Here is a 135,805-nt window from a genome sequence, read left to right on the forward strand (position 1 = left end):
CTCCTTTGTGCCTTCCTATCCCAGCCTTTTATTACTATTACTTTATTATTCGCAACGCAATCCCTCCGTCGTTTCTCTCCGCTTTCTGTCCGCTCTGCTCTCGTAGCGTCTATCCCTGCGCGTCCCCGCGCATGCGCACTCCCCGTCCCTCCCGCGGGGCGTTGCGCGTTCGCGCCCCTCCCTCTTCCCCGGGGCCGCGCGCCTGAGCGCGCACTGCGCCTGCGCGGGGGCCCCCGTGTGGCGCTGCGAGAGAAGGGGGGGGGGGGGCGAGCGGGCCCGAGGCGGCGGAGCAGCGAAGGGCGCGGAGGAGGAGGAGGAGGAGGAGAGGGGGGGGGGGCGCCGCGCTGCCGCTGACGGAGGAGGAGGAGGCAGCGAGCGAGCCACGGCCGAGGCGGGGGGAGGCACCGAGGAAGAAAAGCGGCCGAGGGGCAACCCGCCGCCCCGCAGCCGGCCCGCGAGCCTCGGGGCCCCCCCGCGGGGGATGGTGTGGTCCGCCGGGGCCGCCGCCGCGGGGGGAGGCAGCCGGCGGCGCTGAGGGCGGCGGGGCCCCGCGGCGGAAGAGGCGGCGGCGGAGGAGGAGGCGGCGGCGGCGCAGCGCGGGGGGAGGAGGCGGCGGTGGAGGCCGGGAGCCGGGGCACGGGGCTCGCCCCGCGGCGCGCAGCATGGTGCGGGAAACCAGGCACCTGTGGGTGGGCAACCTGCCGGAGAACGTGCGGGAGGAGAAGATCATCGAGCACTTCAAGCGGTGAGTGGGGCGGGGAGAAGGGCGGGAAGGGCCCGGGAGAGCGGCGGGGAGAACCGCTCGGGGAAGCGCGGAGATGTCCGCGGAGGAGAAGCGTCGGAGATCCGCCGGGATCCGGACGGCTCCGTGCCGGAGCTGCGCGCTCCCTCCCGTTGTGCCGGGGTAGCGGCCCCGTGGTGCGCGGCCTCGGCCGCTGCGGGCTGAGCGCTGACAGCGTTGGGCGCTCCGTGCGCGCTCCGCGTCCTTCGCTGTGAGTCACCATGGGAAAAACAGATGCGGGCCGCGCCGCGCTGACAGGCGGCGGGCAGCGGGGGGATGCCCTCGCTCCGCTCCGCGCGGCCGGGACGGGACCGCTGCCCGAGCTCGGCTGCCTCCAGCCGGGCCCTAAAATGGCGGCGGGGCCCGGGACGGCCCGCGCGTGGGGCCGGGGCTCCCCGGGACGGGGGGCGCGTGGGGCCGGAGCCCCGAGCGCGCGTGGTGCGGCGCGGAAGGTTCTGGGGTTCGTGCAGAGCGCGCGGAGCTGAATGGAAGTGGGGATTCGGCGTTCCTGGGTCTTTATTTTTGTCCAGCCCTCTTCTCCGCTTTTGTAAGGTTAAAGCAGGGAAAAAGTTGCTATGGCACTGTTGCTTGGAGATGGATGTGGGGGAAAAAAAAAAAAGGCAGGCTCGGAATTGTGAATTCCCCCGTTTGTTTGGTTTTATTTTTTTAATGATTTTTTGGATTGTTTTTACCTCTGCGAGTTTCGATTGGTGGCTGCGGGAGGAGGTTTGCTGCCAGGCTGAGCCCTCCGTTCCCATCATCTCTCGACGTTTTTCCAGCGACGTGCTTCGGAAGGGGGCTGATCTGACACGAGTAAACACGCGGCTAAAACACGCTCCGGACGCGTGGGTCCGGGTGCAGGTACCGCAGGTACAGCCGCACAAAGCAGCCCGGCTCTTTGTGTGCCGGCAAAGGAGGGAACGGGAGGAAGAGGCTCCGGAGCTGGGAGCCGTGCTGTGGGCAGAATGCCGATTCCACCCTTCCCCGTGCGTGGACGTGCTCCTCGGCTCTGGGATGGTGTGGTTGGGGAGCAGCGGTGCCCCCAGAGCTCCTTGCCGCCCGTGGGGCTGTTTACGTTTGCACTCAGCTGCAGTTTCCATGTTACGGCCTGCACGCGTGCAGGCGTGCTGTTGCACACAGAGTAAGTTTGAGAAACACGACCATTTTGTTTCTAAAGAAGCAAAACCCGGGGGTGTCTTCTAAAACTTCGTTCTGTGAGCTCGGTGTGAGGGCAGTGCTGTCTTACTCCTTCTTCCTGTTCCCATCCAGTGCCCTCTTTGCTGTGGGAACCTTGCTTGGCTTCAGTCTCTTATTTTTTTATTTTTGAGCAGAAGGAATTAAGGTGAAAAAGGTGTTTTGCAGGAATTCATACATTTCCTTTTCTTCTTGCTAGCCCAAGGGATTTTGTCTGTGCTGTCACAAACTGAAATCCAGGCTTCTGCTTTGTTCTCATAGGCACTGCTCCCTTCTGAAACACTTCATTCCGGGGCTCTGTATTTTCTTTCAGTGAGTTCCTGAACACGAAAGCAATGTGTGCCCCATGCTGGGCTCTGCTCTTGAGACGCAGCAAACCCCGTGCTGGTGTTGGGGTGCAGGGAAGTGGTGACAGCGATCACTTTGGGTTCAGCCAGCTCACGGTGCCGTGTCTCGACCATTGCTGAAGCAGATGCTCGGCAGTGTGCAGAACAAGGCAACTAAATATAGTAGCGGTTGTCCCCAGCACAAGTGCTGGCCTTGTGTAGTTTCCTTCCCTGTGTTTTCTCCCAGTTGATCTGGAAGAACCTGGCTTTGTCCCTTTATTGCTGTTTTAAAGGGTGAGAGGAGTGAAAGCCTCTTAATTGCTAGCCATGTGACTTCAGTATGCCATCGTGTACTCTGGGAGAATTAAGACGTCCGGAGCGGCATCCAGGACTGCGAGACACCGCGGGTTTCAGGAGCAGGCGTTCTCATTGTGATTACGCTGCAACTCAGAGCTCAGAACAGATAAATAGCTGTGAGCATTTTCTTCTGGAAAAGCAGCAGGCTTTGTCCAGCCCCACGCTGCCCTGGTCCCTGCTCCGAGGCACGCAGGCTGCCTTCTGCGGGGTACGTTTTGTTGTCAGCGGTCTGAGGAGCAAAATCCAGCCCTGATGGGGAGTGTTGTGTGTTACTTTCAGTGCCTTCCAAGCTTTGTTTGGTCAGTTCACAAGCAGTGTGTTGTCTGGTGGCTGTGAGTGAGGGCACAGCCTGGGAACACGGCACCTCCTGCCCCTGCCCTGTGCTGAGAGCGGTGATGGAGCGCTGGCGCTGCGTGGGGCCGAGCTGAGCATGGCTGCTGCAAAACATTCCCAAGCTTTTACTGCTCCTAATCTAGTTACGGTTGCTGGGTATCGCTTGAGATGCAAACACGTGGGTAGTTATCCTAAATCAGCTTTGCATGCGGAGATCCCTGTTCAGTCATTATGTTGCTCTGGGGAAGAGGCAGAGGTGTGGACGCAGGATGACCCATTCCTGGCTCAGGGCCTTTGGAGGGACGCTGGGATTTATCTTGTACCTTGCTGGGGTGTGGGGCAGCATGGAGGCCTGGTTACAAACCCCTTGAGTGAGAGATGTTGGGACTGTGGAATGTAAGCACGGTTCCTGGGTGCTGTGAAGTCACTGCTCCTCAGGCTGCTCCGTGCTTGCTTTGCTGCAGCGAGGTGGCAGCTCGGTGATGCCACGTTGGCCAGGGAAATGCCTCTAATTACTGCAAAGAAACATAATGAAATGCTGCACAGAGCATGGATTTGGACTAAGCTGCCGTTATAGGTTTCTGTACTCTGGGCCACGCTTGAAAGATAAGTGCATGGGGTCACTTGGTTACAAAATTCTGCCATGTGCTGAGCCTTTCCAGCATTGTTGGCTCCCCGAGGTTCCTTCGGAGGTCCTGGCTGCGTTTGTGATGTGAGGAATCAGTTATCGCTGCAGTACTGCTCTGAAGTTTCGCTGGCTTTTAGTGTTCCTTGTAATTGCAGTCAGTTCCCTTGGTACAATGCTGAAGTAATCCTAATGCGCTTTCAGACGGATTGCTGCTCGCCTGCCTCCACCACACATGAGCTAAATGAGGCTGGTGTACGTGTACAGGAGATGCTGATGGAGCCTAATGGTTGTGTGGCCCAGGCTGGGTTGGAGGGAGCACTGGGTTCTGTGTAGAGCCCGTTCCTGTGAGCACCGAGAGCAGACTGGTGGATGGAGAGCTTAACAGTCCTTGTGAGGCATATGTACTTATTAAACCCATTCATCGAGCTAAAATGGGCCTAGGAAAGGCCTGGAGCTGTTCTTGATAGTCTTGTTGAGTGGTGTTTTTTTTTTTTTTTCCCCAGTGCTTTTCATAGGACAGCAAGTCGTGCCAAGTCCTCTGGCAGATGACCTTATGTAGTCTTAAGGTGTGTCCAAAATTAGGTCCTTGTCTTTGCTGAGGGCCCAGCAGCACCAGCTGGCATTTCATGGGAAAGGAAGTCAATATCCATCTGAGCAGAGGGCAGGCTGCAGTGCTGGGGCATGCTGGTGAGCCAAGATGAGCCTAGAGCTTTATTTTCCTGCACTTGATTTTTGTACAGCAGCAGGAGATGCTTGCTGTGTGTGAAGATACACCTGAGAAATACCGTGTATTAAAAAGAGATGGTGGGAGGTGTTTTGAGAATGACTGGTGGGAGATGTGAGGTTGGGACTGTCTTGAGCAGAGTGACCATAAAGCGGTAGAGTTCTTGAGTCTTGGTGAAGTCAGGAGGGTTGGGGGGGCAACAAAACTGCCACCTTGGACTTCCAGAGCCTTTGAACTCATAGGGACACTGGTTGGGTGAGTCCATTGGGATTCAGTCCTGGAGGGTAAAGGGGTCCAGGAAGGCTGGCGCTCCTCAAGAAGGAAGTCTTAGAGGTGCAGGAGCAGGCTGTTCCCGTGTCAGAAATGAGCTGGTGGAGAAGATCGACGTGGATGAACAGGGAGATTTTTCTGAGACTCCAGAAGAGAAAGAATCTGCCTCCTGTGGGAGAAGGGATGGGCAACATGGGGAGAGTACGAGGAAGTCATTAGGATATGCATGGAGAAGATTAGAAAGGCAATAGCGCAGCTTGAGCACAACCTGGCCACTGGCGTGAAGGAGAATGAAAAACTTCTTTAGCATTGTATCAGCAGTAAAAGGAGGACTAAGGAGGATCTTCATCCTCTACTGGATGTGGCTGGGAACATGACTGCTGAGGATAAAGAAAAAGCTGAGGTTCTCAATGCCTCTTTTACATCTGCCTGTAAAAGTCAGATCAGTTATCCTCAAGATGCTCAACCTGACCTGCAAGACTGGAAAGGGGAGCAGAATAAACCCTCCATGGTTCAGCTGGAAATGAGAGCCACTACTCTGCATGGACAGTCACAAGTCCATGGGGCCAGGTCGAGGGCTCTAAGGGAGTTGGTGGAGGTGATAGCCAAGCCACTTTCCAACATCTGTCAGTTCCTGGTCAGCTGGAGGGGCCCTGGAGGACTGGAGGCTCACTGGTGTGACTTCCATCTTACAAGAAGGGTCTTAAGGAGAATCTGGGGAACTACAGACCTGTCAGCCTGACCTTGGTGCCAGGAAAGGTTATGGAGCTGGTTGTCTCGAGTTGAGATCATGTCTGAGACAACCCAGGAATCGGGCCCAGCCTGTGAAAGGCAGGTCCTGCCTGACCAACCTGATGTCCTACGGTCGAGTGACCCACCTGGTGGGTGGGAGAAAGGCTGTTGATGTAACCAGACTTCAGAAAACCCTTTGACACTGTCTCCTGTGGTAATCTGGAGAAGCTGGCAGCCCGTGGCTTGGACAGGTACGCCCTGCTGTGTCAGGAACTGTCTGGAGGGCCAACCCCGGGCTGTGGGGAGGTGGGGCTGGCCTCTTCTCCCATGTAACAGTGATAGGAGGAGAGGGAATGGGCCTGAGCTGTGCTTGGGGCTGTTCAGGTTGGGTACTAGGAAATATTTCTTTTCCAAAAGAGTGAGATAGGTTGACTGGGAAGGCGATTGAGTCACCATCCCTGGAGGTGTTCAGGAAAGGTTTGGATGTTGCCCTGGGGGACATTGTTCAGCGGGGAAATATTGGTGGTGGCAAGATGGTCTCGGAAGTCCTTTCCAACCTGGGTGATTCTATGAGAAGTTGGGAAGGAGGCAAAACCAAGGCTCATCCCTCCTGACTGGTATTCTGGGAGGGCTGCTGGTGCTGAGGCTGTAAGCAGTTAAGTTGCTAAGTGGGTAGGTTCTGATTTTGGTGGCTACCAAAAATAAGCTAGCTCGCGAGATACGTTGTGTGTGTGGTTTTTATTAAGTTGGGTGAATTTGCTGAGGTCTGTGAATGCCCTGAAACCAAGGACTGGAAATGCAAACATTCTTAAACAGTGAACTAATGAATAAACTTGAAAATATGATTACTCTTGGTAGCAAGATTTGGAGTTCAGTGGGAAGAATACGAGCCTGAAGATGGGAACTGGCGGTGGACAACGAGCTTGGTGGGTTACCTTCATGTGAGTCTCCAATGGAAGAGGATCTGAGCAGTGAATGGAAATCAGACAGAAGCTGCTTTTTGCAGGTTTCCACCTGGTGACGGTACGTGCCAGGGTAGCTTTGCCTTTCTGGCAGCCTGGCACTCCTGCTGTGGCTGAGTAATGTCAGCTCTGGGCTCCTTGAGCCTGAAAACCCATCTCCAGCTCACAGCTGCAGTCATATTTTAAGACGTGATGACGACTTCTATGGAACGAGTAAAACACAGCGAGTACTTTGGCTTCTGCATTTCCATGGTTATTGTTTGACCTGCTGACACTGTGTAATCATCGCGTGCAATCTGCACGATTCTGCAGTGCGAAGATAACATCCTTTAATAAAAGATTAAACGTGGTTGCATACTTTTCATAAATACAGCACAGTATATCCCAGGGATTGCTGCAGCCTGATGTGTTAACGGGGTGGATTGATGGCTGAGGCAGTGTTTGTGAATTCACTTTGAAGCTGTGCACTTCTCAGGGCGGATTTTTGGAAGTGCACCCTGCAGCACTGCGTGTGCTTGGCTCTGTGCTCAGTTTTGTATATTCATGCGTTGTCTGAGGTCCAAATATTCACGGTGACTTGGGTGGTAATGCAGAACCGGGGTTTGTTTTCTGCTCGGACAAACTAATAACGAGAAGAGCAAGAGCCAATCTCAGCAGCTGGTTTCTGTGTGAAAACCCAGGCATCTTTTAAGAACAAAAGGGAGCTGCTTCGCTTCCGTTCTCTTCCTCTCTTTAATTAAGCTTAACAACTTAAAATTGAAAGCACTTTTTTTTTGTATGCTTAGATCTGTAGCCTGCACGTCCAAATCTCATGAAGATGCACTGGAAGTGTCTGATCTCACAAAACTGAACAGCGATAAAGCCGAGCCTCTCTGGAAGCAGCGCAGATGGATGGTGGCAGTGCTCAGCACCAGAGATGCTCTGCACATAGATGCTGCTGAGCTGCTTACGTGTTCCTCTTGGATACCCTGCTGTCCACGTACAAAGGCTTAACGTGTCTTTTGTCATCCTCTGATGCCGCAGGAAATCTGAGCTGGGTTCACACCAAACTGTTGCAGAGATGCGATTGGGTATGTGATCAAAGCTGGTGTGGAAGTCATCTTTTAGCTCTCTACTTAGTGAGCTGCCACGCTGTAGATTCTTTTTAATCAGCAGTGAGTCAGTTTTGTTCCAGGTAAAAACCAGAGCCGATGTTCTCAGTCTGCGGGCTTCGTTAGGGGCACCTTCTCCCCATCCTCAGCTTCCCCTGTGTGCCGCAGGAGCCTTTGGAAGGATGCGTGCTGCTTCTGTGCAGCTCAGAGCCCTGAGCCCGGTCCATCTGCTGCTGCTGTGGGTCTGAATGCCTCCTGTCCCCGCTGGTGGTGCTGGCTGCCAAAAAGCACACAGAGCCTTATTTCAGCATTCCCTTTTCAGGCTCTCTGTGACAGCTGCGGGTGACCTGTAACAGTTAGTAGGGCAAAGTAAGAAAGATAAATGGCCAAGCTGTGTGTTTAAAGTAGTCATTGCTGGAGGAAGAAGTCTTCCGGCCTCATCTGTATCCTGACTGTGAGAAGAATGAGTGCTCAGATTGGAAAACTACCTTCCTTGTGTATACAGGATCAAATCTGATTTAGGAATTGGTTGTACACGTGAGATGCTGCGCTCCTGAACGCACGTGCCACGACGTGCACACTGGCCTCGCTGTAATCAAAGACAAAACAAACCTTTGGTCTTCTCTGAAACAACTTGCTGGGAGTGTCAGCACAGAAGCTTTGCTGTGTTTCAAAAATAAGAATGGTTTCAGCTCGTTCTGGACCCCTCTTTCCTGGAAAACATGCAGAAGTTTGTAAGGGGGCAGGTTATAAAGTTTGTTTTGCTGGAGAAGTATGAGCCAGTGATCACAGAGACTCGTTAAGCCTGAAGATAATACATATTTAACGAACTTTACAGCGTGGCAGGGAGACCATAATGTTATGACTCTGCATTTTCCTCCATCTGCTGCTGAATACATGCAAAGCAGGGCCTGGAGAAGCAGAACTGAGGTGGGGATTTACCCTTTGATGTAAGAATGAAGAGCAATTAATTGTGAGATTCCCCCCCAGTTGTGTGTGCGTGCTTCAGGTCAGACCCAGACCTGAGAGTGTTCGCTGCGAGCAAGGCTTGAGCAGTCCCATTCAGAAAGCGTTTAATGTCATGTGTATCACCACCACCGTTCCGGGAGGAAAAAATGCAGATTGTGCTTTAGGATGGAAGGAAAACGTCCTGGGATGGAAGTCGGTGGCTGTGTGTCTGTGTAGGTCGGACGAGGAGGAATCGCAGTGCATCTCTCGATACGACGCAGCTGAGCGCGTTCTCTCCTTTGCAGAGCTCCTACAAATTTCTGCAGCCTCCTCAGGCTGCTGGGAGTAGTTCTGTTCAGGAGCAGCATAATTCCTATTGACTCTGATGTGCTCAGAGCGAGGCTGACGCGCTGTTTCCGTGCGTGCTGATCATCCCTGATGGCTTCTGAACCCGCTAGGCAGTTGGAGCTGAACTTGAGGACGCACGGGGTGCTCCCAGTCTCAGTGATGCGATGTCCCCGTGAGTGTAATGGAAACGAGCAGTTCTAATAGAGGAGGGAGACCTGATTAGCGGCCCCATGGAGGGAAAAGCTGCAGCGTGAGCGCAACCCTTATTAGACATTAAAGAATCCACACGGGAGAGAGGTGTTCCTAACCGTGGGAAAAGCTGCAGTGGGAACTGGCATTTATTGGACACTGGGGAATTCGACCTCGAGACGTGCATCCATAAGAAATGAGTCTTCATTATTTCTGCTCACAAAGCTGCTTTGGTTTTTTCCCCTTAATAAGAGGACGGGTATATCAGTAAGCCCTGCTATGGGTGCAGAGCTGGCTGCTGGTAGAAGTTCCTTAATAACAGAGCTGGTTTCTGGTGGCTGTGAGCGAGGGCCCCATGCTGCTTAACTGCACTAGTGCTGCTTTACCCAATGCAGTACTGAGATTGCTGAAATTTGCCTTCTGCCTCAGCGTCTGCTGCAGGGTTGCATGGGGCTGACCTGCTGAGGGTAGGCTGAGGCTTTTCCCAGCTCACTGCAGGTGATCCCAGTGGCCACACTGGGGCTTCTCCTTCCCCTCGGCTGTCCTTGACCAGGGCTGGCCTTTCAGAAACTCCTCCTGCATTTTGTTCTGTGTGCAGTGGGACTGATGGGCACCTCGAGGAATGGGTGTACCTGCAGTCGTGTTTCAGGAGCCAGCCCATACGTTCACACTAAAACAGTGTTGGTGGCATTGCTGCTGGTGAAATTTGTTGTCTGTAGAAAAATGGACTATTGGAAGAAGTCGCTTTACAAGAAGCAAATGTGAATAAATAGTTAAAAACACTGAGTTTCTTCCCTCTCTGGTGGGACATAATAACTTTGTTTGTACGTTAATACCTTGGCAGTATCTGAATGGTGACTTTGCCATAAAGGTGTAAATAAAATGTCTTAATTATGAATCATTTTTTTGTGTCTTAAAATGGAGCGTGCATCGGAGCTGCAGGCAAGAGGCGTGTGCTTATTTCAGCACAGAGCTATCTTCCAGACTATCTGATACGCTGAGCGTGTTGCTCTTAAATAACGGAGGTATCAGAAGTGTTGGTGAATGTGCCCGTGCTAGCTTTTTAATTTCCTACTTTGTCATCCCTTACGGAGGGATTACGAGCACAGACAAAGCCCATGCTGTTCTCAGTGCGTGGCAGAAACACGTGCTGTGTCTCATTAACAGCCCCCAGCTGTAGGCAGGGCTGGGGGGATTCCCACAGAGTGCTGCTGGGGGCAAAAGAGAGCTGGGAAGTGCAGGAGGGGATGGAGTTCAGCTGTCATTTTTGCACTGGGGTGGGAGTGGGGGTTGGAGTGGTCGTGCTGAGGGCTCAGTGCAGTCACATCAGCACTTTGCCATAACCTGGCTGATGGTTTCTGCTCCAGAATTTTGAGAACTGTTTCAGCTTTTTTGTTGCTGTGAGGAGAGAATGCCCTGATGAATGTGTATTTTTTTCCCCCAAAGGTCGCAGCGCTGATAAAGATCGCTAAGCAAGCTTTAAAGCATCTGAGATTGCAATCTAGAGAAGTGTGGGAGCTCGGTAATGAGGGCATTTCTGACTCACTGCTGTCACAAGCTTGCTTTGCCCTATGGTTTAAAGCCAGCTCTCCCTGTGAGATGAGGAGCTTTTATTTGCATGGCTCTGCGAAAGGGAAGGCTTTCAAAGCTCGCATGATGTGGACTTAGTGCTCTCTCACAAGCATCCCTACCTGTGATCACCCCGATGGCGATGACTTACCGTTGTAGCATTTTGTGCCGAGAAAGGTGGAATTGCAGAGGCATTGGATTTCTTTTCCTTTTAGCCTTCTTTAACGTTCTGTAGCAGCTGGAGATGAGGAGAGCCAATGCGACCCGCTGCAGCTCCAGGGGCTGCTGGTGGTGCTGCTTGCAGCCTCAGCGTCAGTACCCTCATTCCTGTTGGGTTTGCTTCCCTTAAAAACTAATTTCTTGTGAAATCTGGGGGAGGATGAGGTGCTCAGAGCTGAGATTGTTTCGATGAGCACACGTTTTCATCCCAGCCCTGCGTGCACGCTTATTTATGGGCTGCCTCTGGGTGTGCTTTCTGTTACAGGTTAGTTTTTATGAAAGGACCCTGTGATGTGTGATGATGTTTGACCAAAGATGTTATCAGGTTTGAACCCTGTCCTCTGTCTAAAGCATGGCTGCGTCCTAGGGATGACCAATGGTGGGATGAGTTCTGGGACTGAGAACCAGCAAAAAAACCAGAAGGGTTCTTAATAGAGATGCTGGGCTCTACAAACATGGGAAGCAGTGAAGCTGGTAGTGGAAACAAGCTTTATGGCAGCACATCCTGCATCTCGTGGGCCTGAAGCAGCTCTGCTGCGTGTGGGGGAGAAGAGTGGGATGCAAGCAGGCAGACATCAGGCTGAGGACTGTGTCAGCTCGCGTTATTTCCTTACAGAATACCAGCTGCAGGCCGGTGGTTAGCAGGGAGCTCCTGGCCACATGCTGCACTGAAAAACGTAGTTGTGTAATAGCTCGGAGCACAAAAACCAACCTGCCCATGCTCCCCTGCAACTGAAGATAGCTGGCTTCATTCAGCACGAGTCCGAGCACAGGTCCAGGGGTGCTGTTGTGGCAGTGCATCTTCGTCAGACGGGGTGCAGAAACGAGCACAAGAAGTGGTGCGTGGCTGTGGATGTGTGTGTGTGTGGCATGCAGTAGGACTTGTCACGCTGCGTTGTGCCATTGTCCCCACGAAGGGAAGGTGATGCTTTGTGGACCCGCAGCGTGGGGACTATGCAGCCTTGGGAGGAGGGGGAAGGGATAAGAAATGACTGCTCCTCTGATTTCTTACCGTGTGTATATCAGTTTGTAAAGATCCTCATCAGGTTATAGCATAATGCAGTAACGTTTGCTTGCTAACTATTTGCTGCCCGGCTCTGTTGTTGTGTCCTTTGTTCCAAATGCTTTTGCTGGAGAAGGGCAGAGGCTGCGGTGCCCTGGGAGCGTCCTGGGGCCGGGATACGGGGCAGGGAGGATGGGATGGAAGTGCTGTGATCCGCAGAGAATGAATGCTGAAATGACACCTTGACGTTCTTTGTCTGACGAGCTGGATTAGCTGGCTTTGTTGGAGCGGCGATTAGCTGGCAACTTTTGTTTTCTGCGAGGGCCACCAGCTCTGTTTATGGCGTGCCACAGCTGCGCGCGCCGGCTGCGGTTCAGCCGAGCTGCAGACCCGTCTGGAAGCATGACTTCATTGCGGTGCGGAGCTCATGAGAGCCGCCTCGAGTTCCACGCGGAGGAGGCACCGCGCCTGGCGTTCCAAGGGCTCTGCCTCTTTGTTTTCGGCCGGCAGAAGGCAGGCGGGGCCGGGTGGGTTGGAGCCTCTCTCCCCGCTCCCTTCTTCCCGGTGCTCAGTCCCGCGCCGAGGTCGTGCTCGCCCTTCGCCTCCATCTTGGCTCCCCAGCGCCGCGCTGCAGCAGCCCCAGCCTCGCCGTGCGGCGCTGCGGCTCTCCTCTCCCGCGGGCATCGGATGCGGAGCGTTGCGGGCGCCGGGCACGGACCCAGCACGGCTCCCCCGGGCCTCGCTGCCTCTCGCTTTCCTCCCCTGCTGCCTCCCTGCCTCGCGGCAAAGGCGATTGTCACAGATTATCCCTGGGGCTCAGCAAGGACACGGTGCGGGACGGCATAGATCTGCGCGTCCGGATTACCGCGCCGGCGCCAGGCGAGGTGATTGAGTGCCGTGGCTGCAGCAGCATGCAGGAGGAGCCTCCCCCACTCGTTTCTTCTTCAGAAGAAAAACCATACGTCGTCCCTTATTTCCCATCACTCATTTTCTTCTTGATTTTTTCCTTAAACGCCCATCGGGCAAAGTACAATTCCTCCCTGAAACCTGAGCCGTGTGCGTTGGCCGCGGCGTTCTGTTGGTACACAAGGGGCACATGGTGTTGGTGCTCCACGGTGTGAATAGCCAAACGTTTCTGGATCTTCTGCAGGGAAAGAAAGTAATTGATGTCTGTGTGTGCATGTTACAATAATGCGTATGTGCTACGATTGCAGGATTGGGAAATGAAGCAATGCTGGGACTGGCGGGCGGGAATGGTCAGAGCTTATTTCTGATGCAAGTGGCAGGCAGCACTTTGTATGAAGCAGGCTCTGGTGATGGCAGCCAGAAAGGTCAATTAGGATTTCAGGCTTTTTTAAGACACTGAAGGTGTTTTTTCTTGCTGAAGATTGCAAAGTACGGACTCGCATTGCCGGAAACGGAATGTGTAAACAGTGAGCGCAGCGCAGTGCGTGTTGGAAGCAGTCAGCTCCGAGCAGCACAGCAGGGAGTTACAGCACGCTCCTCCAGCAGCTCTGAAATGCGCGGAGGGCACCTGGGTGGCACCAGATAACGTACCCAGTAATTGCTCCTGTTTTCCTGCTCATTCCTGGCAGTCAGTCTCATTTTTCAAACAGGCTCTTTCCTGTTTTCCTTCCCCCTTCTTCCGTTCCTGTTGCTTCTCCCTGTACACATCCAGTGAGGCTCCTTTTTTTCCCTTGTGCAAAGGTACCCACGTCCCTTATATTTTTTTCTAAGCCTTGCTGAAGGCTCAGTAACCTCACCCAGCTCCAGAGGAGCTCCGGCCTGGGGGAGTGTCCGTCCCGTACCGCCGCTATTTGCTCCTTGCTGCTCTGTAACCAGTGCTGCCCTTCGGTGTCACAGGTTTGAAAGCTCCTCTGGGAGTGAGCACAAAGGCTGCAGGCTGTGTCCTGGGCTGTGTCCAGGCACAAATGCGTGCCATACGCGCCCCTGCCTTTTGGTGGCTAACAAGGAGCTTTTTCACTCACTTGAAAGATGCTCTTGTTAGTGCACGTATCCCTTGATGACCAGCGTGCTGAACTTGGAGGGGGAGAACACAGAGAAAAATCAAAGCAAAATCTCAAGCAGATGATCGGCAAAGCTTAGTGGGCCGGGTGGGAGCGAGGCAGGTTTGCAGATGGTGTTTACAGGTTAGTGATCCAGTAACAGTGACGAAACGTGAAGGTGCACTGAAGGCTGCGCACCAGCCAGATGTGGGTCCCGGCAGTGCCCGCTCAGACAGGCAGTTGTGTTGGCTTTTTTGGTGCATATACAGCTGAAAACAGCTCCTCTTGTCTGAGATCAGTTTACATCTGTTCAGGGTTGTGCTGCCTTTGGGAATAGAAGAATTTTGCAATAATTCTTCGTTCGTTTTACTAATATTTCATGATTTTTTTTTCCCATTCACTTATCCCTTCTCATTTTGCCAGTACACTCCAAAATAAAGGTTTTGTCCCTTTTTGTCATGGATTAACGTCAAACTTAGAAGCCCTTCCCAGCTCTGCTAACCCTGCTGGCTGGCTTAGTGCGATCACAATGCAGTGTGCAGTTCTCAGCCGTTACGAAACGTTGCCGTGTTCGTCCTTTCCGTTTTATCCACTCTGCCGTGAGTCTGCAAGTATTAGAAAGCCTTATTCCATCCTTTTTCCTGTGTGCAAAGATGTGGGACTTTATTTTTTTTACTCTTTTTTGTGGATGTCTTCTCGTCCCCCTGTGCTGCAGGGATAAGGCGTGTGGGGCAGGCTGTGTGTGTGGGGTGAGCTGCACACGTGTCCCGCAGCATGGCCCCAATAAGCGGGCGGGGATGAGAATGAAGGCTTGTTTTAGTGCTGAATGGATTAAATATAGATCAGAGTAGTGGAATTGCTGTGTCAAGGTCATTTTTTCTTAAGAAGATTTCGGAGATGTCTTTATTTTTACTTGTTGTGACACAGTTTTGGATTAATTATGTCTTGCTCGTCAGATTAAAAATTAGAAAGGCTGCTCTAATTGCAAATATCTTTATTTCTTTGGCTGCTGCTGCTCTGCTCTTACAAGAACGCAGACCTTGTGGTAGGCTAAGCGGAGGAGGGGGGCTGGAGTTACTCTGGAAAGTGCCTGTGACTTTCTCTCCCTTTTTGAAAGTGTGAGATGGGTTTTCCCATGCAAATTGTTTGAAGCTGGTGTTGAGTTTTCGTTAGGTAATGTTATTAAATGCGGTCTTTTTCTACTTGCATTAATATATTTGCTTTGCTCTGCTTTGCTTCCAGATATGGACGTGTCGAAAGCGTCAAAATACTCCCTAAGAGGGGGTCGGAAGGCGGAGTGGCAGCGTTCGTGGATTTTGTGGACATCAAAAGTGCGCAGAAGGCGCACAACTCTGTCAACAAAATGGGCGATAGAGACCTACGGACGGATTATAATGAACCAGGAACCATTCCCAGTGCTGCTCGGGGATTGGATGATACAGTTTCCATAGCATCTCGTAGTAGAGAGGTTTCTGGGTTCAGAGGAGGTGGGGGGGGGCCCACTTATGGCCCCCCACCATCGCTTCATGCACGGGAAGGACGTTATGAGCGGAGACTTGATGGGTAAGTTCCAAGGTTTCTCTAGGCAGGTATTTTGTATTTGATATGGTGAGAAACACAAACTCATATATAGGGCCCCCAGATGGATTTAAAATTTTGGGAATTATCTATGCTTCCTATTTTGGGTTGGAAACGGAAGTGATTTCTATCCCAGTGGCTGGTACCTGGTGGATCCATAAAGGATGTGTTCTGCAGCTGGTTGGATATCTACACTTGAAATAAGGTGGTTTTAAGATGGAAGATTTCCTTTGGCCAGCACCGATATTGGAGTTACTCTTTCCTAGAAGTAATGATTCCATTTCTTGGATAATATTAAGGCCTTATATCGGATGTATCCCTACTGCCAGATGGAGTTATCTTACTACAACATGTGGTGAAGTTCTGTATGGAGTATCTTCGGAATACTAGAACCTAAAATTCTGTGAAAGCTTGATGCCTAGTTCTCAGTTCTCACTATACGCAGTTTATGTGTTAATTGGATTGTCACCAAAAATTTCCTAGTAGCATTTAATGATGCAGTCCCTTGGATTCTACAAACAACACTTAGCCATGGAAATAACGCTTGGATGGAGAAGACCGAAGGCAGCTTGTGATGTTTCCATTTTGGATCTACATCATTTCCAAGCTATTGGGATTATTCTTTCTGATGGTATTGGCAAAAAAGTGCTGATGGACATTACTAAATTTTGGAAATTATAGTTGTTTTTTTTTTTTTTAATGCTGGGATGAGAACTACAGCCTTGAATTTACTGGATGGTATACAGTCAAGACGTCATGTAGCCATGGGGAGTGGATTACTATCTAGTCTCTTAAAAAGCTCTTTGTTGCTCCACATTAAGCGTACTTTAGTTTTAAGGACGTGGCGCTAACAATCAGTTTGTGGATACACCAACCAAAAGTGACGGGGCTGGATGGTTACAAGGCGGCTAGAGGATGCCTGCTGGCCAACAGCGATGAGTGCCCTCGTGCATTGGGTCAACTACCAGCTGCTTGATTCAGACGTAGGGCTGGAGATTAAAATAATGGATCTATTTAAGTGCCTTCTGTCTCAAGAAAGAAGTCTGGGGGTTTCAGAGTTACGGTTTCAATCTGGGACTACTTGCTTCCAGTGGAATTTTTTTTTTGTCTTGTCAATAAGATTTTTTTTTTCTTGTTGGTTCATCCAAAATATCATTTGACACCCTTGCCCATTAAGAAGGTGGATTACCCCTGTAAGAGGGGCCAAAATTGGGGAAGTTATGTTCACAATTCTCTCCCTAGATTTAATTGGGAATATAGGTCGTGTTTCCACACTTGAAAAAGGTTGGTATGTCCTGCCCTGTGTATATTAGCCCCTCTCCTAACCCAAGTCAAACCCTCTCTTTCCACTAACTCCAGTAGTACTTAGTACTAATAGATAAATCAAAAAAGCACTGTAGCCATTAGATTTTCAGCTCTGCTAGCTCCTCTGTCTGTCTTCTGTGTCCTTTTCATGGAAGGACTTTGTTCTTTTATCTCAGCTATAGCAGTAACCCTTTAGAAAATGCTGCTTTTTCTCTTACCTGATTAAATCAGCTTTCTCTGATTAACACTTTGTAGGATGCTAAGTGCAATCGTTTATAAAAATGTTGATCTTGGTCCTTCAGGAGGGGGGAGAGGGGAGGGAAGGGAGACATGTTTCTGTGCTAGACCCTGAAATGCCTTTAGAAATGCTATTGTTGTGAGCAAGAGATAAGGCAAGAATGAATTTTAAGCACGTATATACATTAATGAAATTTTCTATTGCATCGGCTAGGGAGTTTTTTATATGTAATGTTGAGAAAAAAAAAAGCAGGCAAGAGATGAGTTAGCTCTGAAAATAACCCTGAAAATGAGTTATAATTGAACAACAGAGTGTGAATATATTTAGAGGATGAAGGATCCTGTGATTCATTGCAGAAGGAATTAAACTTCCTGAGATGCTAATCAAAAAAGATTCAAATCTGATTTCGAGTTGATAAAAGATATCTGGGATGTTTCTGCCATTTTTAAATGGGAGACAGAGTCGTGGTGCAGGAGGGGAGGAGGAAGGACAAGGCACAACTGGGTTATTAGGATTCAGGGGCCTGAAGTGACTGGTAATTGATTCTGAGCATAGAGTCTGAGCAGGCTGAGGAAAAGGTTGAAATGTCCTTCACAAGGTGGATAATTAAATTTTCGAATTAACTTTGGCTATCCTGCCACATTTGGAATTTTGCAAGTATTTATTTTAAACATTCGGCGTAATCATTCTCCATCTGCCATTTTGCAGAGGCAGTTTGGACGTACCACGCTGGTGTTTGTCTAAATTTGACTGCTGTACTATTTATAACGTCCCTGTATCTGTTAGTTGCACTGGATCTGTATTTGAGAGATCTCACGTAGCATTCTCAGAACATAACTGACCTACAGAGTGTTTAAGTTGCTCAGACCAAGAGGGCGTTCAAACTAGTGTGGATACAAATGCTGTGATGGCAGTAACAGCAGTCTCAACAAACAAATTAAAAACAAAATTAACTTAGGCTTTTCCTGTAGCATTTTAGTGCATTTTTGGGGCCTGCATCTTTTGAGGTGTTAGGAATACTTGCAATTTAAATATTCTGATGTTAGCAATTAAGGTCAGCAGCTTTAATGAGGATTGAGTGTAGCTCTCCAATAGAAAGAAAAAAATCCTTCCAAAAGAACGAAATATTTTACAACAGCAGGAACAAAACCCCTAATTTTCTGGGCTTTTGTGTGGGTAATGCTACCCCTTCTGAAAGCAGCTTCTTACCTCTGGGTCATGCTTTGCACTGGGGCTTTCATGGCTGCAGCCCAATTCGTGGTGCTGTTTGTGCAGAGGGGTAATTACACGGGTTCCAGTTGTTACAAATTCAAGAACGGATTTCTGAAGCTCTTAAAGCAAAAATGGGGGAAGAAAAAATGTTTATTATGATATTCAAAACCACAACGTTTTCCATGTTTACTGAATTTTAAAGAAAATGAAAAAAAAAACACCCAAACAACCAGAGCCAAAGCAACAATTTGCAAGAGGATTCTGCACTAGAAAACGTTTTTTCCTGTGCAGACAAGATGCTGGTCATGAAAGCCCGATGTGTAATTAAAACAAAGTGATTGCTCAGCTTTATTGTATATGAATATAACTTTGGAGTTACGTAGAATGTTTTAAGTTTGTCAGTGTTTGCTTGGTAGGTTATTGCTCTTCAGCAGAGAAGCAGTTGCAAAAATAAATTCAGTGCTGAAGTGAATGCTTGCATGATTTGCTTTTAGTTGTGCTTGCCCCTTTCTGATGGGTTAAATATTTTTCCCTCCTCCTAAATGCAGGGCTTCAGATAACAGGGAGCGTGCTTATGAACATAGTGCCTATGGACACCATGAACGGGGGACGGGAGGATTTGATCGGACAAGACATTACGATCAGGATTACTATAGAGATCCTCGAGAGCGGACTTTACAACATGGGCTCTATTATACTTCTCGGAGTCGAAGTCCAAACCGTTTTGATGCTCACGACCCCCGTTACGAACCTAGGGCCCGGGAACAGTTTACATTGCCCAGTGTGGTACACAGGGATATCTACAGGGATGATATTACACGGGAGGTACGAGGCAGAAGGCCAGAACGGAATTACCAGCACAGCAGGAGCCGCTCGCCACATTCGTCCCAGTCCCGGACCCAGTCCCCGCAGCGGCTGGCCAGCCAGGCCTCCAGGCCCACGCGCTCCCCCAGCGGCAGCGGCTCCAGGAGTCGGTCTTCCAGCAGCGACTCCATCAGCAGCAGCAGCAGTACCAGCAGTGACAGGTAGGCCGCTCGTGGCTGCCGCGGATGCGGTGTCGCTCAACACAGTGCGCCGTAACCCGGTGCATAACACCCAGCTCAAGTGTGCCATCACCCAACCCATCGTGCTGTAACCCAACTCTGTGCCATCACCCAACCCATCATGCTGTAACCCAACTTTGTGTGCCACCACCCAACCCAGTGCACCATAACTCAAGTGTGCCATCACCCAACCCATCATGCTGTAACTCAGCTCTGTGTGCCGCCACCCAACCCAACGTGCCGTCACCCAACCCATCGTGCTGTAACCCAACTCATATGTTCCATAACCCAATTCTTGTGTGCCACTGTCCAACCTAATGTGCCATCACCCAACTCAGTGCACCATAACCCAACTCAAGTGTGCCATCACCCAACCTGTCATGCTGTAACCCAACTCAGTGTGCTATCACCCAACCCATCATTCTGTAACCCAACTCTTTGTGTCACCACCCAACCCAACGTGCCATCACCCAACGCAGGGTGCCGTCATTGCCCAACTCAGTGTGCCTGGTCCTTGCACTGCGGGCTGTTGGCAGTTTGTGAGTCACAGTGCAGGAGCCTCTGAACCAGAGGTGTTTAGTGGCAGCTGTTCACCGATGTAGAAGGAAGCTGTTGTGAGAGGTAGAGAGACTGAGTTGGCACAAAACAAAGCTGAGGGCGGTGCTGTTGTAGGTGTTGACTGTTGGCCATGGTCGATATGTGCAGGGTCCTTGAGGTGCCAGCTGGGTGAAATGTGTGCAGGCCCAAGGCCTTACTGCAACCCTGGCTGCTCTCCATGATTGGAGAACGGGGCAATAATTTTACTTCTTTAAATTAGGGCATAAGTTAATTTTAAGGTCCAACTAATTCACACAGGGTGAATTTTATAGTATTTTTGGAAATGAGTATTACTGGCCTGCTTCCTCTTCATTCCCTGTTACTGCTAACATTTAAAAGATGTGTTGCCTTTCCAATTCCTTCCCATGTTTCCTCGCAGCAGAAATTGTAAACTTGGAAGAATTTTTAAAATCCAGATGCATTTCCCTGGTGATAAGTACATGTCCTTGGTTCTGTAGTTCTGTAATTTCTGTGGCTTCATTAATGATGTAGAGGGAGAAAAAAAGAGTCCTGGAGCTGGCCACTGGATTTCTTTGAGTAACTGGAAAATTGCTCTTGAAATGCCTCTCAGATATTTAATTTTTTGAGAGCAAATCCACCCGAAGTGTGGAAACAAAGAAGTTGCCCTTGTACCTGTGCTTGTTTTTTGGTGAAGGCCTTTCAGTGCTGGAAACAATTCCTTTGCATACCAGTTGTAAAAAAAACTTGAAATATGTGATAAGTATGTATGTACAGCGGTATGATAAATATTTAGTGTTTTCTTGTTGCTGGATTGAATTTTACCACTGGTAATTCCCTAGTACTTATTCTCATAAAGTCTTTCTTGCTTGAGTATGGACCACAAGGGTTTGATGGGCAGTATGTACAGAAGGGATTGTTCTTGTGTACTGATTCCTCCTCATGGATGCAGACATCCAGGTCATGTCTTGGCTGGGAAGATGTGGAAAGAGGAGTGGTGGGTAGGACTTTCAGAAGCCTCAGATGCTTGTTTGTTTATTTCTGACACCTTGCTCTCTATGGGGCCTTAACACTTCGATCAAGACGAGCTTTCCTCAAAGATTTTCACACATAGTACAGCTTAGAGGTCTGTGAGACTTCAGGGGTTTCAACAAATGAAAGGAGACAAAGTGAAAAAAGGCCTGGTTACATTAAAATCTGAAAGAAAAAGCATAAGCAGGACAAATCCTCTCTTCTGGTGCTCCTTTGCTTGCAGTGTGGATAGGATGGAGTTCAGGAAACTGGTTATATTTACTAAATGTCACTGTTAGGATGTTGAGGCTGGGGGAAATACTTGGTGAGTTTTAGAGGTCTAAATGTTATCCCAGTGGGATAAGGTTTTCAGATTTAATCAGGAGATAAGTGTTGCCTGCTGTTGGAGCCTTTCATTTTCTTGACAGTCTGTAGTTCTGGTAATGGAAAATGAGGAGATGCTCTGGAAGAAAAGGGAAACAGTTTTCTGTCCAAATAATAAAGTAAATTGAAATGCAGTAGAGCAAGCAATAGAATCGTGGAAATAGTTAACGTGTCAAAGGTTCAGAAAGGAGTTTGAGGTGTCTGTGAGCGTGAGGCTGGATAGGAGCAAGCATTTACCTTGTGAAGCAAAGTCTTGCCTGGCCTTGAAGTCATGAAGTGGGCTTCCTTGCTCTTGGCACGCTTTGAGTCTGGCAGTGAAAGTACGACAGTGCCTTGTGGAAGTGGAAGCCATCGGTTCTGTCACCAGGGCAGTATTTAGGTCTTTACTGCTCAGAAGTCACTGGGCATCAGGAAGATTGTCTCCAATCCACGGAGCAGGGACGAGCAGGGTGGTTGGTTCCCTGTGCCAGAAGGGGAATGGGAATGCCCCGAGTGGTGTGCTCGGCTTTTGGTTAGAGTGAGGATGGCAGGCAGCAGGATGGGGTGGATCCTGCTGGTCTGTGACTGAGCGATCGAACGTGCTGCTACTCCACTCCGCTCTACTCCTTTCTGACACTGAGCTGCACTGTAATTGTTTGTCTTGGAGAGAACTTGGGCACCGTGTTTGCCCAGAGAGGTGGGCTCGCCCACGCCCCGAAAGCACTGTGGTCAAATGCTGGGGCTGTGAAAAGTGCTGGTGTTAAACACCCTGGGAACTGTGTGTGCCCGGCACCACCCCCTGCGTGCTGGGAAGGAGGAGCAGGAAGGCAGTGGGGGAGAAGTCATGGCTGCATTCCTTGTGTTGTGGTTTCCTAAGGGCTGTGCGAAGTGAAGACAGTTTCCATGAAATGGAGATGATTTTCCTGGGCAGTAATGGGAGGGAAGATGCTGTGCAGATTGCTCAAAAAAAAAAAAAAAAAAAAAAAAAAGAAAGCTTTCATTTCATCAGGGTTGAGAGTTAGTCATTTTCGATGCATACAGGGGATTTGTAATGGGAGCTGCAGAGGAGTAATTCAGAAGATAAGCAGCCGTGTGGGATTTCCAGCGCATGGATGCGTGAGCGCTGCGTGCAGCTGGGGCCTGCAAGCTCAGGCTTTCCCACCTTGATTTTTGGGAGCAGTGGGAAGCACCCACCTCGCACAGATGTGGTTGTCGTGGCAGCTTTCTCAGGGCCGTGCACGCGGCGGATTTCCTGCGCTGTGTCCCAGGGAAGATGTGGCTGCGTTGTGTTGGTGGATGGGGCTTGATGCCGGCTGTGTCTAAGCAGAACGGTCACTTCTCGTTGCATTTCTAAGTCTTTGATTTCCTTCCAAGTGTTTTGCTTCATCATCTCGAGTAGGCTGAGGGAAGGAAAGAATTAGTTGAGGTCAGGGAAGTTGAAGCTGCATGTCTTCCTTCTCGGTAGAGAAGCTGAGGGACTCCGAAGGCAGGGAGAAAGCCACCTCCTCCTGCTGCCATATTCTGGGGAATTGAAGGAAATGAAAAGCTAAAAAAAGGCAAACAAAACAGAAAACACTGAGTGCAATAGCTACACAGCTCTGGTGCTGGGGGTCCAGGTTCCCCTGTCCTGGAGAGAAACAGGCCTGGGATGTGATTGGCAGTTACTAGGGATGGGAGGCTGTCTGCTCTGAGATGGAGCTGTGGCATGGCAGGCACCAAAAGGTAGGGGAGGGGATTCCCATCGTAAAGACCCTCGGAATAATGAACAGTTTAATAATTTCTAATGAATATTCATGTGGGGGAATGAATGGAAAGAGGGAAGGCTGTATTAACTGCTTCCTGAAGAAATACCAGTCATTATGATGATCAAAGGAGGGCTCCAGCCAGCGTCTGTGTTCAGTCATAGGTATTGCCATTAAGGCACAGACTCAGCGTCGCTTTACATCTTAAAAGACGAGTTTGCAAATACAGCCGTGTGATCTTTTTCCCCCAGGAGAGCGTTTTTGGCTATGCCAGGGGCACAAATGCAGACACCGTGGTACCTTCCTTTAAGAGCTGAAGGGACCCGGCTCTTTTGGAGGCACCCTGGCATTAACCTTAAAAACAATGTAGGTAGAACATGCCGTGTTTAAACTAAGGTGACCTAGGTGAGGATTAATGGCAAACAAACCTTACCGAAAAAAGATTGAATATCCTCCCGTGATCTTTAGCCACTGAATTAGCTGTGTAACTGATGCACTTAGGTTTGCCCTTCACTTCCACCCATGGAGCATAGTCTGCCTGTGACTTTGCTGCTGCTGAAACCACTAATGATGGCATCAGGGTTTTAAGTGCGAAAGCTTCTTAGCGAGCGATTAGATCCTGCTCTCAGATCCTCCTGGTCAGCCAACGCTGTCTGCAGAAGGGAACGCAGCGTGGTCACAAGTGGCAAATGACAGTGTGCAGAAGTGAGGGCGGTGGGGCTGTGTGAAGGGGAAGCAGCTTGCGTGGGCCGGGACGCAGTCATAACTTAAATGCCAACAGCATGACTGCCTGTGTTGTTTAAAGGGAAGCAGAAGATGGGTTTCTGAAGGGAAGGATAAGGAAACATGCTGTACAGATAGTGTGCTAATGGAAAGCAGAACCTTACGTTGCCATGTATGAAATGCCCAACGCAGCAGTGAGTGGCCTGTCTGCCTGCGAGCACGCACGCTCCTGGTTGCAGGAGCAAAGCATGGAGCCTTTCAGATACCCCTCTGAAATATGTCTTCAGCATCTTTTTAGCTCATGGTGATTGTTTTTGCTAAAAGATGCTTAAAAACGGAGGATGGCAGCAAGAGCACCTTTTGGAGGAGCCTTTCTGTGAGAGGGAAGTGGTTCTCAGGTCTGTCTCATTTCTTCCACGGGTGCTTTTTATTTTCCCAGTGCCCAGAGCTCTTCATTGTTCTTACACGCACACAGAAAATGTCACGGAGCACTTCAGGAGTCGGTAGTTGAGGCACAAACCCACTCCATCCAGATGACATTCACATGATTTATCATCACTCTTCCATTTGAGAGTACAAAAGTCAAAGGCGTTGCTAGCCCGCCCTGCGATAACATGTGAAAGAGCAGCATTGTTCTCCCCGTGTTGATTCCCAGCCCCAGCAGCCCCGTGTCCCCTGGGCAGAGGGGAGCTGCAGCGTGCCCTGCTTGTTGTGGCTGCTCCAGGTCTGACCTCCTTGTATCATCTGACACCTGGTTTGGTAGGAGTGCCGCAAGACCTCGAACCCTCAAATTATGGCAGGCTTACCCAGCTGCTTGGAAGTTGGTCCCTCCCTAAAATGTTTGTTTACCACCTGGCGTGTCCTGTTGTCTGGACTGTGAAGGATGAATAGTCAAAGAAAGGAAGCTGTCAGGTTCGTACAAACTTTCTGTCCCCCCCCTCACTTTCCCGAGGTGTGCGGAGCGGCGTTCATCCCACTTGGAGAGCCAGGAGGATGCTCTGCACCGCTGGGCTTCGGTGTGCTGCTGTAAGCCTGCCCCAGTTCTGTGCTCCGAGGCAGAGGGAGGTGAGGAGCGCCTTGTGACGCGTTACGGAGGAGCAGAGATGCTATCTACCGCTCATCTCAGACGTAGTTTTTCTCGAGTTTGCTTTTTAATATTAATGTTCCCCCTGACTTTCAAAAACCACGTGTGAAGGAAAGAAGTGTAACGAGCACTGCGTGGCTGGCTGTGGTCGGGACGGGAGGCTTAATGCCTGCTCCCCACGAGGACTGTGAGCAGGTGGGGCATGCCGGCCTGCACGTGGGAATTGCTCGGGCCGCCCTTCCCTCGGTCCCACAGCTGTGCTCTGCAGCGTGGGGGCTGGGGGGGCTGGGGGAAGCCAGGGTGTGCGTGCGGTTGGTGTTCTTCGTCTGCATTTTTCCATCCTTTTGCATTTTTCCCACAAGTGTTGAAGCCCTCACCTTCGCTTTCGGGTCCCGATGGTGGATGGCACTCTGCTGGGCTTCATGAGGAAGGGGAGCGGGGATGCAGCAGGGTGCTGTGTGTGTCCCTGGGCTCTCAGCCACACTTATGTTTGACCACCGTGTCACAGCAAATGCTGCTGGAAGAATCCGCAGTGGGGGACTCTCGGGTGTTGTGTCACTCGAGGGCCACTCCACTGTGTGATGCTGTGCTTGCTTCTTTAAGCCTGGCATAACTCTCTGGTTGCTTAATAGATGGAAAGATGCATTTTTCTCCCAACGCTGTTCTGGACTACAGCACTTCACCTGTTCCAGAGAGTGTGTTTTGTTTGGTTTTAATTTTTGTGGCTTAAGTGTTTTCTATTCATGAGAAATCTCACTGAAAGTTCTACTTTTAGTTTTATTTTTATTTGCATGTGGGCAGCAAGTGAAGTCATTTCCAAATATAGTCCTAGCCAAGAGATCCATCTGTTCTTTGCATTTTCAAATGACAAATGAATCCGTGGCATGCAGCTCATCCAGCATCTCCTCTTCTACATCGTGCACCTCCTGGAATCACAGGAGCGACGTCGTTTTCCCAGGCCTTCCTTCTGGAGAGCAGTGCCCTTCTGGTCCAGCTGCTGCAGTCAGTCTGAAACAGGGTGAAATAGAAAAGCCTGGGAGAGCAGTGACTCTTTGATGTAGGTGGCATTTCTTTAACGAGCTAGATGAGGTGTTGGGGAGCAGAAGATGTTTCCAAACCACCCTTAGCACACGTGCTTATTTTGGGTTGAGCAATAACGTCGCTTTGTCCATTTTCCCCCTTGGGACAATGGTGGCCATTTTTAGAAGTGCCAAACTTCCCCAGCGTTACCCGGCGTCATAAATGGGATTTCTATATTAAGCTCTGCGTGCTCCCGGCTTTACTGAAGCAGCAGTGTTTATCAGCTGTGTATCTTGGCTCAGCTTTCCGTGCAGCTCCCACCGAGCAGAACAATTCTGTTTGTTGATACGAGGGCCCACAATGCCCAAACGGCCCCAGATCCCAGCAGACAGATGGGGGCTGTGGTTGCACTTTTAAGTGGCCCTTTGCTACCCTGGCTCAGGGGTAGTTTTTTCTTAAGGCCCTTGGTGGGTGCCCTTATGAAAGCATTGCAGCTGTGGTTCAGGAAACCGCCTTCTCACATCGCTTTCTCTGTGTTTCGGAAAGGTTGGGCCTGCTGTGAGCTGTGAGCCTGAGCTGCTCGGCATGCTGCCTGCATGCTCCACACGACGACCTTGGGCAAAGCCCGCGGCCTCTGCGTGCCTTGTTTTTCCATCTGCAGTGCAGGGCTGTGGGGACCTCCCCAGCTCCCAGCAGAACTGAGCTTTGTGGAAGGTTTCATCCGCTCCCAGGTGGCGGTTGCAACATATTCATTTAGATGGTCTATAGATAGCTGGCTCAAGCAGTTTACTTTGACAGCGTGGCTGTAATTCTGGCCAGAAGGTTGAAAAGCCATTTCTCCTGCGGGCTGTGCAGGCTGCAGCAGCGAGCCCTGCCCCGCTGATGTCTTTCAAAGCAGCTGTGATCACAGGCAGCGTGCAGCAGCGCGAGGACGTTCCCAGGTCTGGAAGGGAAAGCTGCTCTGCTTCACACTGGTGGCAGCCCAGTCGTGGGAACGTGGAGGCAGGGAGCTGCTGTGCACTTCACCCTCGAGGCCTCTCCGGCCTCAGCCTCCCCAGCGCAGTGCATGCAGCGTTTGCTTTTCCTCCACCTCTCAGGACTTTTGTTCTGGCACCGGCACCGTGTGTTGTCCCCAGGGGACCTGTGTGCCACGGGTGGGTGGGCAGCACCCCAAGGTGGCCCCGTCCCAGCACAGGGCCTCACCTCCTGCCCGCAGCAAGCTGCCGCTGGGCCGGGAAGCAGTGTGTGTTTTCCAGGTTAGCTGTTCTCTTCTCACTCGTACAAAGTTCACCACGACAGCTGAGCCTGAGGACAGAGGGATGAGGTCAGGGAGCGGTGCTGGACTGGGCACTGCTTTCAGCTGGATGCAGATTGATGCAGAGTGAATGTTCACGTGGCCTGTCCTGGAAATTGTATTGCAGTGTTAGTAAGGAGGACACTTGATTTGGGTTAAAAACTCAGGAACTGTCCTTAAAAATGCACCGGTCAAAGGTTGAAAAAGCCCTTCCAGCAGCCGGTGTGAGCTGGCTGGCTAACACTTCCAGGGTTGTCGTGGCTGTGCTACTTTCCCATGGCCTTTAAACATCGTTTTACTTCTTTCAATTTAGGATTCCAGCCCAGCAGGAGATTGCTTAAGTCTCCTTTCTGGGCGTGGTAAGGCAGAAAAAGTTGATTAAAAGAGGTCGTCCTGATTACATTTGTCTTGCTGTTTGTAATTACCTTCCTTGGAGCAGTAAATACTTCTGTATCTGCTGAGCCCTGATTTTTCACAACTGCTTTTTGCTTACATGTACCAAGTTGTTGGGTTTTTTTCCCCCTCTCTGTAGATTGTTTTCACATAGCTGTGTGTTAAATACTTCTGAGGGTGCGTGTGTGACTTGCACGGACCAAAGTTCCTTGGGTGGCGAGTTTTCTGCGGCTTGACGTGGTGCCAGGAGCGTGGTGCAATCACTGCTGCTGAAGCAGTACTGGGAAGCAGGCTGTAGGCACAGGGCAATGACACACAGACGCTGATAGGTGTAGCTCTGCTTTCTCCACCCTTGCATGCCAGGCAGCCGGAGTCTGCTCATGTGTTTGTATTAAAATGGAGAAGGTTGTTATGAAACAGAGCTGGGGCTCGCTGCGGTGTGGGCTGAGCCCGCCCGGCTGCAGGCTGCAGTCTGCAGAGCATGCTAATGGCTTGTTGCCTCAATGCAAACAACTGCAGACGTCTGACTCGCTTTTCTGATGGCTTTTACTCCCTGTAGCTGGGGAAAACCCCACACCTCTGTTCACTCCCACAGATCTGAGAGGTGTTTTGGTTGTGCACGCGTGCTGACGTGCACTCGTGTCACACGGGACACACCGTGTGCACCGAGCAACCCGCAGGGCTTTGGGTCAGTGTTGCAGGAATGTGTACCAGCCCTGATAAAGGGATGCAGGACCTCTGGGTCCCCATCGAGGCTTGTGAATGCAGCAGGACAGCCTTCCCTGGGAGGATGCTTGAACAGTGCAGATCTGCTTTGGCTTGCTTTCAGGGGCTCACGGGGTTGCTCATAACCCTGCTCCCAGTTCACTGTAGGGTGGGTGAGCATTGAGGATGTCCAAGCAAAAAAGATTTTCAGGTGGAATTTATCACTGGCAGAAGTGGTCTGAGCACATTGACACAAAAGAAGATGAACTGTGAAGAACACCAAATAATGTGTTTGTTCCAACTTATTTACAGAGGCGAGGGACTTTGAGTTTTGTGCGAGGTGATGAGTTGCTGTTGATAGTGTGTGTCATTTGGAGTGCTTTTGGACTTCAACATGTGTCGAGGGTGAATGAAATACTGGTTAAATACCTTTTCAGATTGGTGTGGTGCTTTAAGGCAGAAGCAGCAGCTTAAAGCAAACCTGTGTATGTCTACTATTTCTATGTACCAGGAAAAAAAAGCCATTTTCAAGGGCAGAGCTCCTTTGCTGTAAGGTCAGAACGTGACACGTTTCCTCCTGTTTGTGGTGAACAAGATAGCTTTTGTGGAGCACTGTCCACCAAGGACCAGGGCTCCTTTCCCAGACAGTAGATTTTTGCACTCAGGGTCTTTCTGCTGTTTCTTTGGTGCTGCTTTCCCAGAGCTGACATTGTTACACCCAAGAAATCTCATCTGGAGCCCGTGGACAATGCACAACAAAGCACCGCAAGGATTTGTGTCTTCTGGATCAGCACGCAGCGCGTCGCAGGCCATGTCCTCTGCATACAGATCATCTCCCACAGCAGAGCTGGGATCTGAAGAGGGAGGGATGAGAAAAAATGGTTCCTGCTATTTCTGTTCAGAGATTGCTGCGTGTTAACTGTGGATTTCCTGAGCAGCCCTGGGCCGTGCGAACAGGGGCAGGGTTCCCGTCCCGAGAGCATCGCTGCTGGGGCTTGTATTGACAGGACACAGTGGATCCAGGCAGGGCTCTTGGTTCCAGTTCATTGTGGCAGAAGGAAAAAAATGGCTTTGAATAGTGCTCTGATAGAGCTCTGCGTCGTTTTCCGGCTCTGCGTAACCCACATCATTTCTACCTTCTGCTGAAACTTGGCACGCGTTCCCCCTGAAAAATGGAAAGCTCCCAAGCAACGTTAGGTACGTCGCCTTCTAACTGTGACCACGAGGGCTGGCTGGGTTGCTTTTGCCCCCAAACCTGACATCCAGCTGCGTTCATTCTTTTGCTCCGAGGTGTCGCCGCCTCCTGCTCTCCGCAGCTGACTCACACTGCTCAAACCCATGCGCACCAGTGACGGCCGCCCCACGTTTCAGAGCTGCAGAAGGGTACAGCAGGTTGTGGGATCCCTTGATTCAGCTCAGCCTGCTGAGGCAAGCAGCGGGCATCCTCTCACACGGGCTTTTATCTCTGCTGTGCTGGGAACAAAGAGAGCGGCTGCCTTTGTGCTCCCCGCTCGGGAGCTTTCATTTTTCGCACTGAAATAGCGTGTAACTTCATCATTCCTCACAACTGCAAAATGCAATTAGTTGGAAACGAGATGTGCTTCAGTGGGAGTGAGAGCTGAGTCTGTGTGCTGTGTGTACCGGGGTCTGAAGCGTCATCTTTGCACAGGAGAGGAGGAACGTCCGTGTGCTGAGGGCTGGAACCGGGCGTACTCAGGCTCGCTTTTGTGATCTGAACCCCAGCTCGGTTCTTTGCATTGTGTGGACTCAGCCCTGCAGACAGAGCACTGGATTGCTGAGAGGTTTATCATCAGTATTAGAAAATAGATGCAGGGATAAATACTGAAAGAACACAAGCATCCTGAATACTTGTAAAACTCTGTAGACAATTGGATTAATGTTTTATAAGGGCTCATAAATTATTCTTGTTGCAGAGAGAGCATGTGGAAGGGGATGACTCCATGTCTACCTCCTTAAAGGGCTGGCTCCTTTACAGCCCCCATTTCCACCCGGTTTTGCTGAGGTAAAACCAAAACCCTGTTTCACGCTAGTGAGGCCAGCATAAAAACCAAAGCAGAACTCATCGTAGGAGCTCTGAGCATATCCGAGCTGGATGAGCGAGCATCAGAAAGCTGCCTGCTTCACCCTTCCAGCTCTTCCCAAACGAGCATACGTCACGAGAAAACCTCCTATAAAAGGCAAATGAAGCTGTAAGCCTGAGATGTTTAAAAAAGCAAATTCCCAGCGCTGCCTCCCTCTCTGTGAAACGCGTGTGTTGTGACAGCTCAGGAGATTAGTTGTGCTGCGTGCTGGCATTCTGCTCTGCTGAGTTTACATGGACGTGGAGGAGCAGGTTTCCCCGTGCTGGGAGGAGGCTGTGTGCCAGCTCTGTGCAGGGAGCAGCCGAGGGGAGGCCCGAAGCTGTTCCCTCGGGGTGGTCCCAGCAAAGGGTGCTTATTTTCCAAATGCAGGGGGAAAAGCAGCCATGTTCTCTTTGTAGTATTCTGGGAACATATCTGTGTGCAGCATCCATGTTTGAGCTTTGTGTCAGAGAGCTCTGTTGTTCTGGTTGAGACTTCCTACAGCTCACTGTCACATGCTTGTTTTGATTCTGCTGCGGCTGTAACTTCATGACACAGCAGCTGTAATTAACTCTTCCATCAGTTCAGGCAGCAGAAAACCTTTGGCTTAATTCTTGACTGATGATATCTGTGTTACTTCGGTTGGAAAAGGGGTGAGCTTTTCCTGACAGAAAGGGGAATTGTTCCTGCTGCCGATATTGTCCTCCCTGGAAACTGCATGGAGAGAGCATGATTTTTTCCTGGAAGGCCTCAGAGTCTCCATTTGCTTTGGGACACTCACCCTAAAGCCCCGTGCATCAGTAGGAGTTACCAGCAGATTCCCCCTTTCCCAAAGCCCCCTTAGGTGAAACTCAGACCCGTGTTGTGTGATTGATCCTCTGTCAGCCTGGGGTTTGGGAGATGGCTGTGCTTTGCTGCTCGGCTGTCCCACCGTGTTACCCACGGAGCAGTGCTGCCGTTCTAACAGCTTGTTCCTCATAAAAATGCTAAAAATAGCCCGTTCCCATTTTAAAACATCACACAGACAGAAATTCAGTGCTGCTGTGCACTTAAAAGATACCATCTCTCAGTAGAGTTGGAATATTTGGCGAAGCGCAGATGTGCAAAGGGTCAGAGGCTGACCGAAGCCCTGATGCCTATTTTCACTTCCCATGCTGCATGGCACAGCATGTGGGGCTGCTCTCAGATTGGAAATTCCTCTCCCCTCTCCCCTGCCCTGTCCTCTGGTGGTATTTGTGTTTTCCAAGGAATCCCCGCTGCCCACTTCGCTCCCCAAGGAGAAGTGAAGTGCACAACTGCAGGGCAAGGTGGGAGAGGGCAGAGGTGAAAATGGTGGGGAACACAAAACCACTTCCCCGAGAAAAGAAGTCAGATGGTTCCATGTAAAGATGGGATCCAGGAAAGCTGAGGAATAACAGAAGGTGCAGAAAAGATGAGCTTGTTTCACATCTCTGACATGGTGCAGGGACGAACATAAGAACGCGGTGAGAAGCAGTGAATTTCAGAGCAGGTCTGTGATTTCGGTGCGTGGCAGATCCTCCTCGCTGCCTTCCCTCTGAATTGAAATTCCAGCAGGATTTTTTAGAAAGTTGCTTGTGTAATGGAGGCTCTCCAGGGTTATGTCAGACAGAATTATTTTTAGCCGTGTTGGAAGCCCTCGTGCCTCCGGGAAGAAACCAGCCACTGAAGAAGCCGACGTGTCCCCGCTGGGCAGGCTGCACTCACGTTATTCTCTGTTCTGTGTTCTCTGCAAAGCTGATACTTGTGGGTCCTTCCCAGCTCGGGTTGTCCCGTGCTTCTGGGGTCTGTCCCTGGGAGATGCGGGGTGCTAGGAGGCGTCACGGGGCTGTGAGGGATTCTGTGCTGTGCCCTGTTGTGTTTTGCCATCCTTCCCTAGCTGTGCCCAGCTCTGTCATTTAATCTCCCCTGTTGTGGAGCACAGTATGGTCCACCTGACGTTTTACCCATATTGTTTCCTTTGCCCTCACTTCTGAGGGTTCTGTAGGGTGGTTGTGGAGCAGCTCTGTGCTGGGCTGTTTGCTGGGAACAGCAATTCTGCCTCAGTTGAGGGAGATAAGGAGGCTTCAGGAGGGCCCTGTCCCCATTTTTTGATGGCAGCGCGGTCCCAAACAGCTTCCTGCTACCACTGGCGCCCAGCGCGCTCCAAGGGCAGAGAGACAGCTCTGAGAGCTAACCAGCAACCCAGCACAGCAGCTCAGGCTGTTTGCTTCCTCCTCCCAGCCCCTTTATCCTTCTGACCATCGTTTCCCTTGTGCCTTTTGCAGCAGTGACTCCAGCAGCAGTTCGAGTGACGAGTCGCCGGCACGCTCCGTGCAGTCGACGGCGGTCCCCGCGCCTGCGTCCCAGCTGCTTCCATCTCTGGAGAAAGATGAACCCAGAAAAAGTTTTGGGATCAAGGTTCAAAATCTTCCAGTGCGCTCAACAGGTACGGTCACATGCAGAAATGTTTCTTCAGCCTCCCTGAAAAAGGGGAAAAAAAGGAGTAGGGGTGGATTACTGACTGGTTAAATAAGTCTTACTCTGCATGCTTGGTGTTAAATATCTTTTTGAACTCTTTGCTTTTGAATGGGAAAATGCAGGTGTCATTTGGTGGACCTTCTTTTATGAAACTTGGTTCAGGGCTGTTGCTGCCATTGTAAGGTAGTTTGCAAGCATTAGGCATTAAGTTGTGAATGATGCTACACTGAAGGGATTTCATTGTTATTCTGCTGGAGATGGAAAAGTGAGGGGTTTATGTACGTGTTAGGACTCTTCCCTATGTCAACTCCAAGTTCTTTTGCCAACGCTGCAGTCCTGCTGTGTCTTCGATAACTTTGGCCTGGGATTTGACTTTTTGCATCCAGGAAAGAAAGCTCTGGTGATGATAGAAGTTGTGCAGCGCTTTCCCCTCAGGTTCAGTGTCTCTGAAGCTGTTGCAACAGAAATTTTCCACAGTTTTCTTCCATTTGCTGTCTGCCTCAGCACACTTTCATCCTGATGCAGTTAAAGAACACTTCAGATGTTGCATAACAGTTTCTGAAGGCATTTTGTTGGGTGAAAATCCCTTCGTGTTTTGGGCATCCGAACTGATGCTGGGTACAGGGATGTGGTTTTGTCAGAGGTGTGCATTTTTTCACCTCAGGAATTAAAATGCAGTCTAGATTTGGCTGCAGGTCTTCAAAATGCCCTGCAGCTTATTGCTGTGTGCTGTGGAGGAGAATGGAAGGAAATTATTCAAATGGAAGTGCAGCAAAGACTGGACAGGGATGGGTAGAAAGATTAGCCTGCGAGGAAGGGACCCGAGATCAAGTTTAGGGCAGCTTTGATCGGGCTTCCAATGCCATAGATGTAATGAGGTGACAACATATGAGGTTTATTCCCCAAAGCCCTGCAGAAAGTGGATGCTGCCCAGGAAAGGAGCACTGAGAGAGCATCCTCTGTGGCCCAGAGCCCTCCTGTAGGAGCAGAAATGTGTGTGCTGAATGAGTCAGGGCCATAAGGGACAGCTATGTGCTGCCCACAAAGACAGGGTTCTCTCACAGCTTCTGTCCCAACTCTGGAGCAGTGATGGGAAAATTGCTTAATTAGTGGCCATCTGTGAGGAACCCTACATGTACCCAGCACCACAGCTACTGGAGCTGGTGCTTGGAAACAGCCATGTGGATTTCCAAGGGAAAATTGGAAGCATCTCCAGTGTTTCACTTAGAACTGGTGGGCAGCTTTGACTTAATTCTCACCATACCTCAGCTTCTTGTCTGTATAATAGAGAACTTAGGGTTTCCTATTGCAACACTGAGTGCTGAGTCGCATTTCAGAAAGTGTATTAGATTTCTTAATGCTCTACCAAGGCTGATGTATGTTTGTTGGTTTAGATACAAGCCTTAAAGATGGACTTTTCCATGAATTCAAGAAGTATGGGAAGGTGACGTCGGTGCAGATTCACGGGGCCTCTGAGGAACGGTATGGACTGGTGTTCTTCCGACAGCAGGAGGACCAGGAAAAAGCACTGAATGCCTCCAAAGGAAAGCTTTTCTTTGGCATGCAGATTGAAGTGACAGCCTGGATAGGACCAGGTGAGGACCGTGCTGGACGTGTTGCTGCCCTGGGCACAGTCACTGCTGTTGTAAAGAGGCAGTGTAGAAATTAGAAATCTTGAAACTGCTTTCTCAAAGAAACCTAGTTTTATGAACTGGGAAATAGGCCAGAATAAATTCCAGAGCTACGGGAGTGGATACTCTTATGTCAAACAGGGAGAGAATTCCAGTCTTAAACCTCAGAGGAGGAAACCTGCCATCCTCTCAAATAGTGGGATCTGCTGCTGCTGGGAGGTACAATCAGATCTTCCATATCTCAGAGGAGCAGGAGCTGGTAGGTGGTGTGAGCACAGAACCGAGTCCCCACAGCCACCTTTTCTCAGCTTTTAATTAAAACAGCTAATAACAGCTTAGGCAGTGTAGTGTGAATGACTAATCAGTGAAAGCTGTGGCGTTGAGCTCGTAGATTTCACACTGTACTTCAATTGTTTGTGTAAAAATAAATATGGAAAAAGTCAAATTTCTCCACGTGCTGTTCCCCAAGTACGATGAAGCTTTGTTTGAATTCTTGACAGGCATTCATGTTTGTAAAAAAAAAGTTTCATCTGAGGGCGCTCCAGTTCCGTAGTGCTCTCTCAGTGGTGTGATGCAGACGTTCTGAATAAAGAAGGCAAATTAGCAAGCTGTATTTTTGTTGAAGACATTGGTTGGTCTCATTCAGATCGTATCTGCTCGTCAGGAAGTAGACTTGAACAAACAAAGCAGCGTGAAGCAAACCCACATGAAAAACACTCCAGTGCATTAAAAATTTCTCACCCTTCTGCTTCTAGAAACAGAAAGTGAGAATGAGTTTCGTCCTTTGGATGAAAGGATAGATGAGTTTCACCCCAAAGCAACAAGAACTCTCTTCATTGGCAACCTGGAGAAGACAACCACCTACCACGACCTTCGCAACATCTTTCAACGCTTCGGTGGCATAGTGGTATGTGAATTCTTGTTCTGCTGTGTAGGATATTGCTGCCCCTTCTTTCTGTACAGACCTATAAAGCGCTGTGAGTGGTGGAACACTGTACTGCTGATAACAGATAATTCAGTCTTTCTCTAATAATCTGAGTCATTCATCTTGCTGAAATAGACTGAAAGCTTCTCTTTGCATTTTGAGTGAAATCTGAGTACGTGTGTATTGAGATAATTCAGCAGTAGAAGCAGTCCTAGCAGCGTTGGTAAGAATTGTATCTTCTCTTAGCCCAGAATATTTGCAGAAGAGCATAGCTAGATACTCGGATTTAAATACTCCTGTTTAGTCAGTACTGCTCTGTGAAGTCTGCATTTCCTATTCATGTCTGAAACAAAGTGTTGAGCTGCTGCATGTGGCAGTAGCCATCAGCTATGGCAGTCTGTTCCCTGACAATAGGGCAGAAGAGGCACTGAACAGATGGGGTGGTGATGACACATGTGGGATTTGGGGTTTTGGCTGAGCAGGCTGATCTGCATGAGGTAAAGCAGCAATCATTCCCCTCTCCCCTCCTCATGCCACCAAGTCTTATCAAATCTGTGTTCATGAGAGGTTTTCCAGAAAATTACAGTGAATATAATTAGTTGAATCTGAGCTTCTGCACTCAGTGTTTATTCTGTGTGCTCACTGGTGGCTGTGTTAGCTGTTCTGCTCTGCAGTGCTGCTGTAACAGTTGAGATATCAGTGAAGAGAAGGGGCAGCATGCTTCTGTGTCACAAACGCAAAAGGTACATTTGATTATGGCTGGCAGCTCTTGTGCATCCTTCCTCTGCTGTGATCTTGAAATTGGTGCTGATTTATGAATTCGCACAGTGTCTGTGCCTTCAACCTTTTTCTGATGTTATACCAGCTGAGCTGTCCTGATAAAGATGCTTATCAGTAATACTGTGCTGTCTTGTAAATTGGATTTTCTATGAAACAGTGCTGTATTGTCAACATTATTAATTGGTCACAATTCAGCAGCAGTGCTGCCTTGCTGAATTTCCATGAAAACTTACAAGCTCAGGTGCAAAAGGGACCAGCTTTATAACCCTTCCAGTGGATAATGAGCGAAATGATGGCGTTTTATTTGCCTGCCAGAAGAAATTGCTTGCCCAGAGTGAGTGGTTGGGTATAATTTGCCACAGTTGCAATAGTGCTGCTTCAGACACTTGGAAATGTAGTCCTCTATTAGCATTGCACTTAAATCATTAGGTCAGGGCTATAGGATTCCAATAGTTGTGTAAATCTCTCTGTTCACTTCTGTTTTCCCAGCTCAAGATTTCTTAGGTGATACCATTTCAGGCTGCTGCCTTGCCCCTAAATTTATTAACCACGAAATGAGTCTGTCCTGACTGTTGGAACGTTGGTGCTTCAGTTCGTGCGGTAGCGTTGGCACGCAGCACACAAAGGAAGCTTCTGCACTTTAAACAAATAAACCCCAGCACTCTGCCTTCTATTTTCAGCTTGGAATGAATCATAACATCATGAGTTTGTTCAGAGGCTTTTGCTGTATTTGCTAGTACTAGTGCTGAGCTTGAGTGCTAACCAAATGTCAGCTACAAGCTTGCTGCTTTTTTAATTATTATTATTAAATCAAAATGAGCCTTAATTAGAGTTTCGTTGCTTTTCTGTGACTGTGCCTGCCTTTGAATGGGCTCAGTGGTGGCTTAGGGTTAAATATCAGCAGTGATAGAAATTTGGGGTTTATTTTTGTCTGTGCCACATCAGTGCCAGACTGGTTCCAGAGATGTGTCCAGCATCCCTCTCTGCCTCTAGGAGCAGGACGGATCAGGTTTATTTGGAGGAGAAACCCTGTGCTGCTTTTGGCTCAGAAATAGGGATCGGTGCAGACTGTTTTCTCTCAAACCTTTGCAAGCAGAAATTTAGACTTATTTCTTGGTGTTGTCTCTTCTTGACATAATATTAGCAAAGCAGCTGTTTGTTCATCAGGTCAGGCTTACTTCTGTGGGGTTGAATTTTAAATCTGCATTATAAAGAGCTCTCCATGTGTCAGGAAGGATTTGGTTTTACCATTGAGTGAGATACAGCAAAGCAGCAAAGTTTTCAACTATCGACTGATGTTTAAATCCTCTCTGTGAAAGAAGCATTAATTAAACAATGATTGTGAGTATCAGAAGTCCATTTCGATCTGGTTACGTCGTTGAATATCCTTTTCAGCCTGTTGCTGATTGTCATTTCCTTTTTTTCCCCAGGACATTGACATTAAGAAAGTGAATGGTGTTCCTCAGTATGCATTCCTGCAGTACTGTGATATTGCAAGTGTGTGTAAAGCAATTAAGAAGATGGATGGGGAATATCTTGGAAACAACCGGCTCAAGGTAAAGGAATCTTCCCATGGACGGTATCCTTCTCCTTGTTACTTCGGTTTGCAGCATCTTAGGAGATTCTGGATCAGCTTAGGCTGTGTGAATGAGAATTTTTTTTAATGTGGAGGCCAGATTAGAGTGCAGTGTTTTCACCACCAGGATTGGGATTCATCAGCATTTTTGCCTGCTGCCTCAGCAAGGAGGCCCAGCATGGAGCAGACTGAGGGACTGCCATTCTCTGGTTTGCACAGCTGCCCCTAGAAGGCAGAGCTGGGGGGCCGCCCTGGTACTGGCAATGAATGGAGGCAGTCTGTCCCCAGAGACATCAACCTGTCACCTCCCGGAAGCGTTCAGATTGCACAAGAGCCAAATGTTGTCAAACACTGTATTTGTTTAAGCATGCAGAATTATTTTCATTAATTGCTATTTGATTTTTTTGTCTTGCTTGCACCTGTGCAAGATGCTAATTTCAGAAAACCCGTAAGAACGAATAGGTTTTTTCAAGTAACTCTTAATTAGGCGTGCTCTGTTCAGTGAGTGTAACGCTTGTGAACTGTACTGATGGACGTTTTGCCCTTTTGTGTTCAGCTGGGTTTTGGAAAGAGCATGCCTACAAACTGCGTGTGGTTAGATGGTCTTTCTACAAACGTTACGGATCAGTATTTAACTCGCCATTTCTGCCGATACGGGCCCGTGGTGAAGGTAGGTGGGAGGCTTTGCTGGATGGTTTGGAGTTGTTACTGTCTTTCTTTCTTCACATCCTGTCCTTTCAACCCCGACTGTCCAGGGCTTTACAGCTCCGATAGAGAAATTCTCTCTGGGGTGTAATTTGGCCTACGGGGCTCGCTAGCTTTGCATCTCGTCCCTCTGATCCATAGAGCAGTTGCTGCTGGTGTTTGGAGTGAGCCAAGGTAACGAGGATCAGAACCCACTTGTAGCTCTTGTGCAGTGCAGTCTCACCCCAACAGAATTTCTTCAGGCTGCTCACACTGTAGGAATAGCAACCTAATCAAGTCATGACACTACGCATGCTAATTACATAAATAGACATGACTATGCTTTCTCATTAGACCAAAAAATGGCTTCTGAAATGCAGTTAGGACAGTCACACCAACAAAAGTATGTGAAGGGAAAGAAGATAAGGCGGTGACTGTGGGAAATGTCACACAGCAGAGGCACGTGGTCAGCCCCTCCGTAAGCGAGATCTGTGCAGGTGCTTCACCTTAAGCACGGGAGTTTTCCCCTGTCCTTCTCTTGGACATCAGTGTGCTTAAAGTGAAGCTGCACAGGATCAGGGTCTTGCCTCCTTAAGGAAATCTGTGGATTTGTGTTGCAGCTTTGACACTCTCTATTGTAGTGGTTGTTGCTTGATTTGTAAGTCTGTGTTGCTGAAGGAAGCTGGTATTTGGAAACTGGGTGTTTAGCAACTGGGTGGTACCGCAGACTGTGATAACAAAAACTGTTTCTATTTTGTGATGGACTGTTCCCTTTACCTTTTTTCCCCCCTAAGATGTATTGGACACTTTTTGAAAAACTAAAAGTAAACCAAGCAAAACTACAAGACAGAGTCACCAAAGGAAATAAATAAATAAATAAAAGTAAAACACAGAAAAACAAAATAAAGGCATAATATACCTCAAGCCACAAGATCCACAATTCAAAGCAGTCCCGTGTGCTTTTATCGTCTCTTCATTACAATATGCCTCATCAGAAAAGAATGGAAATTTACTTTGCTAAAAATCATTTCCTCACTGGTATCCTCATGACTTAGGATTTTGTTGGGACTGGCGTTAAGTCCTGTGGATGAGGCTCTTATTTGGTTTTTGTTTTGTTTTTTTGTTTTTTACAGGTGGTGTTTGACCGCTTAAAAGGCATGGCCCTGGTTCTCTACAATGAGATTGAATATGCACAAGCAGCTGTAAAAGAGACCAAGGGGAGGAAAATCGGTGGGAATAAAATTAAGGTGTGCAGAATGACCTCCAAAACAAAAGCAGAAACAAATTGTGTTCAGGCCTTGTCCCCCTAAACACTGGCACTTGCAGACTGCTGGTCAGAAGGAATCCTAGCGGGACAAACATGTCCCACATACCTAAAGCTTTAAGTGCTTTTTATACTCGGCTTATCAAGGCGTTAGGGTACCTCGAACTGTTCCCTACAGAGCCTTTTCCAGTGTCCTGCCATTTGTTTCGCTGAACTTGTCTCTCTAAGCTCCTGAGTGTTGGTGTCCGTGTTACTGCCTTATTTACCTGAATCCAAGGCCAGCTTTGTTTTAGCGTTAGAGAAGTCCAGGCTGGGGGCTGGAGCTGCGCGGGGTGACAGAGCGCTGCCGTGTGGCTGCTGCCTGTCAGTGCCCCAACCCAAAATGTCTCATCCTGCTCCTTGAGGAAGCCTGGCCAAAGCTGCCATCTGCTCCTTTTCACAATGGAGAAAAAACTAAACACTCCTCTAAAAACAAAAAAGAAATGGATGGAGAGTACTTCTTCTTGGAGCAACACTTAGCATCTGCACTCATCTTGGATTTGGGTGAATATGGTAAAACCTGTTCTCAGGTGTCCCATCAGTGCCACTAAATGGGACGTGAGGTGTTAGCCACCCTCTGAATCACCTTCCTCCTCCTTCTTTCTTCTCTCCTAAAGAGTGGGTGATGATTTCAAGCATGATCTCTCATCTGGTATGTTAACCTAGCAACTTCATACCCCTTGGGGTTGGGAGTTGATACACTTCAGTTTCTAAGTGTGGTGGTTGAGTATAAGTAGCCTTCATCCAGAATAAAACACACGTCCGTTCACAAGTGTCCTATCACATGTCTGTGGGTCTTCCTCCTTAGTGGCTTTGGAGTAAGTGATGCCCTTAGTGTCTGTATGTCTGTGCTCCATTGTTGTGGTTGCACAAAAGTCTAGGCTGACACAAAAAAAAAAAGAAAGCCAAAAGAACCAATCCCCCAAGATTGTTAAAAAAAAATAAATTGTATTAATGTGATCTACAGTTCATTAAATCCATTTTAATCATTAGTTTTTGGCATCAGCCATGCCATTGGCTTCTTAATATTCACACACTTAGCTGGAAAACAGACAATCCTGGAGGGGCTGGAATAGGGAGCTGCAATTTTTGGTTCCTTTCCCATCCCCACTGTTGCTTTGGTGTATAAACCCGGGCAAATCTTGTGCAGTCTGAAAAGAATAATACTGGCTGTGTGGACAGTTAAGGCACTTTGGAATTTTAAATGGAGCCACAGCATTAGGAGCACCAATACCATGGGAATAACATGGATTTTTCCTGCTGGCTTACTGAACAGAAGCTTCTCGTGTGCTTCTGGTCTTGCAGCTAAATCCCCAGCAAGGAAGTGGTTACACAGATGCACACAGCATCACTGAGTTGAGAGAGGAAGGTCTTTTTCTCCCGGGGATGTGTAGGGTTGGACGGTCCCAAGAAGTACTTGTCTTTTTTATTGTCAGATAGGGTAATCCCCATCTTCAGTTCAGCTCCCATGCTCAGATTCCCCAGCAGACTTAAAAGCAGCATTAAAATGGGTTGTTTCTCATACTGAACACGATTAACCTTCTGTTTTTCAGGTGGATTTTGCAAATCGAGAGAGCCAGTTGGCATTTTATCATTCCATGGAGAAAACAGGTCAGGATATCAGAGACTTCTATGAAATGCTGGCAGAAAGAAGGCAAGTGTCTAATACTAACTCAGTGTTATAATTTCTTACTTTTTCAGCATCATATTCAGTGCAATTAAACTTTCTTCAGGCCAATTTTTAAACACTGTGTGTTGTTCCTATCAGCTTTATCCTTCCAAAGTTTCGTTACAATCAGCTATCTGCACGCATGTGTTTGTTATTCAGGTTATGATGGCAGGTCACCAGGACACAGTTGTGAGTCATTCGTCATTTCCTAAGAGTGCAAAGAGTAGTTTGTTTGTAATGCTGTAACCCTCGGGAGTAATGTACACGGTAACAGTGTTTGCATGGGATCTGCCAGCTTCTGCCACTCATCTCTTGAGCAGAGTAAAATTTGGTCTTCTACCGACCCCTTGTCAGGAGGTTAGTTTGTTAACTCGTTATGGCTGTAAAAACGAGTGAGGATGGTGATTTTCTTCCTAATACAAAAAAATGTGTTCTGTGTTGATGTCCACCTACAGCATCTGTCGTGTTGGTTTCTGACCATTTTGTGTAGGCTGCAAAGTCTAGTGCTGCCTCTGAATGGCCGCTTTGGTCTGTGTACCCTGGCTGAAAGCAGCCTTGTGCAGGAGCACTCTTTCTTTTTGTTCTTCTTTTCCCCTCTGGTGACTGAATGGAACATTGGTGTTTTTATTACCAGTGACAGCAGTGAAAGCTGAAAAGCAGAGCATTGTGGTTTTGTGTGGGTGCGTTTTTGTTACCTTCAGATGCTGGCTTATTTGTTAGGGTTCTCCCTGTGGCTAAGCTCAGTGTGACTTGGACTTTGATGGTACCCGTGTGCTAGATAAATCTCATGTTTTGTTTTGTTCTGTTTTGTGTTTTTTAAGATCAAAATAGATTGAACTAACATACATCCCAAACTGCCAGATGTAAAAGTGGAGAGAGTTTAGAAATTGGCAATCAGGATTTGCATAATGGAAATAAGTAGGTTCATTCCCTGGTCCTTGCCAGATGTTATGTTGTGCCAGCAAGCACTCAGTAGTCATTTTCTCTGAATACACCAAACTGAGAAAAAGAGTAGTGCATTTTCAGATGTCTTTAAATGCACAGAAGTCAGCTTGGGCTTGTCTTCAGTGAGAAATAATTCTGAGCTGCACATTTATTTCTGGAACTCAATAGTTGGGAACATGTTAGACTTGTTCTTCCTTTTGTGTCATTACGTTCACATTGTCATTACTAGATATTTGGGAGTAATGAATCACGGAGTGATTGAACGAGCTCTGCAGTGTGTCTTGTAGTTCTGCATCTTCTGGTCTCCCAGGCTCCTTCTGGCAGTTCAGTGTCCCTGGCAATGTTGCTGAGTATTGCACCAGCTGGGTTGCCTTAAGTTTTAATTGTACTCAGCCTAAATAGGACTCTAACGAAAACATATATATGTTTTAACTTCAGAGAAGTTGCATGGATACAGCATTGAGGAGTAAGCTCACCAGGGTGATGCAGCAAACGAGAGTGTTGTGCATTCCCTCAGAAAATCTGGAAATGTTCTTTACAGCCATTACAAAACCACATCATGTGGTGTTTCACCCACAGTAGACCTACATGGATGTGAGCATATCCAGTTCTACAGTCTGTGGGCTGTGAAAATATAAGTGGGATTTCTTGAGTAGGAGGCTGAAGGCTGGATTGTCTCTGGAATATCGTTGTGTGAGGTTGAATTGTGTAATATCACAAATGTTCAAAGCAGCCTAAGGTTTCTTGCTGTTAAAACTCTGAAGGAGTGATGACTTTGGGGCAGAGTGCAGGTGAAGCAATGTGTGGTGCAGGAGAAAGGCCACTTATCTTCTGAGCATCCTAATGGTTCCTCAGTTATTTAGAAATGGATGAGACTGCTTAGGTGTGTGTAGCCACTCTCCATGTTTTTCCTCTTAATGTAATTGTTACTGAATACAAATGATTCATTTTGTGTCTGGTTCTGTATTTGCTGATTAAAATTGATAGTTAACAAACATGGCATCTTCCCTCTTCCTGCGTGTTTGCCTACAGCTGCCTTTCACAACATCCATCTTTGCTCGAAGAGTGGGTTTTTGTCTTCCATGTTAAGCCCTGTGTCTTTTATTATCGTTATTTAATTGCTATATTGTTCGTTTCTTACAATGTGCAAGCTACTAGCTTTCAGAATAAAACACAGACTGTGAAGCTAAGTTACTGTATGTGAAATAGAGTGTGCAAAACACTCTGTAATGGTGGAGAATAGAAATATGAGCTCTGTGCCACCCCTGAATCCTACTCCTCTGCCAGACAGTAACATTCAGTTTTAGGAATTGCTTCTTTTTTTGCAGTTTGGGGGTATCAAGATGATAACGCTGATTGCTTGACTTAATTTGCCAAGTGCTTCCTAAGAATTTGCCTGCTCTTACAGGTGGGCTGATACTTAGTTGATTTGGTCTGTAAGTAGTCAGTGCCAGTGTATCACTTGTACTGAAAGAACTAATACTGGAATTAAAAGTGGTTTAGGATTTTTAAAGAACTGATATTACCTTTTCACTGCTTAGAAATGGAGACAGTCCAGCCTTGAATTTTGACTTAAGTTTTCAAAGGTCGGTAGAGACTGTCTCCTCTCCATGAGATGGAGTGGTCTCCATTCTGACATTGTTTGTGTCTGCAAGTGCTAGGTAGGTTTTATCTTAGTGTGATGAGGGATCTGAATTTGGCAAAGCAATGCAGTAAGGCTGATGAAAAGGTACTTGATGAAGCTGTCACTAAATGACCTATTACCTAACTGCATACACTGTTGAAAGCTAACAGAGCACTTATTCCACTGTGTACTGATTTGTTGTTGTTAAATCTCCGTGTGCAGTTGCCTTAGTGCACATATGAATAACTCTAAAATGATCCACCTGTGTGACAAAGGTAGTAATGCAGCACACTGGTTGAGAGGGAAAATTGATTGCCCTGTTTTTCGTATCTTTAGCAGGGATGAAAGAAGAGGATCTTATGAATATGCCCCTGATCGTACTTACTATGAGACTGTTAGGACTCCCGGGACCTATCCTGAAGATCCTCGTCGGGAATACCCAGCTCGAGGCAGAGAATTTTATGCAGAATGGGATCCTTACCAAGGAGACTACTATGACCCACGCTACTACGATGACCCACGCGAGTACCGGGATTACAGAGGGGACCCATATGAGCAAGACATCAGGGAGTACAGCTACAGGCAACGGGAGAGAGAGAGGGAGAGGGAACGGTTTGAATCCGATCGCGACCGAGATCATGAGAGGAGACCAATTGAGCGTAGCCAGAGTCCCACGCACTCCAGGCGTCCGCAGAGTCCTGGAGCATCTCCCTCTCAATCAGAAAGGCTGCAGAGTGATTCGGAGAGGAGGATCTACAGCAGGTCATCGGATCGCAGTGGAAGTTGCAGCTCCCTGTCTCCTCCACGATATGACAAGCTCGACAAAGCGCGTGTAGAACGTTACGCAAAAAGCGAAAAGGCAGAGAAAGAGCGAGCTTTTGACCAAGAGAGGGTTGACAAAGACAAACGCTTGGTAAGGAAGGAGAAGCCTGAAAAACTAGAGAAGGAGAAAACGGATAAGCAAAAACGAAAAGCAAAAATCCATTCACCCAGCTCTCAGTCTTCTGAAACTGATCAAGAGAACGAGAGGGAGCCCAGCCCTGAAAAATTAAAGGGCAATAATAAACAGAGTAAGGAGAGAGGTGACAAAGAAGGGACAGCTAAAAACCGTCTAGAGCTGATGCCTTGTGTAGTGTTGACCCGAGTAAAAGAAAAGGAAGGGAAAGTTATTGATCAGCCTACTTTGGAGAAACTGAGAGCAAAGCTTGATAATGACACTATGAAGTCCCCACTCCTTGAACAGAAAACACAGACATCTCAAGCTGAGCAAACAAAGTCTGATCAGTCTAAACTGGAACCTGTCAGAACCAAGGTACAAAAAGAGAAATCCCTTGCCAGTCACATAGAAGTGGTTGATAAAGATGGCAAACTGAAACCTAAAAAGCACTTGAAGACAGAGCAGACTTCTGAGGGGGCAAATGCTGTAGATTTAGACAAGCTGGAGGCTCGTAAAAGACGTTTTGCTGATGCAAATCTGAAGCTTGACAGGCAAAAACTGGAAGCAAAAAGAAGCAGCCAAGATGAGGATGATGCACGTGTAGCTTTGAAAAAACAGCTTGATGCAGCGGCTTCGTCTAGAGAAGCTACAATGTTAAGGGAAGGAGAATTGGAGAGAAAGCCCCTGAGGAAAGAGATGCTTAAAAGGGAATCTAAAAAAATGAGACTGGAAAGACTTATTCCTGGTACTAGTCCCAAAGAAATTCAGGAGACCCTTAGTGTTGGTGGGATTAGCATGCGTCCCACTCTTGATTTGCAGGCAAGGCTAATTGAGGCAGCTGATGAGCCAGTGGAAGTTCAGGAGCTCCCTTCTAAAAAACTGAATCCAGTAAAATCCCAGCATAAACAAGCACAATTACTAGATGATCACGGAGCAGAGAGAGAAGACTCAAAAAAGAATTACTCTGGTCTTCCAGAAGACACACCTGACCATAAGCTTGGCCAGGAGAAACCTCAGTCAACTGAAACAGAGGAGAAAATTGGCATTGACATTGACCATACGCAAAGTTATAGGAAGCAGATGGAGCAAAGTCGCAGGTTAAAGCAGCAACTGGAAATGGAGATTGCAAAATCTGAGAAGTTTGGCAGTCCAAAGAAAGATGTGGATGAGTATGAAAGACGGAGCTTGGTCCATGAGGTGGGAAAGCCTCCGCAAGACGTCACTGATGACTCTCCACCAAGTAAAAGGAAAAAGGCCGACCAGTTTGACTTTGAAATTAGCACTAAAAGAGAAAGAAACTACAGAAGTTCACGTCAGGTGAGTGAAGACTCGGAAAGGACATCGTGTTCACCTAGTATCAGACAATTCCCTTTCCATGAAGATGATGACACACTAGATTCTCCAAGGCTCATACCATTAAAGGAAACCAAAGAGTCACCTAAAATAGAAGAAAAAGGTCTTTCCTATTCCAATATGACAGTGAGGGAGGACTCCCTGAAATTCAATCCGTATGATTCCAGCAGAAGGGAGCAGATGGCAGAAATGGCTAAAATAAAACTGTCTGTCCTGAGTTCTGAAGATGACTCAAGTAGATGGGAAACACAAGTGAAGCAGGAGCCTGGAAGAGTTGATATTAGCTTTCCAAGCAGCATTGTCAAAAGAGATGGCATACGCAAGCGGTCTGTACGAGACCTGGAACCTGGGGAGGTGCCTTCAGATTCGGACGACGATGGTGAAAACAAACCCCATTCCCCCAAATCCTCATCTCTGTTGGAGGGTTCAAGGCTATCTTTTTTATTGAGGGACAGAGAAGAGAAGTTACGTGAAAGGGAAGAAAGACTGTCGAGTTCTTTAGAAAGAAACAAATTTTATTCTTTCGCATTGGACAAGACAATCACACCAGACACGAAGGCCTTGCTTGAAAGAGCTAAATCCCTGTCTTCCTCCAGAGAAGAGAACTGGTCCTTTCTAGATTGGGATTCGAGATTTGCTAGCTTTAGAAATAATAAAGACAAAGAGAAAGTTGACTCAGCTCCTAGACCTATTCCGTCTTGGTATATGAAAAAGAAAAAAATCAGAACTGATTCAGAAGGTGGAAAACTGGATGATAAGAAAGAAGATCATAAAGAAGAAGAACAAGAGAGACAGGAACTGTTTGCTTCTCGTTTTTTGCATAGTTCAATCTTTGAACAGGACTCTAAGCGCCTGCAGCATTTAGAGAGAAAAGATGATGATCTCGACTTCATTTCTGGTAGACTGTACGGGAGGCAGTCGTCCTCCGATGGGACTAACAGTGCAGCTGACTTGGTGCAAGAACCGGTTGTTCTTTTCCACAGTAGATTTATTGAGCTGACACGAATGCAGCAAAAAGAAAAAGAGAAAGATCAGAAACCAAAAGAAGTGGAGAAACAGGAAGATAATCGTCCCAAAACACCAGAAACAGTTCCCGAGAGTAAAGAACCAGAACACAAAACTTCCTCAGTAGCTGGTCCCTCCTCTGTCTCTGCCCTACCACAGGAACCAGCACCAGCTACATCTGAGAAGGTAGCAGAAAAAGTAGTAGTGGAAACAAGTTCTGTAAAAGAAGAAAAACCATCGGAGCCTGTTTCTACAGCAGAGGAACAGAAACCTTTTCCTGAACTCGCTGTTCCTGTCAAAATGGAACCGCCCGAGCAAACTGAATCCCCACCAGTCAGCGAAGCTGTAAGTAAAGACATTCCTGCAGCCGTGGCACCAGAGGAAGAAGCTGCAGCAACAGAGCATCCTTCATACTTGGATACCAAACCTCCTACTCCTGGAGCTTCATTTTCCCAAGTGGACGTGGGGATGGATCCGGAACCGGAGAGCGCCCCGTTGATTGCGCCTCCACTGAAGCAAGTTCAGAAGTCTGATGAGGCTTCTGAAATGAAGGAAGAAAATCCTTTGCCTCCTGCCAACACCGATGCTGGTGCGAGTCAAAAGGCTGAGGCAGCTGCTGAGGTCCTGCCTCCTGTTTCTGACAACGATATGGAAGTTGAACCTCCAGTTGTTGTAAAAGATAAAAAGTCTTACAAGAGTAAACGCTCCAAGACCCCTGTACAGTCAGCAGCAGCCAGCGTCACAGAAAAGCCCGTCACGAGGAAGAGTGAAAGAATCGATCGTGAAAAACTCAAAAGGTCGAGCTCTCCTCGAGGGGAAGTGCAGAAACTTTCTGAACTGAAAGTGGAAACAGAGAAAGTTTCAAGGAATGCTGCTAAGTCCCCTAGTTCTGCCGCAGAGCCAGAGAACGTGGAGCCAAGCTTGCCCATAGGACGAACGAGGCGCAGAAATGTCCGGTCAGTCTACGCTACCACAGGAGACAACGAGGGCCCGTCTCCAGTGAAGGACTTTGTGGAGGTCACTAGGTCCACCAGGAAGAGAGGGGAAAAGGAACCACAGGAAATGGTGACAGCTGTTCCTACAACACCGAGAAGAGGAAGACCTCCCAAAACGCGCCGTAAACCAGAGGAGGACATCTCTCCTATAAAGACAGAACCGGTACAGCAAGAAGTGGAGGAGACTGAAGCTAAGGAAGCTGCGGAAGCTCCCAAGCCTGTGGAAGGATGGAGGTCTCCTCGATCCCAGAAGCTGACACACAGTCACTCTGCTGCTGCTACAGGCCAGCCGGGGAAGAAAGGGAAGAATGAACCAAAAGCTGATACCTCAGCTGAATCTGAGGATGCTGCAGAAAGAAGCGGCCAGGAATCAAGTGTTAGTGACAACAGCAGTAAAGCAAAAGCAACCGAGAAAGAGATGGCAGCGAGCGAACAGAAACGTGATAGGAAAGAAGCGGATGCAGAGAAAAACCAGCTAGAAATCTCCGCTGTTGAGATGACTGAGAAGAAGCCGGTGCCAGAAAAGGTTACGAAATCCAAAAGGGGAAGGTACAAAAATACCAAAACTGTCGTAGATAAAGCATCGGTGTGTCTCAAAAATGTAGAAATACGCCTCAATGTGGACGAAGTCAAGGGCGCCCTGCGTCCAGCTGAGGAGGAAGCAGAACCCATGGCAGTGTCACCAGCAAAAATCAAAAGCCCACAGAAAGAGGACGTCTTGCCACCCCACTTTGCTAAGAATGAGGTGGAAGATTCATTCCAGGAGACTGAAAAGGAGGTGATGCGGGAGCCGAAGCAATCCCCTGAGGCTGCCCAGTTAGCAAAACAGATTGAGCTCGAGCAGGCTGTGGAGCATATTGCAAAACTCACCGAAACGCCTCCATCAATTACTGCCTACAAAGAGCCAGCAGCAGATGTGCACGAGGTCCGTCAGGAGGAGGAAGGAGACAAACCCGCTCATCAGGCCAGTGAAACGGAGCTGGCGGCAGCTATCGGTTCCATCATCAATGATATTTCTGGGGAGACGGAAAGCTTTCCTGCACCCCCAACCTATCCCACTGAATCGGAAGCAGAAATCCCATCTGAGCCGCTGGTGTTACCATCACCTCGGGAGGAAATGGAACCCGAAACTGATCAGGCAGTGAACAACATCCTGGAGGCAGAAGCTGCTGTTGAGGCCCCGGTGCAGCCGGTTGCTGGCTCTGCCCCACTGGCCGTAGAGACAGAGAGCAAGGACACGGAGGTCAGCTTCAGTGAGTCGTCCAACTCCGCGCAGGAGACGGAGGCCCTGCAGGAGGCCGAGGTTGCACGGAAGGAGAAGGGCCGTCAGAAGGCCACGCGGCAGAGACGCAAAAGGAGCACGGGCAGGAAGGGCGACATCGCCGAAGTCAGTGCCTATGAACCAGAGAGGGTACAGAGCAGGTCTCCTCCTGCCAACGAAGTAAAGGCAAAACCTGAAGAAGCCCTGAAGGAGGAAAAGCAACCTAAAGCTGCTGCTCAGCTGTCTGTGGAGCCAAGCACTGCTGACAGCAGCAAGGCTGTGTCTGCAGATGTCATTGTGGACAAGCCCGAAGCCACTGCTGAGAGCAGTGCCTCTCCCAAAGCCCCTGCACCCGCCCCTCTGGACCTGCAGGCACCGCTGGCTTCTGCCGACGAGGGGAGTCAGAGCAGCTTCAAGATACGGTCACCAATAGAGAACACGCCCATCACACCACCCAGCGTCCCGAGTGCTGCCGTTCCCACCATCCCTTCAGCAGCTGTGGCCAAGCTGCCCGCTGCGGTGCCGGCCGCCATCGTCCCCCTGCACTCCGGCGCTGCCAAGGTACCTGAGTGGATCGTAAGGCACGAGGAGCCCCGTGCCCGCTCCACGCCGCCACCCGCTCTTCCCCCTGACACGAAGGCCTCAGACATCGATACCAATTCGAGCACTTTGAGGAAGATACTCATGGAGCCCAAGTACGTCTCGGCAACGAGCATAACCTCCACGCACGTAACGACAACTCACGTGGAGCCAGTGAGCGCGCCCCGCTTGGAGGAGGCCCCTCTGCACCCGGTCGTAGAGGCCATCAAACCGGTTTCAGAAGAGAAGCCTGCGGTGCCCATCACTAACGCTTTGGACCCACCGGTGGCTGAAGCACCAGTGTTCAGCGAGAAGGAAAAGATCAGTACCGTGATTGCCCCTAAAGCCACTTCTGTCATAAGCAGGATGCCCCACAGTGTTGACCTGGAGGAGGCTCCGAGGATCACCTTGGTGAAGCAGGCCCCCCAGGCCCAGACGTGTCTAGTTAATGCCCCGTCACCTAAATTTAAGCAGAGGTCAAGCACAAATGACAACAGTAGGTTTCATCCGGGATCGATGTCCATCATTGAGGATCGGCCTGCGGAGACGGGCTCCAGCCCCGGGCTGCGGGTGAACACGTCGGAAGGTGTTGTGCTGCTGAGTTACTCGGGACAGAAGACAGAAGGCCCGCAGCGCATTAGTGCCAAGATCAGTCAGATTCCCCCGGCCAGCGCCGTCGACATTGAATTCCAGCAGTCTGTATCCAAGTCTCAGATCAAACAGGAGCCCATCACACCCTCGCAGCCCACAGCAAAAGGCTCCCAGACCTCCACGGGCTATGGGACTGTTTCCGCCCATTCTCCTTTGGTACTGGGAACGCAGCCGTACAATATGTCTCCGGTGATCTCCTCCGTCAAACAGGAGCGTGTTACGTTGGAGAAGTCCGACTCGGCGCACCTGTCTGCCCAGCCTGCAGCCTCTCAGCCTGGCAAGGTCCTCGCTCAGACCGTCAACACTCCTCCCGTGCTTGTTGTGAACAAAAAACTGCCCGATCCGGCGGCTCTGAAAGTGGAGACCAAGACTCTGCAGCCCTCCAACCTGAGCCCTGGTGTCAGTCCTCACCACCCTTCCCTCTCCGGGAAGATGCATTCGGAAGCAAACCACGTCAGCTCGGGGCCCAGCACCCCAACCGACCGCGCTATTTCCCACCTGGCGGTCACCAAACAGGAGCCGCACTCGCCACGGACCAGCGGCCACTCGCCGTCACCGTTCCCACGCACGTGTCATCCCGGCAGCACGTCGTCCCCGGCATTGTCAAGCAGCACCCCGGTCATGCTGGCACCGGGGATCCCCGTGCCTCAGTACATCTCCAGCATGCACCCGGAGCAGTCTGTCATCATGCCCCCACACAGTGTCACGCAGACCGTGTCCCTGGGCCACCTGTCCCAGGGGGAGGTGAGGATGAACACCCCTCCTCTCTCTGGAATTTCTTACGGCATACGCCCCGAAGCGCTCCACTCCCCCAGAGCCGCTCTGCAATCTCAGATAGAAATTAAACCTCAGCGATCCAGCACCCCCCAACCGGCGCCGATACGAGACATCGTCATGCCCCCTCTGTCCTCTCAGCATCCCCCAGAGGAGGAGATGCACTACCACCACACCACGGTGTGCAGGGGGCCGGCCCCCGTCCAGCCCGACGTGCTGGTGATGCAGCCGGATTACCGCATGCACCCCAGCAGCATCAGGCTGGAGCAGTACAACGTACCGCGGGACGTGCGCATGATCATGCATCCCCACATGGCTGCCGTGGGTGAGCACCACTCAGAAAGCAGACAGTCCCGGACGCCAGAGGGGGCTGGGAAAACACCGCCTGTCAGCAAGACCCCGCAGCCTGGCAAAGAGACACCGAAATCCTCCGAAGGCAAGATGGCCCACTCTCCTCACAGCGAGCCCCGGCTGCTCAGCGTCCCTTCCAGCAGCCAGCTCCCCGGCTTGCCGCTGACGCAGCCGGTGGTGGTGCCGCACGGCGTGCAGATCATGCACCCCACGGGCAGCTCCTTCCACGACTACCGCTCGGTGTACGGCGACATGAGGAACTACCACACCGCAGCGCAGCTCGGCCATCCGCAGTTCCCGGGCGCATCGCCCATGGGGCTGCCGTCCCGGAGCATGACCCCGTCGCAGGTGAGGAGTGAGGCTGTTCTTTCTGCCTCAAATTGTGAACGTTTTGAGCTTACAGTGCGGCTCGCTGCACATCTTTGCGATCAAGAGCTGAGCTCTTGGTTGTTCCAGCCCAGTTTAGGTGGGTTTCCAGAAGCCTCTTTTTGTTCGGTCAATGGAAGTTGAACGTTGCTTAGCATTAACAGACACTAAAGAAACCTTATGTGCTGTGCAAGGCCTCCTTTGGTTTCCGGAGGCGGAGGTGTTGGGGAGAACAGCCGACATGGAGATACTGACGAGGCAGATGGGCCCCTGTGGTGGGTGGGTGCTGGGACTGAGGACGGCCCTGTGGATCTGGGCAGTGGAGTGGGGCTTGGGGAGGTGGTTACAAGTGTGGGAGGCTGCAGCAGCAGTATGGAGACAGGCTCAAGTTATGCTGCCCACAGTCTGACGGTGAATCAGTGACTCTGATATGCCCATGCTCTAAAGCCTTTCCTTTTTCCCCTGTTGCCTGCTTGCCAGGGTCTCCCAGAGGGTGAACACTCACACCCCAGCCAGCCCGGACGCAGCAAGACTCCCCAGATCTCCCAGGATCCCAAGGGCCCGCCGTCATCGGGGGCTGAACAGAGTCACCACCCTACTGTAAATAGGCATGCAGCACAGATGGACCCTCACGTCCACCTTCAGAGGGCACAAGCGGACACGGGCCAGACCTCCTACCCTTCGCCTGTTGCCATTTCCATGAAGCAGGAGCTTCCGTCACCGCACCAAGCTCAGGCAGTTCCCAAACAATCACTGTTCATCCCAACAACGTCGGGCCCGGGGGCACCGCCAGGGCTGCCCCTCAACCGCCCCGAGCCCCAGGCTGCTCTGAAACAGGAGCCGTCCCCTCACCCTGTGTCGCAGAGACCTGTGGATATGGTTCAGCTTCTCACGGTAAGCACCACGCCGTCATCTTCGGCCAGGGACCTCCGTGAGGTTCTGCCACATGCAGTGCCAGAATCCAGCGTCTCCTGTGGAATTATTAGAGGCAGACGAGCAGCTCAGACGGGATTTCCATCACAGGAGGGAGAAGCGCTTCTTGCACATTGGCTTTGTTCCTTCATCTCAAGGTTTCTTTTCCCTCTCCCCACAGAAATACCCCATCGTGTGGCAGGGCCTCTTGGCTCTGAAAAACGACACGGCAGCCGTTCAGCTTCACTTTGTGTCCGGAAACAACGTGCTGGCACACCGCTCCCTGCCCGCGCCCGAGGGAGGGCCGCCGCTGCGCATCGCTCAGCGCATGCGGCTCGAGGCCTCGCAGCTCGAGGGCGTCGCACGCAGGATGATGGTAGGGCTGCAGCCTCTGTCCTCACCCCGCTCCATCCCCACTGCTGTGGGGTTCTGGGAGCAGCGGGCGGTCCCGGTTGGGAAAGTGGAGAGTTGAAGTTGACTGAGTGTGACGCTTCGGGGTGGTGGGGATGGGCTCAGAAGAGAGGATTTCCTGCTGAGGGCTTGGAGATGGTGGGTGTGTGTTAGGAGCAAGCGTTGGACTTCATGGCTGGATTTGTTTCCAGGTGGAGAGCGATTACTGCCTGCTCCTGGCCTTGCCTTGTGGCCGAGACCAGGAAGATGTGGTGAATCAGACTGAGTCACTGAAGGCCGCGTTCATCAGCTACCTGCAGGCAAAACAGGCTGCAGGAATCATCAACGTTCCCAACCCCGGCTCTAATCAGGTATGGGCAAGCACATGAACTGAATGAAAGCTGTGTGCAGATAATGCGACCCGTAGCCTCCCAGCCTGGGGAGCAGGGTTAACTCAGGGTTGTAGTTAATCACAGAACTGTAGGGGTTGGAAGGGACCTCCAGAGGTCGTCGAGTCCAGCCCCCTGCAGAGCAGCTCCCAGCCCAGGCTGCACAGCTCAGCATCCAGGTGGGTCCTGAGCGTCTCCAGAGGAGGAGACCCCACCACCTCTGTGTGCAGCTCCAGTGCTCCGTTACTGCACTGGGAAGAAGTTCCCACGCACATTTGTGCTTCAGTTTGTGGCCGTTTCCCCTCATCCTGTTAGCACACACTGCTGAGAGGAGTGCAGCCTCATCCCTTCGCCTCCCACTCCTCAGATATTGATAGATGTGGATCAGATCCCCTCTGAGTCTCCTTTCCTCAGGGCTGCACAGCCCCAGCTCTTTCAGCCTTTCCTCATAAGGGAGGTGCTCCGCACCCTTTACCATCTTCATAGCCCTCCTCTGGACTCCTTCCAGGAGCTAAGGTGCCTCATTTTATCACTGGGACAACCCCCACGTACTGCTGCTGCAAACCCACAAAACCCCAAACTGTGGTTTCGTTCTTGAGGCTGAAAGAAAATGTTTTCCATTCTCTTTTTTTTGGCCTGGCTGATATGAAGAGGAGGCGGGGGGGTTCCCACTGCCTTGTCCTGCATGCAGTGCATTGCTGTCTCACCCACTCCCTCTCCCAACAGCCTGCCTACGTTCTGCAGATCTTCCCACCCTGTGAGTTCTCAGAAAGCCACCTGTCCCGCCTGGCCCCCGACCTCCTCGCCAGCATCTCCAACATCTCTCCTCACCTGATGATCGTCATCGCGTCGGTATGAGCTGTTTACTGCTTACTGACTCTTTTTTTTTGTTGTTTTGTTTTTTGGTTTTTTCTTTTTGTTTTTTGGTTTTTGTTTTTTTAATTTTTAATTTTTTTCCAAGGCCCTGCAGCAAAAAAAAAGAAAAAAAAAAAACACAAAAAAATAAAAATACAAAAAAAAAAAACACCACAAAAAAAAAAAACCACAAAAGAAATACAAAAATCACCAAAAAAAAAAATCACAAAAAAATAAAAATTAATAAAAAGAGGGAGAAAGTAAAGAAACAAGAAAATGCTGCCAGTCTACCAGCCCTCCTGCCCTAACAGGCCTCGATCAAACTGTTGCTGGGTAGTGGTTCTGCTACCTTGTATGTTTACATATTGCTTTAGCTTATGGACAACTGATGCACTCAACAGGCGGAGCGGGATTGGGTTTCCGTGCCTCCTTTTGGGGAAAATAAAGGACGGCTATTTTTTTTAACAAAAAGAAAATAAATAAAAAAGAACCTGAACTGCCTTTGCACTAAATCAGTGACTCGGACCTTTGCACAGTTGGAGACATGCTGTGACGTTCTGGATGTCTTGACACACACGAACACGCGCCGTGGACTAAACGCAGGACCTGGGGACTTCTGCTGAATTCTGTGGGTCAAGGATCATTTCACACATTATCTTTTTATTTTTTTGTTGTTATTATTATATATTTTTTTCCTTCCGTTGTTATTTTATTTGTATTTTTTTTCTTTTTTTTTTTCCCCTGGACGTGAACCTTCCTCCCCTCCGCCCGCCCCCGCTGCAGCCGTCTTCTTCTTCATCTGGGATGTACAGTTTACACTGAAAAAAAAAAAAAAAGAAAAAAGAAAAAAAATAGCAAAACAAAAGGGAGAGCTATTTTCCTTCCTGGTGGGATACGCAGAACTCAGTGGGTGTGTGTGTATATATAAATATATATATAATATATATAAATATATATAATACTGACTTTAAAAAAAAAAAAAAGGAAAAAAAAAGAAAAAAAAAAGAAAGGAAAAAAAAAAAAGGAGGAAAAAAACCCAACAAAACAACAACAACAAAAAAAAATCGAATCCCCCACAACATAACATTTTTTTTTAATCTGTGCCAAAAATGTGTTTTCAGAGAAAATCTTATTTTCATACTCAGACTTTGTATTGTCACTCATTTGTAAGTGCGCTTCATTTAAACATGACCCCCCCCCCCATGAGCTGTGGAAGTGTTATACACTTGTACAAAGACTTTTTACCCTCCCCCCCCTCCCCTAACACTTATTAATTTATGGAACTGTTTTGTTTTTGTTTTTGTTTTTTTTTTCTCAGCGCAGTTTTGTTTTGTGTGTCCATTGGATTACAAACTTTATTAAAAAATACAAAACACCTCTCGCGCCGCCTGTGCTCCGTGCTGCGCCGCCCCGGTGCTGCTGGGCGGGAAGGCCGTGCCCCACGGTGCTGCTGGGCGGGAAGGCCGTGCCCCACGGTGCTGCTGGGCGGGAAGGCCGTGGTGCCCCACGGTGCTGCTGGGCGGGAGGGCCGTGCCCCACGGTGCTGCTGGGCGGGAAGGCCGTGCCCCACGGTGCTGCTGGGCGGGAGGGCCGTGGCTGCTGGGGGGGCTGCACTGCTGAGTCCTTGGAGCCCAGAGCCCCGTGGGGCGGTTCTGCTGTTCCCTGCAGTGCGTGGTGGCCCTCAGCCCCACGCTCCTCGTTCTAGGGGCTGCTCTGTGTGTTACCCCGTGCCCTCAGCAGCAGGAAGAGAGCACCTCAGAGCACCCCCCCCCCGTGTGCACTGCTGCCCCCTTCCCCCTGCAGCAAGAGGCAGCGGTGCTCCACGACACGCTTTAGAAAATATTGCAATTTATTCCTTTCTCTCCTTGCAGAAATACACTATTTTTTTCTTTTTTACACCATTTCCAAGCAGCTGACTTTAAATAAAGGCAAAGGGGCGCGGGGGTCTCACTCAGCAGGCGCTTGGCCCTCCCCAGCGAGGGGCACAGGGGCCAAGGGGGCGGTGGGGGGCTCCTGGGGGCTGTCACGGGCACGGAATAGCAGCTCGGCGGTGGGGATGACCTGCTCGGTCTGCCACGTGGCAGCAGCAGCCCCGTACTGCTGGTAAAAGTCCGTGTCGGCCTGGAACATGACGAGCGCCTGGGCCGTGTGGATGCGGACGTGCTGTGCCAGGCTGCTGGCGTCCAGGAATTTCTCCCCGCAGGAATCGCAGGCGTAAAGGATCTGAGTGTTGGGGTCTGCAAGGGCAGAGGGGAGGCCCGGGGTCGGGAGGCAGCGCGGCCACGTGAGCGCAGTGCGGCCCCCTCCCCTCCTCACCTGCTTCCTGCACTTGTTTCACCGCCTTGGTGATCTCTGCTTTAAGTGCTTCGGTTTCGTCCGCCGTCACAGCGGCCGCCACAGGGACCACTGCAAGAGAGGAGGGAGAAGCGATGCTGAGGGCACCACGAGGGCACGGGGCCAGGCAGGACACGGCCTGCCCCATAGCGGAGCACCCCACTGCTCACCCGTGAGCTGCGTGACGGCGGTGGCAGCCAGCGCCTCGGTGGCCAGTGTCACCATGTCATCTGAGGCCACCGTGACGATGTTGAGCTCGCTGCCGTCCTCCGGCTCCAGGATCTTCATGCCCGCCTTGCCCTGGTGCACCGTCTTGACGTGGGAGCGCAGGTTGTCCACCCGGTTGAAGCCACGGCCGCATTTGTCACAGAGGAATGGCTTCTCCCCTGGGGATGAGAGGCAGCAGGAGGTGGTTAAGCACAGCTTCAGGCACACGGGGCGGCGTGGGGAGCCCCGGGAGCACGCACCGGTGTGGATGATGATGTGCTTGGAGAGGTCGCCCACGTTGACGAAGGCTTTGTTGCAGACGGTGCACTTGTGAGGTCGGATGTTGTCGTGGTGCCGGATGTGGTTGGCCAGCTGGCTCGACTGCACGAACCTGGAGGGGACGGGAACGAGGACGCAGCGGTGGCACTACCCCAGCACCATGGTGTGCAGGAAGGGCACCACGGGGGACACGCACCTCTTGCCACAGCGCTCACACACGTAGGGCTTCTCCCCCGTGTGCTGGCGCACGTGGGCGATGAGGGAGCTGGCCTGGGTGAACGCCTTCCCGCAGATCAGGCACTGGCACGGCTTCTCTCCTGGGGAGGCAGCAGGAGGGCTCAGCCACGCGGGGATGGATGCGGAACCCCCCCGGGGAAGGGCACCTACCCGTGTGGATGCGGACGTGCCGCTGCAGCGCCCCGGGGTCGGCAAACTGCCGCTGGCAGTGCACGCAGACGTAGGGCTTCTCCCCGCTGTGGATCCGGAGGTGCCGCTTCAGGTTGCCTGCGTGCAGCTGCATCTCAGACAGCAGCACGGGGACAGCAGAGCACCCCCGCCCCTCCCTGCAACAGCTTGTGGAGATGGGAGGGACAACTCTGTCCCGCAGATCAGCTCCTTTCTGGAGCAGCCCCACAGCGTGAGGTGGAGGTTTAAACCCTTCTCTGTCCCCCATGGACAGTGGATACCCCACTCTGGGCACTCCCCCCCCACCCACCCCGTGCTACCTGAGGTGGTGAACTGCTTGCCGCACTCCCGACACTTCAGGGGCCCATCCGCAATGTGAATCTTCAAGTGAGCCTTCAAGTTCCCCACCTGACGACAAATACAGGGCTGCAGAGAGCTCCCCCACCGCCCCCAGAAGCCCCTCCTGGCGGGCACTGAGCTGCAGCAGCCCCAGCCCGTTCCCCCAGCTCACTTGGTTGAATTTCTTGTCGCAGTGGGGACACTTGTGCTCCTTGTCGGTGTCGTGGGTCTCCAGGTGCCGCATTTTGGAGGTGGGGTCAGAGAAGGAGCGCCCGCAGTAGTCACACTGGTAGGGCTTCTCCCCGCTGTGCACCAGCTGGTGCCGCTTCAGGTTGCCAGAGGTGGTGAAGAGCTTGCCGCAGTCATCGCAGCGGTACTTGGCCTCCCCCGTGTGCCTCTTCTTGTGCAGGTTCAGCAGGCTGATGAGGCGGTAGCTCTTCCCACACTCCTCGCAGCCATAGGGCTTCAGCGGGCTGCGGGGCACACGGGGCCATCAGGGGAGGGGGGCAGGGAGGGGAGCAGCACAGCGAGTTCCCACCGACCTCCAGCTGCTGTGCTGTTGTCACAGCTGTCACCATACCTGTGTGTCTTCTCGTGGGCTTTGCACGCAGCCGGGTCAGAGAAGGCCTTATTGCACTCCCTGCAGGAGAAGGGTTTCTCGCCGGTGTGGATGCGGATGTGCCGCTTGAAGTTCCCGGTGTGGGTGAACTCCTTCCCGCAGTCCTATGGGCAGAGAGATGCACGGTGATGCTGGCGGTGCCGAGGCTCGGGAGCCCCTCTGTGGCTGCAGCCCTCACCTCACACTTGTGTGTGACGGAGCCGTACGCTTTGGACTCGGTCCTGTCGCTGTAAGTACCCGAACGCAGCAGCCGCGTTTCGCCCGAGTTCTCCTGCCCAGAGTCAGTGCTCCCTGATTCGTTATCCTCGGCGTTTTCTCTGCTTTCTAATCTGGGTTGTGCTGCCTTGGGAATTTTAGCCTCCTCTTCATCCTCTGCCGTCGCCTCCCCCTCTTCCTCCTTCCCTTCCAGCTCCATCTCTGCAGGCGTTCAGAAAACGGGGACACGAAGGATCAGGAGCAGCAGCAGAGACACAGAACCCATCTACACCTCCCAATTCGGAGCCCAAGTCAAAGCTGACGCAGCTGACACCCCGCCCCCCACGAAGGGAGAACAGCAAAGCCCCCACCTCTGTGCTCACCACAACGCACCTCCTGCCTCAGTGCTTGGAGCGTCGCTGCCCTTCTCCCTGGGGCTGCTGCTGCCCACCTCGCTCTCTGCTGGCTGCAGATGGCTGGGGGATGTGGCAGCAGGGCCGGCTTCGGCAGCATCATCCACACCTACAAGCAGTAGAGCATCTTGGCCACGCTTGAGGAGAAAGAGGCAGCAGGACAGGGCTCCTGGGGGGGGCTTCACACCTCACCTCCTGGCTGCTGAACTTCCACAGGGTCCTCTTTGGCATCTGGTTGCTCTGCTGGCTCCTTGGGCTGTGCTGCTGCGGCCACAGGTGCCTCTTCCTTCCCTTCCTGGTTGGGAAGAACTTGTTTTGGTTTCTCAGAATCACCCTGTGACACTGCTGCCACTGTTTTGTCCTCAACAATCACCTTCTCAACCCCTGCAAGGGAAGAAAACCGTGCCATTAGTGTCCTGTGCCTTGCTAGATGAGGCAAAGCAAGACAAGAAAGCTACGTACCAAGCTCAGTGAGGATCTCCCTGCTCTCCACAGGGCTTTCTGCCAGCACCGTGAGGGATTTGAGCGCATTGCAAGCGTTGACAATCTCCCTCATCTGGAGGAACCCAGCCACGGCCAGCACATCTTCCACATTGTCAGGATTCAGGCTCAGCTTGGCCGTGTACATGAACTCCAAGACCTGCCCCAACCCTTCAAGAGACACAGCACGTGCTGCAAGCTCTCACCTGTGCCACCCACTTGGCTGCGGGATTCCCAGGAGCCTCAGGTCCTACCTGCCACGTTGCTGATGTCCAGGTGCACCACATCCTCCTTCTGATCCACGAAGAGCGTCCTGAAGTACTCACTGCATGCTGCCAGCACAGCTTTGTGGGCCTTGAAGTTGATGCCATCCACCACAAAGGTGCAGTCGCACAGCAATCCCAGCTGCCGCAGCTGGTTCAGCTGCTCTAAGACCTGCTTGCTGTGCTGGGGAAAATCCATGGCTGCAGGCAGAAAGCAAAGCCACGGTGAGGTGGTGCTGAAACCCAGAAGGGAACGGGGCAGAGCGTGAAGCCACGAATCCTAAGAAGCAGAAGGCAGAGGGACTGAGGGAGGTGGGATCCCCGCAGACATCTGCAGGCAGTGAGAGCTCACGTACTCGGTTGGGGCTGGGCAGGCCAGTTCAACTGGGGCAGCTGCTGTAAGCCACGAGCACGTTCCTTCAGCTGGTAAGCAGCGTGGTGAGGGAGCCTCCTCCTGTCTGCAGTGGGTTGTAGCAAGGAGCTCGCAGTGGTCTTCTGCCTTGCTCTGCGGCCTTGGCTTTCCTCTGATCTTGATTACCCCGTGGAGAGGAGCAGCTACAATAAACCTGCAGGGAGGAGGTGTCAGGGGCTTAGTTTGCTCGGCTGAGAAGTCAGAAAGCTACAGGCTGGAAAGAAAGCATTAGGAAAACCACACAAGACTGTGAGTTTGCTCTCCTCTAAGCAGAGATGCTCTCTGTGGGTCCTTCCCCCACCTCACCCAGAACACGGGATGCTTTTCAACCAAGCACCAACAAACCCCCTGTCCCGAAATGCACCTCTCGATGGCCAGAAACAGCAATATTTGCATCAAGATCTGTCTAAACCCTCACATATATAAAAGACTCTGTAAAGTTTGCAAGAGAAACTCAGCTCCACTGGAAAAAAACCAGCACTTTCCCAGCAGGACAAACAATGCTGTCTTCTGTGCTCGGAAAGCTCTGAGCCATACACAAACACAACAAGCAGAAAACAACCAAATACAACCAGGAGGGCTCAAGAAAGCAGCTGACATCAGCACAAACCCATTTCTATCAGCGCTGAGACACACGAGGATGCATCAGAGCCCCCGTGCTCAGCTCCGTGCCTGGAAATTCAAGATAAAAGTGCGGCAGCGCTGGGTCGCACAGGATCAGAGCCGGGAACGAGGGGCCCGTGGCTCTCCTCCAGGTGCTGAACTCGGGGAGGAAAGACAAGGAAGCGCGAGGTGCTCCAGGACAGGACACACGAAGCAAAAGTTTGCTGCCCGTTTTCCTACCGTGAGGGGCTGCACAGCAGTGACCCCCACCCCGGGGCCGGGCGGGCGGCTCAGACTCAGCGCTGGGCCTCACCTCAGAGCCGGGCGCACAGCGAAAAGGGACTGCACCCCAAAACCAAGGCCTCCCCCGTAAGCCTGCCCCCAGGCCTCCCCTAAGAGCCACTCAGTCTCTAGTAAGACCCGCCCCCCAGGCCCCCCCCGGCCTCCCCCGGCCCTACCTGCCATGCCGGGCCGCCGGCGGCCTCACATCACCGCCCATGACACGGCCCAGACAAAGGGCGCCGCCATCTTAGCAGCGGGCGGAAGCGGCGTCGCCCCTTCCCGCCCACCGCCCGGTAGCACTGCGCATGCGCGCCCTGCTCGGGGCGGGGACGCCCGCTCACGTGACGTGAATGTTTTCCTCCCTCCCCGGCGCGGCGCCATGTTGGGGGGCGGTGGGATGGGGTCGGTGCGTCCCGCGCTGTGCTGAGGGCTCCGCACCGCTCCCTGTGCTCCCCTGTGGGCGTGTGTTCCCTCCTTGGGTGTCTCTGGGGTTAGTGGGGGGCTGAGGCCGCTGTGAGGGTGGCCCTGCAGGCTCGCTCTGTGGGGATGAAGGGCAGCAGGGTTAGCCAGGTGCGGTCCTGTGTGCTGAAGGGACGGGGTGGGATGGGTTTGTGATGCCCATAGGAAGGGTGTAGGGCGGGGATGGCCGCGTGAGGTGTGCGTCGAGGCCGTGTTGCTCCCCACAAGGTGCTGGTGAGGTGAGGTGAGGCTGGGCCGTGCTGCTATTCATTATGCACCTGCTTCACTGCTGGGTGCCAGAAACGAGCGCGACACAGGGCCGTGTTCAGCACTGGAACTCCGAGCTGCTTTCTGCTCTTTCCCTGGCTCCCACCCCAAACAGTTCTGGGGAGAAAAACCCTTTCTTTTTTCTCCCCCGGCCTTCCACCTGTACCCCTCGCCACTAGATGGCACCGTGTGATCGCAGTGCGTGCGGGGTGGCACTTTTTGGGCAGTGTGCGTCCTGCTGCTCCCACCCCCCACATAGGTATGTGGTTCCAGTTTCCCGAGCTCTCTAGGAGCTTTTCTGATAACGTTTCAACGTTTTTCCTTGCAGCAAGGAGTCCCCCAAGCCCTGCAGCAGCTCCCGCGTCACCCGAGGTGAGCGTGGGACAGAAATAAAGCAGTGAAAGGCACCAGCTAGATCCCTTTGAACGTCCTTGTAGCATTACAGGCGCCTCAGTGCTGATCACGAGCTGCTGTGGGACAGGCCGACCTCACTCCCATGCCAAGGTAACATGAGCTGTGTGGTCGCTATAAACAGCCCTGTGCTGTGTTTGTACACATGGGGTGGCTTCAGGGCAGCGTTTGGTCCCACAAAGGAAGGAACTCTGGGTTTGGCAGCCTCTCTGCCCCAGCCTGCTGCCGTCTAGGGCTTGGTAATGGGCAAAAGGAGAAGGGGGTTTGGTGACCTTCCAGGTGGGCTGGCAGCTGAACAGCTGAGGGAAGGGCTTGGAAATAGTGCGGCCGGGAAGAAGTGAGTCACTGGGACTGGAAATAAACCAGGAGGTGGGCATGGAGCGGGGATGCTGGGGCCAGCTTCTTGTTTGCATCCAGGAGGAAGTGCAGTCCCTGCTGCTGAGGTACCCATCGGGGCTGGACCTGCAGCTGCTCTGTCCCTGTAACAGCCTCTTCTGGGGAAGAAGTGTCAGGAAAGAAAAAATAAATAAATAAACAGGAGGAGACAGCAGTTCTCAACCCAGTGCAAGCTGTATATACAACAAAAAGCTCCAGCTGAGGGTCGGGGAAGGGCTGGCTGCCCGGCCTCACTCCTCACATCCGTCCTGAGGGCGAACCCACAACCACCACTGCCACCACGACTGCTGTGGGAGCTCCAGGTCTTCCCAATCCAGCCCCAAAATGAGCGCCTCTGAAGCCTGCAGCCTCTCGGGTTGTGCAGTGAGGGATGCTCACTGTGTGCGGGTTTCACCCTTCATACCTCCCAGGGGAGCACTGCCACCCCCTCCCCAGCATCCCCTCCATCCCAAACCTGCGGGGTGGCAGCCAGCTTGCTGGGGAGCAGCCAGACAGCTAGATAAATAAGGGAGCACCCCACACGCTTCCCACGGGGCAGGGGAAAAGCCCATCCCCGGCGCTGCCCCCCAGCCCCAGCTCAGATTTTGATCTCAGTCCGGAAGGTCTGCGGGACGTGCTCGCTGTGCTTGGCCGGCTGCCGCGTGGCGCGGATGGTCAGCGTGCCATTGTCCCCCAGTGAGGATGACACTGATGTGGGGTCCACGTCGTCGGGCAGCTGGCACTTGTGGGTGAAGGTGTTCATGACGGTGCCGTCCCCGGCCAGCTGGGAAAGGGGAAAAAGGGGCGACTTTAGGCTGCGAGAGGGACAGGAGCACTTTGTTCCTTTGCCCTTGGGTGAGGCTGGCAGCGTCGCCTTGTGTGTGGTGTTAATGTTTGTAATCTCGTGAGTCACCCGGGGCTGGCAGCTGGAGGAACAAAGGTGCTGTTTTGGGTGCTGCTCCCGGGGTGCTCAGATTTAGGGCGTGTGGGGACAGCAGCTGGGAAACGGTATGGGACGCTGCAGCGAAATAAAGGGCAAAAGGATGAGGAAATGGTGACTTCAGTGTTCAATTGGTGATGGCCGGGACCACGGGGATGCTGCCCCAGCTGGGCGGGGGTCTGGGGGTGCAGTGTTGGGGTGCTCACCTTCTCGGCGTGCACCTCAATGTGGTTGTTGGAGGTGGTGACGATGATGTCCTCAGGGGCGAAGTCGCTGACGTCCACCGTGAACTGGTACGTGTTGCCCAGGGTCTTCACGTTCCCGTTGGTGCCAGGCCGAGCTGCAGGGCAGCGTGGGGGTCAGCTCATCCCCACCCTCCCCCATGATGACTCCATCCCAAAATGACTCATTTGCCACAACTCTGTGTTGAATCCAAGCCCTCCACCCTCCTTGGGGTGACCTTGGACCCCCAAAAATGAGGTGCACCCTCCCGGAGTTGTAGGGACTTGCCTGGGAAGCCCACCGGCTCGTGGGGCCGCGCGAAGCTCCCGAAAAGCTCCATGGGGTGAGCGGGCGATGAGGAGAGGCTGTGCTGGTGGAAGCTGTGCTCCGACCTGAAAGCTGAGGAGGATTTCAAGTTCATCCACTCCAGAGCAGGTCAAAGGGGCCGATGGCACCTCCTCACCCAGTGGCACCCGCTGTCCCCAGGGCGGCCGCCGAGCTTATAAAGCCCCGTTTGGCTCTGGGCCACCTTCCAGACCTCTTGTAAAACCAGCTAAATTTAGGTCCTGCTACATCACTCCGGGTGCTGTGGAAATTTTTTCCTCTCTCCCCCCCACCCCCTTCCGTTGGCTCCTCCCTGTCCTGGACATGGTGTGTGTGTGGGGGGGGGGGGGGAACCTGATTCCACTGCTGGCATTCCTGCCCACCCGGATAACACATCGGGATGGGGGACACGATGCTCCCCACACCCACTGTCCCCAGGATGGGGGGTATGGGGAGCCCTGGTCCTAGGGCTCCATGCGTGAGGAGTGGTAAGAAGACGTGTCCTTGATAGAAGCACGGTGCTCATCCAAGCTGGCAGCTCCACGCAGGAATCTGGGCAAGGAGGGATTGCAAAATCTGCATCCTTCAGAGCTTCCCTTCCCCCCCAGGGCAGACGGGGCCACATTTTGGGGTAGAAAAGAAAAGCTCGGCAGGCAGCTCAGCGGAGCAGACCATGTAAGGCTTTATTCCCTGTGCTGACCCGCCGGGCAGCCCTGCCAAAAAATGCAGGGGGGTGTAATGTGAGCAACCCCCCCCTCCGTGCTGAGTAATTCCAACAGGCGCCTGAGTCACCCTTGGCTGTCCACGCACGTAGAGATGCTCAGAGCATCACTGGGGACTGCACTGCTCCTCGATGCCCCCTTGGCTAGGGCCGGATTTGCCCCCCCCCCCCCCCCCCCCCGGGGTGTATTCAGAGGCTGAAACCCTTTCCTTGTTGCTCCGGTTGGCTCCAGCCCGCGTGGGTCTGCCCACCTTGTCAAGGTCGTTTTTAATGAGCTCGTTTGCAAACTCATTTCCACCACAGCACTGGCACAGCCAGCAGCAGCAACCTGAGCAGCCCCAGACCCCAAAAACGCTCCCGGGATGGAACCCCCCAGCCCAGGGAAGGAAGAGGAGAAGGTTTTGGTGTCGGAGCACAGCTGGCAGCCCTGCCCCAAAGCTCGCAGGAGGCTGCGAGGTGAGACCCCTAGCCCTACATTCGGGCACTCTAAGTTGGTTTGGGGATCTTCTGGGGGCTTAGCACCCTGTTGCCCCCACCTCGGTTCTGCAGGGTGCCTGGAGGTGGTGAAGGGGCTGCTCTTCCACGTGGGGGAGGACTGGTATTTCCTCTTTGTCCTTGGGGTCCTCATGGCCACCATCAGCTTCATGATGGACCTCATCATCTTCAGGCTCTACGAGGGTAAGGAGGGGCTGCAGCATCCCCTGTTTTGGGAGGAGAACCTGAAAACTGGGGGAAGCTGGGGGGGAGAGGGGGGGGTTTGGGGTGTCTTCCCTTCCCAGCACTTCTCCTCCAGCCCACCGGTGGCTGTACCAAGAGGTTGGTGATTACTTGGTGCTCAAGTACCTCTCGTGGACCATCTACCCCGTGGCCTTGGCAACCTTCTCCACTGGCTTTGCCAACAGCATCACGCCGCATTCGGGAGGTGAGCAGGCACTCCTGGGACCCCCCAAACCCTCCCCAGTGCAACAAGTCCCCAAAACTTGTGGAGTCCTCACCAGTCTTGGAGCCCTCCCCCCCTCCCCCCAACGCAGAGCTCTTCTCCCCCACCCAGGCTCTGGCATCCCCGAGCTCAAGACCATCCTGAGCGGCGTGGAGCTGGAGGAATACTTGGCCATCAAAAATTTCGGGGCCAAGGTGGTGGGGCTGACGTGCACCCTGGCTGCTGGCAGCACCGTGTTCCTGGGCAAATTGGTGAGCAGGGAATTCCAGCAGGGATTTCTGCTCGGGCTGTGCAGCGTGGCTGCTCAGCGCTGCGTCCTCTCTGTGTCCCCAGGGTCCCTTCGTTCACCTCTCCTCCATGGCTGCAGCTTACCTGGGGAAGATGCGGACCTCGGTGATAAGGGAGTATGAGGTGGTGGCAGTGCTGGGGTGTTTTTTGTAACGGGTTTTCTCTCCAAACCCAAGGTGTTCTGGCTTAACCATCTTCACTGCAGGACAAGTTCAAGCAGAACGAGATGCTGGTGGCTGCTCAGGCTGTCGGTGTGGCCACGGTTTTTGGGGCTCCCATCAGCGGTGAGCGACCCTACTGCCCCTTTCCCACACGAGGGGACCCCCAAAGCTGAGTGAGTCCCCCCCATTTTTCCAGGGGTGCTGTTCAGTATCGAGGTTATGTCGTCCCACTTTGCTGTGCGGGATTACTGGCGTGGCTTTTTTGCTGCTACTTGTGGGGCCTTCATGTTTCGCCTCCTCGCTGTCTTCAACAGTGAACAAGGCAAGGCAGGGCAGGGAGCAGCCCTGCAGTGTCTTTTGCCCCTCCAAAATAAATCCACACACTCCTTCGTTCCTCCCCAGAGACCATCGCTGCTCTTTTTAAGAGCGACCTCAAGGTTGATTTCCCTTTCGACCTGCCAGAGACCTTCTTCTTTGTGATTTTGGGGTAAAGAGGGACCTAGTGGGGGCAGGCTCCTGCCCATACCTTGCCCTCACAGTGCCCACCCCCTGCCTGAATCCCGCCCCCATCCTTCCCACTTCCCTGCCTACACTCTGCTTGTCCCCTTCCCGTTTCCTTGTGCACACCCTGCCCATCTCTGCCTGCGCTCTGCCCTCTCCTCCTCAGGGTCATCTGTGGAGCCATCGCCTGTGCCTACCTCTTCTGCCAACGCTGGCTGCTGGCAGCTGTCAGAGAGAACCAGCTGACGGGCAGGCTGCTGGCCACCGAGTGCGTCCCACGTGCCCTTGCTGTGCCCCTGAACCCATGTGCCCCAGTGTATCCATCCATTTGTGTCCCCCAGTGTGTCCCACCCCACTCATCCCCATCTCCCCCTGCTGTGTGCGTGCTTTCCCACGCAGCCATGTGTCCCTTGGTGCATCCTTCTGTCTCAGCCTCCCCTCTCCTTGCAGCAAGCCCCTGTACACAGCGCTGGTGGTGCTGCTGCTGGCGTCCATCACCTTCCCTCCAGGCCTGGGCCAGCTGATGGCCTCCAGGGTGAGCAGGGCTGGGGGGCTCCCCCGCCACCCCCTGCCTGACCCCACACTCATGCTGCTTGTCTGTCTGTCCAGCTGTCCATGAAGGAGCACCTCATCTCGCTCTTTGACAACCGCTCCTGGTCTGTGCTGGCCCAGAACGCTTCGACGGCCGCCACCCGGCTGGGGGACCCTCGGGGGCTGTGGCAGGAGTGGTGCCACCCCTCAGCCACCATCTTTGGTACTTTGGTCTTCTTCCTGCTGATGAAGGTACCTCGCTGCGTCCCCAGCCCCGCACCATGAGCCACCATCCCCATTCCCATGTGCTGTGCCCCTCAGTTCTGGATGCTGACCCTGGCCACCACCCTGCCCATGCCTGCTGGGTACTTCATGCCTGTCTTCATCTATGGTGAGTCTGGGGGGGCCCTGTCCCACTCCTGAGGGGCACCCAACCCCTTCTATATGTGGTGGATAAGGGGATTGCATCCAGCACTGGGACTTGCCCCTGGTCCTGCTGCTGGGGTCTGGGTGTTGCTTCTAACCCTAAGATGTGGGATTGTGTGGGGATGCCGCAGCTGTGTATTTTGGGGGGGGGTTTCTCGGGGGTCCCTGGGCTTCTCCCCCTCCTCAACCCCACAGGAGCGGCCATCGGGCGGTTGCATGGGGAGGTGTTGGCCTCGCTCTTCCCCCGTGGCATCCGCGCAGAGGGCGCTGCGTACCCCATTGTCCCCAGTGGGTACGCTCTGGCTGGTAAGTGGGTGACATTGGCGGGGTGGGGGCAGTGGGGCCACCCCCATCCTCGTGCCACCTCTGTCTCGTGCTGTAGGCGCTGCTGCTTTTTCGGGTGCCGTCACCTACTCCCTCTCCACCGCCCTGCTGGTGTGCGAGGCCACCGGCCACGTGGCCCACGTGCTGCCCATCGTGCTGGCTGTGCTGGTGGCCAACGCCATCACCCAGAAGTGCCAGCCCTCCTTCTACGATGGCACCATCATCGTCAAGAAGCTGCCCTACCTGCCCCGCATCCGCAGCCGCCACATAGCGTGAGTGTCCCCCACGGGGTATGGTTTTGGGGGGGGGGGGGGTCCCCACTAAAATAAATAAATAAATAAACGGTGGGATTTTGTCCCTGTTCTCCAGCTCCTACCGGGTGGTGGTGAAGGAGTTCATGGAGCAGCGCGTGGTGGCCGTGGCCAAGGGTGATGGCTTTGAGGCGGTGCTGGAGGCCCTCAGTGCCACCACCGATAAAGAATACCCAGTGGTGGAAAGCAAAGGTAGGCTGGTGGCTACGCGGGGGTCCAATGGCCATGGGGACATCTCAGCTGGTGGCCTTGGGGTCGCCTCACCTAGCTCCTGCCCCCACAGGGTCACCCACGCTGGTGGGCACCATCAGCCGTGCCAAACTGGTGGCCTTCCTGCAGAGCCACGAGCACCCCCACGCACCCCCAGGGCCACTGCAGGACAAGGTGAGCCTGGGGCACCCGCTACACCCAAAGGAGGCATTCTTCCACCCAAACATACAGTGCATCACCACCTCTGTCCCACTGCAGCCAGCCTCCGTGGGGACGCTTGGGGACGACTGTGCCATCGAGCCCATCGTCCTGCAGCTGTCACCATGGACCTCACTGCACCAGGTTTGGGGTGGGGGGGGACAGGTGACAACGGGGCCCCCCGCCCCACAGAAACCTGAACTGTGTCCCCTGCTCCTTGCAGGCACACCATCTCTTTGAGCTGCTGAAGCTGCAGCGCGTCTTCGTCACCCGCTATGGGGAGCTGGTGGGGGCTGTCACACGCACCGAGGTGACAGTGGGGACACTGGGGGAACACGGGGCAGGGAGCGTGAGGGGATGGCACCCGTCCCACCTCCTCTCTCCCCTTGCAGCTGCGGAGAGCCATAGAGGAGCTGGCCAAGGACGCGTGACCATCCGTCCTGCTGCTGTGTTGATTAAAAAGGGCTCCATTTCAGGAGCATCCGACCCTATTGCCACCGCATCCTCCGTTTTTTGGGTGTAGCATTTCAAGGTGCCGAGGGTGCAGCTGATGCTAACGAAGGCGGAGCAATTAATGCCGGGCATGCCCGAGCTCAGCCACGGGGAGGGGTGAAACGAGGTCAGCGCCGGGGGAACACCCCAAAAAATGGGTACGGCAGCGCCAGGGGGGTGCGGGGGCCGGCTCTGTGGGGTGGGGGCCAGGCAACACCCGTGAGAGGAGGACACCACGGAGGGGTGAGAGAGCAGTGATGGGTCTACAGAGCGGGGCAGGGGGAGTGCAGATGCTGAGTACAGGGAGCACAGCACCCTGGGGGGAAAGAACCCCTGGGTGACAGAACCACAGTGCCCCGGGGTGGGGGGGGGGAACAGCAGCGCGGTGCCCATAGGGCTGGGAGTGTGCAGCAGCCCCAGGGCAGCCCCTGCCCCACACACGGCCCCGGCAGCTCCAGCAGGGATTGGGAGTTTCACCGAAACTCCACGCGGGGAGGGGAAACCGAGGCACAGCAGCGCACTGGGGCACGGGGCGTGGTGATGTGCTGTGCCAAAAAAAACCCAAAAGGGCAAAAAGAACGAAAAGGAGCATTGTGCAGGAGCTGCACAACCACGCAGCCCACGTCGTGGGTTTGAGCTCGAGAAGAAAAAATCTGATGGCAAGGAATGCTTTTTCCGGTGCTTTTCCCACCCGGTTATTTGCAGCCATCCCTGCTGCCAAAGTAACCCTGAATTCCTCGTGGCTTTGGGGAGGGAGATGGGAAATGTGCACAAATGCTTGCTGAGAAACCTTAAAACCTCCTTCGAATGAAGAACAAGAGAGGGTCCTTCCCCTGTACTCCTAAAATCCACCTCCACGGAGGACATGGGGGTAAAAAAACAAAACAGCACAAAAGTTTTATTCAAATCCAACTCACTGTCATGAAAATCATGAAAACCCCATAACATCTGTTAACAAAAAACAAAAAAAAGGGAGGGGAAACCCAAAACCTGCCCCCCCCTTCCTCCCCTCCCCCTTCTATTTTTTTCCTCTCCCTTTTACCTCTCCGAAATTCAAGACCTTTTTGCTTCCTCTCAATAAATATACAAAAATATAATAAATTAGAAAAACAACAACAACAACAAAAGTCAAGAGGTAACACTGGTGAAGGGCAGAGAAAAAGCAGCCCAGTGCTGGGAGAGGAAAAGGAGGGGGGGGAAGGCAGAAATGAAGAAATTCTGGGGCCAAAGCTGCGTGGCTCAGCCCTCTGGTTCTGTTGTTTGTTTGTTTTTTTCTCCTTGAAATGCAGAAAAAAAAAGTGAAACCCCCCCCAAAAACCATCCTCACCCACTTGAAATTGTCATTTTGTTTTGTCCTCGGCCTGGCGATGCTGACGTGGTGAATAATATTAATAATATTAATAATAATAATAATAACAACCATTTTAAAAAATAACAACAATAAATAAAAGCGGAGGGTGGTGGGGACGCCGGGGGTCTTCATGTGCCCGTGTGGGGGCAGATGGGGATGGCAGTGGGGCTGAGCTGCTCCTGCAGCCCCAGCAGGCTGTAGGCGATGCGCTTCTTGTGGCCGGGCAGGCGCACCCCGATCTTCTTGATGTCACTGTAGGGGAAACAGAGAGGGGGTGTCAGAACTGCAGGTGGGGTTTGAGGGTGAGAACAGCAGCAGAAGGGGCCGGGCTGGAGGTGGTTTGATCCTGAGCATCTCTGGGGGCATCCCACTCCCCGAGCGCTGCAGGGGACGGGATCCAGCCCCGCTGGGGGATCCCTAAGGATGGATCCCGTGGCATTTATGCATTACTGTCCCTACAGCCACTGCCACTCACTCGCTTGTCATCTGCAGCACCTTCTCGATGCTGCTGTAGCCGGCGGCGGCGAAGTGCTCGGCGTACTGATGCATCTTGATGGACTCGAGCCACTCGGGCACCGAGCGGAAGGGGACACCGTCAGAGCCACTGGTGCTGGGCAGGTGGATGGAGATACTGTAGGACGGGATGGGAGGGAATAAGGTCAGAGCACAGAAATGCACGGAGGCAAAAGAAGGAAAAAACATCATGCAGAAATGCAAGAGTGCAAAAGGTTTGGGCAGAGGTACAGGAAAGGGTGTGAAAGGCAACAGGCAGCCCAGGAAACTCAGGTGGAAATGAACGGATGAGGGCGCAGCACTGCACAGATGCAAGAAGTCGAGCAAGAGTGCCATACAAAACATGCAGGAGAGTGAAAACAACGAGGAGTGGAGGATTAGACAACAGGAAGACGAAGACTGGAGAAGGCAAAGAGCAGTGCCCTCTTCCTGCAGCTCACCGGGGGTCGAAATCCACCAGCGCCTTGAGCGAGTCGGGGGCGCAGACGAGCTTGTCCAGGATGCTGACGATGTCGGCGAACTTGGGGCGCCGGGCACGCTCCTGCTGCCAGCACTGCATCATCAGCTGGTACATGGCCAAGGGGCAGTCCAGCGGGGCGGGCAGGCGGAAGCCCTCGCTGATGGCCTTCATCACCTGCCAAGGCACCCCAGAAATGCAAAGAATAAAGAAACAAAAGCCCCCAAAACAGCAAAGCTGTCCCACCCGGAATAGCAAGGTCACCTCCCAGAATCACAGAATCAATCAGAGGGGTTGGAAGGGACCTCAGGAGTCCAACCCCCCCTCCCAAAGCAGGTACCCTGCAATAGCACAGAACAGCAAGGTCGTGCCAAGTAAAGCAACGACAGCATTGCAGAAAACAAGGTCATGCCAAATAGAGCACTCAGCCCCTGAATTAGCCCCCCAAAAATGGGGGTGCAGGCGCTCACCTCGTGGTTGGAGAGCTCCCAGTACGGGCGCTCGCCGTAGGACATCACCTCCCACATGACGATGCCGTAGCTCCAGACGTCGCTGGCGGAGGTGAACTTGCGGTATGAGATGGCTTCGGGCGCTGTCCAGCGGATCGGGATCTTCCCACCCTATTGGGGGCAACGCCGTCACAGTTCCCCAGCAGCGGGGAAAAAGAAAGGAGGCAACGATGTGAAACTGCACCAAACCCAAACAGGACCCCCAAAAATCCCCTTTGGTGGCACTTACGCTGGTGGTGTAGGTGGCCTCGGGGTCGTCCTCCAGCACCCTCGACAGCCCAAAGTCAGACACCTTGCAGACCAGGTTGCTGTTGACCAGGATGTTGCGTGCAGCCAAATCCCGGTGCACGTAATTCATGTTGGCCAAGTACTTCATGCCCGCCGCGATGCCCCGCAGCATGCCCACCAGCTGGATGATGCAGAACTGCCCGTCTTTTTCCTAAAAGTGGAGAAAATAACCCCCAAATCCACCTCTTGTCACTACAGGGACGTGGATGGAGATGGCTTTTGTCTCCATGGGGATTTTGGGGCTGAAGTCCTGCTAATCCCACCCCGGGGCGACAGGATTCCACCACGCATCGCCTACCCGCAGGAATTTGTCCAACGCGCCGTTTTCCATATACTCCGTGACGATCATGAAGGGTTTGTCTGCAGAAAGAGACAAAACATGTTGAAAAATTCCAAAGACCAACTCCATGCCTGTGAAAATAATGCTTTCTGGGGGGTCCAGCAAGCTTTTCGGGATGGAAATGGTGGCTTTAGGGCACTCACACTTGGAGATGACACCCTCAAGGCGGATGATGTTGTTGTGGCAGAACTGCCCCATGATGCTGGCCTCGCTCAGGAAGTCCACGCGCTGCTTCTCCGTGTAGCCCACCTTGAGTGTCTTGATGGCCACCAGCACCTCCTTCTTGCCCTGCTTCAAGGTGCCCATGTAGACCTCCCCGAATTCTCCTGCTCAGGCCAACAGCGAAGTTCAAAGCATGCTCCCCCCTCAGTTTGGGGACAGGTGACAATGTGAGGACCTACCGGCACCGATGACTTTCTGTCGGGTGATGGAGGACGGTGAGATCTCAGTGGTGAACTTGAGCACGGCTTGGTTGGGGTCTTCATAGGTGTGCGGGTCAACATAGGTCTTGAGGGGCTTCAGCTGGTCTGTGGGGTTGGCAGCAGTGTCACCCCCAAAGTGCCCTCTTTGTGTCACCCCCATGCCTTGAGCCCAGCACCGTGCCACTCACCGGACTTGGAGAAGTAGACGTCCTCGGGGGACTGGCGCGATGGCAAGTTCCTCCTCCTGCGGAACAGCAGTGTTTGGCCCCAATACTCACCTCTGGGGTGGCTAAAAAAACCACCTGCATTTGGGTTTTTTGAATCTCTCCCTACCTCCGGAGGATGTAGAGGAGAACAGCGAGGAGGAAGACAACAAAGAGGACACCGGTGATGGAGCCACTGATGACAGCAGCAGATGCCATGGACTCAGCCTCTGTGGGAACAGTTGGAGCCATGTACACCCCATAGTACCCCCCAAAAAAAACCCAAATCCCCAAAATCCCATTCCTCACCCTCAGATAACGTCTCAAACTCATGCTCGAGGCTGAAGGCACCGTGGCCATCCTTGGTGAGCGCCTGGACCCGCACCAGGTAGGAGGTGCCAGGGGACAGCTTGGGGATGGTGACAGAGGTGCCCTTGCAGCGCAGCACCGAGTAGCTGTTCTCATCCGTCTGAGGAAGCAGAGAACAGAGTGAGCAAGGAGGGACTGTGCAGGAGACACGAGGTGGGACACAGACGGGATGCTGTCGGTGGCACCTTCTTGCTGTAGGTGACTTCGTATTTCCAGACCCATCTCTGCTGCCATGGGGGCACCGTCCAGGAGAGGACCAAGCTGGTGGTTGTCCGTCCGTCCAGGCTCACCGACGTCACCTGGGGTGGCTCTGCGATGGAGATGCGGTGTCAGAGGTGGTGGCAACTCTTGGGTTGCGCGATGGCGGCCGTGGTGGCACCCCGTGGTGGGGACACAGGTGCAGGTGGCCCTTACCTGTGTGGTTGACGCTGATGCTGGTGCTGGCCATGCTGCGGAGAGGGCTGAAGGCTGAGACGCCGTTCCGAGCTTCGACGGTGAAGGTGTAGTTGACCTGGGGCTCCAGATTGGACACTGTCACCCTCGTCCCCACCAGCACCTGGGGGGGCTGTGAGTAGCGGACTTCCCCATTGCAGGGCTGGCACTCTCCACTCTCAGGCAAGCACTGCTCGCAGGTGACGCTGTAGGTGACATCCTGCCGGCCACCTTTGTCACTGGGGGGAGACCAGCGCAGCTGCACGGTGGCCCCCAGCCTCACAGCTATGACACCGCGGGGGGGTGAAGGAGGACCTGGGGACACAGAGCGTGGTGTTGAGGTCAAGGCATGGATATGACCCCTCACACCCCACACCACGATCCCAAAATGCCACTCACGGGTGCAGGGCATGGCAGCCGGGTCGGTGGGGGCACGGAAGTGCCCGTCCTGGCAGGGACACACGGTAGTGGCAGTGGAGGATGGCAGCGTGTTCTCAGGGCAGTGCTGGCAGCCGCTCAGGGGCACCTCAGCCTCGAAGGTGCCAGGGGGATAAGCTGGAGTGGGGGGTAACAGAGCAGTCAGCACTTGAGCCCCCCCGTCCTCAACCTAAGCATCACCACCAGCTTCTGGGGATTCAGGGTGCTATGCCTGATTCTGCAGCTCGTTATTATCCACCACGGATAGAGGGGGCTCCTCCCACCAACCCACCCTCTGCCCGGGGTCAGCGACACAAGGCCGCTCCCAGGCTTCCCCCAAGGACACTGCCCAAGAGCTCCCAATTGCATTGAGCACCCCCAAGAGTGCTGAAGATGCCCCAAAGATATCCCCACGGACACTCCGCAGAGGCAGGGACAGCGATCCTCTGGGACCCCCAACATCCTCCCCACTCCCACCGATTCTCCCCATCCCCACCTTGGCACTGCTCTCCCACTGCCTCGTAGCCAGCCTGGCACCGGCACTGCTCGATGGGCACCAACCACTCTCCATCCGTGTTGCAGTGCAGCAGGGGCGCCCTCTCAGCCACCGCGTGCTCCACGCAGGCACCCTGCACCTCGGCCAACTGCTGAGAATCAGCACCCGCCACCGTCTCGGGGAACAGCGCCAGGCCCCGCAGCACGGCCGGGCACGTCTTGTAGTACACCCGCACCGACAGCAGCGACATGCAGGCCCCCAGGTCCTGAAATGCCAGGTAGAAACCCTTCCGGCTCAGAGGTCCCACCGAGCGGACCTCCACGTTGAGTTTGACATTCCGCGTGTCCAAGTCTTCTTGCACCGTGATCTCATCCGGAGCTATGGTGTCAATCTTCTTGAACTGTCGCTTCTGGAAGTTGGTGCCGTAGTCGACGTCAGACTCAGCGTAGAAGAGGTTGAAGGTCTCCTTGCAGAAGCCGTCGCTCCCAGGGAAGCTGCTGCAGTCGCGGACGGTGAATTTGAGCTCGATGAAGATGCGCTGGGCCTCGCTGCGGTAGATCCAGTTGGTGCGCAGCCAGTTCTCCTGCTCGCCCTGCAGCACGTTGCACACCACGTACAGGTAGATCCCAGTGTCGTTCAGCATGTGCTGCTGCAGGTCCCACTGCACCGCAGGGAGAAACGGGTCCGTGCTGCTGCTGAGCACCGTCCCCATCCCCATCCCAATGGATGCCCCCGGGCCCCAACCCCATGGAGGTCTCCATTTCTGCCACCATGGATATCCCCCATCCCCATGGATGGCCCCATATCCAGCCCCATGAATGATGCGTCCCCATCCATACCACCATCCCCACCCCCATGAAGGTCTCTTTCCCCATGGTTGATCCATCCTCATCCCTATGGATACTCCCATCCCATCCCACCCCACCCCACCCGTGGTGCTGGTTTGAGTAGGAGCTTGCTGGGTGCTCACCCCTTTGCCGTAGGGTTGGGTGAGCCAGCCCAGCTCCCCTTGAGACTTGGCGAAGTCCAGCAGGACAACTGTGTGGGGAAAGAAGGGGGACATTAGTGGGGTGAGCACGAAGCCAGGGAGATGCCAACCAAGACCCACAGCCGGGCCCACCAACGCACTCAGATGCCTCTTGAAAGCACAGATACCTCTGAGTCCCCTGGAACCCACAGATGCCCTCAGATCCCACAGGGCCAACAGATGCCACCTGGATCCACGGAGGTCCCCAGTCCCATACATATAACATTCCTGGGACCCACATATGTCCCCAGGTCCCATGGACACCTCCATAACCCGTGGAAGCCCCCAACACACCCAGACACCCCTAGCACCTTTAAACACCCTCAGATGCCTCTGGGACCCCCAAAGATCCATGGGACCCCCGCAAGTCCTTAGGACCCCAAACCTCCAGGAGCTCCCACCCCATGCCACCACCCTGTGTCCCTCCAGGTCCCTTAGGGCCATCAGGAGAGGACATGTTCCAGCATGCCGAGGGTGGTGGCCGGATCCAGCACCGAGGGAGGAAGAGGAGGAGGAAGAGGAGGCCACGGCCGGGTCGGAAGCGCCCATGAATCAGCCCCCAGGAATGCGGCCGGCTTCGCACCCACTGGGACAGCCTCAACCCAACCCCCGGGGTGGGGGCGGGGGGGGGAATTTGGGGACGTGAACCCCCACAGTGGGGTAAGCACTGAGAATGCCAAACTCGTGACACACTCGACCCCGCAGGGCCGCGTCCGGGGAGAACACGGGCACGGCACAGCACTGCTTTCCTGCGGCTGGAATTCCCCCAGGAGGGAATACCCCACACGGGACGGGTTCACAGAGGGCCCTTTTTGGGGCTCACCCCCCTCCGCTGTCCCCATCCCCACCTGCACCTGCACGGCCGGTGCACCATCCCTCTTCCTCCTGCCCTGTCCTCACTGCCGTCCCATTGCTGCTCCAACCCTCACTGCCCCCATCCCATCCCATCCCATCCCATCCCATCCCCTCTCCACCTCCACCCCCCACTCCCACACCTCAACCACGGCCTCGGTCCCCCCTCCCCACCCAGATCCTATTTATCTGTGGGGTTGGGGCAAGAAATCGATCACCCCCCTCCCCCCCCCCTTGTTCCTTTCCCCTTGCAGAACCCACACCCGGCACCCCAACTCTGCCCTACTTTCACCCCAAACTGTTGAGCCCATAGGGATGCTCCTTGGGGCGCCCCGAATCCCGCAGCCCCCCCGCAGCTTTCTAACCCCCGTTCCACCCTCAATTCCTTCACCCTCCAATAAAACAAACCCAACCACCTCCACTTTGCCCCCCGAGAAAAAAAACCCTAAACTGAACCCAAACCGCCCCGGGACGGGGCTGGGGCTGGGGTTGGGGTTGGGGTTGGGGGGGTTGTTTTGCCAGCACCTTTCGGGCTTTCCTGACATTGTTCCCAGCTCCGGCACCGGATCCCGCCCCGAACCCTCTCATGGATTTTTATAGGTTTCTTTTTTTTGGTTTTTTTTTTTTTGGGGGGGGGGATTTTTCAACTTTTGCCTCATCTCTCTCTTCCTCCTACTCCATTTATGTAAGGGGTCCCCGTGAGGGCCGGGGGTGCGGGTTGGTGTTGGGGGGGGGGGTCCCCACTTTTCCCGCAGCGCTCAGAGGGGGACCCGATGGGATGTGACCCCGCGGGGGTCCCAAACCCTCCGCCTTTAATCCGGATATGATCACGATTGCCATTATTACTTCACCTTTTGCCCCCCCCGACAAACTGCATCCCCAAAAACGCTGCGGGTGGAGCGGCACTGAGCTCCATGCCCCCCCCCCAAAAAAAACCCCAAAGAATAAAACCGAACCCGAAAGGAAAAACAACAGAATGTGGGGGGGGGGGGGGGGAAGAAAAGGGAATTCCGACTTTTAAAATCGGGATAAAGTTTAAAGAGGAGGAGAAAAGGAGGGGAAAAAAGTTTGGGATCGGGGGTCGCGGCGCCTCTCACCTTCCTTGGGGACGGCGGGGCAGACGAGGAGGAGGAGGAGGAAGAGGACGGTGGGGGGGATGAAGGCTGCCGGGGGGACCATGGCGGTGCGCGGCCCCGCAGCTCCACGAAGTCCGTTGGAGCGCTTCGGTTCTGTTCACTCATGCCCCGCTGACGTCACGTGGCCCCGCCCACAGGTGGGAGCGCGGGGGGGGTCTTAAAGAGGCAGCGAGGCTCCGCGGGGGGGGCACCTGGAGGGCGGGCGGTCCACCCCCCCCCCCCCCATTCACCTTGGGCTGCGGAGACCCTACCCGCACACGTGTCCCGCAGCACACGAGGGGTTAAAGCCCCCCCCCCCCCATTCCTCCATTCATAAAGCGGCGTGGGAAGGGGGGGCAGCCAATGGCGGGGGGGGGCGGGGCCTAGCGCTTCCCACCCGCAGAGCTGCGGGAGCGCTCCCGCTGTCCGTCCGTCCAACCGCCAAACCCCCCCCCCCCATCTGCCCAGTCCGCTACCCAGCTCTCTGTCCAAGCACTTCCCTGTCCCTCCATCCCTCCCTCTTCCCATTCATGCCCCCACACCCACCCCATCCATCCCCACCCGTCCGCCCGTCCCATATCCCTCCATTCCGGTACCCCCCCCAAGTCACCTCACCCCTCCCCCCATCCCCCGTCCCCCGCACTCCCGGGACGTTTCCAGCACTTTCTCCCAGGGCTGCGATGTGCTGGATGGACCGGCCGGGCCGGCCCAGCTGCTCCCCAAAACCTCCCCGCACCCCAGGCCCCACGGTGACCCCAGCTCGTCCCACACCACACCCCACATCGGCGCTGTGGGGTGGGGGCCGGGGTGCCCCAAACCCCCATTAGGACCTTGTGGGGGCAGCAGGGGTCCCTGCCGAGGACCCCAAGCTCCTCCCAAAATTCCAGGACTCCTTTCCCCCTCCACAAAACCCCAAAGGACATAGCTCCGACACAGGCTTGGGAAAGCCAGCACAGTTTAATGGCAGGGGGAGCCCAGACGCCACGGTGAGGGGCTCCCGCGACCCCACAGCATGGAACCCCCCACCAAAACGGGGTTCAGTCCTGGGGGGGCCCCCGGCCCTCTGGGCTGACACCAGCTGCCATCTGGTCGCGCTGCCACAGCTGCCCCACCAGGGCGTCCAGCAGTGGGGCCGCCCACACCACACCCGCCCGGCCCACCCCACAGCCCCCCCCCACCCGCAGCACCCGCAGCCCCCAGGTGTCCTCCAACGCAGCCACGTCCGCCTCCGTCACAGCAGTGCGGGGACACAGGTCGAATCTGAGGGTGTGGAGGGGTCAGGGGGCCCCAAAAACGCGACAGGGCCTGAGGTGGGGGGGAGCGGGGAGGGGAGAGATGAGGATATAGGGTGCTGGGGATATGTGGGGGGTGTCGGGATGCTGAGGGTTTGGGGTGATGGGATTTGATCAGGGTGGGGTGATGGGATTTGGGTGCTGGGTGCTGCTAAATGTTTGGGGTGCTGGCATGTGACTTGGATGGGGTGATGGGATTTGGGATGCTCTGGGATGTGGAGGGTTTGGGGTGCTGGAAGGTGCTGAGCGTGGGGGTGATGCAGGTGCAGGGTGTCAGGGATTTGGGGTGCTCCGGGATTCTGAGGGTTTGAGATGCTGGGATTTGATCAGGGTGGAGTGCTGGGATTTGGGGTGCTGGGGGGATGCTGAGGGTTTGGGATGCTGTGGGATACTGAGGATTTGGGGCGCTAGGTTAGAGCAGGGAAGGGCAGCACAGGGGATCCCGAGGTGCTCTGCTTCAGTAGGGTGGGGGGCAGGTACCTGGTGCCCACCACCACGCGCAGCGGGTCCTGGCCGGGCTGCAGCACACGCGCCAGCCGCGCCGGCAGCTCCTCGAAGGACGCGCGGTCGGTGAAGGAGAAGACCAAGAGGATGGCGTCCACCTCCTCCTGGCACGCCTGGACGAGGAGAGGCAGCCGTCACCCCCCTCAGCACCATGCACCTGTGCGTGTGTGTGTGTGTGTGTGTGCGTGCCCCCCCAGACCCCGCTCGTGTCCCCAACTCACGGGCAGGAGGTGCTCGAACTTCCGCAGGGCACTCTCCCCGCAGTCCCAGAATTGCAGCTGGAAGAGCACGGGGCGCTCGGAGCCCAACGGGGTGGCGGGCCAGAACAGCGTGCTCACCTCGATGCCTGCGGGACAGAGACGGGACGTGAGCAGGCAGCGTCAGCCCCGCACCACCACAGACACCATAACCCCACTGGGTCCCTACAGGAGCGATACCGAGCATCCCACGGACCCCCCCATCCCTCCGGTGTCCCCACTGTACCACGGCACCCCACAGTCCCCGCCGTGTCCCCACCACACTGTGCCCCCCCAGCACTCCCCATCCCCGCGGTGTCCCCTCCGTACCCAAAGTCTCTCGGTGCGTGGGGGGCACGGGGGTCCCAGCCAACGCTGCCACCAGCGCCGTTTTGCCCACAGCACTGCGTCCCGACACGAAGAGCTTGTAGGTGAGCGTGGGGACACTGAGGGCGGGGGGCAGCGCGGGGCGCTCCAGGAGCCCTGGGGAGGTGAGAGGGGTGGGGGGGGGGGTTGGAGGGGGTTGAGGTTTTTGGGGCGGTTTCGGGGTCGATGTCGGGGAGGGGAGGGGGAGTCTCACCAAAAACTCTGCGTTGGTTCTTGTGGAGGATGGAGGCCAGGTAGGGGCGGCCGGGGGGGGACAGCAGCCAGCCCGGCTCCACCATGGCGGGGGGGCACCTGGGGAGCACATGGGGAGAACCCCACGGCCGTGGGGCACTGTGCCCCTATGGGTCCCCACTGCCCCCACTGAGTCCCTGCGCCACGAACGGTCCCGCATCCCCCTCTAAACGCCCCGCTATGGGGCGCCCCGTCACGCCCTCTGCCTCCCCACGGGGCCGCGCATCCCGCCCCGTGCCCGCGTCCCACGGCCGTGCCCCCCCACGGGGCCCCGAACCCCCCCGGGCAGCGCCCACCCCCCGCCATCCCTTCCAGGCCCGTTCCCGCCTCCCTCACCCGCAGCCGCTTCCGCCGGATGACGTCACGCTGGAGGCGTGGCCTCCTGTACACCCCGCCCCTTCCGGCGAGCGCGCATGCGCAGAGAGCGCCCGTGTCCTGGCGGTGTGCCATGGCGGGGGTGCGGGTGATGGGGGTCAGCTGTGCGGGCTGTAGGAGACCCCCACGCGTACGAGGCAGCCCCACAGCTCCCCTGTATGAGCCCTTGCAGCCCTACGTGAACCTCTGTATTATGGGGGAGAAGCCCTACGCCCCATAGGGAACCCCAAACCTACAGGGTAGGGGACCCTGAGTCTTACGGGTTGCAAGACCCCCCCCAAAGCTACGGGCTGCGGGACACCGCTAACGGCGAAACCATGCACCCCACCCTCAGGAGCCCCCCCGCCCCCAGCCGCCCCTTTTCACCGCAGGCAGACGCAGCACTCGGCCACTTCTTCCGATTTTATTTGTTCAACGGCTAAAAACTCATCGGGGGGGGGGGGGGAAGGGGGAGTGAGACACTGGAAAAAAAGAAAACAGAAAAGAAACGTACGCAGAATGCTTTTAAATATCACCCACAGCTTCCCATCGGACCCCTCCCCCAACCCCCCCCGTACACGTGGCCCCGCCTCCGGAGCTGTGATTTCGGGGCTGTTTGTGGGGGGGTTTGAGGCTGCAGAGGGAGCACAAAGGGCAGTGCGCGTGGGGACGCGTGACCTATTGCACACTGCTCCCCGCGTTTGCACTTCTTGGGTCTTTTCTTTAAGGGGGAGTGGGGGTGGGTGATGAGACATGCAGAGAAACGGTCCCCGAGGGGCGGGGATTTTAGGGACGGATTGAACCGAAGGTTTATCTACAAACTGCAGATGGGGCATTGCCCTCTCCCAGCTCCATCCCACACGGGGTCCCCCGGCCCTATTTGACCCAAACGGTGCTATTGCAGTAGGAAACACTGAGCCCCCGACCCTTCTCGGGGAGGGCTGAGACCCCCAGAGCCCCCCAAAAATGGGTTGTGGTGGTGAAGCTGGCAAAGCTCAGTGGGGCTGGCGAGGAGGTGGGCACCACGTCATGGCACTGCCGGGGCACGGGGCCGTGTTTTTGAGGTGAGTTTCCTACTTTTTTTTTTTGCTGTTTCAGGTGCTGAAGCCGAGAGCATCCTCGGGAAGGGCGCGCTCAGCTTCCCCCCACCTCGAGCTGAAGTGGAAGGAAGGAAGAAAAGAGGGAGGAAGGAAGGAAGGAAGTTTGTCCCAGACGGACACACGGGTACAATCCATTCGGATTTTGCTCTGTTTTAATCTTTGCGGAAGGAGGCACATGCAAAGATGACTCTGTTCCTGCTGCTCGCACCAACGCTCAGCACTCGGGCTGCTCCTTTCAGCATTTCCAACCCCTCTGCTGGGAGCACGCAGCACGAGGGCTGCTGGGCAAGGAGGGCTGCGAAAGCAAGTCCTGCCTGTCCTACTCGCAGTGACTTCCATTTTCATTCCTGTATTTTTTTTTGGCTTTTCAATGCAAAACTGTCCTTTCTTCCTTCTTACGGTCCTGCGATGAGGACAGGAATGAAGCTGTCAGGCCGAAGGGGTGAGAGGCAAAAAAGAAGGCATCGTGTTTGTGTCGAGCGAAGGTGACGGTCACAGCTTGCAGTGCTGAAGGTTTGTTCAGGTATTGCTGTTGTGTTCCTCACTCCGAGCACGGCCGTTGTCAGTGCAATGAGCTGACAGCCCCCTGCCCCCCTGCGAGGTCCGGCCGTGTCCTCGGCTGCAGCGTGGAGCACAGTAACACGGGTCCTGCAGCAGGGTGCTGCTCCCCTGCTTGTAAACCGGGGCCGTGCTGGAGGTTGGCTTGGGCTGCATTGGTCGTTGTTCCCTAATTCACAGTTTGAATGCCTGCGTGACAGATTTCAGAGGGAGGGGGGAGAGCCGTGGGGGGAGGGGAGCGGTGGCGGTGAGCTCGGGTCACATTATCTCTTTGCTCGCACAAAGTACAAGGCATTTGTTTTGGGATAGTACTTCACGTTCTGTTTCTTGTCCATCAGGCCACCGAATATGATCAGCTCCCCTCTGCCTTGCACCACTGTGTGCAGGCTGGTCTCGGGCGGCCCCACCACCGAGCTGCTAGTGAACACTTTCCATTTGACTCGTCCTTTCTCCTTGGTGTCCTTAATGTCCAGCACGTACATCTGCATGGGTTTGCAGTTCATGCTCTGGTACAACGGCTTCCCCACGTTGAGGGACTGTGGAGGGTGGTGGCCCAGGCGGCGGGCGATGGGCGGCAGCGAGTGGCTGTCACTTTGAGCAGAGCCCGGCCGTGCGTCGGCACCGCTGCCCTGGCTGCCTGGGGAGCCCGGCGAGGAGCCGAGCGGGGGGCTGAGAGCGGCGGAAGAAGCCGGGGGGGCTTTGGAGGTGAGAGCTTTGATGGCCTCCAAGCTCCTGCGGAGTGCTCCGGGGGACACGGCCCCCGGCAGGGAGTGGGGAGGTGTGTGGATGCCGTTGGTGTGCTCGGGGGGGTTTCGCAGCGTCCTGCCGTCCACGCTGTCTGCCTGGCACAGGGAAGCTGCTTTCTGCTCCCAGCTCAAATCGATGGAGCCCAAACGCAGGTCCTTCTGCTCCGGCAGGGATCCCCGCCTCGGTGCCAGAGAGAGCCCAACCTTCAGCTCGCATCCTTCAGTGGCTCCGGGCGATATGAGCTGCACTGGGCTGTCCAAGGAGGCCCCGCCAGGCGCCGCAGCCCCGGGCGACAAGCTGCCGCCGTTGAGCACCGGGGAGCTGTCACCTCTGGCTGGGGAGAGGCTGCCCTCTCGTGAACCTGAGGGCGTCTGGCGCTGGGCTCTGGGCCGCAGCGTGCCCCAGCGGCCGTTGACGCAGGGAGCCTCGTCCGTGGTCCTGACGGGGGACTGGGAGCGGTACTCGCGCGTTTCGGGGACCAGGGCGGGCGGCGTGGCACTGATAGGAGAGGGACGAGAGTTCAGGCTGGGGCTCAGCGGGGCTCTGCCGCTGGGAGCCTGGCTGAAGACCACGACGCACTGTCCTACCTGCAGGAGAGGAGAATGGGTTATGGACCGCCAGGGGGCTGCTGGCACTGCTGGCAGGGAGCTGGGATGAAAAGGAAGAGGGTTTGGGGCATTCTGGGCAGGCAAAGGTTTACAGATGTGTGTGAGAGACCAGAGATCGATCCCACAGCCTCTGTCCCGAAGCCAGACTCACCCTGCAGGCAGGATGGCACCACAGCTCCGGGGCTCCGTGGTCCTCATTCTCCACCTTGAGAGGCTGCCACGTCCAGGGGTTTGCCTGCATGTGCAGCAGCCAGGCGTCTTTGAACAGCTGTGAAGAAAAGCACGAGGCATTCAGGAGACCAGCGTGCTGCCAAGATCATCCTGCAGGGGCAGAAATGGTGCTGGGCAGCTGCCTCACTGCTGCTGACAGAGGTACAGTGACCTACACTGGGATCTGACCACCCAGGGGCGACTACAACCTACTGCAGCTACAGACAAAGTCATGGTACAGCAGGATACGTGCAGTTCATGCCCATGCTCCCCTCAGGATACTTACTGCATTGGGACCACCACAGCCACCGAGGATTAAAATGGTTTCATCATCTATGACAATCTGGGGGAGGCAAAGAAGAGTGTTTCAGACCAGCAAAACCAGCACGTGGTAATGCTTCATTGTTAAATGCCACAGGGTATGATAGCTGTTCCTCCTCTGATGGGTTTAACAGCAATTTGTTTCTAGAAATGCTTATTACAGTGCTGGGGCACGTGCAAGACACAGTCTGGTATCTACCTGAGCCTCGGGGAGATTAGCAGTGTAATCTCATAGAACAGCTGGCTAGAGAAAAGATGGGCCTGGCATGCAAAGACTGCAAAGATAACTAACTCCAAAACAGGGCACTAGTTTTCAGTTGACCTGCAGAGAGCTGCCTGGAAGCTGGAAATTCAGCCGTGCCTGGTTTCTGTTTGGCAACAGATGCCTGTGCTAAGGTTGGTTATGGAGAAGAGTGAGAGAAGGGAGCATCACCTGAGACTGGCCACCCCGCGGGTGAGGGCTGGGCCCAGAGATGTTTGGCTTGGACCAAGCCCACTGCTCGAGATCCAGCACCCAGACATCATTGCTCCTGTGGGGATGAGAAAACAAGCAGAGGATCAGCTTGAGGTCCCAAACAAGCACCTGCTCACAGCACAGCCATACCCTCTGGGTCTTGGAAATGCTGACTCGGGGTTTTATCACAGAACGGGTTTGCTGTGGGCTACCTGCCCCCAGGGAATTCACTCCAGGAGGTGAAACATGCAGCCAACAGCCAGCAGACCCCGCACCGAGCACCAGCCTATCTCTGATCCCAAGCACAAGGGCAGGCAGGGTGAGCACAGAGGATTAACTCAGAGTCCTCTGATCAGAACACTGATCTGCAGCCTTCCCACATGCCTCACCACCTCTCTGCTGCCCCAGATCCGGGTGTTGCTTCGGACACTGTTGGCAGTGCTCTGACAACCAGGCAGCACACTTACCTCCAGCCCAGGCAGTCAATGGGGACTCTGCAGCAAGGCTCATTCAGCCCACCCTCACAGAGATCCCTTTCTGAAATGCTATCCCACCCCATACTCCTTGCAGGAGAACTTGTCCAACGTCTTCAGCCCAAACTTACATTTGCCTGGATCCCAGCGAACCCCCAAAGACGATCATTTTGTCCTTGATGACACAGGAGGAGTGTCCTGCCATTGGAGGGGGGCCATGGGTGGTCACGATGCAGTTCCACCTGGGGGAACAGGGAGAAGGAGATTCAGCACTGGGTTGGGAAGGACAGTGCTGGATGAAATGAGAAATCCCGTGGGCCAGCCAAGCCCTTGAGGATGGATTGCAGAGGAAAACCAACAAAGATCGAAACAGTACCGAAACTCATTAGAAATATCAACGTGCTGAACATTTTTAAAAACATGACAAAGCCACAGGGCCAACTTGGAAATATTGACCCCTTCAATTAAGTTTGCCCTGACTTCTTTTCGACGCAGTTTAATTACAGCGTTCCAATGACACTGCCCAAAAGTGCACTGGATAATTGACACTTTTGATGATTAAAAGTTCTCGATGAAAGAGGAGAAAGAACCCTCACTGCTCTGACAGAGCATTTGCTCCTTTCTCACACAAGCAGCAGTTGAGAAAGCAGAGTCTGAAAGAGGCTGAATACTGCTTAAAGGCAATAGGAAAGAGCCATGGGAGCTTTGAATTTTGGATCAAAAGGCAAAACCTCAGGAGATTGAGGCTTTCTCTCTCACTTTCTCCAGAAAGTCCTCAAGCTCACAGCCAAACAAATTATGCGTTGAAAATATTTGCACCCAGGTTTCCTGCTTGTGTGGAAGACATTCCAAGGAGCACTGAGGTGGTGCTGGCAGCTTTTCAGCACGAGTCTGCAGCAGCACAGAAGCAAGCACCGCCCCAGAGGTGTCAGACAGCACAGTGCTCAGCTCTCCGGGCCAGAGCAGAGAGGTTTTGCTTTTTTTTTGTTTGTTTGTTTGAAGCAGAGCCTCGCCGACGAGCCACACCTTGGAAACCAGGAATGTGCACTGCTTCCCTGTCCCTACAGCCCGTCGCTCCCTGCAGCAGCTCCCCAGCTGTGCTGCAGACATACTTTGCAAGGATCAAAGGTGGAGTTTCCAATCCAGATGTTCTCTTACCAGTTTTTGGAGGGTGAGTATGTGTGGATTTCATCGAAGAACCTCTCTGGTTGGTGCAGGGGGTATGGGCTCGGCCGTGTCCACCCACCGAACAGCACCAGCAGGTCCTTGTAGACCACCAGTGTGGCTCCAGCCTTGGGTGAGGGGTATGAACCTGGGCAGGGGGAGAAGAGAGGAGGGTTAAGAGACCATCCTGAGACATCAAACCCAATGTGAATTTCACCCAAGTACAACGATGTGGGGACTCCACCTTTGGAAAAAAAAAAGAAAGCTGCAAAGAAGGGAAAATTGGAGCTGGGAGCCTGGGAAGAAAACTACTGCCAATTTGTGTTGCTGTAATTAGTAGGAGCCTAAAAGCACATTTCACGTATGGCAAAACATCTGTCAATCACTGGCAGGAAATTACTAGCTTTCCACCATATCCCTTTAAATTATTGCTTTAGCACTGAATAAAAGCAATAATTACCTCCAAATACCTAACTTCTCCCCAAGGACGGAGCAAGAAGGAACACTAATTCACACACATCCAGTGCTGCTCCTGGAGGACTGCTTGGGAACTTGCAGGCAGCAGCAGAAACCCAACCCCCCTGTTACAAAGCAGCACGATTAAACCCAAAGCACTTTGCTGGGTGAATGAGCAGTCACTCCCTGAGTCTGTCAGAGAACAAGGCATAAATACACCACCTGAAAGCATCACACAAATAAAGGGTCGTGCGGGACCTGGGGAGCCCAAGGGCAAAGCTGTGCATGTGGCTATGGAAGCACCATCACCCTCTCTGAAGTGCTGAGATAACAAAGCCACCGCTCTCCTCTGATGTCCTAATGGGACTCGGGGAAGCATTTTTAGCAGGTAATGACATGCACAACTGGGACTATTTTGAAAAGAAAGCGGAGCAGCTATTTTAAGGTGCTGCAGCTGAGAAAAGCAATCAGACTGCGATGGATTCCAGGTGGTGGGTGAGAAAAGCTGAGCCAAAAAGCAGTCCCCGACCTGAGAGGCCTTCAGTGGGGACAAAGCACGTTGTACTGCTGCTCCCAGGTGCTAGGGCACACACGTAGTGTGGCAGGGCTGTACCCAAGGTCTCCTTAAAGACTGAAGTGACAGAAGAGGGTCATGGTGGCTTACTTGTTGTCCCCAGTCAGATTCTATGATTCCAGTTTTCCTGGCTGTGTGCAATTCACTCATCCACACCAGCAGGTCAGCAACCCTGGCAGAGCTTAGAAGTCCCACTCCCAAGCTTGGCATGGCAAATTGGTTGCTAGAAAGTTTTCTATGTGGTTTGGAGAGCACAAGTTGGTTGGACTCATCCAGCCAGGCCACACCACAGGGGCATGGAGCTGGTTGGAGTGTGCTTGTCAGCCTGCAGCGGGGATCCCAGCATGGTGCAAAGTGTGGGTTTTAAACTGGGACACTGCAAGTTGGGGTGGGGGCCAAGAGACAGAGCACCACTTTGCTCCGAAAGGTCTTAGGTCACAGCCCCTGCTGCAGACACCGAGATGCTTCCCAAAGGAGTCAATAAGCACTGTGCAATCAGCCCAAGGGCAGTCCTGGTTTTGCAGGAAGCATTGCCTCTTACTGCAGGCTGTGCAGGTGGAAATGAAAGTGGTGTTTAGAAAGAAGGTGAATTTCTCAAGTCCAAGTGCAGTGAGCAGACAGCGTGGTATGCACGGGGCTTCAAAGGGAGCAGGCAGTGCACAGCAACCTTGCTGCTCCTGGGCAGCAGCTCTGTCTTGGGGCAATCAATGAACTTTGGTCCATGGGGTGGAGCATGCAGAAATGGGGAAATGCTGCAGTGCACCCTACAAAATTGCTGTGCGATACGGCTGTATGATACTGTTGTGTGATATGGTATCAAAGACGGCTTAGCTTCATTGATCCTGCCTTCAACATGGGAATGAGGAGTGGCTGGGAGATGGAGAACTAACACTGCTTGCTTGGGGCACTAAGGCAGAGAAGAGTCCAGGATGCTGCTGCCAGCAAGCTGGGAGCTAATGCTGCAGCCTGGTTTGTACCCACTTCAAGTTCAAGACACAAAGTACCTTTGGTAGAAGGCAGTGCCCAAGCATGACTCAGTTTCCACTCATTTCCCCACCCGGTCACTGCTCACCTGGTGCCTTTCCAAGCCTGAGAAGGGAAGGAGCACCTGAGGGACATGGCCCAGGCACAGGGCCGCAGCCTTTGTGACTTCAGGTCCCAAGCACGTGAAGCATGGGGACGGGTAGGCACCAGCACCATCAAAGGGACTTGGTGACTCACCCCGGGATGGCAGAGTGCTGTTCCAGGCACAACTGGCACACGAGGGCTTCCTCCTCTCATATCTCTGCTATCCCACCACTAAATGAAACTACTGAGTGATGGCAGTGCCCACAGAAGGGCTTCGTTAGCTAATTGAGCCCATTTGGGCAGCTTCTGTAGTCAATGTGATGGAAGCTCCCCCCTTACTGAGCTCACGTGAGTTTCCAAGCTCTGTACCCTGATAAAATCATCAAGCCCAGTATCAGATTGTCTCTCCTCAGGATATAAATTCTAGGATGCAGGGAGCGTGGCACAAATTAACTATTTCTAAACATAGAAGAAGCCATCTCTTTCCAGCTGCTGCTGCTTATTTTGCAGGGATGAGTGACCCAAAGCTGGCTGGAGCTATTTGTTCCAGCTGATGGATTTTCCTGGCTCACCAAACAGAGATACTTTTCAAACAAACAAACAAACAAACAAACAAACAAACAAACCTCCAGCTTCCATGGACATGTGGAAGAGAAATGCTGGCCCTGACTGCTTGCGATGCAAGCTCTGAACACCACCCAACTACAATATGTCCTTCTAAGCAGTTTTTAAAGCCCATTTATTCAGCCTCCTAATGCCATTGGAACAGTGTGAGCAGCCACAAAAGAAAAGCCATGCTGCAGGGGCACGTGCAACACGCGTTTCCAGGCTGCCCCTTACCCAAGCTGAGCACAGCCCCCGAGCTGCTCCAGAAAGGGGGCAGGCAATGAACATCAAGAAGATGAAAATAAAAACAAAGTGGAAAAGCTGCACGATGCTTTTGATGTGACGGAATTACCCAGATGAAAGAATGGGTTCAGATCAATACTGCTTTGGGAAAAGCTGTAGAAGAGGAGATGCAATAAGCCACGTGTCTGCACCACCCCAGGGTGGTGGGAAGATACAGAGTTATTGGGTGTATGAGGCTGAAAAAGCCAGAGATGCTGAGCTTGATCAGTCAGATAGGAAAAGCAACACGTGCTGGTAACCTCACGTTCCCTAAGCCTTTTGAAGCCATAGTGCTTCAGCACAACCCATCTGCAGCAGGACAAAATGCTGTGCTGGCTTTTGCTGTGCAGAGTTTGTGTTGAGCTTACAGAGAACTGGCCGAAAGCAAATTCCTTTCAGGAGGAGAAAAGAAAAAGCAATCCAGCCACCAGCAGTGCCAGCAGCTCAAAGAGCAGCCTGCACTTACTGTGCTCACGGTGCCCCAGGCAGGCAGCAATCTTGCAGAGTTCCTGCTGTCCAGATGGCGTGCCAGGATTGCATTTAGCAGCCCGGCCTTAAGGCTGGAAGACTCAAAGGAACCCAACTGGGAGCCCTATCTGGAAACCTCACTCACCCCAGCATGCTATCTGCCAAGGCATTGCCCTCAGAACGTGGCTGTGTCCCACTGCTGGGAAGGCACAATTTGCATTGCTCAGCGGATCCCAAGTCTTGTCTGACAGCATGAAATCTCCCCAGATCTTTCCCCCTCTATGGGAAGGGAAACCAGAGAAGGAAAAAATCCCTTGGCTTTGCAGTCCAGCATGAATTTTTCTGCAGCAGTCTGCAGATTTGCCTGAAAGCTGTTCCCCCAGCAGAGCGCTGAGCAGGATGACGATGAGTTTGGAGGCACAGCAGCAGCACCCCAGGCAATCCCAGCCCTGGTACCATGAGCAGGAGATGCCAAAGGGCTGCTCTAATGGGAAATTTTGGCATCTGCACACACGTCTCACATGAACTCTCTCCAGAATGGAGTTGCACCCTTTAGGACTCGCTGCAGCTGCCTCAGATCCTGCGTCTGACATTCACCTGTTTCTGTCCTGAGTTGTTCAAAGCAAGCTACTGAGAAAGAATGTTTTCAAGACTGGCTTTGAACTGGGGCTGCTAAACCTTAAGGCTTTTAAGAGTCAGGAAAGTATCACTTTCCCTTACTAAAGCCACACGTGACTTAGCATTCCCTCCAGTCTGAGTTCAAAAAAATTTTTTTCTTTTTTTTTCCCCCCAGGAAATCCTACATGAGGAAAGAGATTGATGCCATAGAGGCGACCTCAGCTTTGTAGGAGATTAAGAAAAACAGAGCAGGACCTGAAATGCCTTCCCAAGAAACACAGCCCACCTCGATCAAACCCTCTGCAGGCACACGTGGCTGCTGCCTGCAAGATGCTGCTCAGGGAAACAAATCTCAGAGAACCAGTAAGGTTGGAAAAGACCACAAAGACTTATCTAGTCCAACTGTCAGCCCACGCTCACCAAACCCACTAAACCACGTCTGTCCATGCACTGCTGCAGAAATAGTGGGGGTGCTCTGCAAGAATTTAAGAAGTGGGGTACATACAGCAATCCCCACGGTGAGCAGGACAGCTGTCACACAGCAGTGCCATCTGCCATCGACGCAGGCTCGTGGCACAGTGCTGAAGCAGAGGACGAGAGCCCTGCAGCGCTTCGTGTGGACACAGAAGTCAGAAATCTCCATCAGTGAGGATCAGTCACTTCCGAGCTTTTGCAATGTCACAGTCATTTTTCTGTCCTGGAAATTCTCACGCAGCCCAACTGTAGGTCCCATCAGTCTGTAAAGCTGTTTAAAAGGAGCGGCAGTGCCCTCTGAACCCTGTGCAACAGGATTACTGAGTCATTCTTTGCTAACGTTAATCAGAAACCTCTTCACACAGTAACACAGTGTTGAGCAAAACAGCAACGAGATAGGAGTGCCAGAACGCCTGGGGCACTGCCCCCTTCCCTCCTAATAGCTGAAAACAAGGATGCAATTTCTGCGCCGTGCAATTTACATTGCAATTTCTGCACACAATGGTGCAGGAGGGGCTTGGTTTGCTCCCATCCTGGGCTGGGAACGTTTCTCACAGCACCGTCACCGCAGTGTCACTCCCGGGTGCTGAGTGCTGCTCACAGTGAGGTCACCCCATCCCCTTCTTTGCAACCTCCCCTGCTTTTGGGAAATGCAAATCTGGCCCTGCCCTAAAAGGGAGTGCTGTTTCAAGCTCCCTCTCCCTCCAGGTGGGTGGAACAGAATACCAGCCAGCTTTTCTAAGCTTTATTGAGTGTTTTCCCCCCACCCCGGTGATACCATACCCTGCAGACTTTCAGCGATATGAGTAACAGTCCAACATCCTACACAAAGCAGCTCCAGTGCTAATTAAAGAGCTCAGGAGCTGAGAGAGAAAGGGCTGATCATCTCCTGCCGCTCATCTTCTCTCCAGGAGAGAAACAGAGGAATGGAAATTGCTGTATCAGACTGCAATGTGGTAATGACAGAGTAACTGTAGGGAAGGGACTGAAGAATGTGTGGGTTTGCAGAGGAGTGTGCTCCGTCTGTGCTGAGCTCCACACTTTTCACTCAAGTCACACTCCCAGTTAGCTCCTGTCCCACTGCCATAGCGGGAGGGACACGGCAGGGCGATTCCACAAGTCTGGGAACTCCTTCCAGCCCAGCCCCAAATTGCTGGTGTCTCAGGAAATGGCTGCTGTGCAATTTGGTGAGGTTAGGGCTACTAAGAAGCTCAAAAACCTCAAACATCCCTCTCCTCATCCTGCATGTGCAGGAGGAACAGCCTCCCCAAGATAAATAGAGGCAGCTCAGCATCACAAAGAGCTGCAAAGAAAATGCAACCACTTGCTGAAAGCCTGGCACGTGGGCCCCTATCTGCCCTTCTTACTGCTGCTTCAGCCTCTGGTTTGCACTCTATGCTTGGTTCACACTTCTCTACCTTGTTCCACTAATTCCAGCGCCTAATGCCAAACTTGCTAAATATTTCATGCAAGGAATAAAGATTCACCTTTGGACTGCAGACAAGCATGAGCTAGTGCTTTGTCATTCCACATGCCTACCAAATTTAAGGAGAGCTTTGTTTTAGAGCAGATGTTTTTGTGAAAGGTGGAGAATCTGGCTATGAAGCACCAGCATTTGGAGCTCTCTGAAAGCAAATTGTGCTGGCTATACTATATACCAGAAAGACAACGTTGCACAGTCAATCAGGAGTGTGAGATGTGAGATCTTTGTGGACAGGGACCTCAGTGCAAAGGCACAGGAGCAGCTGGAAGCCCTGTGCTGGGCTGGGAGGTTTTGCCTCCCTGCAGGAGCTCCTGCCGATAGGTGTCAGCACAGCCTGCGAGCAGAGCCTCCCCGACATCTCCCAGCTTCTTCTAGCTGAGATTTATCTCCCATAAATCAGTCAGGATAGAAGATATCCTGAAGAAACAAACTTCTCTACAGTTCCTGTAACAACAAGTGCCAGAAAACAGCCAGACCCCTTGCAAGGAAACCCTGCCACAGGTTTTATTCCTACCTATGTTAACATCCCTAAATAGCTGAGCACCAAAAGAGCTCTTGCAAAATGAGGCTTAATGTCTGCTCACAGCAACACCAGTTTGAAAGATTGCAGGGTTGTACTATGAAGCCATTAAAAAACAAATTGCTCTCCAAGCACTTGGCTTTTGCATGCGGTGCACTGAGTATTTCAGGATGAGATTTACATGCACAACTTCAACAGTGGCTGCTCAAATCTCATACAAGTGACATTCAGAAGCTTCCAAACTCATTGGGAGCTGCTGAGGGGTCAGCACCATTAACGAGGCACAACTACTTGTCTGTCTGCATAAGGACTCCTAGCATCAGGAACCTATTTTTGCAGATCATGGTCTACTTATTTACTGACATGACCACCAATAGATTTCCCCAGTTTTGATACAGCATGCTTGCAGATGGTTTGGGGTCATGTTTAAGATGAGCATATGGTGCCCACAATGCTGAGAAGTGGCACACATCAGACATCACTCAACAGCAGCCCCTGCTCCTACCTTTGTGCATTGCTTAGAGAAAACGGGGACCAGGGAAGCTCAAAACTCCCAGAGTCCAATAAAGGCAAGAGTGGGAAAATTCCTGCATTAATCTCCAGAGGGATCCATGCCTGGGGACCTTCCCTCTGAGAATCTAAATCTGACAAGGTTAAAACAACAAGCTATATTTCATGCCTTGCTGCTAGATTCATACTGATAACGTTTTGAGAGGGGTCTGTTTCCTGGCATGTGGCTGAGGAAATAAAATGAGTGCTGAGACTGAAACATACCCCTGTGCTGAACAAGGATGAGTAAAGACATGGAATCTCCTCTGCTTGTCTCCATTTCTACACCAACACTTCCTCAGCTCTTCCATTTGTAGTTCAATACCTTAAAGAGAGCTTAACACCTTCAGACCTGAACTAAGGCAAGAGGAAATTCAGTTGCTTAAAACATCCATTTCTCTTTCAGACACTTCTCTGCCAACCTCCTCCACCACATTTCCCCCTTTGAAAGCTCCCAAGCCACAGAGCACTGCATATTCCAACCATGTCAGGCCACAGTGTCAGAGGCAGGCTAAGAGGGCATCAAGAGAGTAAGGCAGATTTCCCTGCACGGCTGACAGCGTAGCAGAGCCGTGCTGACAGGAGCACACAGGCTGTCACTCTGAGAAGTGCATTTCCCACAGCAGGGACTGTTTTCCCATGCTTTGCACTCAGATAAAAATGTGCTGAACTCCCAGTAAGGGCAGAATGGACGCAGAGTACCAAGAGCAGGGATGGGAAAGGAGAACTCACTAGTTGTTTTGGACTGCTAATGGAAAAGCAGCATCACACGTTGGCTCATCAGCATTGATACGGAGAGCTCAGACAGTTTGGGCTGGGTCAGGGGACAGTATGCATCACCAGAGAGGAAAGGAGATGGCTGTCACACACAGAACAGTGTCAGGGGATGAAATCCCCTTCCCTGCAAGGGAGCAAGTGCTGAGAAGCACAGATAAACACATACTTTAGAGCAACAGGTTAAAGCTCTGCCCTGAAAACTGAGTATGAGCAAGTTTCCAAGTGTTCCACCATTTTCTGTGCTGCACATGTTTCCATGCACAGGAATAGGAGGCACAGATATTTCTTCTAACCCTGGCAGAGGTATACCAAATCCATGTCCCATTATACTGACCTGCTAACAAGTGTTAGCTCTCTCCAACAGGCTCTTCTTTTTGTACAGAACAGCTACACAGGCAGAAAGCATTCAAAAGCTGTACAAAGAACAGGGAAGGAGGCAACAGACTTTGGGCTTCTTTCCCCATCTGCCTTGGTGAACAGTTCCTTGCAAACAGTTGTGGGAAGAGACCCACGCCCAACTTGGGGGCTTTTCCCACCTGCACATCCCAGGTGTAATTCCTGCACTGCTGCTGGTTGCAATGCATGCTGTGTCTCACCAGTCTCTGAGGTCTGTGCTTCCCACCTGTGCTGAAGACCCCAGGTCCTGCTGGCCAGAGGGATGGGTACTCTTGGCAGGAGGGTCCTGGCAGGGTAGCCATCCAAGGGGAAGAGCTGCCCTAGGCACTGCAGTGCTGGGGAGCTTGTTTCAGATGAAAACAGATCCGGATGACAAGAAAATGCTTTCAAAGGTTAAACACAAGTGAGAGGCAGCTAGAATATAGGGAAGAAAGAGCCTGGCAAATCAGAGTGAGGACAGATGAGTGTTGTAAACCAAAACCTGCCGAGATTAAGGGTTTCATCGCTGCCACAGAGCAATCCTATTGAACCTGAATGGCGATGGATTATCTCCTGGAAACCAGCCCTCCACGCACAGGCAATACTTTTTCACACGCAGCAAACCCAGCTGCCTGCACACTCTCTGCAAGATTGCATTTTGCAATTGATATTGTTTCAAGTGTTGCCCAACTTCAGCTTTCACTCTCAAAGCACCCAAGAGCAGCAGATCACTGCACAGCTCCAGCATGCTCAGCTTTGCAGTTTCTGTGCATACCATCAGCTAGATTTCTCTGGTTACTCCAATTACACTTCAGAAGTACTTTGCCTTTTCTTTGCCAAACATTTTGCAAAGGTCTCCCCCCTTGGTGCTCTCCCTGTCCTTTCCAGCCCCACAGGGAGCAGAGTGCTGGAGGACACAGCTGGCACACTGTCAGCAGCTGGCAAAACTGTGAGCCTAAAGAAAGCACAATGTCAACAGATTTAATTGGAAAAAGCAATTCCAAGCGACCTGTGCTGCAATAGTGCCTGTCCTGAAGGACAGTGCGAACACAATGAGCTCTTTACTCAGCTCCATCCACTGCAGCTTTCACCTAGAAAGACACTGCACATACAGCTAGGGATTCCCATCTGTTTCATTAACCTGCTCTACTTTGACATATCAGACACCTGAAGCCAGTAGCTGCAGTGACAATTAGAGGCACTGTTCTGTGCCAAGTTACCAGGTTTTCACCTCCTTTGATTCTCAGGAGGCCAGGAGCTATGACATGGCCTTAATGTGCTTAAGCTGATCCCAGGTTTTTACTGAAAAGCAAGGTGTGCTTTCAATTATAGAGGTCTGCTCAACACTGCACTAAATTTAAATAAGCACATGTACACAGAGATCCTTTCACAGCCTTCCCCTCAAGGGTAGCTGGCTGTAAATGGAAACAAGTTAAGCTGAGTTTTGAAAGTTTATTTTCTCCTAGCTTCCTTTCTTGCTTATATGGGAACAAGTTTGCTTTGCTAAGCAATGTCTCGCAGGCTGCACTCTGGCGTCTCAGAGACCAGCAGCAGTCCACAGACTGGGAAACACTGTTTTTGAGGCACTGCTGCAGTGGTCATGTCAGGATGATGCTTGCTTGCTTGCTTTTATTACTTTTTTTTTTTTTTTGGCCCAAAGCAAGAATGTGCCTTAGATCATTCACTGCATTAATCCAAGGCAAGTCATTCTGTAATGGGAACAGAAGCATCACAGTACGGGGTCAGACCAGAGGATTTCAGTAATGAGTTTCAGCAGGGACTGCTATTAGAAGAGAGATGCAACACACAACCAAGGACATCAACTGGACAGCCTCAGGACAGTGTCAGACCTAACAGCACTGAAACAAATCTAAACATGAGACCATTTCTACTGCTCAACCATTTCCACTTCAGAAATGCCACCAATCCCTTACACTGTTCTGTAGCCCTGCTGTTATTTTACACTGATGGACAGATTCAGAGAGATCTCCCTTGGTGCCTGCTGGCTCTCAGCTGCACAACCTCCCTGTAACCTGTACCCCCCAGGGCCCTGGCCAGCACTGTGCCTCCAGTCTCCTCTCAGCTCCATAAGGAGCACTCAGGTGGCCCCAAAACGGTCCCAGTGTTATGAAACTTCACCAATTGTTTTGTAAACTTGCTGCTGTTTTTCAAAAGGAGATGATGAAAACAGAGCTTCCTGCTTGGGGCAAAGTTTTTGGACAGCTTTGTCAAGGGCAAAGCTCTCGACTAGTGGGCAGAGCTCTGGTGCTGCAGCCAAGAGAGCCTCCCACCACAGTAGGACCACATCTGGTGCAGCTTCCTTGGACAGGTGACAGCAGCTCCCCCTACCTCCTTTTGTCTGCTCCTTCTGTTGACACAACACCATCAAAGGCACCTTCCCCCCTGCTCACAAGGGGAAATCCAATCCCAAAACTCCGATTCAAAACTCAAACCAGAAACCAGCACTGCTGAGGTATGGAGCGGAGTGAAACCTGAGGAAAGAGCAGGGCTGGAGCAACATGTGTGGGAGTGACTGCTGCTCACTGCATCACATTAAATGCTTTCAGAATAGACTTTGTGCTGAAGCTGGTTGCTCATCTCAGGTGAAAGGAGTAAGGCACAGGATCAGTTGCTCTCATGCAGCTGCATCTAGGCGAGGTCTGAAAATGCACAGAGAGGATCAAAGCATCTAACCAACAAGCATTGCCTTCAAGCCTGATTTAAGTCTGAAATCTGGAGGGAGAGGAGACATGTTCTCATCTCCCCAGCAAAAATGAAGGCAGCTCTGCTGCACGGAGTAGAAAGCAGCAGGAAGGGAGTGCTAGGAGCTGTGCCCTGCTGCAGGAAGGGTGGACGTGGGGATGCCTGCACGGCCAGACTGCTCACAGCAAACAGGAAGAGCTGAGCAGCAGAGCTGCTGGGCTGCTCCAAGAGCAGAGTACTGGGAGCACAAAGCTTAAGGGTGGGCATGCAATTTTCTGAGCCCTTCTGCTTTCTCCTGCAGCTGGAAGGAAAATGCAAAGCAAAGCAAGGGATGGTGCTTGGCCCAGGGTGGTAAAGCAGACCCAGAAGAGAGGATGCACAGACTTCAAGATTTTGGCTAGCACACCTCCCCCTGCAAAGGGCTTTCTTTTATGCTGTTCATTCCTCGTTTTATGAGTGCTGTAAAAGGCTTTCCTCCTCTACTTGATAAGCCCCCAAGAGCACAAGCAAAGCTACCAGCATCTTTCTCTCTGATTTAACAAAGGGATTTGCCAGCTCAGTATGTGGCTCCAACAAGCAGAGGCCAAGTGCAGGGCTTGTGAGGAACATAAACCAACAAATGCAGGAAGGGAGAAAGTCTGCAGAAACACACAGTTGCTTCCAGAGTCTGAAAGAGCACAGGCAGGCCGGAGGGATACTGCCTAGAGACGTGCTCTCAATTCTGCCAATCAATTATCTGCTGCAGCCTGAGGACAATGTGGATGTGAAACACCAAAGGGAAATGCTGACGGGTCTGGGTTGGTGCTGATGGCTGAGGCAGCCTTTCCCTGGACCAGCTACAGCACAGAGATGGAGGAGGGTCTCAAGCAAAGAGTGTTGTACAAACCTGCAAGAGACAAGACAACTCCCCACCACCAGGGCAACATAGCTCTGGGTTGGCCAATTCCATGCCCAGCATCACCACAAAAAAAAAAAGAAAGCTCTCATCATTTGGCTATGTGCAGCTCCATCACACCAAAGGCTGTAAGTCTCAGTGCTGAATGGCTTCGGGTTTCTTCCATGACTGTTTCAGCCACACAAGAACTCATATTTAGGGAACACCACAGAACTATCAACACCAAAACCTGTGCCCTTGCTGCAAGAGCAGCATGCTGTATCTTGAGCTGCAGAGCTGAGATGAACCCTCGCCTCCAGCTGGATAAACAAACTCCTGCTTAAACCACCTCCAGCCCTCAATCAGGTTTGCTTCTGCATAGAATGGGCAAAAATCAAAGAAGATTCTGATGAACTATGCAAACAAAGGCAAAGAAAGCATCCCCAACACTGGAGAAAAGCACTCACCAAGGACAGCACCTGCCTTCTAGGCCCATCTAACCTAAGAGGATATTGCAGCTGAGAGTTCAGAGGCATTCACGTTTCTAAAATAAAGAGGCTGCTGCCTATCCGCCTTTGTAAGGCATTACAGCCCACCAGCAAAAAGAGCTACATGAAAGCTAGCCATTGACTCTTTTGCTCTGCTCCAGTCTAGAAAGTCAATGGCATCATTTTAGATCTAAGCAAAAAGTACTTTGAAACCTCAAAAATTAGTTTTTTTTGAAGCAATTATCTCCCTCCCCCGTCTCCAGGACTAAAGAAGCATGGGCTAATTATTTCTTTGAAGGCTAAATATTTACTCCCAGATTCAGTGCAGCAGCTCAGATTGGAGATGAATTACTCAGCTCTGATGTCATCTCATTTAATGTCTGCACATAAGAAAACCCAAACAAAAACAACAGGTACAAACAACCAAAAAGGGAGTTTTCTCCTGGAAAAGCCCTTTGGAAAGGGGCAGGGATGAGGCTGTTCCAGTTCACATGTGGCACAGCACTGGATAGGCTCCAAGGCATTCAGCATGGACCTGGCACCACGCTCTGGCTGCCTCGAGGCTACCCTACAGCTCTCATTAGATAAGATGCCCATGATTTATAAGGGCATATGTAATTATGCATAATCAAACCTCTCGTACCAGAACGGGCCTGGAGGAGAAGCCACCATCTTTCCCTGGAGAGCAACCACTCCAGAGAGTGTGCAGAGCCAGTGACCTGCAGCAACGGGGTGGGAATTCTTCCTCAGCCTCCACCAGCAATTAGCTCGCACACACCCTGTGCTGGAGCAAGCTTTCATCCATCAATGTCAGCCCTCCTTTTAAAATCCCTCTCGTGTTATTTACATCTGACTCTAAGTTTCAAAGCTCTCTGCTTTTGGCCCCTCCAGTCACTATTCTTTCCCAGGCAGTGGGTGCCAACACTCTGGTTAGGGCACCAAAAAGCAGCTATGTGCAAGAAACCACCACCGGCACAGGCATGGGTGACTCATCTTCTCTGAAGACTGATGAACAAGAGCTCTCTCTGTTCACTGAGACTGCCCTGAAGTTTCAGTTGTGATCTGATCTTGCTCCGTGCACTCATGACAGCATGCAGAAATATTTCCTCGGGGGATCTTCCCATGGGACTTAATTCTGACACATATTCCCACAGGACTCGTTCTTTTTAACAGCATTATTTGTTAGCAAGGCAGTGGGAATTTTCACTTTGTGAAATAGCAGCAGGGTGTCTGGGATGCAGAGCTGGGTGCTGGTGGTTGGATTCATTAACGTGGGGCGAGTGCTAAGGGAGAGCTGTGCCCCACATTCAATCTGACGGAAGAACTTGCTGGGCTGTAAGAATAGCTGGCCCAGGTCAGAGCAGAGGTCTGCATAACCCAGCATCCTGTTTATGCTACCCATGGCCTCTTCTCCAGCTGAGCAGGGGGAAAGGAGCAGGCGAGCACATAAGGAAGAAGAGCAAGGGCTTGTGGATTATTTCATTCCTCCATTTTAAGCCCAAGCCTGCCTAGCTCTCACCTGTCCACACCATATGCTGGATATACAGACTCAAAAATCAAATAGAAATGTTAAAGTATGTGTAGAATTGCCTCCCCTGAGCAGTCATCAAGCACCAAGTTCCACTAATGATGTTCACAGATAACATTTGTACACAGAAACATCTTGATTTTGTAGGACTTCGCATTAAAAAAAGTAGTCAGAAGGAATATTTGGCTTTAAACAACCATCAAGTAATCTTCAGTACTGACCCAGCACACAAAGCAGGGGCAGAAGGAGTCTGCATCCAAGCAGATAACTGAGCAAGGAAGGCATAGTGAATGCTGAGCTCCTTTTACCTTCGTTTTTCCCTCTCCTCATTAAATGTAAAGCTTTTACCCAAGTGACTAGCTTTACTCTCACATCTGGCTCCACATCACCAAGAGCTTCTCACAATTCTGCTTTTTTTCAGAATTTACATAAGCCAAATTCAAAAACCCATGGAAAGCAAGCACCTTGTGTGTGACATTTTGGGTTTAAAGTGTGTGGCACATCACTGATGGCATTTTCCTGCTCTGTGCACAAGGGCTGCAGGAATGTACCTGCTTTCCCATGTTCTCCTGGTTGCTCTGGGCAGCCAGCGTGGGCATGTCTCATACACTCCTCCAAATACTTCAGTGTCAATTAGCAGACATGCTCAAAAATCTCAGCTTTGGGACAACAACTCTTATCAGCATGAGATCTTGTGACTGCAGTTGAATGTCCCCCATCCTGTGTGGCATCAACCAGTGTAGAATAGCTTCTCCAGATGAAGAGGAAAACCACAAACAACACAATCTGCCTCACAACACCCTGCTGCAGGCAGAAGGAGATGTGTGGTTAGGATGTCACCTGAAAACTATTCACTGATAAAATGTGCTGGAACCACTCAGCCTGGATGCAAAGTGAGCAGTGACGAAGGCTCTGGCAGCGGGGCAGCTGGAGAGGGGGTAGGGAGGTCTGCATGGCTGCTCTCACCTGATGCCAGGGGCCGGATCCACTCTTTGCTGTTCAGGTCAAGTCTCCAGAGGTCATTGAAGGCAGCATTGCAGCTGCTTTGTGTGCAGCCTCCAAACACGTACATGGACTGGTTGGCATCGTAGTAACATGCGCCTAGGAGAAAGGAAATCCGTGGATTAGATCATTCTCTCATCCTCACGTTTTGGGTGAAAAAAAAACCAACCCTGTTTTCTTTCCCCGAGTTTCAGATGAAGGAAAAGCCAACAGGCCACATCAACCTTGATAAAGCCATGAGTTGGCTCAGGAGTACCCCATCCCAACGTAAACCTCCAGCAAAAACCTAAGACGATTATCCTCTCAAGAAGAGCTGCTCCTGAAAGTGCAAAGAAAGCTGCCTTAGAAGCTTGCAGTTAATTAGATTAGCCATGATTAACACATTCAGCACGCTTACCTTCTCTAAGCTATTTCATGTTGCTTACAGGGCTGCCAAGATTTACTAAGCAATGGTCCTGCATGCTTAAACATGGTCACTTACTCTCTTTTTCCAAAGCTGACAGCACCTCACCTTATCACACACAGGCACCACTGAAATACAGGCATCTTACAGGAGCATCCCCTTAGCTTGTCAGGGAGAAAGATTAGGCAGTGGGAAGTGGAATGGGGAGGCAACACAGTGCTTGACAGGAGCTCAAGGATATTTAGGAAAAAGGGAGATTTTGGCCCGTAACCAAACTCAGCACTTCCATCCTCACCCTGCTGATTTCCTGCAACATCTGAGCCTTGCACAGCTATGGGCTCCTCTACAGGAGCCTTCAACACAGTCCTAAATAACACAAGCAATGCCTGCCCAGAGATTCCTTGACTTACTATCAAGTTTGGTGGGAAGCAATCACAGTAACTCATACACGCACACATCCACCAGTGTGTAGGAGAAAGTGGCAGTGTTTTATGCTTTGGGGCCAAGGGCTGATGCCAAGGGGCATCAGCTAGGACTCAGAGAGAGCAAGAAGCACCACCCTCACAGTGACAAGCGATATATTAGAAAATATACAGCAGAAAGGTAAAAGAACAAGTCAAAGTTCAGGCTTAGAGCAGCATGTGGCCCTGGGGTGAGGGCACACAGAAGCCCCTCCAGGGTACTCGGGACCAAGCAGCACCATAAATAACCAACACAAGGCAAGCTGCAAGGTCAAGGGCGGCGGGAGGGCAGGGCAACTTCAATAAAAAAGACCAAGAAGCAAGAAGGAAATTCAAGTTCAGTGTATACTTGCAAGATTAGCACAGCAGTACTGACAAACAGCCGGTATATCAAGCTGAAATAAAAGCCAAGCTATGTATGTGTAGGGGTGCAAGCTGCACAGCTCCTTCACGTTCTCTAAGTCACTCCCTGCAGGCAGCTGTTCACCAGCTCCACGGGTTACAGAATAAAAAGATAAGTGGATTAATTGGCCTGGCAGGACACAGGACCCTCCAGAGGAACTCGTACCAAGACATCAGCAGGAAAAAAGCCCACAACGCAGAGAGAGTGGGACGTGGATTGAAAGGACTAAGCTTGCTGATGCCCCATTTTGGTACAAGAGAAAAGGCTCTGCTCCAGACCAGAAGTGCATCCCCGGCTTCCAACAACCCAGCACAGCAGCCCTTTGGGGTTGATGCCTTTAACGCAGCCCACCCAGCTGTACACAGGGACATTCATCTCACCATCTCAACGAATGAATCACACGGTAACCCAGCACAACGCTGCAGCTCCGTGGAGGGCAGCGGCCTTTGCCAAGGGCCCTATTGTGTGATGAGGGGCTTGTCATGCAGATCACCTGCTTCCTCTATTGAGAGCCTGCTGAAAAGTCAGTGCCCCTCACGCCCTTGGCTTTTTGCTGCTGCAGCAGCTGGCCACACAGCAGGAATGGGGGGAAGAGAGGGATGGGGACATGTGAGGGCAGCGTCCTGAGCTGGCCCTGGTGGTGCGAGACCACCCAGCTCCCTGTGTGTGCACCTCGGGGCCCTTTGCCTGCAGCTGAAGCCTTCATCTCAAACCATATCTTGCCAAGGTACACAGCAAACACCTACACACCATACCAAGTACCTGAGGAGCTGCTTTTTGGGTGGGGGTAAAACAGTGGTGGAGTAAGTGGGCAGGCTTCAGGATTTACCTGGGCTGGGATATAAATTGGCTTGGCAATAAACAGGAGAAGGATTGCATGACTCCCAGCACATCTGCAGGACAGGAACAGCAAGGAAGAACTAACGAGCAGGACCAACTAATGAGCAGGACCAACATTTCTTGAAAGCTTTATGGCATCCTTAAAGGCCTACTTGCTCCCTAATCACAACAGGTTAAGAGCCTCCTACCTCCTCCCCACGCCAAGCCCTTGGCACTCCTGCTTTCACACAGCACAGCTCATTTATTATTTTAGGGGAGGTGGCAGCATTCTTCTCCTCTATTTGGATTTAAAAGAGCGACCAGCCAGCCAGGCACCGTGACGTCCGCACAGCATGTATTTTAATCCTGGACCAAAATAATTTAGGCTGTCCTTCCTGCTGCTTCTCAGTGCACCATTCAAAGCTTCTGAAGCCAAGGAAGACAGATCAGTTTGAGGAAAAAAAAAATCCAAACAATTAGCAAAAGCACAAGTGAAAACTCCAATTTGATACCAGCCTTTCTGGGGGTAGAACAAAACTCAGGGAGGAAGAGGTTTTCCCTGTTTTCCCTCTGCGCTGCGTAACAGCCACAAACAAAGCATCTGAGATTTGCACCCGAAGTGTGAGAGACCCAAAATAAAGATCAGCAGGCTGCAATTGGAAAAGGAAACCTAAATGCAACCTAAATGCAACACAGACGCCCCTTATGATAATCAGAGAGCATCGACTTTTCAAACAACAAGTACATAAAAAAAGTGGTCTATATATACAGGAGTGAAATTCAGAGGTCAGATTCCCCATCAGAGAGAGGGGAAAAGTCAGCAGGTTGCTGAACTCCCATTGACACATGGCTCCAGCTGACAATAGCACTGCAGCCTTAGTGCTGACCAGTCATGTTTCTACGTAATGGCTCCAAAACTGTCCCTGAACACAGCTCGGTCACCTCCTGAGATCACTTCCCAAGTTTGAAAGAGCTCAGACACATCTGGAAGCACACTTCAACTAAGGACAGGAGATGCGGCACCACAAATGCAGTTGCTGGAGGAGAGGCTCAGCCAAGAGAGGAGCTGTGAAAGATATTCGTCTCCTTTGAAAACAACCCCAGACTTACTATGCCATTATTTTTCTGCTGCTTTCAACCCAGAGACAGTCAGAAGGCAGTGATATATTCAGCAAAGCCAAAAAAGCCATTGCTGCTAGGTCCCCTTGCTCTTGGGTGAGAAACTGCCCTTCCTGTAACACCAACAGTTTTCCAGCTTTTACCTCTCTCATCTCTCAGGGTAAATTTGTTTAATTAGTCACCATGCGGTACCACGCTCCCCAGTCTGCATGGAAAAAATCAGCACTTAAATGTAATCACTGCAGACCCACCTCTTCCATCAAAGGAAGAACATTTCTGGCTCAACGGTCAACATTCCATTGAGGCCTTTCCTTTTCTGCATTCTTCCACCTTTTGACATCACTTTCTGACTGTGGCCAGTGATTTAAGTGCATGAGTCACCATGCTGGTATGATCTCCATAGGTTTACACATTCCAGCTAAAGAAGACCATTAGACAACTATTTCTAACATTTCACTTTCACAAAACTACCTGGTGTTCCCCTCAGAAACCTGTGAGTACTTCTTCCAGTAAGCCTGTGTGTTCAAATTCAAGGAATAGCATTATTGATAATTGCACAGTGTTATGCAGCTTCAGTTAAGTCAACCTACAGCCCATCCATAATGTCTGTTATCAGCCAAACTTGTCATATGATCGAAGACCTTGACAAATGCTTCCTCTCTGTAAAACTCTAGTGACTTACATTAATTATTCCTTATCAAACAGTTTTTTTTCTATTACGTTCTTCAGAATTTATAGGAGACAACGACCTCTATTTAAAATTTCCTCACTTGTCATGTTAAATATTGCCTCCTTATTAGCACTTCTGAGATATCTCTAATAAATCTTGGGAAAAGAAGCAGGCCTAGCCAAATCTTTGATGCCAGCAACCGTTGCCTGTTGACTTCAAAGGACTCGTGCCTGGCAGATGACGTCTTCCCATGAAACCTGGCAGGTCATCCCTAAAAAATGGGTTGTGAGTCCTCCTCTGCACCCCCCTCCCAGACCTCCCCTTCCCACTCATTGCATATTAGTATTTGAGATCATACTTTTCCAAGATTCTTTGCACTGTGATTAATGAACTGTTGCTGCTCTCACAAAGGAATCTGAGCCCAGCCCAGCTTTGATCAAACCTTCCCCCAGGCCCTGATATTGGAATCCACCCACAAACTCATGCAGCTTTGCCACAGGGGAAACAGATCCCACAGATCTGGAGAACTGTTCAAAATATAATAAAATAAAAAAGTAGTTTAAAATCAGCAAGCAAGTTCATCCAGATTAGATTTCCATGCATAAAGTACATTCATAATTGTTTTTTTTACTAACCAAGTGTTGACCAGAGCCAGGACACTGAAAAACACTGAGGTTAATACAGACCACAGGCTCTGAAAGCAGCAGCTTTAATGCCCCATTCCTGGAGTTTGTTTAAGGCCAACTGATCTAGGGCCTGATTTAGTGGTTGGCAACCCTGCTTGCAGCACGGGGTTGGGAACTAGGTGATCTGTGAAATCTCTTCTGACCAAAGCCAGTCTATGAATTCTATGATTCTGGAGCCAGTGCAAGAGCAGCATGCTCACATAACCAGTGCAGGTGAGATATCCCCAGTAAGTCAATGGGAAACACATGCAAACCTGCAAGTCATTACTAAGCACTTCATTAGCACTGCTGCTAAAAAGGAGCAACAAACTCCAGTTCCTTTTTTCAGGGCTTTTTTTGGAGGACAATGAAATCTTTGAAGAACACCACGCCATCAGCAGAACGCCTCCCAGACCTGTCCTAGCAAGAAGCTGCACATTCTGCGCGTCGGTTGCTTCATAAATTATTCCTCAGGAATATGAAAATCTTTATGACTACTTGCTCTTGGAATTACACCACTTAAATCGTGTTTGTTTACCTCCAGAAATGTGAAGTTTGCTCCCCGGAAGAGCCGTCTCCCAGAGAGCTCTGACCCAGCGACAAAACCACAAGGATTGAATTTTTGTCATGCCTGGCACAGCTCAGTGTTATTGCAGTGCAAATAACAAGCTTTATTTAAATATCTTTCCCTGAATGGGAACTCTTCCTCTGTTCCATAAACTCGTAAACTTGGAAGCAAGGCAAAAATGCAGCCGTAATTTAGGCAGTGTTGTCAACCAAATTGCTGACTTCTATCAGCAAATCACACCCACAGGAAAGGAGCTTGCTTCAGTACCCCTCGGGTGCAGCCCTTTGTGCTTTGTTTTCAGGCATACCACACTCAGCCTCCTCCATGTTGCTGCTCACAAGCTAAGAGATGAAGTGCTGCATAAGGCAGCCAGTGCACAGCACCACGTGCAGCAGGTGACACACTGCAAACACTTCCTTACAGCTTCCTGTGCTCTATCAGAGCTCTGCTGGGCAGTTACTTACTGTGTGAGAAGCGTTGCGTGATGGGGGTTCCTGGGTAAGGGTAAGTGCGGCTCTCCCACTGAATGTTTCCTTCTTGCACTGCTTTGATAAAGCCATGATAACACTGATGGGCCACACCTAAAGAAAGACAAGATGTCAGCAGAATTTGGGGCACGTTAGGAACAAAATGTGTCTGCATAGTTGCACAAGCACATCCAAATACACATACTGCAGTTCTACCAAGAAGTGCATGACAGCTTTTGTAGGAAGCACTGAGACTGGAGAAGCAGAAATAAATGACGAATAATCACATGTTGATGCATAGCAGCATGACAGCAATCATTAAAGAATCCCTGCATTTAGATTTTAACTATGCTGATAGAAATTCAGAGGTTTCAAGAGAAAAAGCAGCTGCAGAAATTAGCAATCACTGAACTTACTACATCTCCCCCATCTGACTTACCCTGCATCTCTTCCAATGTTTAACTGTCTAGCAGAGTCACAGCACTGAACTAGCTTCCCCTATAAACCTATTACCTTTCTGACACCTTTTGTCTCACCCAGCTGCAATGCAAGGTTGCTGTCCCCAATCACACCCAAACTGATGCTTCTGCCTGCAGAGCATCTGCCCCTTCCCTTAATGGACCTTTGAGGACAAAGAACGTGCAATAGTGAGCTGTTAGGAGAATGCATGCAGCTACCAGACAAGAATCTATAAATAAATGAAAGATGAGATATCAGTGATAAAAGGCAGTGTGTCTTTGTTGAACATGTTTCTTCTTAGCTTTCCAGGGTACGGATCTGACTACTGGAAATGGCTCCAGCCCCTGTGCAGAGCAAGCCAACCCACTAGCCACAGTTCATTCTGTGTCTGTGCTCGTGCTGAGAAGAGTCAGAGTCTGGCTGCTGTGGGAAGAAAGTGTCCTGCTGATTTACAACGGCAGCAGCTCAGCTGATGCTCTGTGGCCACAGCATCTGCTCACCACTCAGCCACATCCCTGTTGCCTCAAAGTGCTCTGAGCAGGTACGTGTGGAGAGGATGCATGTGCAGCAAAATGCTGGTTTTGAGGGTGCCAGCAGAGGCTTTCAGTGACTGCATGCAGATCTGAGCTGCTCTGAGCCTTGCTGTGCCCTGGTGTCACAGGGGCTGCACCAGTCCTTGCTGGTGGCTGGGCTCAGGCAACAAATCCACTTGAGGCACCGGAACCTGCTGGGATTTTTCCCAGGAGTTTGCTTACTGCATGCCCTGTGCCAGGAACACCCCCAGCGAGAAATCACACTCCGGGATACACAGCAGGAAGTTTTAAAAAATGAGGCCCTGGGTCCTCCAGCAGCCGGTCCCCAAGAGACATGTGGGAAACCTAACTTGAACCATAGGGTTCAAAGCAGATGCATCCTGACAAACAGGAAAAATTAACCAGAAGAGAACAGATCGGGCATTTACCTCAAGTGACCTCTCTGCTTTGCAGGGCACAGGTTAGCAATATGCACTGTAAAAATGCTGCAGCTGCCCAGCACCACCCAACAGGCTCCAGATGGACGGCTGTGCAATGCCACGGGCTGCTCTTCCCTCCCTACACTTCAGGGATGTTTCCCACAGCCTCTTTTGGGGTGACTCACCGGGTGCTGGCTCATTCCAGCTGCATCCTTTGCACCTCTTAAGGCTGCTTCAGGAACAAGGATGTGTGAGAAAGCAGCAGCACAAGGCCACGGACACTTGAAAACTTTTCAGCAAAAGGGTGCAGATTGCTGAGCCAGCAGTAAGAGAGCACTGCGCATTCACCGACCCAAAACGGTGCCAAAGTAATGGTGCAATGTTTACTTGTGAAGTAGCTGTGCATTTGTTCAAGCCTGTCAAACACCAGGCAAAGCAGAATCCTTGGAATCTCAGCAACGCCTCACATGTGCAACAGGACCACAAATGAGACATCGCCCCACACACCTGCCCAGCAGCATGCAGAGCCAGGGGCACAATGCAGACATTTCTCATTTGACACCTGCTCTGCATTTTCCAGAAGAAACAAGCTGCCCAAGTGCAGCATCCTGCCCCATTTCCCACAGATCTGACCATGGCTTTTCTCTCAAACTGCCTGTTTTTATGAAGCTTGCTATCAAAACTCGCATGCCCAACAGTCTAATGCAGCAGAAATCTGCCAGCGAGTTCAGAACACTGGAAGAGAAGAGGTAGAGCCTGCACAAGGATCCAAATAAAACTATTTGTCGTATCACATCTATATAGCATTAAAATATCCCCATAAGGCTTCAGAACTAGTGCTGCACAAAAGCACAGCAAAGTATTTGTATCTCAGGGTTACCCCTTCAGGAAATCTGAATATGTAGATCTATATTAATGTAGATGCAGTTTATACTTTGCTACTTATCTTCAGAAGAGCTGTAAGAACCAGACACTGTTTTGTTCCCAGCCAAAAACATAGACTTTGGGAATGTAAATACTTAGCAAGCTGCAGACAGAGAGCACAACCACAGCCACATCAGACATGGGATGCTGGGAATAGAGGATTGCCATGCATGTGCCAGGGAAGAAAGCTGAATACAGGGTCAGTGTTAGCAGCGTACAGCTAGTGTTCAAAAGCAGCAATAAGAGAGCAGCTTAGTTGTAGGGGGGTTTAGTGTTTTTGCTACTTCAAAAGAGCACATCCAGCTCTGTTCTGCAGCACCAGAGCTACTAGCAATGCTTCATCAGAGCAAGGAAACCAACAGTGTCAGCTGCTTTCAGATATTTTACTGTAATAAACCTTCTGAGTTAAAGTGGAAAACAACAGGTGAGTCTAAAGCAAAATAAAGCAGCTGGAATTCAAGTCCATGTTCCCACAGTCACAATAAATGCATTCTCACTACAGCTGTTTGTACCTTTGATTAGTCGATACCACTGTTTGCAGACAAGGGCAGCAGTTTTGTGCTCCTGATAGGGGGAAAGGAAGGACAAGATATACTCCAAAACCTCCTCGGGGAGCTCCAACATGGATCTGTTATGCCTGTGCTCCACCACCTCCAGCTCAGCACGTGGCTCCTCATCTTGCTCCATTGTCCCTTCGACCACAGCTTCTTCTGGATCCACGGCCATGAAACTGTCATCTTCACTGTCTGAGGAGCTGGCCATGGCATTCCACTTCACAGCTTCAAGTGGGGAAAAAAGACGACACTGAGGTCACCAAAAGAAACTCAGCAGCATCAGAAATATAAACTGTGCAACATGTGCAAACTCTGCACGTTGCTCAGAAAGGTCTACACAAAGCTCCGTACCAGTAAGCTCCAAACCAAGGACGTGGTTTTTGCAGAGCTCTGAAGCAGGCTGCACACTGCTCCACAGTGAGCTCACAATCAAACCTCCTCTGTGCGTGGACAAAAGGCTCAAAACAAATGCCCCAACACCACCATCGTCAAAGCAAGAAGGCTTGCCTCTGCTGGGGCAGCAAGCACATCCCAGAATCATTAAGATTGGAAAAAACCACTAAGATCATCTACTCCAACCATAGCCACTGCAATCCAATCGTGTCATGGCCATTAAGCAGGACTGACTGCTGATGACAGGCTGGAATATTATATCCCCAGCCATTTAGGACACATAACATTACTGGGTAACGACGACAAATATGTAATGAAGGAAAGTCATTTTAAGAAGCAGCCACATTCAGTTTGGCTCATCAAATGGTTTATAGGCTGTGGTCACCAAACCCATTCCAGGTGCTGCAAAGCAAAGCCCCAGACCTTATTTTCTAGGAAATAACCCCACATTTCAGGAATGATATGGGTTTTGCCTTCCAACTCGCTGTGACAACTAATTCACCACCAGAAAAATAAGATAGGCAGCATTACTCCACTTCTGTCAGCTTCCCTGATGGAGCAGCTTCAGAAAATCCAGAGGGGCTGTCAGACTTTCAGCTGAAACCAAGTTAAAATTAAACTTCCAGTTATTGTGCTAGTAGATGCTCTGCAAGTTTTCCAGCATCAGAAATCCTTCTTAGGTTCAACGCTATGACAAAGAGAGCCTGAAACCAAAACACTTCGACAAAAGCGCTGCTGCCATCAGCACACTGCATTATGCAGCAGATAATTTACAAATTCCCAAAGATTAAGGGAAAAAAAAGCAGAGCTGCACTAAAAACAAACAAACAAAAAAAAAATCAACAAAAAACAGTGGGGTTGGGTCTTTTCCAAGCAAGAGCATCCACAGCTAGCAAGCACAGGCACTCATCTCCAGCTTTATGCAGTGCTGCAGGAAAGCAAAGGCTCCCAGCTCCACAGCCCTGCACGTCAGTGTCATGCCCGAGCAGGGGGAAGCAGAAGCATTACAGCTGGAAAACCAGAGAAGCAAAGTGTGTTACATGCTGGAAAAGCAAACGTGCACATCCAGACTTGGTACAATGGGACACCTGGGGGTGACAAAGCTGAACATAAGTTTTGGCTCCGTAGTTCACACAATAAAACTGTTGTTGTAAAGGTTCAGAAGCAAAGGTTATGGTGATGTGCATTTCCCAGCAGCTTTTACTTATTACTTAAATAATGTGCAAAACCTGCTGGAAGATGTCAGCTGAGAAGTGCAAGAACAAATGCCCTCCTTTTTTGATAACTGGGTTATGTACAGTTGGGGAAAGAAAGTAAAATTTCTTTCCCCAACTGTACATAACCCAGTTATCAAATCCCCAATTTAATCCTCTGGAGCTCCAGCACACAGAATAATCACAGGCACAGATCTTACTGCAAGATCTAGAGGAAGACAAACTGAATGCAAGCAGCCCAGGGTGTAGGAAAGCACTTGCTTTGTCAATGCAAGAGCTGCAGGAAGCCCTGCTGGTGTTCTCCTGTGATCTGCAGGTGTCTATGCATCCTTGCAGGTGCAGAAGTCCCAGGGAGCCTTGCCTGGTCTCCCACGCTCGCAGGAGGCAGACAGGTCCTGTGTCTGACTGTGCTGCTTGGCTGCGAAAGCCTTCCCTAAGGAAAAAAAGGTAAGGAAACAAACCTGGACCTGCAGAGATGGTTTTTATCCTTCCCGGGATGTCAGATGTGCCAGCATCGATACCAGCGGTCTCACAGGAGTGAGGTTACAGCAAGCAGCACCCACAGGCAGAGTGCACGACACCACGATTAAAATCAGCCCAAGTTTGCTTCCCAGCACTGCTTCCTGCTGGGCACATCTCTCCCAGACATCTTCTTTGTAATGCTCATTAAATACACACATGCAATCCCAACGTTCCTGCTGCAAAATTACAGGAAGCAGGCTGAAGAGGAAGCTGGCAGGGCATCGGGATGGCAGCCTGTGCTCTGGAGAGCAAGGAAATTCCTCTGCCTTCCCTTAACAGAAATGAAAGTGACGGCAGAGCATTCAGGACTTCATTACAGCTTTACCAGACCACTTAATAATATTATACTCAAATGCATCCACTTAGCTAGATCCTCATTTCCTGAGCGTAACAAATAACTGTCCTCCAAGTTCACACCCACAATTTGCTATTTTTTGTAAGGAGAACAAGATTAGTAATGAATTTTGGCTCCCAACAGACAAGTGGAAGGGCTATTTGGGCACCAAGCTTAACCTGCCACAGATGCAGACCTTGTTCATAGGGCATGAGACAAGGGAGCTGGGAACCTCCCCAGACTGCAACACTCACCTTCCACAGTGATGGCAAAAGCCTGCCCCAATGCCTTAAAGCAAAAAGGCCACAAAACTCCAGTACCTCACCAGCTCCTACTGGAGAAAATCTCATGTCAGTAGCAGTGCTAGCTGTCCCAAGGGCAAAGAAGCAGCACTCCGGATGCTCTCTGCTCATGCTGGGCTGCAGACTAGAATTAATAACTGAGCAACACCAGCACACAAAAAAGCTGCAGTGAAGTGATTTGTACAGCTGTGCCTCATCAAAAAGCACGTGCAATTTGATTCACTTGCCAGTGAATCATCCTGCAGCCCTGGTCCTCTTTGACTGATCACTACAAAGCGCCCCGAAGCATCACCATGTGCTTTGCACCTTACAGCCTCCCAGCTCAGGGGAGAGCCCGTACGTTGCAGGAGCATCCCAGAGCGTTTAAAAGTCAGCCTAAAGCCTCACCAAATGATCTCAACTGCTTAAAATAATGTGTACAGAAACACTCAAAGAGCGATCGAAGCCAAGCTCCGCCAGCACCGATCCCATCTGTCCGACTGATCCTAAGAGCTGCTACCCTGCCAGTTGGCACAACATTTTATAACTCTTTTCCTCCCCTCTGAGCACTTCAATACCCCTTCCCTCCCCTCCTGAATCTACTTAAGAACCTGCTATTTATTCTGTTAAAAGAATTAGCTGCTGCAGCAGGACAGACAGAGAAGAAACGTGAAACGCAGACGAGAAAGCTGCCAAGGGAAAACGCTCCCCAAAACCTGGTTGCAGAAGGCAGCAAGAACTCTGCTCATGCAAAACCCCTCCTGACACACCGAGGTTTCCCTACCTGCAGGCATCACTCCTGGTCCCACAGACCCCAGCTCACAGGCGTGGGTTGCATTGCATCCTGAGATCCCTCCTCCACTGCTCAGCTGTCAAAGAAGTGCCTGAACCCGCAGAGCTTCTGATGCTTTCTTTATAAAAAGTCAACGGATTTTACGAAAAGAAAATCCTCCAAAGGGAAAGTTCTTGACTGCAAATAAGCTCCTGAATGAAAATAAGCAGCCATGCAGTAGTACTGAGTCACGGCGCATTACTCAGAAGGGAATGCTCATTTTCACATGCCACAAAGAACTCGCTATCCAAACATAATTGTACCAGCTACGTTCTGGCTTGGGAAATAAAGAAAGGTGTGTTAAATAGCCCAGCCCTGGCTGCCTGCTTTGGCTGGAAGGAGAAAGGGACTCTGCAGAAGATTTAATTGTGCTTGGCAAGCAGTAGCTACGGGGTTAATTTAGGGGTGGAAGACAGCAACTGCCTCCAACCTGCTACAGACACTTCCTCATACTTTGCAAGTGCCTGTTCTGCTTGTCACCAGCCTCATCAGCACGGCAGAGCTGAGTGAGGACACATTTAGAGCATTTGGGGCTTATTTGCTTAGCCAGTTCAAAACAAGGCTCTGGAGCAGCCAGTCCAACCAGAGCTTGGATGGCAGCTTCCCTCCCTTCTGCTAACACCACTCACCCTACAGCAGCCAGCAGCCCTGCTTCAAATGATTAACAGTATCAGCACTGTTAGTTGCCCATGATTTGGGGTAGGGATATCATATTTTTCTGTTAGCACTGAGCGTTAAATAACGCACTGCTCCAAGCCCTCAGACACTTGCACCAGCGAGAGCTGACTTGCTTGAAAATCAACTGCCAGACAAGTTCAGCAAGCAGGAGAAAACAAAAGCAGATTTTAGGCAAAAAAACAAAGCCTCTGGGAAACAGAGCAATGAGCAATATCCTGTCTGCACTGCCCCATGAGTATCTGACCTAACATGGCAGTGCTGGAAGGATGAATGAGTGAGACCTTACAGACACCTGCACCGAGCTTGGGGCACCAGCCCTGCAGAACAGGCAGTTCCCAGTTCTTTGAAGTGCTGCCTTTCTTTCCCCTTCAGATGCTTTTTGCCAGGAAACTGTCTTTTCCTCCATATCAGACTCCAGCTCTGATGAGAAAGGTTTCCTAAATTCCATCTGCAAGATGCAAAACTCCAACCTCCCCTCTCAGCCACCTCTGTGCTGCACGCCCTGCCTGGCGAACCAGTGCTGTTGTGAGGGCTCTGGAGACAAGCCTGCAAGCAAATCCAGCTTTACACTGCCTAAGCTATCTTCCTACAGAACGAAAGCACTGAAAAGTGATGAAGAAAACCTGAGGTTCGTTCTGGATTTTAACCTAAGCAGCACATGTTGTGTACACTTCTCTCTCAGTGCATGGCTCAGAAGAATCAAAGTCAGCAGGGTGTTCAATAGCAGCAAGCTTCAAGTGCACGTAGTAAAACGTGTCACTAGAATCTGCTAATGAGATGAACAGGAGGAAACCAGAAGCATCAGAACTGGCTTAAAAGCTTAATAAAATATTCATCAACTGAGAATCAGACCAAAAGGCAAAAGCACCAGGACCAGACATCACTGCAGAAAGCCACTAATTAAGTGAGGAACTCAAATACCCCATCTTCAAAAAGCCAAAAGCATCCATAGCAAAGGTGACTGAAGGTTGTCTCTTGCTGGTGTCATTAACCTGAAACTAGCTCAAGTTGTGGAAAACCTGGTTGGAGAAGCACAGAAGCAGCTGCTGGAACTCATGCACGTGCTGTTGGCCAACAAACCCCAGATTTAACCATGCTGGGCATTAAACACAGTTAGCTTCTGGTTAAATGGCAATCCAGCCATCTATATCCCACTCTCTGATTCAAAATGCAGGCCCCCCACCAAAATCACCCTGAACTTGGACTTGCAAAGACGTGTTATGCTCATGCACTCCCTCTGCTGGCTCCCTGCAAGCCACTAATTGCATTAATTCTCACCTGAGGATTTTCTAGTAATAAAATGAATTCCAAAATGAAGGCAAACTGGCTTGCTAGAAAATAAGAATGATCCTAAAGCAAGCAAACAACAGGCTCTGAGACTTGAAAGTGCATCCTAAGGTCATACAGGAAAACATGCCATATCACATACTGTCTGAGGATTTATCTGCCCAGACAAAACCAGTCAACACGGACACGATGTTCAAGTCTGATCCAAAAGTGTCTGCAATGATTCCTCAGCAAAAAATTCTTGCTTGATAATGTCAATAAATGGATAGTGGGAAGAACTGCCATTTCCCTCCTTTCTTAAGATAGTTCAAGAGCTCACAGGCAATGCTTGTAGCTGCTGTTTAATTAATTATTTAGAAGACAGCCTGAAAAACAGCACAGCACTGCCTACCTTCTCCTGACGTCCCTTAAAGCTACCAAGCCACTAAAATTGGTCAGCCTGTACAGGGATTGCAGACAAACAAACAACTGTGCCATTAGGAAAACACACCCAAAGACCAGCTACCTTCTGAATGCATGAAATATAAGTCTGAAAACACAATAGAAGCATCACTTCTGTATTTCAAGACATCTCAGTGCCCATTTCAACATCCAAAGAGCCCAAAAAACCTTCACAGAATGACATGACCACACAAATGCTTGGGGCAAGGTTTGCTGCAGGGCAACCCATTGAACAAACACTCACATGCCAACCTCTGGTGCCCTCCGTGTGCTCTTTGTCTGAGGAATGGAAGGATTTCCCGTTTGCACAGAGCAAATTTACCCTGCAGCCTAATTGTACAAAGCACAGTGCTCCTCTGCTCACTACAAAATCAAGTAACGAGCAGCCCCAGGATGTCTCCTCCAAAGCAAAGATGAGCTCAGCAGTACTGACTTTCAAGCCAATAAAATGATGCTCTGGAAAAAGCCACATATTAGTGCAGGCTCAGTGGCCAAGGTTTAATTCAAATCAATATCCGCAGCTTTCAGCTGTGCTGCTAACTGCACAGGAGCGTGCTGATGCAATGTTGTCATCACTGCTAGCACTCAGGGGCTGAGGGCATCCAGCAGCACTGAGCAATGCTCTCGCCTCCTGCAGCTCCCAAGATGAGCTGCCCTCCCATGCCACGCAGTGCTGTGGGATTCAGCAGATCAAGTCTGTTTGCCAAGGCTTAGAAATACCACACTTAAGATACTAGGAAAGAAGAAATAAAAGCCTAACACACGTTAGCAACCTAAAATGCGAGGAACTTGAGCTAATTTCAACTCACCCTGACCCCCTGCTGCAGACCTCCAACCCCAAACAGGGCCTGGCTCCCCTCAGCCCACATCGGCAGAATGGACCACTGCTGCTCCTAGAGGCTTTTGTCCCCCTGTTGCAACAGGGAAAAAACAGGCAGCCCGAAGACAAATGCAGGAAGGGTACGCATTCAAAGCGACAGATTAAAGGTGGCTGCTCGATGGACACCCGAGGAACTGGACTCAGTAATTTTAGCTCCACCATGGGAAGAGATGCAGCCTGTTGGAGCCACAAATCACGGGCAAGAGGGGAAAAATGAAGGCTTTCAGTTTAATTTGTGGATATTTCAGAAGGTGTTGAGCTAGCAAAGATAAATATTGTTAAAATTGCCATAGAAATGGGGAAGTGAACACACTATGCAGCACAACCCAAAGTGAATTAATCGTGGCTCTATGAGAACATGTGCAGCTCCCAAAATAGCAAGCTCCTGAAGGCAACAACCGCGTTTTTACATCTTGCACAATCCCAAGTTTCCAGCCGCAGTTTTCAACACATCTGTGTCACCCTGCTCCACTTTTATCTAAGGCATAAGCAAGTTTGAAAGGGATTTGGACTTGAATTTTGAAGCACATTAGAAAGCAGGAGGTATCTCAATTGCACACAGTCCCCACGTCAGGAACACAACCAGAGCACCACCCACCAAGCACATCTCCACAGCCAGAGCCCTCTTCTCAAAGGCTTTTATCAGGGTTTGGACCAAACCTCCTGTCCTGGATGCCTCCAACAAGCTGCTGTAGCTATTTTCACCCCACACTGTGATTCGGAAGAGCTTTTGGTTTATCCATGCTCAACCTTATAAATGTGTAAGGCAAAGCCTGTTGTACAATAAAGCCTGCCATGACTAAATACACAGGGAAAAGAACTTCCCTCGGATGCACAGCTCTGTTTATACAGAAAGTGGGAACCCTTTTCCAGACATGCTCAGTCACATCCTGTGGAAACAGCTCAAGTTGGCAGGAGGAGAGCAGGCTGAGCTGCAGCTCCACGGCCCTTGGAAACCCTGAAAATGTGCATTTAAAAATCAATCATGTGCTGGGAAAGCACAGGGAACTGAGCATCCCTGTCTCCACATGAAGCATTCCTGGGTTTCTCCAGCAGGCAAATGGAGAAAATTCAAGCCCCAGTGACTACAGGCTCAAGTGAGCTCTGTTTTCAAGCACTATGTGCTTCTGTGGATGAGAATGAAGCAACATACATGAAGAAGTGCAATAACACAAACCCTCAAGTGCTCTGAGGAGAATTTAACCTGCCACTGTGGAAAGATCACATTGGGTGGAGCCACCCATCAGATAACTATCAGGTGACACAAGAAGAAAAACACACAGACATCTTCACTATGCGAAGTCACCCAGGATTTGTTGAAGCTACCTGCACTGGAGAAGCCCACGGAGATTTCCCCAGGGAACCCTGAGGGACACAGCCTAAGGGAAAGCAGCAGCATTCTCCCCCTGCTCCAGCACAAGTATAAAGAAAAGGAAGGAGAAATGAGCACTAAGAAAGAAGGAAGCAGGGAAATAGCTGGAATGTTGGGAGAGACTCACTGCTAACACTCAGCTCAGTTTTAGTTCTCCAGAAGGGCAAGTTTCCTGAGCCCAGGCTAGAAGTGCTGTAGTGTGCTGTGTACCAATGGGGCAGTTTGTGAGGACACTGCAGCATCATCAGCAGTTTAGAGCTTCACAAGGCCACCTGCAGTGCAATGTATTGATCCAGGCTCCAGGATGTGAGTGATGACAGGAGGTGGCTGCTCTGTCATTACACTCAGGTTCCAAACTTAGGTCAGTGGCATCTCAGATGAGACATGTTTTAAGCAGATTCACAACCCTTTAGTAAAGGGGAAGACTTCCACCAAGATCAAAGCTATCTGTCCACAGTTACAACAACTCTTCTGCCAGAGCTCTTCCAGCTGTAGCGTAAGCCAGCCTCACTAACAATAATTACAGCCATTTGAATACAAATGACATCCCCAGCACTCAGTGGGTTACCTCACAAACACAAAACAGCCCCACTATGGCCATTCTACAGATGCATTTCAGTTGATCAAGGCTCCTCTGACTTCTCCTTTGTTCTCAAAGTTCTGCTCATGCTGAGGCTCTGCTCCTGCTCACAGCTTCCAGAAACGCAAAGCCTGAGCTCCAAAGCCTGGAGCAGGGCCTTTCCCTCGCAGGGACACAGCTCCATGGGGCTGCGGTGACCAAGAAGAGCCGTTCCCAAATCACGGGCAGGACATCAGCAGCAAGACAATGGGGAGTGATGCTGAGCTGAGGGATGCACAGCCCGGCACAGGGCTGCCTCCACAGGACTACGAAGCGACGAAGCGACGTGTGAGCTGCTCAGCACGGGAATCTGCAGTTATTTCAGCTGAGGCTCACCTTCGTGTTGGCACCAACAAACCTCAGTGCCCCTCGGGGGATAAGGAACAGCACAGCTCGGCATCACCCCACTGCCGCTTTAGGAGGGGGGAGAAACCCTTGTTCTGACCACCCCAGAGGAGGCCCCCAACGACGATGGGCTGAGGACGGAGACCCGCACGGCAACAACACCCTGGGAGGGAGGAGCTCTGCCCTAAATACCCTCCCGTAAATAAAGGGACGTGGACGGGGTTGGGGCTTAGCCCCACACGGGACCCCCACGGAGGGCCTCAGCCCCATGCAGGGCCCTCACGAAGGGGCTCAGCTCCACACGGGTCCCTCATGCTCGGCCATCACCCCCCGCAGGGCCCGGCCCGGCCCGGCACAGCACGGCCCGCCCCGAGGGGCCGCTCCCTGGAGAGCGGTCGCTCCCGCCCAGCCATCGCTGCTCACCTGCCGGGCCTGGCCGGGCCGAGCCGGGCCGGGCCGAGCCCTCACGGCAGCCGGTGCCGGGGCCGCCGCGTCTCCCGGGTGACGGCTCCCACCGGCGCCGCCATCTTCCGTCAGCGCCGCGGCAGCCGCCGCTCCGGCCGCGGCAGAGAGAACACTGCGCATGCGTCAACCGGCCCTGCCTCACGTGATGATGGAGTAGGGAGGAGCAAATAGTCACGTGGGGGAAAGCGCCATGTTGGGAAGGTCAAGCCGAACGGCCGTGAACGCGGTGTGAGGTGCCATGTTGAATGCATTCCAAGGGAGCACGTGGGCCGTCCCGCCGCCATGTTGGGAGGGGAAGGAGGGCGAGGGTGCCATGTTGGGACGGGAGGGCAGTGCCTGGCTACGGGGGCGCGGTGTGGTGGCCCAGCAGAGCAGCAGCTGTTAGAGAACGCAGCTTCTGTTTCCCTTTGGAAAAGGCCAGAGGATGGGTAAGAACAGCCTGGTAATGCACTCCTCCCTTCCATCTGCACTCAGCTCTTTGTCTCCTGCGTGACCCATAGGCATGTCCCCACCCAGGCTTTCCGGCCTCATCCAAAAGAGCAAAGATTTAAGGGTGTGGACACCAACGAGAGCTGATGCAGGGCCACGTGCACAGCTCACAGACACGGTGTCTACCTGGTGTGTTGAAGAAGTTTCCAGGACTAAGAAAGGAAAGCTGCTCTAAAATGCTAATGCTTTGCTATTTTAGGGTGCTGGAAGAGGCACTGAAATGCAGTGCGTGGATCTATACTCTGCAGAGCTGATCCCTGTACGTTTGTCTCCAGAGCCAGGAGTGGTGTGTGAGTGCGTGAAGAGTGGGACAAATAGCTCAGCTTCATAAGGGAGAAGCCTTGTTAATTTGGGTTGGATATCAGGAAAAAAATATTCTCAGAAGGAGTAGTGATGCATTGGAACAGGCTGCCCAGGGAGGTGTTGGAGTCACCTTACAGCAACATGGAGATGCAGCACTGAAGGGCATGGTAGGGATGGCTTGATGGTTGGACTTGGTTTTCTTAGAGGTTTTTTCTAAGCTTAATGATTCTGTGATTTCACTGGGAGTCTTTAGCGAGAACTGAAGGTTTTGAGTTGAAGCTATCCCTCCTGCTGCTCAGAACAATGCAAGCACAGAGGTTTGAGATGTAAAGCGAGATAACTAAGGATGACAGAACAACACACAGAAATCCTCCAATGAGTTTCTCTATTTTCAGCACCCAGTTGAACTCCAGTCTTAGCTGGACCTCGGCTAGAGCTTTGCCAGGCTGTGGTGAGAGCAACCCCATCACCTCTGCTGGACTTACTGAAGACGTTGCGGAGAGAGGTAAATCTTGCTAAACCTTGGGCTCCTGCTCCGCCCAGAGGGTGACGCGCGTGTGTTATCCGCGTCCTTTTCCCTGCCGCCGGTCCTCCAGCCCGCCAGGGGACGCCAGCGCGCCGCCTTCCCCGCCGCATGCCCTCCCCGCCGCACGTGGCTTCCCGCAGCTGGCCACCACGCATGCGCGGCGCCTCGCCGTGCCCGGGACCCTCCCGCTCCCTCTTAGCGCGCAGGCGCAGCGGGCGGGCACCGATTGGCAGAGACAGCGGCGGCGCAGGCGCACGGAGAAGGGGGGGTGAGGCGCGCATGCGCAGGCCGTGGGCTGGCGGCGGCGGCGGCGGCGGCGGAGGGGAATTAAAATGGAAGATGAGGAGGTGGCGGAGAGCTGGGAGGAGGCGGCCGACAGCGGGGTGAGGGCGGCCCCCGGTCGGCTGAAGTGGAAGAGAGGGAGTAGGGGGAGGAGTGGGGAACGGCGTGGCGGCTCCTGAGGAGGTGACTGGCCGAGAGCGGTCGGTAGGCCTCTTAAAGGGGCCGCGGCCTGCACGGCTCGGGGCTGCGGCAGGGCTGTGGAGCCGTGCTCGGTCCGCATCACGGCCTCTGGGCCCGGCGGCGGGGCGGGAGGACGCGGCCGCTGCTGCCTCGCCTCTGGTCTGGCTTGGCGTGCTGCATCAGCACTCCTGGGGCTGTTGGTAAGGCCCTGAGCACGGTGAGCAGCTCGGAGCCCCTCTTGGGCAGTCCCCTGCCTCCGTTGGACGATCTCATGGCTTGAATTTGGGTCCTGTCGTGCTGAGAGGCTTCAGATCGTTTCTGCGTGCTTCCTTTGTGTAATAAAATCGTAACTTTAACAGTAGCGTGGGCAGGTAGTGTGCGGGGGGGGGTTCGTTTCCGTAGTCTGAGAAAGAGAGTTGCATCTGCAGGGTGAGCTGCTGTTGTAGGGAGCTTTGTGAGCTCGTTGATGTTCAGAGGGCAGAAGGACACTGTTACAATTGGCTCTGTAGCAGGAGGGCAGCTTGGCTCTGGTCAGCGGCTGCTGCAGGAGTTGGGTTACAGCTGGGGAGCAGGGGGGGGGCAAAATAGAACCTGTAATCCAATGCCCTCACCTGTGAGGTGCCAGGGAGGGCTGGCACTGCTGCTAGCAGCATGATCCTATGATAATGGGAAACCTCACCCAGGATGGTAGAGTTAATTTAAGTTCTCATTAAATTGTTCCGTGAAGAGACGTCGCTTGTGGCTGGGAGCTGGTAATAGCTGAGGCCTAGAGTAATGGTTTAAAATTGTAGGGCTGCTCAAATCCCAGGCACCAGTTGTCTGTCTTGTTTGTCTTCACAGCTTGTACCTTTTGGTGTTCTTTCAAAACCCCTAAAAGGGAAATCTCATTGCCTGTCCTTTCTAAAGTCCCCTTCCAGCAAGTCCAAGCTGCAGAGACGTTGTGCTTATGCTGCTCAGCAGAGAGCTGACAGATTTCTCTAGGAGTTGACACCATGCTTGCAGCTGCTCTTGCAGTTGTCCAGGCTTTAAGTGCCTGTAAAAGCCCTTAGAGCAAGGAGAAAACTGAGCTGTCTCCAGCAGGAGTTATTATTATGTAAGAGAAGAGATGGAAGCTGTCTTCTAGCAGCCAAGATATTTTAGAAAGGTCGTGCTGCAGCCTGCAGGAAGGAGTTTTGCTGCTGATGGCTACGAAGCTAAAGCTGGGATGGATCTGTGGAGGTGGACTTCTGTCTGGCTTACTTCTTAAAGCAAGTGGGTGCTGCTGGGGGCTCTCTGAGTCATTACAGCAGCTATTGCTGCCAGAGTCGGATTCTGAAAAGGGGAACAGCGCAGGAAGGGGAGCAGACAGTGTGACTGACATCAGTTGCTAACAGCTGAAATAGATTTGAGGCACACCTGCTTTTCTTGGTGACAGATCTGCTGCCTAAGTAAGGTCGATCTTTTACTGAGAACATGAGTGAAACACTGTGCAGGGAGAGCTTGTAAGTTGGCCTGCCCTGCAATCATAGTATTGTTTCTATCTTGAGGAGTTTGCTTTGGTTTCATTCACCCGTATCTTACATGACATGGATCTGAGATAGAGCCTAAATTAGAGATATGATAGACGTGGTCCAGAGGGATATGCAGTAAATTAAAGATAAAACCTACTGTACCAAGGGGCAGCTTTAACTGTACTCTGAGCACTGTAAGTAGTTGTGAATCTGACTAGTTATTCTTCAGACCCTCCAGCACATGTCTGAGGAAATAGGAGAAATATAGCAAAGTGAGCTCTGAGTATGTAGCTTTCTAATAAACCAGCTGAGGGTGTTCTATAGAGCAGAAAGAATGCCAAGGTATTTAGTGCTCATCCTTCCCTTTGTATGTGTGGCTCTTGGTCTAGGCTCCTAAATCAGCAAGACTCTAGGTCTTGAAGAATGTGCTTCTCGGTAAGAAGCAGTTTTGGTCTGAGCAGAGGTGCTGTGGCTTCCCTAGTCATTATGGCAGCTCGTTTAGCTTTTGTAGATTTGACTTTCAGAACAGACAGCACTGAGACCTTAATTTGTTGAAGGGAAGCTGGTGCCCTTTGAGAGGGAAAAAGCCAAAATACCTGATACAGTTTCTCTTTTGGACCTGGTCACTCAAAGTAGATGTAAAAAAGATAGTTGATTGTCTTATTTTTTCTTAATATAGCTCTGTTTGTCTTCTAGTTTTCTGTGTCATCAGAATTACCCAGTGCTTGCCAGCTCAAGAAGTAGCTCGTTTGGTATGTGCCACCCTAAGTGACCATACATGAAGCAGAAACCTCTGCTCCGTTAGCTTCATCTACCCCAGCAGTTTTGCAGGCATGGGGGTGTTATGTGTGAATTCTTTGTACCAAGCTGATGCAGCAGAACTTTGTGGGGCCAACAGGTCTGGCTAATGAGGCCCTGTGTTGCACAACTGCCTGGTGTGCAGGTATTTGAAAAGTCTAAAATGGAGAGGTTTTGTTTGTCAGTGAGTTACAGAGCGGGAGCTGGTGTGTGAGTAATGGGTGAGCTGTCTGAGCGACTTGTGGCAGGATCGATGTGTGAGGCATCAAAGAGACAGCCTGGGTTGGTAAACACGTATATGACTTAATGCATTGCTCATTTCTCTTTTGTATGGCCTGCTTGGCTCTCAGGAAGAGGGAAGTCTCAAAAGGAGATATGATTTTGAGCCTGTTTACCTTGTTAAACTTAGCATTGCACTTCAGATGGAAAGTCATACTCCAAAATGGGAATAGAAGCCCTGTGCCCAGGGGTCACATTGAGCTGGGGGTGTGTGTGGGTATGGGGATCATTTACTTGTGCTGCTGTGCTCCTGGAGGGCCTGAAGTCTGCAGAGCTCCTTTCTGCCTTCTCTGCGTGGGTTGATGTGCAAGTGGTAGGCAGAAGCAGGCTGGGTTTCCTGCTTTGGATTTCACCCTTCAGCAGAGGCAGGTGAATCATTGGTTGTGTGAAGGGTTGCATCTGGGTTTTGTCTGGTGTTTCTTCTGTTGCTAAATGTGATCAAAGTACACAGAAGTCAAAAGGGAAGTATTTTGGAGCACAACGCTGTGACCTCCAGCCCGTGTAGCCTGCTAACTCCTTGTGTGATCAGAGTACAAGTCAGCAGGGTTTTGGCATGCTTTCCTTCCAGGTTAGGGCTGTGCCTTGGAGAAAAGCCCTCGGGGTAACCAGTGCTTTCTGCTGTCAGGAGGAAGCGTCAGGAGAGGGACAGGCTCGCTGTGATTTCTGTAGAACATTTACCAAATATTTGCTTTAGGTATTTGTAATTGGTCAAAACTCTTAATCTAGGAAGCAAGACTTTCTGTCCCTGCTGCTCAGTGTTGCCCAAGCAGAGGCTGTTCAATAAGAGAAGAGCTTTGTTGGCTGGGAGCAGACAAGCACCTTAATGCTGTAAAGCCAGCATCTGCTGTGGGATGTTGCTGTGAGGCAGCATCACCTGGTAGCAGTCCCTGTTTGCTACCAGTTTTAGCAGCACGACCTTGGTGAGCATCTGCCTATGCCACTGAACTGTGATAGTGGGGAGGGAGAAGAAACTGCAGCCCTCTTAAGTGCTTCCCCCTCTGTCGTGTGTCTGCCTGGCTGAGGAGGGGACATGAAAACACTCTCATGTTTTGTAGCTGCTGAGAAGCATTACCTGCCTATGGTAGATATAGGTGCTGCACAACTGAAAGCATCCTCGGCTTTCTTGGCGTCGCGTTGGGTACAGTCTGCTGCCAGGATTATTGTAAGCAGAGTAGCTTGGCAAATTAATTAATGGAGCAGTCTGACTCCCACTTGCCTCAGGAATTGGAATGTTCTGGTAATTAACAGAAGATTTATATATCTTCAGAGGAAAGAAATGAGTAGCTAGCAAGGAGACAGTTTGCTACCTGGGGATTATCTGCTTCTGCTCTTGCTTGGTGGTGTTTTCAGGGTGCCTAGTGGTGCTTGTGCTCGGTGGATGGGGCTCCCACTGTGCAGATATGGGGAGGATGCAGCTCCAGACTCATTCCCTCTTTCAGGTCTGATCTCACACTGGGTTCTTTGGCAAGGTAGCAGGTTGTATTCAGAGGTATCCTCAGCAAATACATCAAAGAGTGTGGTTAATGTTTTTCCAGAGCTGTGCGTATGAATTGTTATCAGCTTTTGAAGAGAGCACAGCTTCCTTTATCAGTGACAGTTCTGAGTTCCAGTGTGGCCTATTTGGCAAGTATGTCCTCTGTAAAGTAAATGAATTTTGGAGGTGGAGGGGAGAAATCCTGCTGGTGTAAGGGATCTGTAGGAAGATGAAGTCTTTGCGTGTGCTGAAGCACTGTCACTGTTACTCAGCAAACCTGGAAAGCAAAAAAAAACCTGCCACTTTGTTATTCCTTTCCCCCCAGCTTGGCGTTGCAGCCTTTTAGACTGTTCAAAGATCTGTTGCTGGCAACTATCTGAAGGGTAATTACTTACAAATATCTGACATAGTGTAGTTATTGCAACCCAGTGCTTGAAGCAGCAGGCAGGGTTAACTTGGGGTTCTCGTGCCTCACTACAAACTCTGATGCCAACTCAGGAGGGTTGGGTCTAAGTAGGTTTGTTTGCAGTCCTTGCCTAATTGATTTCCAGGAGGTACACTGTGATCCTTACATGTGTTGCTGTTTTTTGTCTGGGGTGGAAAGTTGGTTGTGATGGGACTGGAGCTCAGCTTCCATTACATTGTCATCAACAAATGTGGCTTAAATGTCAAAGAACAGTGTCTTCTTCGTGCTGTCTGCTGGGTCTCTTTTAGCATCTAGACATAATAGTACTAAAAATAGTTGGTTGATATTCTCTGCTAATCTTTGAGATGGGTGTTTATAGAGCACAGAGGCACAAACAATGCTTAACATTGGGTTATAAATGTGCTTGAAAGCTGGGGGAGGCTCCTTAATGCTTTCACACCATCATAAGATTGATATCTGGTTTTGTACAACGTGACCTGTCCAGCTCCTGTGTACCTTGGTGTCCTTGAGTGCTGTGTGGGATCGCCCCTCCTCTGAGCACATGCCTTTCGCTTGTTGTAGTGCTTCTGGCACTTGTGCCATAGGTCAGGTCCTAATTTTATCTTGTTATCCTCAGCTCGATGGTAAGGCAGCACGAGAGAGAGCAGTGCAGACAGAATGACATCAGCAGGCAAACAGATCTGCTGCTTCTGCTTCTTGAGCTTGTAGCTGTGTGCAGCATGATGCCCACTGTGAGCTGCTGTGTGCCTTACTAATGCCTTGGGTTGCCTTGGTGGTCAGGGGCTGCCCATTTGAGTTGATAATGCTCTCCGAATTTGAACTCCTTCATACCTACAGTATCATGGAATCTTCGTGGTTGGAAAAGACCTCTAAGATCAAGTCCAACTGTCAGCCCATCACTACCATGCCCACGAAAATCTAGTTCTGTGAAGCATTGAGAGTTTGCAGTGATGTGGCTTTTGCTTAGGAAAATACAGCATCAGTCTCCTCATTATAGCTGCCAAAGGGATGGGATGGGAGGTAGCAGAAATGCTTGGTAGTTGTAGGAAAGGGTGAAAATCTGGGTGGTGAAGGACCCACTTGGGTGTCCTGGTGGTAGATTTTGAAGGATTCCTTGTAACACTGTTGAGTATGCTAGGTAAGTAAAAGACGTTTCTTTCTGGATGAGGAAGCTGTAGATTCTGGCAGCAGAGGATGCGGACAGGACGTCCCTGGTGCATGAGAGGTTGAAGAGTGCCTGGCAGCACTCGATCACTGTGACAGTTGCATTAATCAGGGTGTTTTTCAGGTGGTGGGGTTGAAAATGATGCTTTGCAATTACAGGATCTGGCCATCTGAGGTAAAGAACGTGACGTTAACCCCAGGACTGACTCACAGAGCCTGCAGGAATGCAGAAACATAGCCACCTCTCCTCTGCCAGGAAGGGAAGAGATGAGAGCAGAACTGGATCTTCCTTATGGCTCATTGTGCCACAGGCAGTACGTTGTACAGCAAACACTGGGTGCTGGGCTTCAGGGTTGGGATGCTGGCTCGGACCTCTGTACTTGCTGTATGGCATTGGAAAAATCCCCCTTGTGGTATGAATGAGTGGAGATGCTTGTGAGCTTGCTCCCTGCACCCCTCACCAACATGTGAGGTATTTATGAAGGGATATTTAAGGAAGCCTCATTCCAGACAGCCCTTGGGGGAGTGCAGCCATGTATTTGAGTTTGAGAAAATGTTCTATAGTAGGATGTAACCTCTTCTGGTGGTGGGTAGACAGATGAGCTAACCCCCTGGCCTCGGTTTGGCTGTCATTGTTTGTTGTTAGCCTCTCTAAATCACTTCCATCCTTGGCCAGGATATCCGCTTCCCTGCTGCCTTCCTGGCTGGCCATTCCTCCATCCATGTGGGCAGGAGGCTCCATCCTCCTGAGCAACACTGGGGTGAGATTTTCCTCTGAAATTTGAGTCTCCTTGAAAAGGAAGGAAGCTGCAGGTGTGTTTGCCCTTAGCAGAGGGATTCAGCTGAGGTTTGGCCTTCAGCTCAATGCTGTGTTTTATTCCTAGGAAACAACTGTGGCCTCCTCATATAGAAAATCCAACATCTCACTTTCATCTTTCCGAAACAACTAAGAACCATATTTTTTTAGATGGAGGATACTGTGGGCTGCATAACCATGAGTAGCACCACGCTCTGGGGTCATTTTGTGGCATGCATTCACTCCCTGCTCACTGGGGAACTACTGTTCAAAGAAGTGTTGGTTTGAGGGTGTGGGGCAGTGTAGCTCCTTACCAGGCTGTGCTTGCTTCTTGATAGCAGGGCATGCTCTGCTGGCAGCAGGCTTGAAGTGTAGTTAAACAAACTGACCTGAAAAGCAGAGTGACTGCATCCTGCCAGGAGCTTGACCCTTCCTGAAGTATTACCAGTTATCAGCTGGTGAAACTGGGGCACTCCCAGGTACTTTTTTCCCCTCTTCACTGTTAGTTAAATAAGAAGGAAGCTCTTTTACACGATCAGCAGTCACGGGGATCTGAAGATAATGGTGAGGTGCAGCTTGCTGGGATAGGTTGCTTAGAGATTAGAGGTGCTGAGAGCTTTATTCTTCTGTTTAGCAAACTTCCTCTGTGTAATTGCTCCAAGTGCAAAATGTGAACTCCTTCGGTATGATACATGCGAGCTTTCAACAGAGGTCAGCAAGCTTAAAGCCACACTGTTGGCTCTGAGGGGTAATGAAGACATCTTTCTGCGTGTCGATTGATTTGGCAGCTCTATTGCAAAAGCAAAGGAGAAGTATAGGAGGAAAAAGCATGGTTGGGTAGTGCAGGTTGGGCAAGGCAAGGTTGTTTTGGTGAAGGCGGGTTCTTGTAGCAAGCAGTAGGAATGCAGACCTGCCAGCTAGTCTTCAGGATGGCTCCGGGTCTGAGCTGCTGTGGTTTGTCCCAGCTGCTGCTTCCGAGGCTTTTCTGGCAGGGGGGTCTGGTGCCAGTGCCCACTCCATCTGGGAGCACCTTGCTGAGTGTTTCTGGGACTTTTTCTGGCCATAAGAGAGATTTCTTAGCAACTGAAGATCTGAAAATGAAAACTGCTTTCCAGGGGAGATGAACACCTCGCAGTTGCCCTTCCACTCTGCCCTGCAACTTCAGCCTGCTGTAGGTGTACTGTGGGTACAGTGACTGTAGTGGTTTTGCTTTCCTCTGCCTCTTGGTTAGCAGGTCAACCTCAGATTGAGAGGTGTTCTGTCTCTGCCTTCTACAGTAAGGCATCCCTGTATTGAAGAGGGAAACAAAAGATGTTTGCAGGCAGATACATACTCTGATCTCAGAGATGATCCTTCATGTTTTTATTTCTTCCTCCTTTTTCTATAGGAAATAGACAGACGGTTGGATAAGAAGCTGAAGATCACACAGAAGGAAAGGTAACTGCTGCACAGTGTCAGTGAGTTGAAAAATGGGATGTGTACCAATGCCACCAGGGGGCCCCTCCATTCTGTAGCAGAGCAATAGAAATATCCTTGGGAGTGATTTTATTTCAGAGCTGGGTCTCCCAGACTGGCTGTAGCCCCAGCTATGTTGAAGCCACTTTTAAGAAATACTCATAGGATGAAATGAGTGAGTCAGGTAATCACAGCTCATGCCCTAAATTGGCTCACCATGCCTTGTGTCAGTAAGACTTAATTTTCTTGCTTGTTTTGGGTTGGAGTGGGGAATGTCTTTGTTATTGCCTCCTAACACAGATATTTCTAATCACTTCTGATGCGTCTTTTTTTGTTTGTTTCCTTTGGGTTGTTAGCACGCCACTTAGAGTTGTGGTATTGCTTCTATGGGATTCCCACACCCACACAGAAAACAGTCAGTGGGAATTGAAATAGGCTGGGGCCAAGGCTGGCTCCAAGGCCTTGCCAGGGAGTGCAATTTAGGTGCTGACACTAATATCTTTGACGATGTGTAAACACTTTTTGTTTTGGTGGGAGGGGTTGGGAAATCTTTGGTGAATCAAATAAAAAGTTATCTCTGCTGAGTGTCTCCAGTGGCTGAGTTTCAAAATGTTGAATGCAGCAGAGGTTGGTGTTTTCTGTCCCTTGCTGAGCTAACTTGCAAACCTGCCTGCCACTGCTTTAGGGTTACAAATATAACAAGGTCTTTAATTGTTACAGGCTGCCTCTTAGTCATGGGAATAACATCTGACTGGGAGGAATGCACACAGAATTAAAAGCACGCGTGTGGTAAAAACAAGTACTGATCAAATGTTGTGTGTGTTTGTTGCTTTTTTTTTCCTTTTCCTAAGCAGTAGAAAATCCAAATCTCCTCCTAAAGTGCCGATCGTGATTCAGGACGACAGCGTTCCCTCGGGTCCCCCCCCACAGATCCGCATCCTGAAGCGGCCAGCCACCAACGGTGTGCTCCGCAACCCCAACTCCACCACCAGACCGGCGTTCCCTGTGAAGTCCCTGGCACAGAGGGAGGCAGAGTACGCCGAGGCCAGGAAACGAATACTGGGCAGCGCCAGCCCTGAAGAGGAGCAGGATAAACCCATTCTAGATAGGTGAGAGCAGGCTCAGCCCTGGGATCAGGACTGAGGAGATGTTGGTTGATGCTCGGCTTAACATGAGCCAGCAGTGTGGCCAAGAAGGCCAACAGCATCCTGGCCTGTATTAGAAATAGTGCAGCCAGCAGGAGCAGGGAGGTGATCATCCCCCTGTACTCAGCTCTGGTACGGCCGCACCTCGAGTACTGTGTTCAGTTTTGGGCCCCTCACTACAAGAAGGACATTGAGGCCCTGGAGCGTGTTCAGAGAAGGGCAACAAAACTGGGGAGGGGTCTGGAGCACAAGTCTTATGAGGAGCGGCTGAGGGAGCTGGGATTGTTTAGTCTGGAGAAGAGGAGGCTCAGAGGAGACCTTATTGCACTCTGCCACTTCCTGAAGGGGGGTTGTGGTGAGGAGGGGGTGGGCCTCTTCTCCCTGATAAATAACGACAGGACGAGAGGGAATGGCCACAAGTTGCGCCGGGGAAGATTTAGATTAGACCTGAGGAAACATTCTTTCTCTGAAAGAGTGGTCAGGCAATGGGATGGCCTGCCTAGGGAGGTGGGTGAGGCACCATCCCTAGTGCTGTTCAAGAAGCGTTTAGATGAGGTGCTAAGGGATTTGATTTAGTAGTTCAGTGGGTAGGGATAGTGATAGGAGGATGGTTGGACTAGATGATCTTGTAGGTCTTTTCCAACCTAATGAACCTGTGATGTGCTCCTTGTAGTGTAAAGTGAGGCCAGCCAGGAAGAAAGGAGCGTTTTGTTAGCAAACACAGCAGCCTGCAGTTCAAATTTTTGGCAGCTAAAGGAAGTGATTGTGCCCAATAAGGCAATAAAGGTTGTCTTAAATCCTTGCAAGAGTAAGTTGGGGATGCAGAGGTGTGCAAGCAACCAGAATTATTATGATACAACATTACCTTGTCTCTGCTGAGACAAGCTGCCATCATCAGATGGGAGAATTGAAAGTAAGCACTCTGAAATGAGTACATTTTGTTTAAGGCTTCTCCTTTGTAGCTGTAGTGTGAGTCTTGGCTATTTGGGAACAGGACTTTGAAAATTTCAGGAAAAGAAATGAAGTATCAGTTTATTTTTGGTCACGTTCCTTTATCCCAGGGAGAAACACAGCAGGTCTGTGACAACTGTCCTGCTGCTTTCCACCAAAGCAAGGTGCAGGAGTATCTGTTGAAGGCGTGCGTATTACATTCCAGAGATACACTGCATCGTCCTCTCCTTTCTCCTTTGCAGGCCAACGAGGATCTCCCAACCAGAAGACATCAGACAGCCCAATAATGTGATTAGGCAGCCCCTGGGCCCCGATGGTTCACAAGGCTTCAAACAACGCAGATAAACGTGGGTGTGAGAGGATGCTGCAGAAAGCAGGGTCAGCCGCCACGGGTCGCACTGCTGTGGTGGACAAATGGACTTGAGCAAAGGGAACTACCTGGTTTACTTGCACTGTGATCCCCTTTGCTCTGCCCACTGTGACCTCCAACCCCACGCACTGTGACCTCCCCGCTCCACGCACTGTGATCGGCAAACTGACGAGGACTGTCCCCAGTCACTGTAAGCGGAAGGGGGAGGGGAGGGGAAAGGACTCAGACAGGTGCAAAGAGTCATGTGTGCCACTTTGGTTGAAACTAGTGCCAGCAATAATGTTTATTATACTCATAACCTGGGATTTAGGATAAAAATGGGAAGCTTCCCCAGACACACATTTTGTCTTCATCACTTTAAGAGCAAGTTCTGTTTCAAGGGATATCCTTTGGTTTATTTTTTTTTCCTTTTGTTTTCTGTTTGTGTATCGGAGTGATTATCAAGGGAGTGCATGGAAAAAGTTTTCACTGTTTAGTTTATTTTAATTGAGAGAGGTAGCTAAGTGTTTGAAAAGGAATTTCACTGAATTCCTCTGACTTTAGTGGATAGGGTTTGACAAGCTTAGCTTCTTGTTCTGTGTTTCTACCACTGCCAAGCAAAGTGGACTCTGGGATGCCCAGCCTTTCTGCTTGCCATGGCCTGAGAGCCAGTGGAGTCCAATGACCTGGTTTGCGTACTGCACCTGTTAAAGCTTGGCTGGTGTTTTCTGCTGGCTTGAGGGGAAAAAGAACTTAAAATACATCTTTTTGTATTTGGGGAGAAGGGAATGTAGGCATATCCCATGAAAATGCCTGTTATGTGGTTACTGCTTGCAGCAGAGCTGAACTGTGAGGAACTAGGGCTCTGCTGCATCTGGGCATGCAGGCTAGGAGGGTAATAGTGCTGCGTGGCTCTGATTTGCTCCGTGGAACAAACCCATGGCCAAGAGCTGCATTCTGTCCAGCCCACGTTGTCCGGTGGCTGATGTAACCCAGGGAGTGGAACGGCTGCTGCTCCAGAGGTTGAAACCGAAGTGGCTTACAGTGGACTGAAGGCTCTGATCTCTGCTACGGTACGAGCTGGTGCTGTACCTGATACATAACCCTTGTAGAAATCACAGACATCAGGATCAAAGTGCGTTCAGTCACGTCTTGGAAACCTCCCCGCCGTCGTACGCTGCGGGTGGCAACGGCCAGCTTTCCACTAGGCTTCAGGGAACGGATTGCTCTTGCTGCTCCTGCTCCTGTGCAGAGACAGGATTTGAAGCAGCTTGCAGGCTGAGAGCTTCCCAGTACAGCAGTGGTGGAGGAGAGCTGCGAGAAACTGGTGTGTGTCACAGGATGCTATGAACATGGATGCTTCCCCCCGTGCGCAGCGCTGTCTGTCCTAATGCACGCTAGACAAAGCTGACCTATGTCGATATTACTGTGTCCAGGGATTAGATGAACACTAAGGCTCTTCTTGGAGGGGATGTAATGGTGGGCGACTTGAGGCATTTCTGCATGCCGTGAGGACCTCGACTGTTCATTCAGCTGAAATGGCCGCGGGCCGGCGGATTGCTGTGTGCTCAGTACCCAGAGAATGACTGCTGTCGGCTGTCAGAGGATTATTGTGTACGGGTGCAGTGTTGCTGGCTGCTTTGTGCTTGGCAGATTTGGTATATGAGCGAACCTGATGCCTTCTGCCTGAACAGAAGTGACTGTGCCATGCCACGTTGTATGGGAAACCTCCATCTGGGAAGACGTGGATGGAGAATTATGGCTTAAAAAAAGGTAAAATAAAACTACCTGTGTACAAAAAAAGATGGCATTTGCTAGAATGTCAGTTGGCTCATTGACTGACACTGTGTCACCCTCCACGCGGGTCCCTGGAGCCCTGAGTGACTGACAAAGGAGGATGACGAGGTGGGAAGGGCAGAAGTCTTGTCCCACTGGGATCCCGACCCATCTCTGTGGCTTTAGAAGCTATAATCTTGCTGCTTACTGAGCTCCCTCTCAGGCTGGAGGCGTTTGTGGAACCGTTTTTGTTTTTTCTGGGGGGGGAGGGGGAGGGGGGAGGGGGTGGGTGGGAGCAAGAGGGGAGAAGGACGTTAGCAATAACTGTAGTCACCGCACCTTTCCTTAACGCCCGCTCCATAGCTTCTATTCCAGAATAGAAGGCTGGCGAAACAACCCCAACCCCGGCTCTTCCTGGCGTAGCTTCCTCTGCCTTGCCAATGTTAGATGTCTCCTCCCATCCTTCAGGTGCCTACCGCCCTTCTCCTTGCACACCTGACCTTGTTCTCCAGCACTGACCGCGCGCCGATGCCTCAACCGTGGCGGCTGCTCCCGACCTGCGGGCAGGGCGAGACGGGAAGGGGGGGTGAGGGCTTCCCCCAGAGCGCGCCCAAGTATGCAGAGAAACATTTTATAAAATTGTATTTTCAATAAATGTGTTTAAACTTTTTCACGGCGTGCTTCCATCTCCTCGCTCGGACGTGGCCCCGGTTTGGTCTCTATCAGTCCCAGCTCTGATCAGCCCCAAAAATCCATCGTCTGTTGGCCGTGGTAGGGTTGGTGGTAGGGTCCGGTGTAGCCCACTGTGGTTGTGCGATGGGATGAGGGGCATCTGCCCTTTCTGGGCTGCGAGAGGTGGGGACAGTAAGAATTCCCAAGGCTGAGTGTGGGGCGAAGTAGGATTTTTGGGTTGATTTCGTCTTGTGAGGCTGAGTTGCCGTCCATCCCGTGCTTGGTACTGTGAGGCTACCTGGGTGAGGCGCGAAGGAGCAGGATGGAGTTTCTTCTCAATGTTTTTATTGTTATTTCGATGCGATTTAGGGGAAAAATCGACCGAACGTTTGCACGCAATGCTCCTCCCGCCCGGCAGGGGGCGCGGCTGCGGGGCGCGACGCCAGCACGCACCGGAAGTGCTTCCCCTCCTCCCTCTCCCCGCCCCGCGGCGGGCGGGACCATAGAGGCGGCGGTGCCCTTCCGTCACGCTGGCGGCCATGGCGGAGGAGTACGAGGCGGTGCTGTGCGTGAAGCCGGCCGTGCACGTCTACCGAGTGCCACCGAGAGCCTCCAACCGCGGCTACAGGTGCGGTGAGATGCGGGGGGAAGGGCCTGGTGCGGCCTCGGGGCTCCCGCAGGCAGCCAGGCCTCGCTGTTGGGCTGCGGGCCCTCTCAGCCCCGCTGTGAGGAGAGGTTGTTGTGTCTGGAGGACAGCGATAGAAAAGCCGAGGTTGGAAAAGACCTCCGAGGTCATCCAGTCCAAGCGGGCGGGAAGGCTGCGGGAGGGCTGATAACGATCTTTCAGTACCCACGGCGGCTGGAGGGTCGATGGGGAGGGACTCAAGGATGGGGGTGTAGCGGTAGGACAAGGGGAAGTGGAGCAGGGAGAAGTTCTTCACACGGAAGCAGTGATGCCCAGGCCAGGCTGAAGGGGCAGCCTGATCTGCTGGGTGGTGTCCCCATAACAGGAGGGCACTCCGCGGAAAGTGGAGCTGTTCCACCAGGATGCCTTCACCAGCATGGCTTGCGCTGCCCTAAAGCTGTTTTCAGGCAGAAAGGGAAGTGAAACCTTTCTGCGTCGTGCAGTGCAGAACTATGGTCCTGTTCCCCAGTGCTTCTGCAGGCGGTCAGCAGATTTGGGCTGAGTTGAGAGGTCTTGTGATGCATGCTGCCTGCCTGCAGCAAGCCCAGGTGCAAGCAGGTTCCCTCACATGCAGTCTCATGAGGCTCTGTGATACGTTACCGTGCCATAAAATCATCTCCGTGCTGCTGCCTGGGGACTGCAGGACCACCCAGAGACTAGTCACCCTTTTCCTCTCCCTGCAGAGCTGCAGAGTGGCAGCTTGACCAGCCAGCATGGAGCGGCCGGCTGCGTATAACTGCCAAGGGCAAGACTGCCTTCATCAAGCTGGA

General features: G+C 51.7%; 9 protein-coding genes across 17 annotated transcripts in view; 4 read left to right on the forward strand and 5 right to left on the reverse strand.

Annotated features, from left to right (window-relative positions):
• Positions 1-595: 595 nt before the first annotated feature.
• SPEN (spen family transcriptional repressor) lies at positions 596-55,146 on the forward strand. Of its 2 annotated transcripts, XM_065738061.1 has the most exons (16): positions 596-745; positions 14,923-15,243; positions 18,562-19,038; positions 32,313-32,473; positions 33,900-34,100; positions 34,892-35,043; positions 37,272-37,397; positions 37,974-38,087; positions 39,235-39,348; positions 40,958-41,058; positions 43,979-51,896; positions 52,395-52,808; positions 53,008-53,202; positions 53,429-53,587; positions 54,332-54,457; positions 54,997-55,146. In XM_065738061.1, the coding sequence occupies exons 1-16, from the start codon at positions 663-665 to the stop codon at positions 55,081-55,083; spliced, it is 10,749 nt and encodes a 3,582-aa protein (XP_065594133.1). In that variant the 5' UTR covers positions 596-662; the 3' UTR covers positions 55,084-55,146. The 2 variants fall into 2 exon arrangements, with proteins under 2 accessions (XP_065594133.1, XP_065594134.1); XM_065738062.1 differs by lacking the exon at positions 54,997-55,146 and having other exon boundaries at positions 54,332-54,902.
• Positions 55,147-56,347: 1,201 nt separating this feature from the next.
• ZBTB17 (zinc finger and BTB domain containing 17) lies at positions 56,348-60,788 on the reverse strand. 2 transcript variants are annotated; one of them, XM_065738065.1, is made up of 16 exons: positions 60,771-60,788; positions 60,351-60,560; positions 59,986-60,195; positions 59,714-59,902; positions 59,444-59,635; positions 59,232-59,360; positions 58,822-59,060; positions 58,605-58,747; positions 58,197-58,497; positions 58,006-58,093; positions 57,668-57,784; positions 57,477-57,597; positions 57,262-57,392; positions 56,965-57,180; positions 56,777-56,866; positions 56,348-56,697 (listed from the first exon to the last, which is right to left on the reverse strand). In XM_065738065.1, the coding sequence occupies exons 3-16, from the start codon at positions 60,191-60,193 to the stop codon at positions 56,408-56,410; spliced, it is 2,454 nt and encodes an 817-aa protein (XP_065594137.1). In that variant the 5' UTR covers positions 60,194-60,195; positions 60,351-60,560; positions 60,771-60,788; the 3' UTR covers positions 56,348-56,407. The 2 variants fall into 2 exon arrangements, with proteins under 2 accessions (XP_065594137.1, XP_065594135.1); XM_065738063.1 differs by lacking the exon at positions 60,771-60,788 and having other exon boundaries at positions 60,351-60,643.
• A 2,191-nt stretch (positions 60,789-62,979) lies between these two features.
• On the reverse strand, positions 62,980-64,476 carry HSPB7 (heat shock protein family B (small) member 7). Its single transcript, XM_065738066.1, has 3 exons — positions 64,254-64,476; positions 63,950-64,083; positions 62,980-63,587 (listed from the first exon to the last, which is right to left on the reverse strand). The coding sequence occupies exons 1-3, from the start codon at positions 64,384-64,386 to the stop codon at positions 63,402-63,404; spliced, it is 453 nt and encodes a 150-aa protein (XP_065594138.1). The 5' UTR covers positions 64,387-64,476; the 3' UTR covers positions 62,980-63,401.
• Positions 64,477-65,224: 748 nt separating this feature from the next.
• Positions 65,225-69,369, forward strand: CLCNKA (chloride voltage-gated channel Ka). Its single transcript, XM_065738067.1, has 19 exons — positions 65,225-65,466; positions 65,560-65,688; positions 65,804-65,932; positions 66,062-66,201; positions 66,284-66,361; positions 66,444-66,522; positions 66,596-66,721; positions 66,802-66,886; positions 67,067-67,168; positions 67,351-67,435; positions 67,510-67,683; positions 67,753-67,822; positions 68,053-68,163; positions 68,240-68,453; positions 68,551-68,684; positions 68,776-68,876; positions 68,961-69,044; positions 69,124-69,210; positions 69,293-69,369. The coding sequence occupies exons 1-19, from the start codon at positions 65,373-65,375 to the stop codon at positions 69,329-69,331; spliced, it is 2,061 nt and encodes a 686-aa protein (XP_065594139.1). The 5' UTR covers positions 65,225-65,372; the 3' UTR covers positions 69,332-69,369.
• A 1,406-nt stretch (positions 69,370-70,775) lies between these two features.
• EPHA2 (EPH receptor A2) lies at positions 70,776-78,247 on the reverse strand. Of its 4 annotated transcripts, XM_065738071.1 has the most exons (17): positions 78,166-78,247; positions 76,160-76,227; positions 75,190-75,850; positions 74,676-74,831; positions 74,259-74,591; positions 74,030-74,154; positions 73,785-73,944; positions 73,606-73,705; positions 73,461-73,516; positions 73,252-73,377; positions 72,994-73,176; positions 72,809-72,870; positions 72,452-72,661; positions 72,184-72,333; positions 71,697-71,890; positions 71,219-71,374; positions 70,776-70,995 (listed from the first exon to the last, which is right to left on the reverse strand). In XM_065738071.1, exons 1-17 carry the CDS (start codon positions 78,245-78,247, stop codon positions 70,872-70,874), a joined length of 2,946 nt encoding a protein of 981 aa, XP_065594143.1. In that variant the 3' UTR covers positions 70,776-70,871. The 4 variants fall into 4 exon arrangements, with proteins under 4 accessions (XP_065594143.1, XP_065594142.1, XP_065594140.1 ...); XM_065738070.1 differs by lacking the exon at positions 78,166-78,247 and having other exon boundaries at positions 76,160-76,605; XM_065738068.1 differs by lacking the exon at positions 78,166-78,247 and having other exon boundaries at positions 72,809-73,176; positions 76,160-76,606.
• Positions 78,248-79,121: 874 nt separating this feature from the next.
• On the reverse strand, positions 79,122-81,225 carry CPLANE2 (ciliogenesis and planar polarity effector complex subunit 2). Its single transcript, XM_065738072.1, has 6 exons — positions 81,170-81,225; positions 80,796-80,893; positions 80,546-80,698; positions 80,201-80,325; positions 79,956-80,092; positions 79,122-79,443 (listed from the first exon to the last, which is right to left on the reverse strand). The coding sequence occupies exons 2-6, from the start codon at positions 80,878-80,880 to the stop codon at positions 79,221-79,223; spliced, it is 723 nt and encodes a 240-aa protein (XP_065594144.1). The 5' UTR covers positions 80,881-80,893; positions 81,170-81,225; the 3' UTR covers positions 79,122-79,220.
• A 1,675-nt stretch (positions 81,226-82,900) lies between these two features.
• On the reverse strand, positions 82,901-113,680 carry FBXO42 (F-box protein 42). Of its 2 annotated transcripts, none has more exons than XM_065738107.1 (10): positions 113,660-113,680; positions 110,090-110,356; positions 107,240-107,356; positions 101,632-101,766; positions 86,817-86,970; positions 85,790-85,900; positions 85,165-85,261; positions 84,697-84,753; positions 84,352-84,468; positions 82,901-84,179 (listed from the first exon to the last, which is right to left on the reverse strand). In XM_065738107.1, the coding sequence occupies exons 1-10, from the start codon at positions 113,667-113,669 to the stop codon at positions 83,109-83,111; spliced, it is 2,136 nt and encodes a 711-aa protein (XP_065594179.1). In that variant the 5' UTR covers positions 113,670-113,680; the 3' UTR covers positions 82,901-83,108. The 2 variants fall into 2 exon arrangements, with proteins under 2 accessions (XP_065594179.1, XP_065594180.1); XM_065738108.1 differs by lacking the exon at positions 113,660-113,680 and adding an exon at positions 112,200-112,220.
• A 7,738-nt stretch (positions 113,681-121,418) lies between these two features.
• Positions 121,419-132,643, forward strand: SZRD1 (SUZ RNA binding domain containing 1). Of its 3 annotated transcripts, none has more exons than XM_065738073.1 (4): positions 121,419-121,495; positions 129,390-129,439; positions 130,312-130,566; positions 131,796-132,643. In XM_065738073.1, exons 1-4 carry the CDS (start codon positions 121,445-121,447, stop codon positions 131,896-131,898), a joined length of 459 nt encoding a protein of 152 aa, XP_065594145.1. In that variant the 5' UTR covers positions 121,419-121,444; the 3' UTR covers positions 131,899-132,643. The 3 variants fall into 3 exon arrangements, with proteins under 3 accessions (XP_065594145.1, XP_065594147.1, XP_065594146.1); XM_065738075.1 differs by having other exon boundaries at positions 130,315-130,566; XM_065738074.1 differs by lacking the exon at positions 121,419-121,495 and adding an exon at positions 129,048-129,173.
• Positions 132,644-134,855: 2,212 nt separating this feature from the next.
• NECAP2 (NECAP endocytosis associated 2) overlaps positions 134,856-135,805 on the forward strand; it is a 4,975-nt gene continuing 4,025 nt past the window's right edge. Inside the window, exons 1-2 of the mRNA XM_065738076.1 lie at positions 134,856-134,978; positions 135,719-135,805. The exon at positions 135,719-135,805 is cut by the window's right edge and continues 14 nt beyond it. Coding sequence (XP_065594148.1) covers positions 134,890-134,978; positions 135,719-135,805 — 176 coding nt within the window. The 5' untranslated portion in view covers positions 134,856-134,889. The remainder of the gene's footprint in view (positions 134,979-135,718) is intronic.

This window comes from Cyrtonyx montezumae, unplaced genomic scaffold (genome assembly GCF_038088225.1).
Source record: "Cyrtonyx montezumae isolate F1298 unplaced genomic scaffold, pur_monq_1.0 scaffold_21, whole genome shotgun sequence".
Lineage (NCBI taxonomy): Eukaryota > Metazoa > Chordata > Aves > Galliformes > Odontophoridae > Cyrtonyx > Cyrtonyx montezumae.

Excerpts from the sequence above, each read along its gene's own strand:
- SPEN (XM_065738061.1), top strand. The coding sequence starts at position 663 with ATGGTGCGGGAAACCAGGCACCTGTGGGTGGGCAACCTGCCGGAGAAC. Across the intron at positions 746-14,922 it reads ATCATCGAGCACTTCAAGCG|ATATGGACGTGTCGAAAGCG; the intron begins GTGAGTGGGGCG and ends CTTTGCTTCCAG. Across the intron at positions 15,244-18,561 it reads TATGAGCGGAGACTTGATGG|GGCTTCAGATAACAGGGAGC; the intron begins GTAAGTTCCAAG and ends TCCTAAATGCAG.
- ZBTB17 (XM_065738065.1), bottom strand. The coding sequence starts at position 60,193 with ATGGATTTTCCCCAGCACAGCAAGCAGGTCTTAGAGCAGCTGAACCAG. Across the intron at positions 59,061-59,231 it reads TCCAAGCACTGAGGCAGGAG|AGATGGAGCTGGAAGGGAAG; the intron begins GTGCGTTGTGGT and ends GAACGCCTGCAG. Across the intron at positions 57,598-57,667 it reads GCACGTCCGCATCCACACGG|GAGAGAAGCCGTGCCAGTGC; the intron begins GTAGGTGCCCTT and ends CTGCCTCCCCAG.
- HSPB7 (XM_065738066.1), bottom strand. The coding sequence starts at position 64,386 with ATGAACTTGAAATCCTCCTCAGCTTTCAGGTCGGAGCACAGCTTCCAC. Across the intron at positions 64,084-64,253 it reads CGAGCCGGTGGGCTTCCCAG|CTCGGCCTGGCACCAACGGG; the intron begins GCAAGTCCCTAC and ends GCTGCCCTGCAG. Across the intron at positions 63,588-63,949 it reads TTGAGGTGCACGCCGAGAAG|CTGGCCGGGGACGGCACCGT; the intron begins GTGAGCACCCCA and ends CCCCTTTCCCAG.
- CLCNKA (XM_065738067.1), top strand. The coding sequence starts at position 65,373 with ATGGAACCCCCCAGCCCAGGGAAGGAAGAGGAGAAGGTTTTGGTGTCG. Across the intron at positions 65,689-65,803 it reads CATCTTCAGGCTCTACGAGG|CCCACCGGTGGCTGTACCAA; the intron begins GTAAGGAGGGGC and ends CTTCTCCTCCAG. Across the intron at positions 67,169-67,350 it reads GGCAGGCTGCTGGCCACCGA|CAAGCCCCTGTACACAGCGC; the intron begins GTGCGTCCCACG and ends CTCTCCTTGCAG.
- EPHA2 (XM_065738068.1), bottom strand. The coding sequence starts at position 76,570 with ATGGATCTTTGGGGGTCCCAGAGGCATCTGAGGGTGTTTAAAGGTGCT. Across the intron at positions 75,851-76,159 it reads CCCAACCCTACGGCAAAGGG|TGGGACCTGCAGCAGCACAT; the intron begins GTGAGCACCCAG and ends CCTGCGGTGCAG. Across the intron at positions 71,891-72,183 it reads GGGAGCTCTCCAACCACGAG|GTGATGAAGGCCATCAGCGA; the intron begins GTGAGCGCCTGC and ends GTGCCTTGGCAG.
- CPLANE2 (XM_065738072.1), bottom strand. The coding sequence starts at position 80,880 with ATGGTGGAGCCGGGCTGGCTGCTGTCCCCCCCCGGCCGCCCCTACCTG. Across the intron at positions 80,699-80,795 it reads GAACCAACGCAGAGTTTTTG|GGCTCCTGGAGCGCCCCGCG; the intron begins GTGAGACTCCCC and ends TCACCTCCCCAG. Across the intron at positions 79,444-79,955 it reads CGCGTGGTGGTGGGCACCAG|ATTCGACCTGTGTCCCCGCA; the intron begins GTACCTGCCCCC and ends CCACACCCTCAG.
- FBXO42 (XM_065738107.1), bottom strand. Across the intron at positions 85,262-85,789 it reads TCGCTGGGATCCAGGCAAAT|GAGCAATGATGTCTGGGTGC; the intron begins GTAAGTTTGGGC and ends TCATCCCCACAG. Across the intron at positions 84,754-85,164 it reads CGCGGGGTGGCCAGTCTCAG|ATTGTCATAGATGATGAAAC; the intron begins GTGATGCTCCCT and ends TGCCTCCCCCAG.
- SZRD1 (XM_065738073.1), top strand. The coding sequence starts at position 121,445 with ATGGAAGATGAGGAGGTGGCGGAGAGCTGGGAGGAGGCGGCCGACAGC. Across the intron at positions 121,496-129,389 it reads AGGAGGCGGCCGACAGCGGG|GAAATAGACAGACGGTTGGA; the intron begins GTGAGGGCGGCC and ends CTTTTTCTATAG. Across the intron at positions 129,440-130,311 it reads AAGATCACACAGAAGGAAAG|TAGAAAATCCAAATCTCCTC; the intron begins GTAACTGCTGCA and ends TTTCCTAAGCAG.